The sequence below is a fragment of the Aptenodytes patagonicus genome, chromosome 20, assembly GCF_965638725.1.
Source record: "Aptenodytes patagonicus chromosome 20, bAptPat1.pri.cur, whole genome shotgun sequence".
Lineage (NCBI taxonomy): Eukaryota > Metazoa > Chordata > Aves > Sphenisciformes > Spheniscidae > Aptenodytes > Aptenodytes patagonicus.
The window spans coordinates 5,791,067-5,934,789 of NC_134968.1; the positions used below are offsets into that span (position 1 = coordinate 5,791,067).

General features: G+C 44.4%; 3 protein-coding genes across 4 annotated transcripts in view; 1 reads left to right on the forward strand and 2 right to left on the reverse strand.

Moving 5' to 3' along the window:
- MEIOC (meiosis specific with coiled-coil domain) overlaps positions 1–7,188 on the reverse strand; it is a 16,288-nt gene extending 9,100 nt beyond the window's left edge. Inside the window, exons 1-5 of the mRNA XM_076356491.1 lie at positions 7,183–7,188; positions 5,497–5,622; positions 4,063–4,220; positions 3,827–3,931; positions 454–2,311 (exon numbers count right to left, since the gene is read on the reverse strand). Of these exons, the coding sequence (XP_076212606.1) occupies positions 454–2,311; positions 3,827–3,931; positions 4,063–4,220; positions 5,497–5,622; positions 7,183–7,188 (2,253 nt within the window). The remainder of the gene's footprint in view (positions 1–453; positions 2,312–3,826; positions 3,932–4,062; positions 4,221–5,496; positions 5,623–7,182) is intronic.
- A 4,829-nt stretch (positions 7,189–12,017) lies between these two features.
- On the forward strand, positions 12,018–93,551 carry NSF (N-ethylmaleimide sensitive factor, vesicle fusing ATPase). Of its 2 annotated transcripts, none has more exons than XM_076356560.1 (21): positions 12,018–12,087; positions 24,203–24,288; positions 30,304–30,403; positions 33,142–33,181; positions 37,001–37,167; positions 38,367–38,474; positions 39,115–39,190; positions 44,313–44,468; positions 58,591–58,790; positions 60,680–60,845; positions 61,401–61,475; positions 65,112–65,299; positions 69,784–69,879; positions 70,527–70,683; positions 71,839–71,972; positions 73,293–73,359; positions 73,554–73,633; positions 82,183–82,317; positions 83,146–83,259; positions 91,343–91,398; positions 92,008–93,551. In XM_076356560.1, the coding sequence occupies exons 1-21, from the start codon at positions 12,076–12,078 to the stop codon at positions 92,024–92,026; spliced, it is 2,232 nt and encodes a 743-aa protein (XP_076212675.1). In that variant the 5' UTR covers positions 12,018–12,075; the 3' UTR covers positions 92,027–93,551. The 2 variants fall into 2 exon arrangements, with proteins under 2 accessions (XP_076212675.1, XP_076212676.1); XM_076356561.1 differs by having other exon boundaries at positions 91,809–92,023.
- Positions 93,552–97,261: 3,710 nt separating this feature from the next.
- Positions 97,262–143,723, reverse strand: part of WNT3 (Wnt family member 3) — a 50,645-nt gene continuing 4,183 nt past the window's right edge. The window contains exons 2-4 of the mRNA XM_076356648.1: positions 109,880–110,121; positions 98,930–99,195; positions 97,262–97,741 (exon numbers count right to left, since the gene is read on the reverse strand). Of these exons, the coding sequence (XP_076212763.1) occupies positions 97,262–97,741; positions 98,930–99,195; positions 109,880–110,121 (988 nt within the window). The remainder of the gene's footprint in view (positions 97,742–98,929; positions 99,196–109,879; positions 110,122–143,723) is intronic.

The following is a 143,723-nucleotide window of genomic DNA, read 5'->3' on the forward strand; positions in this document are numbered from 1 at the left end:
AGTGTAGGGCCTACGAATTTTAATTAATTCTTGAAAGGATTAAAGTTTAGTCCCAATTCAACATATAATTAATGGATTTGCTTTCAAAGTTTCCAGATGCATTGTATTTATTATGTTAAAAAAAAAAAAAGTGTAACACGGTTTTGTCAGTCATATAACACACCTTCCCCAACACAGAGACTGAAAAAGTCACTGGATTCCTGCTTTAAGTGCAACATTCAATACAACATTCGTTTACAACATTAGTTATGCTCCCAACCAGGCTACAAACCTTCAAAACTTCTGTTTTCAGTCCAAATATACACGGAAGCAAACTCTTGTAACTTTGAAGTCTCATTAAGTATTTCAACTCGTAACAGTGAGAATGACCCATGATCTCTAACTGGTCTGAGCAGGATGAGATCTAAATCAAATCTGTCATATGGCATATTAATTTATTTTAATTTGTTTTACCTTCTTTCTTTCTTTCTCCAAAGCTCTCCACTGTTCATAACATTCTTCTAGTCTAACATGAAGTTCGCTGGCAGGCCCACTACGGGTTTTAACTTGCCTCTGAAATCCAAACGCTGGTACAAAACCACAAAAAGAACTGTCGCCATACATCGTATCGTTAAAATAAGGGTAGAAGCGTTTTAAATCATCGCGGGAGAGCAAGTTGTGAGACTCCATCAGAGGGACAATGGAACGGCCAAACAGGCGAGCTGATCTCAAGGGAAATGCACTTGAACCAAGCTGATTATGTCTAAAGTCACCCATCATGCAACTGTTGGAAAAGCTTGGAGCCTGTAGGCAAGTCGCAGGATTGATGGCGTTACCGTCTCCGCTCCCCTGCCTGAGATTAAACGGACCCTGAGACTCCACTAAATCTTGGTACATGCTCTGCAACAACCCATCTGCATGTTTGTGTCCTTCCAGATCGTAACGCTCACCCTGTGGCTTCAAATGGAAACGGTGTTTGTTCATATTTTCAATGATCCCAAGCTGCTGAGCTGAATAACCCTCACAGAATCCATTTGGCTGCTTTAATTTCTTTTCACTTAAATACTCAATGAGATTCTCTTCTCCACTCCTAACTAGTGCTTCCATGCAAGCAGCAGACCGAGCTCGTTCTGCAGTGCTATAACCAAAATCAAGACTTGAAAAAAATGAAGGATTATCTTGACAGTACTTGTGAAATAAATTACTATTTAAAGGGAAATTTGAAGATGATAACTGAAGAAAATCATTAGAATGACTGGAACTTTTTGGAAAAGCAGGTAAGTGATTATTCAGTTTCAACAAAGGACTTGGATTCTGAAATGGGACAGAAGCAGCGGTTTTAGTTTGAATGTTCATCCAAGCTGGCCTTACATTAGTACCTGCTGAAGGGTTTCCTGAGTTTGATAGTAATGGAAGTGATTTACAGTATTCAGAATTCTGAAGATCGGCCTTGGAAAACTGCTGCTTTTCTACACCATTCGCACAGTCACTATTCCCTGGACAAGTTGCGAAAGATTTTGGTCCATATTCAAATTTTTGCCCAAAATCAGTGCAGAATGAAGCTTCATTTGCAAACTGTTTTTCTGATAGAAGTCCTACAGCCTTGGGAAACGTAAAGTTTTGCTGATCTAAAATTGTATCTTCTATTTTTTTCTGAGTTCCTGATTTAACTTGAAATAATTTAGTATAGGGTTCTGTGTCCAGAGATGGCGCCTCAATGGTTCCATTTACTAACTTTTTATTTTCTTGGAGGCTACAATTGGTGCTCTTGTTAGGCTTTGCTTTACTAGCATGAGAATATTCAGTGTATCTACTATAATCTGTGTTTTCATTATATCTGTGAAACTGCGGAAGAAACGTTTCTGCCCGCTTTTGGTGCAACTGCGCATCTGTTCCTTTGGGACACACCTTCTCCCTTCCGTAAGAATAAGCATCGGCTCCCGAGTCTTTGATTACTTCTGAATACCCAACTTGGGGTGTAAAGGTGTTTTTTGTGTACAGATAGTTCTGATATACGGGTATTGTCTTAATATTCTCATTAGTCTGCATGTTGCAACAGTTGGCATGATCATTCCTAGAAGGGTATAAACACTGCTCTTCAAGGTCTATGCCAGTAAACCCGCGATAACATTCGTCTACTTTTTGCTGTGATGCAAGATTACCACTTTGCAAGTACTGTTTTTCAGCAGCAGATACGGATTCGCCACTATAAAAACCCTGTTGTGAGACAGCTCCAGCAACTGGTCTTTTAGTTTCTGGCAACAGGTCATGGTGGTCTACGATTCTGGTTGCATTCATGGGCCATACTGACTTCAAGTTGGAAGGGCAACTCCTTGAAAAACAAGAAATACACAGTTAGATTCTGATCTGTGGTGCTCCTCTTCCATTCCCAAATGCAGAAAAGGTTTAAGAACCCAATTCTTCCCCGATCATTTCTCTCGACTGATTCAAAGATGTCTTACCCCAACTTCTATCCACTACTGTCACCACTGCAGTTTTCCTTAACTAGATGAGAGAACTGATTCTGGCTTGTCTAAACCCACCCATATGCCCTAGGAGCTACGTACAAAGCCTTCAAGCCTCAAGCGATGTGTACATACCAAATTACATTCAGTCAATCCCGTCAAGAGATTTACTATCTGTCACCACTAAAATACTCCTTGTTAAGCAACAAGGTAAGACAACCATACTTTCCGAACTTCCCACAGCCTTTCAAAGTTGTGTCCTAGCACTCCAGACAAAACGCTTCTCTGTATCATCTTGCTTATAGCTTCAGAATTGCCTGTGTTTTACACTGGCTTACACTGCTTCCTGCAGGTAAATCAAGAATAAGCATCTCGGCACACTTCCTTTCCTTCCACTAATTACCATGAGTTAACGCAGGACAATCACTGCCTGTCAAGGAAAACTGTAAACAGACTAAGTAAAAAATGGAATTGTGCCTGGAAGTCATTACAGTCACAGCCAAATTTGGCAGTACTGAAAACAGAAATCCAACCTTAACTGTCTGAAGCAAAGGAATTCGTAAGTTATCTTTTGATCAAGACTGACTCTCTCTAAAGTTCGCCCTCACTTCAGCCACATAACTCAGCACACATACAGAAATCACTGGAATTTTGGGAGAAGACAGAAAGGAAGAGTGGTGCCTGGCTTGAGAACTGGGTTCCTTTTCTTATCCCTTAGACCTAGAATACTCAGATTCAGGCAAAAGACCGCGAGTGTCTCTAAGTGTCTTGGGGATGCTGGATCTGAATCCTTCTGTGCCAAGTTGTTATGACTATCTAATGGTTTCTTATGGTGCTAGAATATAGGCATAACAAATCCGACATTTAGATATGCAAATATTGCTTAGGTAGCACTAACATCAAGAAGTATTCATTTTGCATGGAATTCTTCCCTCCTGCCAGTTCAGGAAAGTGTGAAAGAGTATGATTTCGTGTTTTGTGGATTCTTTCTGTGAATTGAAATTCATTAAGAAAGAAACCTAAAGTCTGAATTCAGTCTTGATCTAAAAATAGGCCAAGGCACATATTCAGGGAGATTTATTTGAAACAAGCATTGTGGAATGCTGTATAAGGACTTATTTAAAAAATGCCAATTAAAAAGTTCTGTAAATACCAGAAAGCCAGAAACTACCATGTAACCTGAGCACCCAGAGAAAAACTTTCAAGTATCACAACCGAAATATTAGAAGATTAGGGGGAAGGAAGGGAAACCGTAAAGAGCATGAGGATTTGCCAGCAGCAGATGCAAAGATGACTAACAGAACACGGATACGGAGATCAGCGAGGGTAGTTTTTGTCAGAGGAAGAGAATGCCAGCAGCGCTTGCATGGCAACACACTCACCCCTCAGCACAATATGGCTGTGATTTATCTTGTTCTTCCAAGATGTTAGACACAAGTCCATATAAATCTGTTTCACTGCCATAATCATTCCTTTCAGGTTGAACCCTGAAGACGAATTGCATATTAATTAAAACAATTACTTCATTCAAAATAATTCATAAGCTAAATTTAAAAAAACAAACAAAATCCATCTGCTCGTTCAACACACACATTCTCTCTCTGTCAAAAATGATTACCTGGACTTCATATTAATCTGAGAAGCAGCAGGCTGCTTAGTATCATCTCCATAGGTAGACCATGGTGCATACAAAAGGGAAGAGTCCACTGGTGCAGGGTACTCTGATGTTGAAAGGGAAGAACTGTAGGTCTGAGGTAGCTCTACATTTTCTTCATTCTGCATTTTATGTACAATAAAAGCACAGATTTTAATATTAAACACATCAAATTGTCATTTCATCATTCTAGGTGGTTGTAACCGAGTTCACCCTTGGAGTAAACAGAGCATGAGAAGCAAGCAAGCCACATACTTTTTGACACAATGCTACAGGTAACTTCTGCTGGTGACTCCTGCCCAGCACATATACACATAGGAGTAAAAATTCGGGGCCATGTCAGCCTAAGACGTCTGCACCGGTTTCTAACAGATGATCACCAACAGGAGTCAGGAGACATTCCCTTCCTCCCAACTGTTACAGGTTGTTTAAACTACTGAAGAAAACTTACAGCCAATTCTTTTCTGGAGAAAAGGTCTTCTACCCAGTTTAAGTGAAAAGGAGCAATTGCTTGTTTGGTTTAAACACGATATGCTTTCTTAGCTCCTAGTAAGCGAAAAAATTAACGGTGTTTTCACAGGGTTAAATGTTAAAGACACACAATATACTCCTTTATGGAGCAAAGTAGTCTAGCAGCTACAGAAAACGGCACACGAAGCCAGGATTTATTCCCAGTAAGACCTTCTGTGTAACTATGGACAGGTCTCTCTTCTTCACATTTCAGTTCCCCATGTCTGTAAAATACTTCTGTAAGCGAAGAAAGATGCCCAGTTGCTGGACTTAAGGACATGGAAAAACAAAGCCAAACGAGTCTCATATAGAGTAAGTAATAGGTCTATTATTGAAGGTACTGGGAATGAGTTTCCATTCATTTAATTGAGTCTTTTACCTCAGTGAAAGTTTATGGCTATGAAAGGCAAAACGAAAAGAGCGCTCTGATGTGCTTAACTGTCCTGGCATTTTCTACTGCTCACACTAAGAACCCCCTGCTCAACAGGCTGGTTTATACGAGCGTTTGGACTCTACGTCTGTGGTACGTCACAGAAATATCTGTTGCAATACCTAAGCTTCTCCTTCTTACTGACTTCTCAGTTTTCCTAAAAAGTAATTTGCTCCTTACTTTGTCTACAATTGTTTATGCTAACAGAAGAACAAAGAACACAGTGAAATACAATTTTACTGAACACCACATATTCCTTCATCTGTGACTGTATTAAAAAAGCCACTGTTCTTTCTGACTAACATTATGACGATGCAGATTTATTATGAATAAATCAAACACGGCGATTTATGTTCGCCAGTATAAGCTCTGTATCAGAAATATCTTTTGATCATTTTGTTTACAAGCAACCCGAACTCTTACACAGATATAAAAAATTAATTTATAATCAACTGAACCTGTAATTTGTAGCAACCATATAGCGAGCCAGAGCCTGTCATTATGCTACTGAATGCATCAGTCAGCCTGCCGCCAGCTTCTGCGCTACTCCAGCAGCGACTGCCACCTCTGAACGCAACTTTAGGCTATGCAAGACAAGGAAAAAAAAAGTGGTAGGAGGACATAATTATACACAGACCTGAGAGTTGTAGATTTTATACCAACAGTAGCTTCTTTAAGACTTTAATATACCTGTGGATTCTGCTCATCTGAGTTTTCAGGTAGTTAGTTCTACATATTGACATTAAAACACTTTCATGTTTACCCTTAGAGAAAAGCTTAACCCAACAAACCACAAGAAATTCACAAGGTGTTTAGAGACAGAGGAGGTGCAGGTTAAGAGGAAACCTGCATTCTCTCTGTTTACACTAGCTGAGCTTCCGAAGGGCTGAACCACCACAGAAGAACATCAACTACAGAAGTAGAATTATCATCCCATTCACCACCAGCAGCAGCAGAGTCATTTAGCCTTCTGCACATCGCCAGAAACCTCTCATCCTTTCATCACTGTTCCTATTACAGCGGTTATGTTACACGAAGGCACGTACGTGCATTTTCAGATTTCAGGAGCTAGAATTTTGCTACAATACACACACCGGGAGCTACGGTGGAAATCTGCCCCATTCTGTAACTATGGGAGAAACAACTTCTACGTAAGAAACACCCCTCTCCCCATCACCAACCTGGAAGTACTCAGAAATAGGTGGCCAGTGGGAGCAAGGAATGAAAACAAAATGTTAGGCATCTTTTATTCCCTTCTTCAGAAGGTGAGGTACACAAGGAAAATTTAAAGTTAAAATAAAATTAACTAGCTAAAAAAACCTTTAGCTCACAGGTAAAAAAAAAAGTGAAGTTATTTGCATAATATTTAAAATATTACCATAGCAGCTCATTTGAAATGCTTATTAAATTCAGAAAAAGTTCAAGTTTCACAGGACCAGCGTTCTGAACGTATCCTGAATAAGCACTCCTCTCTAAAAAGATGTTCTTCTGTAACCACCCGAGGATGAAAACAGAATCTACGTCTAACGTATGCAGTCTACAGCATGATCTTCTTCTAGTTTATGCTGCAGTTACACTGATTAACAGTTTTTTTCAGACACATTTTACAAATATGTAAACATGCAAAGTCAGTGTGGAGCACAGCTCCACTTCTTATACTAATTACGCCATGTTTTCTCCTTAGTTACCTCCTTGTTCAGCAAGGACACCTAGCACTTACATGATTTGTCATCTCAAAGAATGAGGAAACGTATAGGTACAGCGAGCAGGTACAGATTTGTGGCACCCCCAAACCCATCAAACCATACATGCTCTTTTTCCCCAACTTGAAGTTTTTCGGGACACTGAAAAGTGTTTTCCTGATAGTTTTGAGCTCGGTTTCACAGCACCCGTTACCACAAGACAGGCCCAGGTCTAGACGGGCCCGGGCCTTGTGCGGCTCCGCGGCACTAAGCCCGGTCGTGGCAGCAGGCACACTGCGGGGGGAAGGACGCGAAGCCTCGCCCAGCCTCAGCCCTGGTCGGTTACCGGCGCCCGGGCGAAGCCCGAGCTCCGGGACAGCTCCAACCGTCCGCTGGGTTTCTGACAGGAAGAGTTGCACGGCCCAGCCTCTCCCCAGCCCGTGGCGCGGCCCCGTCCCTCACCTCCATGGGCGACCCCCGGGACAGCGGCTGCGACGGCGGCTACCGGCAGCGCGCGCGGCCACCCCTCCCGCGCGCGGCCATGGCGGGCCGCCTGAGGCGACGGGCGGCCGTTAGCCTCGCGCAGGCCAACCGCCGCCCCACCCCGCGCGCTCGAGACGATCGGCCAACCCCTGAGCGCCTAACCAATGAGGAGCCGCTCGGCTCCCTCGCACCTCCCCGCACCGCGTGACCCTCTCTGCTCTCCACGCGGTTGTTAAGACATCGAGAGCCCATGGCAACAGAGCTTTATTTCTATTGGCCCCTATCCGCCAACACCTAGCCAATGAAAAATCAACTCGCTCACCCGTCCCGCCAATGAGGGGCCGTGAAGGCGTTGTTCACCCGGAGACAGCACCAGGGCCGTTAAAGCTGTCTCGGCCGCTCCCGCCACACCCCCCGGGCCCGGGCCCGGAGCGGGGCGGCTCTGGGCGGCCCCTCCGCGCCGGCCGCTGCCCCAGCACCTCCCCTGCGAGCGGCCCGGCTGCCGCGGGGCAGGCGCCGGCCCAGCTGCTGTGTCGGGGCAGGGCCTGAGGCAGCCCCGGACCCTGTCACCCCCTCAGGGCCTGTCAGCCCCGGGTCCTGCCGCCCCCGGGCCCTGTCGGCGAGCCTGCCCTCAGCTGCTGCCACCCCGGCTCCGCGCTAGGGCAGTCCTGCCCGGGGCCAAGCTGCCCCCGCGACTCCGCAGTCCCGTGCGCCGCCCACGGGAGCAAGAGGAAACCCCCGTTACCCAGCACCGGTGATGGAGCAGTCCCCGGCCTTGCACCGCAGCTCCCTGCAGGTGGCGGGGCCTGCTGGGCTGAGACCTTGCCGGGGAGTCAACGGCTGAGGGTGCCCCAGAGCCCCAGGGCTGCCGGGTTTGAAGGAGAAACCATAGGAAACCTGATGGAGGAGGGAGCCCAGGGTCTCTCTGTCACCAGCTCTTGTTTCCTCATACTCCTCATCCTTGTTGCTGGCTTAGATATTCTGCCAAGCATAGGAATATCGCTGTTTTCACTAGAAAGGACTAAAGAAAACCTAAAAGCCCTGAAACCATACCACACTCTTGTTTCACTTCTCAAGCTATTTTGCTTTTTCAGTTCTCAAGCTATTTTGTTTTTCACTTCTCAAGCTGTTTTTACGGGATCTAGGGACATTGGGTGTGCTGCCATCTCTATTTGGGTGGATAAAAGCGGTATGCAGATAACTTCATGAGATAGGGGCATACATTTTTTAATGGATTGTGGGCACTTGTGTTGTGATACATCTCTCTCATTCCCCGGTGCCCGCTAGCCTCCAGCCTTCTTCCTCCCTTCAGCGTGCTACCAGCTGGCAGGTTCACAGGGAGGTGAGCGGGGCGAGCCTGCCGCTGCCGGAGGCAGCTGCACAGCACTGCCTGGGGGGCCAGATCCTGCCCGCTGCGCCTTCCTACACCCACCCAGGGAGCGGGGCCACCCTGCCTGCCCGGGGATTCAGGACGTGGATGTTGTGTCTGCTGGAAGCCAGGGATGAAGGTCTCGGCTCCACAGCATGTGCCGCTTCATCCCTCCCTCCCTGCCCTGGGGAGGGGCTGGCTGTGGGGCAGAGCTACGGGATGTGCCCTGGCAAAGGCGCTGGCCTGGTTCAGAGCCTTGTGCCCAAAGCTCCTCGAGGTGCAGTCCTCTCACCCAGGGAGACAAGTCGCAGCTGGAGCTCAGGACCAAGCCGGGGTGGGCTGGGGTCCCCTTTGGTCCCGGATCTGAAGAGGAACCAGTGCGACCTTCGCGTTTGGTTTGGGGAGCTTTGCTTTTTTTCCTCCTTTGAAAAGGGGGAGTGTGGCCGCTCCACCCTCGCTGTCCCCTCAAATCACTATTTCCCGACAAGTTCAGAGGTCTTCCAGCGTTTGTTTCTGCAAGAGACTCACTCAAGGCCGCATGGCAGAGAGGTTTGGGAAGCTCAGAGCAGTGAGAATCCCCCCAGAATTGTTATCATTCAGCCAGAGTTCACTGCTGGGGGTGCAGCAGCACCAGACTCCTCCAGGGAGGACCCTCCCGGCCAGACACCTTTGCCAACTTCAGAGGAAATTGATTCTGCCCCTCTATTCTGCTCTGGTGAGACCCCCCTGGAGCACTGCCTCCGGCTCTGGAGCCCTCAGCATAAGAAAGACACAGATCTGTTGGAGTAGGTCCAGAGGAGGCCACGGAAATGATCAGGAGCATGGAACAGCTCTGCTATGAAGAAAGGCCGAGAGAGCTGGGGTTGTTCAGCCTGGAGAGGAGAAGGCTTTAGGGAGACCTTCTTGCAGCCTGTCAGTACTTAAAGGGGGCTGATAAAAAAGATGGGGACAGACTTTTTAGCAGGGCCTGTTGCGACAGGACAAGGGGGAATGGCTTTAAACTAAAGGGGGGGTAGATGTAGACTACATATAAGGAAGAAATTTTTTACGCTGAGGGTGGTGAATCACTGGCCCAGGTTGCCCAGAGAGGTGGTGGATGCCCCATCCCTGGAAACATTCCAGGTCAGGCTGGACGGGGCTCTGAGCAACCTGACCTAGTTGCAGATGTCCCTGCCCATGGCAGGGGGGTTGGACTAGATGACCTTTAGAGGTCCCTTCCAACCCAAACTATTCTATGATTCTGTGAAATTGCTGTTTCACTGGACGCGGGTCGCTTTCACATGTAACAGAGGCCGGGAAGCAAATCCCCACCAGTGAGAACTGCCCAGCAGTTACCTGCCCAAAGCCGAGGGGTTATTTGCAATATTTAACATCCGCTTTTCAGAGATGTTTCCCCAGCGCAGCAACTTTTGTTGGGGAAGAGACATAGACGGAGAAACGCTGCTCAGCTGCTGTGCAAGCGGGAAGAACACGGTCTCACTGCGGGAAACCGAATTCTTGCACTGTTCAGACCTGCCCACAACAGATTTAGGTATTGACTCCGTTTCTTTATCCGCCGATTCCTGCACGCATACTCTGCACTGAGGTACATCCATGGCCTGAGGTATCATCCACTTTGGCCCACTGCATTAAGGTGCCCCCAGTTTCCATGAACTTGGCGTTCCCCTCTGGGTTACAGTTGATGTTGCTATCTGTTCAAGGCAGCAAACCGGCAGTTAAAATCAGTATTAATATTATGTTGTCAAAGCCCTGTGCGGGAAGTTGATGTTACAGGCTGCTAACGCATTAAAGCTTGCTCCCTGAATTGATTTTGGACATGAGGAAAAATTTCTTTACTGAAAGAGTGGTTAAACATTGGACCAGGCTGCCCAGGGAAGTGGTGGAGTCCCCATCCCTGGAGGTATTTAAAAGACATGTAGATGAGGCGCTTAGGGACATGGTTTAGTGGGCACGGTGGCGTTGGGTCGATGGTTGGACTCGATGATCTTAGAGGTCTTTTCCAACCTTAATGATTCTATGATTCTGTGATTTCCAGGCTGTTGAGGTTGGCTTTGGAGAGAGTATTGAACCTTGCTTTGGAGTCCAAGCGTTTGCCGCCTTCCTCCCTCAAAGCAAAATCAAGACTGAAGACCGTAATTGGAATTTCATTCTCCCGCAGACCATTACACAGGGGGACGCAGCTCTGCGAGCGAGCGATTTTCATCTCTCACTCAGCATGAGACAGTTTATCCAATATGATCTGTTGCTCTTAGGAGTGAAGCACTATTTCAACCAAATCCCCCACACAGATCCAAATCCAGAAGTCTGCCTGCAAAGATTCAGTAAGTGCTCAAACGGAACCTGGCTGCGCCAGCTCCATGTAGAAGCAAGAGCTGCAATGAGCAGAAGACACCCACGTGGTGAACGAAGGCCTAGCAACGGGCTTTAGAAGCCCCAAGCCCTCCTTACCAAAGAATGAGGTTGACTCCAGGCTTGGACATGTGCTGAGAGACCGCAGCAGCAGCTCTGAGATCCCATTATCTGGCTTTCAGGCTCGCACACAATTGTAATTTTGTAGCACAAAGCATAAAACCACGCCATTAGTATAAGCCAGATGGTACTGAATGGAAAACCACTTCAGGAAAAATGGTAAGCCGTTGGGTGTTCTAGCGGAGGAGGCCGCGGCACCCCATTTAAAGCAGCTGCTGTGCTGACGCGCTGCCTCTCTGGAGCAGCGCGGCAGATTTAAAGTCCCTTTTTCCCCACGAAGCACTGCAAACCCGCTCACTGAACGCTGTTTAGGACTCCACGCTCAGGGGCCCAGGGACGTGAGGGGTCTCCGAGCCCTGACAGACCCCTGCCGATGCCAGTCCTGCTGCCGGCGGGGGGTCTGCCCGGAGGCCTGGCCCCACTCAGTGCTCACACCACAGGGACGCGGCCCTGCCACCCACCCCAGGCCACCGCCCCTTCCCTCGGGGCAAGGCCTGCCCCATCCCGCTCCCCGGCCGGGGGAACACCCAGTGTCCCCAGACCCCAGCCCCGCCTGAGGCCGGCTCTCCGGCACCCGGGCCTGAGTGCCGCGGTGGAGCCCCCCCCCCCCCCGCGGCGTTACCGCCGCCGAGCCCGTTACCGGAGGTCGGGAGCCCCCAGAGCGCAGCACCCCCGCGCCCGCCCGCCGTGAGGAGAACGGCGGCTCCTCCCACACCGCCCCGCGCACGGCCCAACCGGCCAATCTCAACAGCGTTCCGGGCTGACGTGCAGCAGAACGCCCGCCCTCCCCGCCGCTAGGCCAATGGGAGGGCCGTACCGGGAGGCTGCCGTCGGTGCCTGGGCGCTGCGGGCGGAACGGCCAATCCGAGGCCGCCGGCCGTGCAGGGGGCGTCACCGCCCCGCGCCCCTCGGGGACCCGCCCATCCCCGCCGCGGCGCGTGCGCTGCGCCGCCCCCTGGCGGCCGCGGGGCGGGACCGTCGCTGCGGCGCGGCTGTCAGGCGGCGCGGCGCTGCGGGCTGGGCGCAGCGGCAAGATGGCGGGGCGGGTAAGTGGGGGGGGAATGGGGACGGACCCTTCCCGCCCTCCCCGGCCCCGCCGCTATCCCCCCTCCGCTTCTGCTCCTCGCTGGGCGCCGGGGTGGTTCGGTGGCTTCTCGCAGCCTCGCTGCCGGGGTGGTAGCTCGGCCGTGGGGGGGGTGTGGGGTCCCCTGAGGGTGCCGTGAGGCTGTGGTGACACCCCCCCCCCCAAAGTGGTGGTGGGGGGCCCTGAGGGTGCTGTGGAGCCGGGGTGGCCCCTTTCCCTGTGGGGAGGACTGTAGCGTCCCCCAGGGGTGCTGTGAGGCTGAGGTGGCCCCTTGGTGATGTGGCCTGTGGGACAGGACTGTGGCGTTCCCTCAGGAGCGCTATGAGGCCAGGGTGACCCCTCTCCCTGTGAGTGTGAGGCAGGATTTAGGGTTCCCTAAGGGTGCTGTGAGGTTGCAGTAGTCCTGTGGGATGCAGGGCAGGATTTTAGGGTGTCCTAGGGTGCTGTAAGGCTGTGGTGATGCCGTGGTGCTGTGGGGTGAGCTTCTAGGGCTCCCTCTCCCTATGGGGTGTGGGCAGGATCGTGGAGTCCCCTAAAGAGTGCTGTGAAGCCCTAGTGACCCCTCGGTGCTGCTGGCAGGATTTAGGGTCCCCCAAGTATGCTATGAGGCTGCAGTGGCCCTCAGGCCCTATGGGGAGCAGGGCAGGGTTTTAGGGTGCCCTAGGGGTGCTGTGAGGCTGTGGTGACCCCTCTCCCTGTGGCTTGTGGGGCAGGGTCCTCTAAGGATGCTGTGAGGGTGGGGTGACCCCTTGGTGCTCTGAGATGTGGTGCAGGATTGTGGGATTCCCTGAGGGCCTTCATGAGGCTGGGGTGACCCCTGTCCCCATGGCATGTGGCAGGATTTTAGAGTCCCCTAAGGGTGCTAGGAGGCCCTGGTGACCCCTCGGTGCTGTGGGGCATGGGGTAGGTTTGTAGGGTTCTTTGAGGCTACTCTTTGCCCTGTGGGCATCAGCCAAGCATCATCCTGTGACGTGGGTCCAAATTGCGTTGTGTTAAAACACACCTTAAGGGTTGTGCAGTGACTTTTATCCCATATTTATTTAAAAAATAAAAAATCCCGTATCAGTGATGGCTTAGATAACGTCAGCAAGTGGCCAAAAAGACCTTAAAATGTGAAGGAACATTCACAAGTCACATCACTTTTTGTAGTGCCTTGTATATCCCCTCTGTTTTCAGGTGTCCATCTCTAACTGCTGCAAGGTGCAGTTAAGATTGCTCTTCTCTTTGCTAGGAGCTCAGTCATGTTTTGCTGGATATCAGCTTGTGGAAGTCACATTTGTCACTAACGTCTGCTTCAGGCTGAAATCTTCTGTCTTGGCCAAACAATTCAGTGACTGAGATCTTGGGGAATAGGTTTTCTGATAGTTTTTTGTATTATGGTTTGTCTGGTGGATACAGCGACAGATGGTGCAGTGGTGTGATGCAGAGCAGTGGAGGTTAGAACAGTGGTGAGAAATTTGGCCCAGTGATAAGCTGTGCATCACAGGTGAGCAGATCTACTTGAGTGCCACCTCTAAAATACTGCTGATTAATGGAGAAAAATATCGCATGTTTTGTGGTCTGTCTCTTATTAAGAGCTTTTCTTCTGTCCCTGCTCCAGATACTTGGTCTCACTTCCTTGCACCTTTTTTCTTCATCTCACCCTTTGCAGCTAACCCAGGAGAAATCTCTGTGTTTTGACTAGCTTTTTTTCAGCTTTCTGTTGCCAGAAATGGGAGCCCAGTGCTTTCATCAGTGGTAAGATCATTTTAGCCATAATGAACGTTGTTCTGAGACTCCTTGTAGCCTAAACCAATCTGGCTGCAGTGGTCTTGTCTTACCCCCTACTCACTTGCTCCCCTGAGCCTTTTCAGCGTGCTAAGTCGACAGAAAACTATCTGTGTAGTTTGATGAATTAGTTTTCAGTTGCCCTCTTGTACTGGAAAGGCTTAGTGAACAGTCTGAGTGCTGGAGGTGGAGACTGGGGATGTGGGGAGGAAGGAGAGGGATCACCCCCAACTTTTTCCTGCTGCTGTGAGCTTTTGTGGTACTAAACACCTGAAAAAGTGTGCCTTTATTTGGGCAACTTGGAAGCCTGGTGGAGGAAAGGGGGGACTTACGCAAATTTAAGAGAAAGATTGGAGCTTAATTGCCTCGTAATCTGGCAATTCAAGTGGATGATGCTTTCCTTGGGTTACCAGGAAGCTTCTTACTAATCAGTATGTTCATGATTTATCTACAAATATAATTGTTGCAGAATTATCAGATTATTTAATACTGTAAAGAGAGTTCTTAAGCAAAGTTTTCGATATCATTTTCTGAGCTTGATCCAATCTTGCAGTGTGTTGAATGCTGTTAATGTAAATGAACAAACAAGCTGCCTGCTCTCTCCAGCTTGTATGTGGGGTAGCAGCAGCTCTGAAAAGGATGTGGAGGTCAGGGTGAGTAAGCAACAGCATACATTTCGGATGTGACATTGGAGCTATTGTGATCCTTGTCTGTATAAATAAGGAATAGTAGGTAGGAGGATGGAGGTGTGTGATATCTCTAGGTACAACAGGTGAGTCTGATACTGGAACACTGATGCTATTCTGTTGTCAGCATTTTTAAAAGGTGCTTAAACCTGGAGAATGGGTAGAGAAAGCTTCAGTGACTACTTCTGGCCTGAAAAAATGCCCTGCAATGCAATTTAGAGCTTAGCCTCCTTTATTAGACTCATGTGATTTGATTTGTGTATGTATAGTTTTACAGAGAGAAATGAATGGCTTTCTTGATGTAGAAGAGAGACAAAATCTTTAAACTTCTAGTAGCGTTTTAAATAATTTAGACAAATGATAAGCCAAATCTTACTAATTGTCTAGTGCTGTTTCAGGTATTTTACTCTACTCCCTTAATTGCACTGGGTTTCCTCAATTGCCAGGAAGAGACAGTGATTAATGGTGATTGAAGTTTACAGGAAAAATAGTTTATGATGATTAGAAATAATGGCTGTTTCCGTTACAATTTATTCTGTATCTCTCTCTGCATGGTAATCATTAGGCACGCAAACAGAGCACTGAGTCTTGCCAAGACATCAGCCGGCATCTACTACAGAAGAGGGAATGGCGTAAAGCTCTCTAGCTGTGTCCGTAGTTGGTTATGGATCCCTTCTACCAAGACTGGACCTCTGGAAGTTAACTGGTGCTGTCTGTAGCTAATTGATTTGAACGTCATTAGGAATTAGTTCTCAAAGGGATGCAGAAAGGCCAGATGATTTCTCTGCCTCGTTCCAGCCAGTGTCAAGCTGTTGATCCAGAACGAGCTGCATTTCTGCTTTTACTGTACCAGATTGGAGAGCAACATAGGGAAATGGTGTGGGAAATGAAGCAGGGCTATGTGGCTACAGCTTTACTCTTGGAAGCTGGCAGGAGGTCTGGCTTTGTTCAAAGAGGAAATCATGCATGCTGAATGTTGATTTGGTAGCGTGGATGTTGGTGATGATCCCCTATCAGAGAGACTGGAGTGGTTTTCTTTAAGGAATATTAAAGTTTTGTAATAGCTGCAACTTGTATAACAGTTCATGATGATTAGAAATAATGGCTGTTTTATATTGTATAAATGGTATAACACCTTAATGTTTCTTTATTTGCTATTTGGGACTCATTTGGAGTGGTATTGCCATTAGCGCAGTAATAGGAGACGCTTGCCTGTTTGCTTCTCAGAAGAGATTCGTATCTATATTGAGTTGGAAATGATTTTGGTTTCGCTCAGATACTAGATGTTGGTTTACTTTGCAGAACTGTGCCATAACTCCTCTGGAAGAGCCTGTGACTTGAGCAGAAGATGTATTGCCGACATCTGTTGAAATCAACTGTCAAACTGAGAGAGTGTAGCAGTAGTGGGAAGGGTGGTGAAGGACAGACTGTACCCCTCAGTGTTTTGTGGTGCTGAAGGCATTGCTGGACTAACGCGTGCTCTCTTGTAGTCCTTGCAGTCAATCCCAGGGCAGTTTTAGGTTGGATAGTTTGGTAGAAACTTTGAAATAATGAGGGTTGGATTTTGTGTTTATGGGTTAAAGCTGTAAAGTCTGATTTCTGCTAACATATGGAATCAGCCTTCATAGATGCAGGCATCATCAGGCAACTAAAGAAATATTTGTGAATCAACTTAGTTCTTTCTTGCAGTGTGGTACTGATCCTTCTGTCACCACTTATCTTTTTGTAGTGTTTCCTAATATGTTAATATGAAGAAACAGGTTTTTAGCAATGTTTTAGGGAAATGGGAGAAAACTAAATCTGAATCTCTGTTTCTGAGATCACTTCTGCAACTGCGTATCTGTCTTGTGAAATCATCGCAAATAGACTTGTATCCTTCTTACAGGACTTCTGCATTATAAAAACCCATGCTAAATTATTTAGAATAAAATTCTGACAACCATGTGAATGTTGGTGGGCATGGGATATCTGACCCATGTCATCTTTGGTTAATTTGTTGCTTGGCTTAGTGTTGCAGAAGCAGTGTGTCCAAAGCTTATACCTAAAAAGACAATGCAATAGGGAGATGTCAATGCTGCCTCTCCATCTACAGTTTTGGGGGTGCTGGTATGTCACACCTCTTTTTTTCCACTGTGGACAGGCCAAAATGACTACGTTTTGTTAAGAACTTTTCTTGGTAGGAAAAACCTGTAAAAATCGAAGAATCCTTTTGAGGATCATTTCAAGTGTGAATTTCTTAAACATTACTTTTTTTTTTTCCATAGCACAGCAAGATCTTCTCTCTTCCTATCCTCTGTTCTGTGTCCTGTACCTTAGCACACAGAGGTCATTCAGAAGACCCTGTGGTTTAGGAGATGCCCTAGCTATGAATTTGGAGGAAATTCTGTCATAAAATCAGATCTGCTTGAGTCCACAGAAAACCAGTCCTTAGAAAACAGTGGTACTTATATTTTGCTAAATTACCCACCAGGCAGGACATGGTTTTCAGTGGAACAAAATTATCATTGATTCCTTTCTTTACATGAAAATACCCAAAAACCCCCTGAAAACTAAAATATAGGTCCTTATGTCATGTTTTGATCTTTTTTTGATCCAGGAGTTGGTGGACACTGTCCAAGTACACTCACAAGTGTGAGAGAGGACAAGCTTTAGGAAGACCTGGTGCAGTGAGTGCTAGCTGACCCCTGAGCAATGTGACAGATAGCGATGATCTTAGTGACTGCAGTATTTTTTGGAAGGACGGGGTTCAGAGTGTGGTCTCTACGTGATGCAGTCATTCGCGTACCTGTCAGGATGCTGTCTCAAATCAGGGAAGTTCTATGGCAGCAACCAGAGTTTTGTGACTAAATTTCTGTATTGGCCTTCTTCAGAAGTTTTCTTGACCTCCAGGAATTGGAGAGTTGTGTGGGAGAAGATCTGCAAACAGAAAAATTCAAGCAAGGAACACAGTTGCTACAGTTAATGGAAAAGCTTTCAACACAGTATCCTATTACTCAGCGTTTGAGCCAGCTGATAATACTACTGTGTGTTAAGTCAAGGCTGAATATGTAGTTCTTCAGGCACGCTCTTGCCCGGCTGCTGCACTGGTATGCTCTTTCCTGTGTATGTATGTCAGATACTCAGTTCAGGAAGGTCGAATGTTTGCAGCATAAAAAGGTTTAACATGTTTCTCTAGTCTCCTGGGACTCAATAAAGCCATGACCTTCTATCAAAAAATCTGGAGTAATTTATGCCCTAGAGTTGTGTCAATTTACATGCTTTTTCTGTAGAAAATACAGAAATACTTGCAAGGTGTTGCATCTTAAACACAAACTGCTTGTAATTGGGTAGCATTTGGTACATTAGTCAGTGTCCTGGAGAAGTTTAGTGCCAGATGCAGCCCATCAGCGGTAGGGTGAGTTGCAAATATGCAGGGATAGCAGCATCTCAGGCTTTCACAAGGCAAATTCCAAGTTTAAGGGGATATTTTTAACCTTTTCCCTGTTGCCATTGGGTAACTTTTCTAAATAAATGGGAAGAAATTTGCATCCATTAGGTGTTCTCACAGCAAGTGTGTCAAAATCCTGTGACTTGCATCCTAGGCTAACATCTTAGATGTGGTTGTGTGATGTTTCATTCCTGTAAGCATTTTAAGAGGTTTAGATGAAACATAACAAGTAGCAATTCCCTGTAATTAAATTGTTGATCATCTTGGCTCGCGGAAGAAATGTGAGGCAACATCCACTCCAAAAATGGATGTGTTAATTACAAATGCACATATTCTGGGTTGTTATTGCTTAATTGGAAGGTGGAGTTGATGTTCATGCTAAACTGTCAGGAAACAGTTTCCTGGTTATATGGCACAGCAGCACAGGTAGAGAGATATTTTCTGACATCACTTTACCAATCATATTGTAAAGAACTGGTGTGGAGAATGATGTCTTTGGGCAGAGCAACCTGTTTAATTAGATTATAGATGCTATATGATACTAGTAGCTTGTAGAAGTTCTCCTTTAGTGCACTTGTTTCTCCTGCTCTTCTGGATCAGGCAAACCCTTCAGTCTTGGAACTGTAAATTGTATTTCTGATAACATTGCAAAATAATGGAAACTGTACGGCCACATTCCCAAAGCTACGTACATCTTCTTAACTGCACTGGGTAAATTAGTGTTGGAGTTACAAAGCTCCCATTGCAGAACTGAATTTGTTTGGCTGTAAACTTTGCAAACAAAGGGTAAGCAGGAGTCACCACCCTCAAAAACAATATCCTGTAATTGCTAAGGTAGGCACTTCTGTCCTAATAAAGTGGCTTTCATATGCTAAGATGGAAGTAATTTCTAGGTTACCGCCCAGGGCCATGAGAGGCGTGCACGTCTCCTGTTAGATAAAGAAAATGGAAAATGTGTTAAGCATATATTGTATATAAAGAACTGCCAGTGAAGAGTAGTTGGTGTCTATATTGCTAACCCCCACTGACGATTGGTCTTGACCTTCTTTGCTTATGGAGATAACTGTTATCAGATGAGAAAGAGAGTGTTACCTGTGGTGCAGGCACAAAACAATGCAGGGAAAAACATTCCCTGTCTCATTTCCAGCCCTGGATGATTCGGGAGGTGGTGATGTGAACTCTTCCCTCTCCCATATTTTGAGCTGTTTCAGCTTCTGTGTCGGCCGGCAGCTGGTGTGTATGTGGCGCAGCCGTGTTCGCCTTGGTGCCTCCTCGGCCACCTGAGCAAGCACAGGAAGGTGATTCGTACTGGTGGGAGCGTCACGTTTGGGGGCCATGGGAAGGAGGGTTGCATCTCATCCGTCATTCTTGCCTGGACTCTGTGTTGAGGCTGTCTTGTTGTTGGCTTGCTCAAAGTTCCCTGGCTTTGACAAAAATTTGAATATTAGTTCTGAGATTTTAGCTTTCCGAACGTGTTCCTCTTTTAATAGGAGAAGAAAATTGGAATTTATGAGCTTGTTGTCAAGAGAGAATGCAGCTCCTTCCTGGCAGGTATAAAAGCTTCCAGCAAAGTAAACTAGAGGCCAAATGGAGCAGATGGAAAGGCCGGTCCTGAGCATCCAGTCAAGGGCTGCTTGTCCTGGGGGACAGCATGGTTAACCTGCCGGGCACAGCAGGGCTCTCTCTGAGTGATTGCAGATCTGGGAAGGAAACCTGTCTTGCCAAGCCTACTGTTCCAAAAAGTTATTTGTAGGTGTTTGATCTCTTCTTGTAGCTGCAGAACTCTGGAAGCTTTATTCATGGGGTTTTTTTGTTTTTTTGTTTTTTTTTTTTGAAATGTCCAGAAAAACCTTCTGCAAACTAGTAACTTTTTTTTTTTGTTTTAAATTTTAGAAACACAGCATTTAGGACATCTCCTGTTGCTGAGTCTGGTCCCTGTTGTAGGCATCATGTTGTCATTCCTTTCACAAATATTACTGAATGCCTTCTTTAAAGGAGTTTTGGTTTTGTCGTTACCATTTCTCACTTTAGGCTATTACAGTGCTGGCTTCCTCTATCAGTTAGGAACCTTTTCTTAACTGCTACTCATTAGCTGTGATAGCATTGCTATCATTTTATACCAATTTCTTCCGTCCTTTAGTGTAGAGTTGTTTTTCCTCTCTGTTATTCAGCTCCATGGTGTATGTAGAGAGAAAGTAGTCATAATCCTCTTCAGGCTTTCCTATGCTGGGAGGGCTTGGTTTGTTGCTTTCTCCCAGGCTATTGCTGACCCAGCTCTGCTGCAGCTTGTCTTTCTGCGTACTAGTGCTGGTGTTTGTCATCTGTGTGCAGCTGGCTCCTGATGTTTGCAGTTTTAATGTTCATCTCAGATTCTGTTGTCACTTGGTCCATTGGATCTTTATATTGGGCAATGCTTCGTGCATGTCTGCTTTCCATCAGGAGCATTGTCTTGGATAGCACAGGGTCTACATATCATCATCTCAGTTCCCTGTTTATCTTCAGAGCTCCTTTAATAGCATAATTCTTCCTTTCAGTATTCAAACTAATTTTATTTGCAGACTTTTAGTGGTGAATGAGTGTTTGACTTTGAACACCTTTGAGTCAGCCACGCTACCACACAGCCATCAGGCAGGCAGGCATCTGCTTGGTCCCTAGTAAATCATGTGGTCTCATTTTTCTCTTGACAAACAGAAGGAATATTGGAGTAGACCTCTGCGTAGACATGGATTTAATAGCGGATGCTGCATGACCGGTGATGGATGCCTCTAGCTGAGGATGCTTTAGAAAGAAGGCACTGCCTCAGATGTGGAGTCACCTGCCTAGAACTTTGCTGTCCTTGGAGCCTCCTCTTTGCATAAACCAGAACAATAAGGGGAGGCAGGGAAGACTTCTTTTGCTACTTTAAGCTGAATATGTCTATATTGTGGACACGGGCATAACTGCAACCTGTGAAGGTGTATATGGGTCACCTTCAAACTAGTATTGACAGCAGTGTAACTGCAGCAGATGGCATTCACTGTCAGCTGCAAGGTCTGCTCTGGTGGTTTGCTAGAACTGAGCTTTATGTTGTCTTGCCTAGATGCTAGTAGAAACCTACTAGTTAGCTTAAAATTAGCTTGCGTAAATTTACTTGAAGATTTCTTAGAAATACTCTTAAGGATTTTGCTTTCTCTGTTCCCTGATGTGTGGTGTGCAAGTGCAGGCAGTGAGAGTGTTGGATGGCAGAGAAGGGGAGAGTATGCAGGGTTCCAGGAGTCCTTGTGCTGGTGTCCTGGGAAGCTGGAACCCAGAATGCAAGAGCTTAAAGTGTTCCTTGACAGTACTACCACTTGCATATGACAGCCCTCCAGGCTCCGGTGGCTCATGTTACAGCTTTGGACTGCTGCATTTATGCCAGAAAAACTTATTCAGGAGCAGCTGATGCCCACATCCTTGCTGCGACAGCTCAGTTGCTTGACAGACAAGAGAAGGATCCCTGTGAGCAGTAGTGCTGGGGATGTGAGCACTGGGGTGGGGAGAGAGGGGGTAAGAGGAAGCCCCTGCAATTCACTAGAACAGTGTGTTCCTCCTTCTTGTCTGGGTGCTTTCCAGTGTGATCATCATCTCTTAAATGACCAGATTTCCTCAAAGAGTCCCTTGTATACTCATGAAAACCTGCGTCCATTGAGTGATGCCCTTTTCTTGCATGAGCTGTATTATGTTAAAAACACTTCTGTATATTGTTAATGTATCAAAGTTCTGCAAAATGGTCTTGGAGCTTGAGGAGGGCATGTACTGGAGAGCTGGGAGCACAGCATAGATTATAGATGCGGTCTGAAATGTTGGTCATTGCCAAGGGAGAAATGGGCTTCTGCCAAACACCCCAGAAGGAGAGTGCGCCGGGCTATGGGATGGCTAGCACAGTCAGTGCTGGTACTGCTGCAGAAGCAGCTACGTTATTTCATGTGTCAGATACCCAAGGAGGTTTTGCCACGCATCTATCATATTGTGGAGCTTGCAAAAGGAGCACTTCATGCTGGATTTGAAATGCGTTCCTTTATATTTATGCGTTTCCTTAACACAAAGCTTGCACGTTCCTGGATGAGGACAGGAATAACACAGAAGAATGGCAACTTTGCCAGGCGCTTGCTGTTAACGTGTAGGAAGCAGTTTGTCAGTAAGGATTAAAAATGCAGTTGAGGACTAGTGCTGTAAAAACGCTTAATCCAGGAGCTCTGTGTTCAGTTTTCTCGAAATATCCTACCTAATGCGTTTTATCAGGGCATGCCCTTCACAAAATAGTCCCCTCACAAATGGAAGGAGAAATGATAAAATGGTGAATGCTTTTTGCGTGAAGTGCCCAAAGATGGTGAGCCTTAACAAGCAGGTTGTGTATTTCAGAAGTCCACTGATGTTCGTATTTTTTTTATTACAAGAATATTTAATTAAGTCTCTTATTACACTTGAGATTCAGGTAGATAAATCTGTTTCAAGGCTGAAAATGGAATTCTTTTCTGTTGTCACATAAGTCAAGGGCAATTGAGCATTATTCAATAAAAATAATAAATTAGTCCTTTTCTAAATAGCAAGTACTCTAGAAGAATTGCATTACGACATAAAAAGTTGATTTGAGCTATAGGGCAGGCTTGCTTCAGTCTACATGGAGATGAATTTTCTCTGATTCTTTTCTCAAATGGCCCAGAGGGTAGGGGGGAAAGATTGAGCAGGATGTTAACCCATGGGAAATTACCTGGATGTGTGCGTTAGGATCAGTGCATTTCCTTCTCTTGTTGCTGGGATTTAAGGGTGTCTTAAGAGAGAATCCATTCTGAATTGCTTTTAGCAATAGGTTGACACTGACAAATAGTTTCTGTTGCACTGCCTGCAAATTTGTATCTGACAAAGAAAATAGTTGTGCTTTGATTCTAAAAATAACATCCTGGGGGGTCAAGTTTAGCTTTTCTCCAAATTATTTTTTTTCAGTCTATAGCTAATGTTAGAGACATCTTGCCTTTGCCATCCTTTTCTCCACTTCTGGAGGCATTTTGAGCCCAATTTTAATCTTTCAACCACTGTTTTGTGGAACAATTCTGCAGAAGCAGATGGGGTCAGGGATGCAGGAAAGGGCTGAGGTTTCTCTTTGGTACTCCTCTCCTGCACTCCGCTATATGCTGCTGCCTCGTAATGGGATGGGGCAGCCTGGGCTGAGAGTGGTGGTATTTGGTTATTTTAGCTGCTGATTCCTGAATAATAGTGGAGGGGAAAAAAATTGAACAGATACTCTTGAAATAGGTTTGCTCCTTTGACTTTAGGGGAAAAAAAAAAAAAGGAGGGGGGAGGACACCCCCACAAGATTTGTTGCAGTAATTTTTTTAATAGTGATAGGCTGGAACTGACTTTAACTTAATTGTCTTTTGTTTGTTACTGATCTGTGATGTTTCCTATAGAGTAGGAAATATTATTTGCATTGTGATATTTCTTTTGAGAAGTTTTACAGAGAGGTTCTGTGGAGTTGGATAGCAGCTGGCTGGGAATGAAACCTTCCTGTGGACTTTCAGTGCTGCCCTGTACTGCATTGTTCAAAGTACCTGTATCCAGAATGGATGTGCTCAGATTTCAGTTTTCAGAGTAAAGTGAGGGAAGAAGAAAGGTAACATCTTTATTCTACCCTCTTTTCCCCACGCAGTCTCTCTAACCAAGCACAGCAATGTGAGGGAGGGTTACCCAGGGTTGTAGTGGAACTGCTCTGTCTCTAGGCTGCTTTGCCTTACCATCTTTCAAAATATCCCGATGTCTTGTTACTCGCCAAGAAATGCCTTCCAATGAATGCTTTGCTACCTGGTGGCATGTTGCAGGGTTCAGGGAAGTTGCATGAACACCAGGGTTCACTAGCAAGTTAACAGTGTTTGCCTTGCAGGCTTTCTCCTAGGTAATTTTTGGGTACTTTCCTAGGTATGATAGAAAATATAAGGTATGCTAGACTCACAAAATGCAGAGCTTTTGGGTACAAACATCTGTATCAAACAGAAGCATTTGGAGAAACTGTGAAGAGAGAGAGCAGCTTGTCGATACTGGTGGACTATGCTCTCAGAGTATGTTAATACTCAAGAGACCTGTTTGTGTTTTATGGATTTACAGAAGTTTTGAGGCTTGGCTTAGTAAAGGAAAAATAAGATTTTATTTGATAGTTTTTTTCTCTCCCTCTTTCTCTCTTGTAGTCTATGCAAGCAGCAAGATGTCCCACTGATGAACTGTCATTAACCAACTGTGCTGTGGTGAATGAGAAGGACTTCCAATCTGGGCAGTAAGTGTGCACTGTTGCTCTTTCAACTTTTAACTAAAAGGAATTGTTTGCAAAATTTGGATGGAGGTGGAATGGAATTTCAGATTTGGGAAGGTGAATATAGTAGGTTAATTAACAAAACTTCTGCGTCTTTACAGACCAAAACTTTACATATGCCTCCTTCTCAGAACTGGAGATACTGAAAAAATGGTAATTTTTTCTCTGAAGCATTTCTTGCTTGGAAACTGGATCTGCTTAACTAATTATAATCACTATTTTAATGAAGGACTTCAGGCCTGTTTTGATCTTTTTGTTTCATTTTGTTTTTGCTGTTGTTCCTGTTACATACTTAGAATATTTGAACTATTTCAAGTAGATTTTTATCATTTAATTGTGTTACTAGGGGCATCTGCTCACTTTCACATCGTGTTGGAGTGCTGAGCAGAGTCAGTAGAAACCTTCTCTTGTTCTAGGGGTTTTCATGCACAAGAACAAAAGGGGAAGACAACCAGAATGTGGGCACAACATTTTGGGTTCTTTAATTACAGTTCTGTGGTGACTGATGGAAGCTGACTCTGGATTTTACTTTTGTGAGAAAGGAAGAAAACGCATTAATTTTTCAGCCCAGCCCACAGACAGGCTTTGTATTAAAAGAAGCCAATTCAAATAATTAGTTTCCTTGCTTTGCTGCAACTGTATGGTGGCTCTCTAAAAGATTTCAATATGTAGATTATAGACAGAAGTAAGTAATTTCAGCAGAAAGAGAGAGCATCGCATGCAGCAGAAGGCGGAAGAGCTTGGGTTTGAAAAATGGGAAAAAATGTTCAAAAAAGATATGAATGATACACTTAGGGCCTTAGCATAAAATACCAGTCCCAGATGAATTCTGCTAAGGATGGAGAACGAAGTGTCTCTGAACTGTGGGGAACAAGGGAGCGGTGTGTTTTTAAGACTTGACTCTTTTTGTTCTGTCAGCCTGCTGTGCTGCTACCCTGGAGAGCTGTCCTGGCCCTTCAGTGATTAACTGAACTGTGGTTTCACAAGCTCACCTGTAGTATAAACTACCAAAACACAACACACCCCCCCCCCCCCCCCCCCAACCAAACAAACCAACAAACCACCAAACGAGCACAACTTTTACAGTCAGAAGCAGGCGAAAGTATCTGCTTGGACAGGGTAGTGTCCTGGTATCTTCAAATGATGTTTTTTCTCCAAGTAATTTTTTTTCAAAGTAATTGACTTACAAAAATACCTGAACTGAGCATTGTACCTCATACATTATAAAAATGTTAATTTCCTCAAATGTGAATGTCCTGGAGGGACCCAGCTTCCAGCCCTGCAGCAGCTGGCTGCTTTCCTTTCACTCTGAGAACCCTCTTTCGTCGCATGTATGGAAGCATGCAGGAAACAATGTCCTGAGACTTGCCTGGTAAGCAGGCTGGCCGTGATTCTGGCTGCACTGATTCTCCCTGAGAGAGCTGCTTATTTCTAGAAATTGGGGCTCATAAAGAAAGCAGCATATGTTTGGTTGTGAGCAGATGCTATAAATTGCTTTGAAAAGTGTAAGGCTAGAGTACAGAGAAACATCATGATATTCAGCTACTACTGAAGGATGTAGTCATTCTGCTGCATTGCAGATATACTGAGCAAGACCATCCTTATGATCTGCTGCAGTAGGCTGCACGCAGTCAGCAGATTTGGTTTGTATTGTCCTAACCATGACTGGCTGCACAGAATATTTTTTGGTAACAGTTACACAAAGGGCTTTGCTTTAACACTTCCATTTGGTGCTCATGGTCTAGAGCTGGGAGATCTCACCTTGGATCCGTGAGATGGCTTATCCCCAAGATGCTACTGTAGATCTTTTCATGCTTCATTTTCTGCATCCTGTAAGTTGGACAAGTATGAGTCACCATTTTGTGATGCATGAGTTCATGGGATGCAATGCATTATTATAGTACTGTGTTGGTTTGATAAGTTCCACCGGCTTAAGTTCCTGTGACATACTTCTATCTTGAGGACTCCCAATGTATTTTGGAGAGAGAAACGAGTGCTGGAAACACCCTGCCCTGGCTTCCTCCCAGACTGTCGTCCCCTTCACTGCCTGGGTATCTCAATGGCAATTTTTTTTAATGCTGAGAACTGACTAATTGTTCTTACCTTTTATTCCTGCCTTTTACATGGGAAGACCATCCCTCTTATCTCATGCTAGTTTAGTTATCTGAAGAGCCCTTGAGGAGCCTTGCTGAATAATTTACAGGGGTTTCTAAACATGCACCAGAGGGATATCTGCCCATATTGTTCATATGCTTACTGGCACCTTTGCATAGATATGTAAGTTATCCTCTCCCTTAAAAAAGCTATGCTCTTTCTTCATGAACATAAAAACTAATGGACCCACAGGTTAATATTATCTATTATAGTTTCTGTTGGTTTGCTCAGCCTGGCCAGCAGACTTACCAACCGACAGTTTCCTGGGCCTTGTCTGGAGCCCTTAAGAATTGGCATCACAGCCACGTTTTGGTTCTGATCGGTTCAGGCAAGGCTTTACACATGAATTAGGGCAGCAGTTTCATCTGTTAGAGCTCTTGTGAGATAGCTGGCCCTGGTGACTCATTGTTCCTTTTGTTCATTTATAAGCAGAAGCTGTTAAGGAGGCTGAGATTTCCCCCGTGTGTCTCCATGAGCTCTCCAAGCTCCTTCATGGTGAACATCAATGTAGGAAAATGCATTTAGTTTTTCCTGTTATTGCCTTATTTTGAACATTCTTAGTACTTAGGTTGCTTACAGCCTGTTGGAGACTACCTGCTCCTTCTGCCTTTGAGAAGAAACATGGTTGTTCCTGTGCCTTTTGCAGATTTTTCTCAAAGAACCTGTCAGGATTTGACCTTTCCTAATCTTCTCACTTGGCTAGAGATTTCTTTCAGAAAGCTGATTTGTTTTTTTCTTGGTTTTTTTTTTCCCCTCTTTTTTTCTTCCTGGCATCCATTTGCCTGCTGTCAGGCTCTGCTATCTTTCTGGTATGCTGGGAAAGTTTTTGGTGAATGGTATGCTCCAATGTAGTAATTTTAATTTGTATCAAATCTCTGTGGATACTCCTCCTGCCCCCGCAGTATTTTTATCAGGTATCCTCATTTTCTTGCATTTCGCTTCTTTGAAGTGAAACCCAACAGTGGTGGAGTTTGTTTCTTCCTGCAGAGATGCTGAATCTACAGACGTTGAAGTCACTGTTGTGTTTCGAGCCAAACTTAGTGCACTGCTCAGGATCCATCTCAGTCTTAAGAAACTTTAATCTTGGGTCTTTTACTGTCTGAGCTCCTTCTAGTAGTGTTACTTGTCATCAAGTGTATTCTTGGTGAGGTATTCCAGTATCATAGCTGGAACTTGTATTTTGCTTACAGGCATGTTTGTCTAACACTGCAACATAATACCTTGCTTTCCAGTTGGTTGTGTATTGATATTAATTTGGATTACTCAGGCTGATGCACTCTGTGCTGGAAGCCTCCTCATTTCAGGCCCTTCTTCCTGGACAGCTTGTGTATTTTATCTGCTACTCAATTTAAAATGAAACAGTCCTTGGAGCAATGTTCAGTCTGGGAAGGATCATCTCCCTTGGCCTGCTGGCAACATTCTTCCTAATGCAGCCAGGGATGTTGGCCATCTTTGCTGCAAGGGCATGTTGCTGGCTCATGTTCAACTCGTTGTCCACCATGATTCCCAGGTCTTTTTCTGCAAAGCCACTTTCCAGCCAGTTGGTCCCCAGCCTGTACTGGTGCATGGGATTATTCCTCCCCAGGTGGAGGACTTTGCATTTTCCTTTATTGAACTTGATGGGATTTGTGTCAGCCCATATCTCCACCCTGTGAAAGTCCCTCTGAATGGCAGCACAATCAGCAGGTGTGTCACCTGCACACTGGCTAAGGGTGCACTCTGTCCCATCATCCCGGTCATTACTGAAGAGTTCAAATATTTTTGGCCCCAGTATGGACACCTGGGGTAGGCACACCACTAGTGAACTGCCTGAAGCTGGACTTCATGCTGCTGATCACAACCCTCTGAGCCCCAGAGGTTCAGACTGTTTTCAGTCCACTGCACTGCCCGCTTACCTAGTCTGTGTTTCATCAGTTTGTCTGTAAGGATTGTTGTATGAGGCAGTGTAGCAAGCATTGCTAATGTTGAGATAAATGATATCCACTGCTCTCCCTTCATCCTCAGAGCTCGCCATTTCATCCTAGAAGGCTATCATATTGGTCAGGCATGATTTTCCTTTGTGAGCCCATGCTGACTACTCCCAGTCACTTTCTTGTCCTTTAATATATTTGTTTTCCAGGATTAGTTGCTCCATCACTTTCCCAGGGACTACGGTGAGGCTGACCAGCCTGTAGTTCCTTGGATCCTCCTTGAAGATAGGAGTGACATCCGCTTTCTCCCAGTCCTCAGAAACCTTCCAGGATCACCATGAAGCACCAGTAAATGTCTTGCTCTCCCTCTGTAAGATTTATAGGGAACCATACCACCTATAACAGGTTTCTAGATTTACACCTGGGACAGGAGGAGAAGGAAAAGGAAGGGTGCACGTCCTACAACTGGGGTTTTAGGCAGCTAATGGGTGATTTAGGGCCAGAACCAGTGAAGAGTCAAATCACTGGTCCACCTGACAGAGGACGTATGTATCATTGTGTGATACGTTTAAAATGCTTTCTTACCCTGCTATGCCATCAAGCGCTAGCAGTTTCTGGAAAGGTTTTGCAAGCTTCCCTGTCTGTTTGGGCTAAAGCTAGTGATGTCTAGTGGTTTTGGCTATGCTGGCCACACATTTCCTCTAGTCTCAAAGGGCCATATGTTTTTTCCTACCATGTGGCTGAAGCTGTTAGGCATACACGATGTAGCCAATGTATACGTGTGTGGCAGATCTGCTTTTGGATGGTGCTGGATTCACTGTGCATATGCAAATGAAAATATACGGAGCATATGTGCATGTAATACATTCACTGCCAGGGAGGGAGGATGGCCAGGAGCGTGGGCTTTGGCTGTTAGCATAGTTCATCTAGCCCTTAGTTTCTGACCATGGATGAGAGGGGAACACCACAGGTCGCATAAGTTGGTGACCTCATATACCCTGTGGGTAATTAAAGTACAGGGAGTTGTGAAGAAGATGATGAGGTGGAACCTGATTCCGCCATCTCCCCTGCCACCAGTGCACACAAATCCCATCTTCCTTTTGTTTTGCTTTCTTATGCCAAGAAGAAGTCTGCCTATGACATGATAAGAGCTATCAGCCATAGTCTGAGGATAACTGTAAGCAGCTTTTGAGTCTCTTTGCTCCTGACAGCTTAGCTTCTGAGAGTGACAGACAGGCACATGCAATTGCTGCTGCTGTGTCTGCCCCTGACTGTATTGTTCTGTTTTTATAACAGTGTTCCTGGTCTTCAAGTGCTGTCTGAGTTCCAAGGTCTGTTGTCACTAGCAAACAGGAGGAACAGCCTCGGGGCCTATGTGATTTTACTTTTTGTACAAAAATTCCTTCTGTTTTTTTTCTGCAATCAAACTTCTAAACAATATACTAAGATACTTGTATAGGCTTTGCATCTATTTCTTGTTGAAATCGCAGCTGGGGTATACTGTTTGTATTGGGGTAAAATATTAATGCTTTGGTGTTAAACGCTTGAGATGTGAAACCAGTGTTGATTTTTAGATACAGCAGCCTTGGTCTTTGTGGTTACAGTTTGGTTCTCCCACATTTGTGTATTGCAATTCCTGAGGTAAAGGGCTACTGGTGGGGGAATGTAAATAGTAATTATTAGTACAATGTCTTGCAGCTGGGCTTTTGAGATCGCATTATATCACTTGAAGGTGATGGACTCCTGTGAAAGACTGCTGTGTGCCTGCATCATGGTGTAGGTCTAAAGCTTTTTGTTTTTTCCTTTATAGAACCAGATATGAGCTGGCTTGTTTCTTTTGAATTCTTGCAGCATTGGGAGCAATGCAAAATCCTGCTGGGTATATATCAAAATAAAATACTGTTCTCTCTTCCAGACATGTTGTTGTGAAGACTTCTCCCAACCACAAATACATTTTCACGCTGAGAACCCATTCCTCAGTTGTTCCTGGCAGCATCGCGTTCAGCTTGCCCCAGGTACTATATGGTTTGACTTAGTGTTTTGCTATAGAATAAGCAAAATCTCTTTTGAGATAGGATTGAAGATGACTGTTCTAATCGGAGGGAGATGTCTGCATAAATGTGTGCTACCAATTTGATTCCTGATAGCAAAAATGCAAGGAGACTTTTACTATAGCTGAAGCAAACTTGCTTATATTACTTTGATCTATTTTTAGTGCATAGTGGGATAAAAATACTAGAAGAGGTGTAATTCAACCTTTTAAAAAAACACCAGAAACAAACTATTTCAAAAAGAAAAGCCTAAGCAGTGTCTGCTATTCTTTGTGTATTTTTATTGTTCCCTGGTTTCCCTTGACGCTAAAGGGTTTTCTTTGCTGTGTTGCTCTTTTAAAGACCGGCAGGAAGTTTTATTGACTATATTCAGTCATTGTTAGTATTTCTAGATGAAAAGTGCAATGTAATGCATAAAATAGATTTAACTTGTCTCCTCTTTCTTAATTAAGTCGAGTTATCACGTGTTAAATGATGGTTAGAGTAAGTAATTGATACAGTTAGCTTCTAAATAGAAGAATTAATCTTGTAGCCTTTAACTGGCTTACACAGTGAGTTGCATAACGTAAAACTGCAACAACCATGGTCACTGATTTAATGCTATCATATTTTCCTGCTAACACAAAATTTATTTCCTCAACAGATGACTTGACATAGGCCCCAAAACTTCTTTTTGCTTTTTGATGTCTTGTTCAAATTCAGATTTGTCTGGATGAGTGAGTGAAGAGGATGCTATGTTAACCATATGTCTAGTTATGATTTGTGATGCCCAAACTGAAAAACAGTTATCAGTAGAAGATATTTGTATCGCAGGGTTAAAGTAGATGCATTCATGGTCTAGGGTTGATTTTTGTAGGTTCCGGTAGTTATTTGTAGACCCGGGAGAGGCCTTCTGCTAAGGAATGAGGTAGGTTGCTTACCCCTAAAAAGTAACTATGGTAGCAAGTGTTACAGCTGCTGGTATAGAAATGTTTCATTTGAGTATTCCTGGTGTTAGTATTCAATTTCCAGTATTTCCTGAAGCCTTGGATAATTGCAACTAGCATTACACAAAAAGTGTGTTTCCCTCATGTGTTGACGGAGGGTCATGTGATGTGCACTTAGGCTCTAAGACTTCCAAGAAAGTCTGTTGTGCATTCATTATGCACATGAAGTTCTTGACCACCTTTATTCTGTAATAATCTTAAGAGTCTTAGGCCTAAATACCAAAAGCCATGAAAAATTTTGTATGCTGCAGAGCCCGAAAGACGAAGGGCCATGCAGTGATGACAAACTTCTTGGCAGAAGACACCCAAATGAACATAGGAATTGAGCTATATCTCTTGCCACAGAGAAGATCCTAACTAATCTTTCTAGCAGAACTTGGACAGCTTTCCTTCCTGTCCTGAAATTTGGTGAAAGGCTTAACCTGGAGGGTTTAAGCAAAGCCCAGTGTTTGCAGGAGTACCAGTGTGCCTGCCCACCGTTCTTGTACTGGTGGTCGCCAGTGCCTGGTACTTCAGGTGAAGGTGAGTTTAGGATATCTTTCGCTGAACGATTGGAGTGTCAAGGGAGGGGGAGACTTCTTCCTGGCCTTGCAGGTAAACAGTGGAGGCTGTGAAACATGAGATTAAATATGGAAACATAATTTGTTTTCTCTGTCTTGGGAATACCAGTAAGTACACGTAAGACTTCCTGCTCTGGGCTTTGATTTCTAACAGGTTGATCTCTTATGTCAAGCGTATTCTTTCCTTAAGCTTGAACCATGAACATATTGGAGAAGACATATAGGGGGAAATTTTCATTTTTTTTATAAAAGGCCGTTGTATTCCTTCTCCCAGACTTGTTCCTTCCAGATAAAAAGCCAAACATAAATGACCATTAAGTACAGCATTTCAAATGCAATCTTACCAGAGCCTTGTGTAATGGTACTTACATATTTTTGTGATTCATGCCTCTCTAAGGCTTAGATATTTGAGAGACTGTGAATACTGCATAGCCTGAGATGTGGACTGTAAATACACACTAGCCAATCTGTAGCACAGGGGCCACTGGAAAAGTACCATTTTTGCAATTATCAAGCCAGAACTTTTGGCATAGTAAAGGTCATAAATTTTCGTGTCGCATAATTATTTAACCATTTCTCACTTCTCATGCAGTTCTGTGCTGCACAAATCTTTTTAGAGGAATTTGGGGGGACCTAAAGGATTTGAACAGTTCCATTCTTACTAGTTCTCTGAACAAGTTTTGTTTTAGGTAATTTTATAACTTAAAGCACGTTACAGCTATTTCCTACAGCTATTATATACATGTAAGCTTTTAAAATTATGGTGGAGTGTATAGCAGGTTTTCTTGCCTGTTGCACTACCTCTTGCGTGATCAGCACTTGAGCTTTGGTAGAAAATAAGCAGAATGACAAAAAGCCCTATCCAGGATGGTAACTTCTGCCTCCAAGATGGTGGGGTGACCAAAAACATAAAGGAGGTTGGACAGAACAACCTCCTGAGGTCAGAAAATAGAATTATTAATAGAAATGATTCCGTGTTTTTGACTTGTTTCCTGTTAATTTGGGGGTCTTTGTAAGATCCCATTCTGCCCTTTTTTGCTGCTGCTTAAGGTTCTCATGGGGGAGCCTGTTTTTCTGAGTGAGGGTGCTGACTTTGAGTGGGCACTTGTTCTACTGAAGGACAGGCTTTCTGAAGTTTTTTGTCTTGTTTTTACAGAGAAAATGGGCTGGACTTTCCATCGGACAAGAGATAGATGGTAAGTCAGACAGCAGCATGATCATGATGTATGTTTATAAAAGCTGAATTCAGTGTGTCCATACTGAAGTGAAACTGAATTGGAAAATGTCAGATCTTCATCCCCTCTTCAGGTAATGTGAGGCCCTCATTAGTGAAAGGGAGTTGCTCTCGTACCTGCAGGCTTTCTGTCTCTTCACATTTTCAAACTGGAGGACTGTTTTGACTGTTACCTTCAGACGTCTGCTAGTATATCAGCATAGCTCTGTATGGGACATCAGTGTCCACATGCAGATGTGAACATTTAACACGTCCTGGATAGTTGGTTCTTGTGGCTTTGGAGAACACTTATCAGCTAACAGAAAACAGCTGTTGTTGAGGATATTCTTGGCATCTAAATTTGAGTATTGAGAATGGGGAAGTTTTAGTGCTAAGGCCTGCCAAAAGCCAGCAGTGTGCTCTGGGTAGCTGGAGTGATGAGCTTTGTGAGTAGCACTGATGTTTTCACCAATAACTGACCAGAATATTCTGCAGTATAATGAAAGGAAAGGGATGCCATCTTGAATTTGTACAAATTGAACATTGGCAAAGGCTCGTCAGGCTCAATTAAGACTTGAAATTGGAATACAGATGTTCAAAGAGGAGACTGATTTGTGTCTCTCAGCGTGCATGCTCTATCTTTCATTTATTCGTGCTGTCTGTCACTGTTACCTCTGGTTTATGAACGATTGCCATCACTGTCAGTTATAGGTGCTGCTGTTTGGTCTGTCTGCAGCTTCTGGAGTATTGACCAAACTCCCGGCAGCAGCTGTTGTTATAGGAGGGTCTTCATGTTCTTCAAGGTAACGGATCATGTCTGTTGTTTTGACTATCAGGAATTCCCTCTGTGCTCCTGGGGGCAGCCATCTCATCCTTTTCTTTGACCAGCTTGCTGTGATGAAGCCTGCTGTAGTGGTTGGCTGGCTCATGGTCATTGACGTGGAGCAAACTGTTTGTTAGGCCACTGTTTTGCCATTTGAGGTGTTTACAGTGATTCCAAGGAATTCTCCTCTCATTTGAGGATTGTGGGCAGAGCTGATGACTGCATCCTGTGTCAAAAAGTGAGTAGGACCTAGACTGAGAAGTGGTACAGCTGTGGATGTGAGGTACTATTAGGGAAGCTCACTCCTTGGCTGTTTGTTTTCTCAGCTCCTTTGGTCTCGGCAAGTCCATGGGCATGAATCACTTCACTTGAGTGTGAAGTCTGATGTCTTTGTGGATCTCTCTTTGTAGTGACAAGCTAGAGTGGGTCTGTTTGCCTCTACACAACTAGATGCTTCACAGAGCTTGCTTGGAAGCCATTTGTTTTTGCTAGCTGATTTTGTTTTGTTTTATTTTTTAAACTGAAGAATAACCTATAGTGAGGGGGGAAGACCCCTAAATTAATTTGTTTCTCACCCTTGTTTGGTTGCTGGTCAGTAACATGTGCCAGTTGGCTTACAGATAAATGCTTTTTAGTACTAAAGTTATTTGGGGAAAGAAACACTAATATTCAGCATGATTAGCTGTTAGAGCAGATTTGTGATTGTACTTGTACTAGACCTTGCTATAAACTTACCAACTATGTGGGAACATGTATTAAGAAAAATAATGCAGTAATTTTATGCAGAGTGACTAAATGTCATATGACTCCCTGCTGAGTATAAAGGATTTGTAAAGCTATCCTGCAGGTAGGGAGAAGCATTCGTAAAGCTAGTGATTTACCAGAGCTCTCTTTTTGTCTTGTTCCCCTAATAATGTGAAAACTATGTTTTAAATGTCAGTTTTAAATGCAGTCCACTGCTTAGTGGTATAGTGAAGCTGAGTCCCGTTGAGCCCCTAATGATATGGTAAAGGTTTTCCAGGTGAGTGAATCTTGTAAATTTGCCTTTGTGGAAAGGTTGAGTGCCTTGAGTGGATGCAGTTGTCTTGCCTTGAGTGCGGTTCAGCTTCATCAGCTCCCATGTTACAGTTGGAGATGCACCCCTGGAGTCGGAGGCCGGCTGCCTCAGCTGCGTTCTCGGCTCCGGGAGATCGCTGCTACCTTCTCGGCCTGCCTCTCTGTTTCTGGGACGTTAACAGGCTTTTGAAGCTGGTGCTGTGTATTGCTTACTGGACTGCATCCCCAGTGGTGCATTACTGTTCTCCTTTGTACCAGACATCCCCAGCATCCAGTCCTTGATGTAAGGACTATTCATATTCAGTTGACGCCTCAGTTCTGTGATGGGACTGGATCCAGGGACTGATATTCTTTCCGGAAGCTTTTGTTTGAAAAAGCCCTGAGATTAGGCAAGTAAAAGGAAATAACTGCCCTGAAGTGACCTGTAAGGTAAGAAGAACTCCTGTTGTGCCCTTGCAGGACCAAAGTTCCTCCTTCATTAGCTATGGTTTATATGATAACCCTGCTGCCATATCCCTTTTTGAAGGAACTAGTTGATATACCTCAATTCAGGAAGTGGTTTAGTGTTTCATCTTTATCCCTATTTCCTGGAAGATCTTTCTTTGGCAGCTCATTTCTAGGTGGCCTATTCTTATACCAGGAAGGACATTAAATGTGCATGCCGTGATGACCTATGTGTCATCTGGTAACAACTTAAGCAAGAGACAGGCTCTCTTTATTCTCTTAACTTGAACGAATCATGTATCATAGCATGCTGGATGCTTGTTTTTATGTCACGTCTTCCCAGGAGTCTGCAGGTTTATTCTGGAACCATCCTACTGCCAAGAGGCTTGATAGGAAATAGTAGGTTATGCGTGAAGTACATTTCCCTTATTCACCTCCTACTACTTTGTCCTTAGCTGTGACTTCTGTATCAGATGAGACTTTCTTCTCAAGATTCAAAGCAAATCTATAATGTTCCTCAGTCTTCTGGAGAAACATTTGCTTCTGTGCTTCGCTGCAGTCTGGTTTGTGAATTATTAGGACTGTCTGCTTTGTGAGATGCTGTCCTTCTGATCAATTGTGCTGAGGCAGTATCCCTGAAGTTGTGGACCATGCTCTTCTTTCCTTTCTATCCTCTTTCCTCCAGCAGCAACAGCCCTAAGTGGCCTCTTGTTTTTGACATGATGCAACTTGAGACCTGTGTGGATTAGGTGCAGTTGGCAATGACTGTGAAGTACCTTCCATGCCACTTTGCTTTCTGTCCCCTTTCAAGGGCCGTTCAATTGATTCTGCATTACTGAAGGTAGCCTGGGGCATGTTAGGATTGGCCCAAGTGCATCTCTGGGGTAGGGGCTATTTCTTCTGTGTCAGAGACAAAGGGTAGTTGATGCTTCATTCTGGGCTGTAAAAAACCTGATAGATTATATTAGTGCACTTGAATTTGCAGGTAATCTAACTTTCTGCTACCTAATCTGGAGAAGAGCTAGTCAATCTGTTACTGCAGAAAACCAGTTATGACCTCTTGTCATTGCTTTTTTGGGCAAGACTACTCTTAATGCTTGCTTTTGGGCTTTCTGAAGACGTCCTCCAAACCCTTAGATGTAGGTATAGCTATCATGGTACTACAGCATGTATGAATTTGCTTTCATTGTCCTCATCCCTCAAAGCTTGTATGGTGTTTGAGCTGTTTTAAAGGAGACTATTAGAGTTTTTAAAGAAATGTGGGTATTTTCAGTGGAGATAAATTTGCTGTATTTTTGATCTTGTAGTAGAACATGTATGTAAGAGGAATAAGGGTCTCTATCAGAAATAATATATTCAGTTTTATTAAGTACTCATTCTGAATGGAAGAACATGTATTGCCAAACTTATAGTATGTTTAATATATTGTGGGGGGACCTTGCTGTTCTGAAATGTGCTATTTCTTTTTTTTTTTAACAGTTTCCTTATACACTTTCGACAAGGCTAAGCAGTGTATTGGCACAATGACAATTGAGATAGATTTTCTGCAGAAGAAGAACATTGACTCCAACCCCTATGACACAGACAAGATGGCGGCTGAATTCATCCAGCAGTTCAACAGCCAAGCCTTCTCAGTAGGCCAGCAGGTGTGGGTTTTCTTTTGTTTTTTAAGGCTAAAATGTTCTTAAGTAACATGCGCATGCTTGTACTACAGTGATGTAAAATACTGAAGAATGCCTAGGTACTGACTGTGCTGCAAAGGACAGCTAATAGGCAGAAATTGTTTATTGTGTGAATGGTTTCTTTATGAAAAGTTGAACCATTGTGACTTTCACTGAGAGCATGAGCAGAGTGGTTTAAAATCTACCTTTTCCTTATCTAAAGAAATCTGTCTTTCTTTGTGAGGAAAATCCCAAGGCTTGGGAGAGCTGGGTTCTCTCTCTGTTGTGGCCTGGTTGGATATAAGCATGGCAGCTCCTGGAATCTTTTGAGAAGTAACTTTTGTCTTCCTTCTATATAAGATCAAAATGAACACCAGTTTTAATTAATTCTCAGTAGCACCTTTCAAGTGCAGTGTATTTTATTGTAACATTTATGGCTACTCCACGGACTCCAGTAGTAAAAGAGGTATGAAACATTTGACTTAGGGATTTCTGAAAGCTGATGTCCCTATAATTGAGCCTTCTCAGCTCTGCAGCAGATGGGCTTCTGCCCCTGTGAACATCTGCGATAGCCTCTGGTTTGTCATATTCTCAGGGCAGGTCGAGGTCTGTCTCTCATAGTAGTTTACAACTTGCAGGGTCTGAATCTTAAGTCAGTTGCAAATGTAATCTTGGGGGAAAGGAATTGTGCAGAGACAGCCTGCTTTTCTATGGGATGGACCCTACTTCTTGTAATATTCCTTATGTCTTTCATTACTCTAGCACTATTTTTGAGGTACCCTTGTCAAACGGGAATGTGAAAGATTGAAAAGATTTGAGCTAAATTGTTCTCCTTCCCTAGCACCAATATTTAACGTGAGAGAAAAATGTCAAGAGATGATATAGAACATCTAGGCAGGGAGAAAAGGGGGGGAAAGAGAAGCTTTTCTTGGAAGGAGAATTTTTCTTTGAGTTTTTCCAATTGACTTCATGTTCTGCTACTTTTGATCTGTTACTCTTAAGTATGGGACATGAAAAGGACACGTTCAGTCCACCAGACCTTTACAGGGTAAAAACTACGTGGAATTTGTTGGGTCATAAACTTAGTCTTCAGGTCTCTTTCTCTTCAAATCTTAGTAGCCTTGTCAAAATCCTTCTTAGCTTTTTAATGAGTTAAAATCGCCTTCTGTTTTTTCTTTCCACAGCTTGTGTTCAGCTTTAATGACAAACTTTTTGGCCTGCTGGTAAAGGACATGGAAGCTATGGACCCCAGCATTCTCAAAGGAGAGTCTGGAGCAAGCAAAAAGCAGAAGGTAGGCTCACAAGAATTCATGTTCATTCCCTAGGGACTGCAGAGATTCAAGTACTGGTCAGATCTTGCTACAAGGAGGAATTTAGGTTACTTGTATTTGGAAAAGTTGCACGTTTGTTTCATCTGGCTGCTTCTTTTGCATCAGAGAAGATAAGGAGCATTGTTTTCAGTTTAATGCAGTCTCCTGTGCTTGTGTAGTTGGGAGCTTAGAGTTGCACCCACGAAAATGCAGAGCTGGGGAAGATACAAGGGATATCTTCTGGTCTTTATGTACTAGTTCATGGAAACCTTCTCTGTGGAGCCTTTGTCTTCCAGATATGTCCAGTTTTTATCTTCCTTCTGTAGAAAGTACATGATTTTATTTTCTTCTTTGCTTGCTAGATCTTGCTGAAATAAAATGGTTGTTTTTGAACTAAACAAATAACTTTAAAAAGCCAAATTATTATACTTGATGAGCTCCTGCATTCAATGTTGTTAGTTTTAGAGGAGGTGTTGGTATTTCACATTCTTCCCAATGATTTTGTAGTGGAGCTTTTGCTGCTGTTTTTTGCCTTCTGAGATGTGCTTGGAGATACCTAAGAGGCAATCTGAAGTTGAGCCTAATAGCTTAATGTAATTATTTGTTTCCCTCCCTTTTGCAGATTGAGGTTGGTTTGGTTCTTGGAAACAGTCAAGTTGCCTTTGAAAAAGCTGAGAACTCCTCTCTCAATCTGATCGGTAAGTGCCACTGTATACAAAGAGATAACTAACGCTTGAAGTTTGCTGCTTTTCAGGCCTCAGAGACTTGTATGCCTCAAAGTTTGTTCTTCTGGTTACATCAGTTGACCTAATCCATTAGAAACTGCATCTCAAAATGTCTCCCAGGTATCTGTTTAAACTAGCAGATGACTGGATTTGATCCCTTAGGAACCTGTCACGCCCTTTAGAAATCAGTTTGTAGATGCTCAGGACTCTCTTGAAAACCACTGCACTGAGAAGACACCATTCCTCCAGTAGACTTTGCTGCTTCTAAACAGGGGCTCTATAAAAGTCGCTGTCCTCCCAGTATGAAGCTCCACAACTGACCAACGTACTAGAGCAGTTCTGTGGGTCTCTATACCATCTTATCACCACGGTGTATCTAAAATACACAGACACAGAGCTAGGAGGAGAAGAGGTGAGTGTGACTTTGAGAGATTCTGACAGTAGCAAATTGAGTTAGATAAGTGGAGACGTTAACCTGCACTCCTAGGCCTAGATGAGAAAGTCACCATGGAACAGTAGCTTCAGCAAAAGTCAGCAACTAGTTGGAATATTTTAACTCTTTAAAGATCAGAGAATGATATTTTCAGGGACACTGACAAGCCAACACCTCTTTAATTAAATTTAATTAAAACAGCAGGGAAATAGGAAATTGAGAACTTTCTTGAATGTGTAGCCAAAATTTCAAAGTGAGTGCAAAACTTCTGAAAATCCCATCTCTAATGAGATCTCCCCTTCAAGGAGAGAAGACAGCTTCTGAAGAACACTTCAATTTTCTTGACTTCTGAAAGTCCTGCTCTTCAGAAGCTGATGACAGCTGGAAAACACAGCACAGAGGGTTTGTTGTGTGTGTTTGTTTTAACTGTTTACACAGCAAGATTATTAACAAAGCTATGAGCTTTTTTAAAAAGAGACAGTTTCTAAAACCTCAACAAAACAAATCTTTATGTACAATTTCAGACTTTACTAGCAAAGAAATCAGGGAATAATTGACGTGTCTTCCACGTACTCGTTTAGAAAGAAGCTGGTGTAGGGCTAGGGAGGAATCTGGTGTGTTCCCATAGAGCAACCAGCTTGAATGATGAGGACCTGGACCACAAAGTGGGCAGTGAGGGCCCCTTCCCTGCAGTTGGCTTTGTGTGTGCCCTGGGACCATGGTGGCTGTCCTGCAGAACAGATACACATTCTGTTAGTCTGGCTGTTCCTTTTCTTATCAGTGTTATGAAGTGGATGATACTTAGCAAGCCTACGGTTGCAAATACCTCCCTTGCTGATAATATGGCTCTAGGCATTCTTTTCTGGGTGTGATTCAAGTCCTGCACTTGAACAGACACTCTTATTTTTCTTTTTTCTCATTTTTCTTTCCTATTTTGTTCCCTCTTCCCAGAGTCTGTGAGCTAAGAAAACTTCTCCTTTTGCTGCTGCTCTTCCGCAGATAAGTGGCAGGTGAAAGCTGCTGTGAGTGGGAGTTCAGTGAACCCGGCCAGCTCCGATAAGCGCTCAGTCGAGTACTCAGCTGAGTTTTAATATTATTTTTGCAGTAGGCTTCAAAGCACAGCTCTGCTTGACTGTGAACGCTCAGTACTTTGAGTATTTGTTACAGAAATAAAACATATGAGGGTAGTAGCCACTTAGGGAAGCAGAATTCAACTCATTCAGCATTGCAGAAGCTTATGGCAGAGGCTGAGTTTTGATGCTGCCCTGAAGTGCAGCATCTTCCCTCAAATCTTCCCTCAAATGCGAGGCTGTGACTTCATGTTCTGTAGTTGTCTGCTTCACGTGCTACAGTAGCTCCAAAAAATGAGGAGACATGAGGCTGTTGTGTAACCACATACCTTGCATCTTATCTGAAAGCACAGCCAGTCATCTGTACTGAAAAAAAACCCACCAGAGGTCCGTAGGCTGAATTGTAGATGACTGTAATTAAGCATATTAACAAGGATACAGATTTTAGGAGCACCGAATGAAATTTGCATGGGCAATTAGTTCATACCTGTGATTACATGATTACAGCCTGTTTAGTTTTTACTGTGTTTTGATAGGACAGCTTGAAGTGAGTATTAACATAATCCAATTTATTGCATCAGAGCAAGCAGTGATATTTTACTTGGTTAATACTCAAAACCATATAATGACCTGGGATCTTCCTCCTAGCATGTATAGGTGTGAAGAGTGGTCCTGTGGGAGAGCTGATTGATTGGAAATAGGAATCCTTCACCATGATTCAATTTCATTGCCTCCAGACAAGAGAAAAGAGTTGCTTATGCCTCAATTTACTTCTGTCAGATTGGTGCTTTATTTAATCTCCTCATTGATCTGAGGCAGAGCTACTTAATGTGCTTTGTTAGTCTCTGGAGAATTGTAAAGTTGTGAATAATTAAATTCTGAGAGAGGAGAATAAAAGTAAAGTAAGTGTCACTGAGCACTGCCTTCAATAAAGGGCCTTTATTTTTTTCAATAGAGAAGAATTGTGATCATTAAAAAAAAAAAGCCAATTCTATTTCTTCTACTTAGCATAAAATCATGTGTTATAAAACCAATGAATGATGTTTTAATTCAGTCTGCAATAATTTTATTGTGATCCGATGCAGCCAGAAGGGGGGGGTGTAGGCTAAGCTCTACGGGAGGAGGACCATCCCTGGCTGAGCCGTTTGATCTAAAAACTGTAGTGGAGCAATGAGATAATAAATACACAGTAATCAGTGAACCAAATGCTCGCTGCTGCCTTGCATGGTACTACATATTAGTTCTATAGGTTATACATTCTACCATGTTGTCCCTAATGTGTTAGTTAGAGGCATGTTCTTGTTTGTTTATTCTGCTGCTCTTGGAATTGAAGTATTGATTCCAGCTGTGTTTAGACCAAGATTAATAGCAGTCTAATTCAGCTAACACAGAACTTCTATTTGGTGTATTTACTGGACTTCTAGATGCTAACTCATTATCCGGCTCAACTTGAAGTATCTCTAGAAGAGGTTGTGGAACAAATCAGCAAAATGCACTGTTGCAGTTTGCCAGGACTGGCTTTTTAGGGGAGATAGTGGTCCCCAGGACCAATCCTGTAAAGCACCGTGTAAATCTAAAAATACAGGACATCCAATTTCTGCATGAATTAAGGATAACCTTCAGTCTTCGCTTTCTCCCTGGGTTTTTATATTACTGTTGGTTTCTCTGGTAGCTAAGCAAAGTGATGTTGCTGAAAGCCATTTGGAAGCGTTGATCTAACTGACAAGAGTGTCAGTGCTTGTTTATAAATACCCTTGAATAAACTTAAGGTGAGACTGCATGGATTTGACAGCATCTCAGCAGTATTCTTATAGGAGCATTTGTGCTTGTTGTCTACCTCCTAAATGCCCTGGTACTTTAAAGCTTCTCTGGAAAGGGAATGAGGAGCTTTGTAAGACTAAAAGTCGTGTGGTTTGTCAACAAAAGGGAAAGGAGGACGGTTACACTGTTGCATGGAGACTACAAAACCTGTGCTTCGGGGATCTGGCTGAACTTGAAGTAGCTCTAGAAGAGGTTATGGAACAAACAGACAAAATGAACCATAGTGGTTTGCCAAGACTGGCTTTTATTCTTCTGAGTTGTAAAGGAACTAGCTGACCTCATAGTTGTTTTGTGTAACCTTGCTTAAAATTGCTCTGGTATCTGAGGACTGGAAGATGGTGAATGTGTTGGCTGTTTTTAAAAGGATTCCAGAGAAAGTCTGGAGAGCTACAGATCTTTGAACCTGAAATCTGTACAGAAAAAATTAACAGAAACTGTAATAAAGAATCAAATTAGTGGATACCTGTATAGAGATGATACACTGGGAAGGGTCAGCCTGTCTTCTGCAAGGGCAGTCCTACTTTGTGATGCCACTGGAGTTCATTACAGGAATCAAAAAGCTTGGGGGTAAGGGCTAACATAGTCTACTTGTTGTTCAAAGCTCTTCCAGCAAAGTTCCGTATCAAAGTTTCTTTAAAAAGAAACTAAACAGAGATCTGTAAGAGAAGGTCCTTGCATGAGTAGATGAGTGATGAAAGGGTAGAAGCAAACAGCCAGAGCCAGTAGAGTTCAGCATGAATCTCTGCTGAGGCCTTTGCTTTTCACTATAATTATTGAATAAACTGCAAAAAAGACTGAGTAATGAGGTGACAAAGCTTGCTCTTACGGAGCTCAGTGACTCAGAAATAAAATGGCAGAGGAAGTTTGATATGAATAAACATAAAGTGATGCATGGGAGGAAGAACACTTCTAACCGGTTAAAAATGTTTGCTGTTTTGGGCCAAGATCCCAGGTATGATAGTTTCAAGGAAATGCTGGACCCATGCTCAGTAGCAGCCTGAGCCCTGTTAAGAATTGTTAAGCATGGTTGTTAAGAATTATTACATATTATTAATAAAAGAATGTGAATGAAGCACAGCATAATTTTGTACGTGTATTTAAGATACAAATAAACCATAGTGGATGCAGTTCTAGTCAAAGGATGTAGCAGAAATAGAGAAGACAGAGGAGAACAAGGATGCTCAAGTGTGGAGCAGCTGCTGCGTAAGGAAGGAATAACAAGTGAGGGCTGCTCTGCCTGGAAAAGGCACGACTGAGGAGGATACAGGACAAGCCTAATATCATCCCAGGTAGCCTGAAAGAGAGTGGATACTGATACTGTTTACTGTCCCTTCAGATATAAGACTTGGGGGACATGAAATGAAGCTGGTAGGAGCTGGCTCAGACACATGAAAGGAGGTGTTTGGTTGTGCAGCCAGTAGCAGTCATGGTGAGCCAGATGCTGTAGGGCAGTCTGGGTACTAAGGTTACATGGGTCCAACAGGACCTAGGTAAAATTGTGGCAGAGAAATCTACTGTGGATTCTTAAATACATAGGAGAAATCCCTGAACAGGATGGTTGGAAGGCTGGGAAAATAGTTTACTAAAGTAAGCCGAGTCTCTGACTGCCTTTGCATCCTTGTCATAGTGCGTCCTCCTGGCTAACGTTTGAAACCAAGCATTGAGTTAGCTGGACATGGGTCTGACCTGGTAGAACCGTTCTGGTGTTTGTACTTCTATTTGCTGTAATTCTGCTGTGCTACGTGTTTGAAACAATTTCTTTTTTTTGCAGGTAAATCAAAGACCAAGGAGAACCGCCAGTCAATCATCAACCCAGACTGGAATTTTGAGAAAATGGGCATTGGGGGCCTTGACAAAGAATTCTCAGATATTTTCCGACGAGCTTTTGCTTCTCGAGTTTTTCCACCCGAAATTGTGGAGCAAATGGGTGAGTATGATCTGGAGAAGTATGGCTGGGGTTCAGGATGCAGGCCTGTTTCTGGTTTGTAAAGACTGGATATAAACTAACAACCTTATGATGCTATAACATGGCAGTTGCTTAGGGTTCTAATAGACTAATAAAGCCTTTTCTTCTGTTGCTCCTGAATGTCTCTTGTTACTTGGTGTCGTGGTTTAACCTCAGTCGGCAACTGAGCACCACGCAGCCGCTCGCTCACTCCCCCCCTGGTGGGATGGGGGAGAGAATTGGAAGAGTAGAAGTGAGAAAAACTCGTGGGTTGAGATAAAAACAGTTTAATAATTGAAATAAAATAACAACAATAATAATAATGTAATAATAATAATAATACACAAAACAAGTGATGCACAGTACAATTGCTCACCACCCGCCGACCGATGCCCAGCCAGTCCCTGAGCAGCGGCCCCCCCGGCCAGCTTTCCCTCAGTTTGTGTACTGAGCATGACGTCCCATGGTATGGAATGTCAATATGGCCAGTTGGGGTCAGCTGTCCTGGCTGTGCCCCTTCCCAGCTTCTTGTGCACCTCCAGCCCTCCCAGTCGGTAGAGCATGGGAAGCTGAAAAGCCCTTGACTAGTGTAAGCACTACCTAGCAACAACTAAAACATCGGTGCGTTATCAACATTGTTCTCATCCTAAATCCAAAACACAGCACTGTACCAGCTACTAGGAAGGAAATTAACTCCATCCCAGCCGAAACCAGGACACTTGGCTAGAAAGGAGAGACAAAGAAACAACATGAATACTCAACACTGTATGTGAAATGTCTGAATGAATGAGATACAGGATTTAGTTGAATACTTTTCTGTTGGAACTCAAATGCTCCCTATTCTTCTGAATGCTTCGTCTATTCATAGCAGTGAGTCTGAATGCTCCTATTCCTGACTTACTGGCTATGGGCTGTCTATATAGGTCAAAGGAAATTCTGTCTTAATGATCCTGCCTTATATATTAAATATCTGTTGTCCTGGCAGTTGCACTATAAACCTATGTCCTTCTCACAGTGTTAGCCCAATAAATAAAGTATCTTGTGTGATCTATGCTTGGTCAGATTTGAAATGCTGGAGAGGATGCACAGGCCATGGCACGTCTTGGAGTTTGTGAAATAAAAGCACAGATTCTAAATATAACTTTTTTTTTTTGGGTCGGGGGAAGGAGAGGCAGTCCCATTACTTTGTAAACATGTGCGGGCAGGCAGATAAACGGTACTGGTTTTAATTTTTAGTAAGCAATATGCAGCTGCAGATATCTTATTTTGTCACATAAAGTGGCTGGGGATGTTATAGCTGGTCCTCGTTCTCTGAATGTAATTTCTGTGGGTTCATATTTAAACTTGGAATCTGTAGCTGTATAATTTCTGTGTATGTTTATATTTCTTGATCCACCTTCCCTCTCCCCACAAATGAAGCGATCAAGATTTTGATTACAAAACAGGTCCTGTTTGTGTGTGGCTGTGTAAAGTGTGTCCGTTTCCAGTGCTTGAGGAATTGATGTTAAAGTTAACTTCCCTGTGAGGTGCGTTAGGTCTCTTCTTAGTGATTTGAACACTTATGGAGAAACTCTGAAGAAACCCTGTAGGCTAAATCCAATTAGTGCATGATTCTCTCTCTCCTGCCTTTTTACTTCGTATCGATCTGGTAGCCAAGGCCTTCTGGGGGTTGATCTTGGTTCTCTTGGTTTTTGTGGCTGCGAGCAAGTCATAACTTCTCTGCCTCTGCTTGAGAATATCAAATGCTTAAATTTGTTAAATATTTAGCTGCTCTGCAGAGAGAGGAAATGAGAGAAATAGTGTTGGCTATGGAAAGAAAAGCTTTTACCTAGGTACTCTGTTGTGTCCAGTTCAGAAATGTTGCTGACAGCTGGCTTTTGGATGGACCGGCATCCCTTACTTGAAATATTTTTACCTTTTGAAGCAACTATCATATATATTCATGGCTGCAGTAGAGAGTCCTTAGCTGTGACCATATGTGAAGGCAAAAGATTTAGACTTTGGGAATTCTCATCAGTGTTACTGGACTGTGATGAGAAATATGTTAGTAGACTAGAGATAATTAGAGCTTGTTTTCATTTTGCTATAGCTTCACCTATTCAACTTCCCTGGCTGCATGCAATCTGGCAGCATGTTAAGCAGTCATCTGTCAGACTATGATTACATTCCCTTGGTATTATCATTAGCTGAATTAACCTGGCAGCTGGGCACTCTTTGGTAACAATGTGCAGCAGCTAACTTTGCCATGGGAGGACCTACATCTCCAACAGGTACCTCTGGAGAAGGTCGGAAACCTTGCTGACTGCAGGGTGAGGTTGTGGAGCTGCTTTGCAGGGTATGCTGCTCAGATGGTTCCTCTTGTTAATTGGTGTTGCTTAATACAGGAAGAAGATTCTCTGAAGGACCACTAGTATTTTGATTACCCTGGGCAATGAATTAAAGGTGTGCCGTATTATTTATATAAATACATATACCCTTACTTGTGCGTGTTTACACACATACTACACAAAGAAACATTTTTCTGGTAAGAAGTTAGACTCCAAACAGAGCTTTCTAGCTCTCCGATTAACCCTAGGGCTAAGGAGCTTATCTGAAATTTGAAAAAACAAAACTTTCTGACATTCATTTTCTTTGCCTTAGTTATAACTTGCTCTTAACTATATTTCAGATCTGAAATGTCAGTGTGACAGCTGTTCACCTTTGTATATAATTTATTGGGAAAGGAAAAGAAAGAATTTGCTTGCTATCTGGTGCTCACCCATTTCTGTTTTTTGCCCAGTGCTCACAGACTGCAACTTCCATGCCAAGTGCAATAAATATTTCTGTCCCGTAACTACATAGAGGCTGTATAGACCGTTCAAAAATTGCTTGCAATTTGTGTGTGGTTTATCGCACTTCCAAGGAATGTTCTGGGTTTGGAGCATATAAATCAACATTAGTTAACCATATCATCCAACAGTGTAAATACTACTCTGATGCTACAATCTTTGGTTTATCCAAGAAAAGAAATCTTAGATCAACTTCAGCTGGTCATTAAACCTCGCCATAGCTCCCTGCTGCCCTGGAAAGGGGCAATTTACTTTTCCCTACCCATGCTTTTTCCGTACGCATATCTACCACCTCTACTGTGGTAGCTTTGGGCTTGTATGGCTCTGTAGAGAGCTAATACAATTGGAAGCAAAAAATACTACTAATAAAAAAAATTTATAGGGTTAGCATTGAGCTGGATCAGCTCCCTGGTTGGCTTGATGTGACATAGCGACATGAATGCCAGGGGCAGCAGGAGGAAGGCAGTGGGCAGTAGGGGTAAGGTCACTTTTGAACCACAGTGGGACCTTCATCAATTTAAGCTGATTGCTTTTAAGGCTACAGTTTCGCAGTCATTTACTGGAGATTCTTTAGCATTACGAACGTTGGCGGTGCTGTTATCTTTCACCTAATGCTTGACTCTTAATAATCTTGTGACTGCCAAATGGAAATAAATCCTGATCTGGATGAGGATTGAGGAAGGTGTCTTGAAACAAAAGGGGCACTCCTCTTTAGTGCTGTCCATGAGGCCTCACTGTTGTACGAATGATACTTCTGAGGAAGGAACTTTACACTTGCAGGGCACCGATGGAGGTAAGATAGCAGTCACTTTCTTTCTGAAAGACAGCCCTACAAAAGCTGTGTTTCTAGGGAATCGCCTTCCTTTTCAAGCCCTGTCCAGATCTCTGTGATGTCCAGCTCATAGTAAAGCTGTGCAACTTCATGGTGAACTGCAGACTGGTTTTGCTTACTCTTTGTTGCAGTTCAAAGCATCCTCTTGCTCAAGCTAAAGCTCCTTTTATTTGATAAATATTATATTTTTCTAAACTGTTCCTGCAGATAAGCCCTTTTTTCACATCCATGTTAAATGCTGTTTTTTCTGCTGAGGCTTTAAATTCAGCTCATTCAATGGCTTGTGCCATTGTCTAACATTAAGATTGCTGAATACTTATTATAACACTCTTCCCTCTTCTTCCCCCCACCCCCCCTCCGACTTCAACAGATGTTTAGCCATTTGGACTAAAGTTTTTGATATTTTGTGCCTGGAGCTGTAAATTTCAACAAAACTGAAAAGCGTTTTCTCAGACCTGAAAAGAAAATGCTAGTACTGAACTTGTTTTTCTTTTTAAAGAACACTCTAGTGTCTCCATGCATTGAAACACAATCTTGACTTTCAGCAGGGAAGTGATTTTTATGACTTAGGTGGCACATTAGTTGTTGTAGAGGCCGCTGAAAAAGCAGATTCCGTATGTACATGTCATTGTTACTGTTTAATAACAGGTATAGAAATGTTTGGTGTTACAGATCACATTCCTTTGAGAGATTGAAATGGAACCCAATTTCTCCATCCTCTCCTGTTACCATCAATAAGTATGTTAAATCAGACTTTTCCAAGGTGATTTCTATTTCCTGGTAACCATCTTAACTTGTGCTCTGACCTCTTGGGATCAATTGGTTTCAGTGCTCTGTATTTTTGAAGTACAGCTCACTATTTAAAAGTGAAGTATTAACAAAACACAAGATGAACATTCAAATTAGCAGATACTCAGATATTATTTTCTTGTATTCTGCCTGTGAAGTGGAGGCTTGTCTTTTAAGGTATCTTAAAAATTAATACATTAATGTTCTTGAAGTACTCAGATACTATAAGAGAAGAATAATAACGGAAAGGATCTCATCCAGTCTATTCTTAAAATAGGATAATTTTAATGAAAAATCAGTGTCAGGCATGTCTAACCCGTAACTGAGGTGACAGAAATGCCAGAACCTCTCAAGGCAGCCTATTCCACTGCTTGGAGCATCTTTACTGTCAAAATTTTTCAAGTGTTTATTCTCAGTCTTGCAGCAGTTCATTATATATTGTTTATTTATTTTATGTTTTTGGACGAGGCTTTTACATACTTGTCTGTTCGTGTTTCTCTTCAGTATTCTCAAGGCTACATCTCAGGTTCTTAAACCATTTCTCATAGTCATAACCTCGATCACCAATCATTGTTGTTTTTCTTCCCTTGGTCATTCTTCACTGCTTAGAAGTGTGGTGACCAAAACAGGGGATGGTAACTGAGGTGCTAATCAATTCCAGATCAATGGGCAGGTTTTGTCTGTGCCTTGGTGTATGTGCCTGTTTATAATCCTCAATATGATGATTTTTTTTTTTGTTTTGCAACATGCAGTTAATTATTCCTACCCCAATGTGGAAAGTTGTGCATCAAATTACATTATTTTTAAATGAATTTAATCCTGCCTGTCAGTGTATTTGTAGATCTTGGCATCGTAATGTGCAGATTTAATAGGTGCATTCTGTTCCATCTTCTAGGCTATTAATGAAAGCACCACATACCAGTAAATCCAGGATGGATCCTTTCTTGTGCTTTAAAGTTTGTGGTTTTTTTTTTTCCATCCACTTCTCTTCTACCTTTAACTTCATTCAGCCTGTGTTTTTCCTACATGTTTGTGAAGATGTATAAGACCTACTTATATCTTAATGAAAGTCTAAATCTACCTCTATTGCTTTATTTGTTTTCTCAAACCCTCTGTGTGTGACCTCCTACTCTTTCCTAGAGGGAAGTTGTTTCAGTCTGATCTAATAAATTCCTTCTGGCTATTTCTTGTATCCTTGTTTTCTTCTACCTACTTAAAAAGACATTGTGCCAGAATTTTCCAGGAATTAAGTTATTGTGATAGGTCTATACCACACAATCGGAAAATAGTTGAGGTTGAAAGGAATCCCTCGAGATTTAGTCCAATCCCGTGGCTTCCTTCCTTTTCCTTTTATAACATTATGGATGACACTTACTTTCTTTCCCTCAGCGTCTCACTCATCCTGTCCAAGTTCTCAGTGACTTTGAGATGATTTCACCCGCTCTGAGTGCTCTTGGGTGAAGTTCATGCCCAGGTAATCTGCAAATACCTAATACTCCCGTGGGCTGTCTCTTGTTCTTTTCCTACTCCTATTTCCTATTCTTGCCCATTTGTCACTGATATTAACATTAGCTGCCACATAACACACGAAGTCTTCATTCATGTAAAAACGTATTTAGCAGTTTGAACTCAGCATTTTCTGTTGTTAGCTTTTCTTCTTTATGGAGAAGTGGACCAATGCTTTCCTGGGTCTTCTCCGCCTAACGTTGATTATAAAATGAAGCTCGCTCCTCACTCTGAAGCACATGGTTCCCTGTGGCCAGTGGGGCTGAACCTGGTCACTTAACTCTTCCTCCATATATCTAAAAAGACCTCTGTGTCACTTTCTTTGGGGAGGACAGCTAAGAAGTATCTAACATCTGTCTTTTCTCTCACCTTCTTAAAACCATAGAGATTGACTGCAGACCGCCCAAGCATCCCCCATATTATAGAGACTTGAAGGAAGTGAAGAAATTAATAATGTGAGGAGAGGTCATGTGTGGCTGGATAAATAGTTGAGGGAACAATAGTAGGAATAGCTGGTCCACACTCACAGTGGAGGAGGGTCGCAGAGTTCTCTGCTGTTCAGTGTGTTCATGAATGACTGGGGAAAGGAAGCTGTTGAAATGAATCTGAACTGAAGACTGAATTGCAGTTGGGGTCTGATGGATGCACCCATGAGCGCTGTGGAAGCTGGCCCACTTCATTGCGAGGCCACTCTCAATTCTCTTTGAAAGATTATTGCAATCAGGAGAAGTTCCCGAGGACTGGAAGAAAGCAAGTGTCCCCCCTATCTCCAAGAAGGGCAAGCAGGAGAAGCCAGGTACTACAGGCCTGTCCGCCTCACCCTCAGTCTCTGGAAAGGTGATGGAGCAACTAATTATGGAGACCATTTCCAGACAAATGAAGGACGAGAAGTTGATCAGGAGCGGTCAGCACGGATTTATGAAGTAGAAATTGTGTTTAACCAACCTGATAGCATTCTACAATGAGATGACTAGCTCATAGGATGAGGGGAGAGCTGTGGATGTTTATCTCAAATGTAATACGGTTCTCAACACTGTCTCCCATAACAGTCTTGTAGAAAAACTGATTAAAGACGGACTAGGTAAACAGGCAGCACGGTGGACTGAAAACCGGCTCAACTGCTGGGCTCGAAGAGTTGTGACCAGCGGCACAAAGCCCATATGGAGGCTAGTCACTGGTGGTGTTTAACCTCTTCATTAATGACCTGGATGATGGGACGGAGTGCACCCTTAGCAGGTCTGCAGATGACACAAAACTGGGAGGAGTGGCTGATGCACTGAGCAACCTGCTTTAGGTGAACCTGCTTTGCACAGCAGGGTTGGACCAGATGATCCCCAGAGGTCCCTTCCAACCTCAACTGTTCTGTGGTTCTGCAGAAGGATTTTCCAAGGCTGAGTGACTCAGCAATAAAACAACAATGAAACCTCATGTTGATCAGTGAAAAACGGTGTGCATGAAAATCACAGCTTGTAAGATGCTAGCTGTGCTCATTTTTCACTTGAGCAAAATTTTGGGCCTATAGGAGATCTACGAAAGCAATTGCTCAAAGGCTCAGTAGGGGTCAGTCAATTCCTACTTGAATTTGGTAATTATTAATAAGAATTAAATAAAACCCCACAAAATAGAACATAATTATGCCACTGTGTAAATCTGTAGTTTGTTCACGTATTGACTTGCTGGATGCAGTCTTGGCCTTTGTATCAGAAAGGATGCAGTGAAGCTGGAAAAACTGTGGAGGAGGGCATCAGGATGGTCGCATCAGAAAAGCTTCTGTACATAGTGTGAATTGGCTTGAAGATCTTCAGCCTTGGAAAGAGACCAGTGGGAGGGATATGAGAGAGAGGGCTTCAAAAGTCCGCATGGCCAGGAAACAAAAATGTTCTCCCTTTCAAAACAGGAACGTGGAAATGTGAAGTGAAGGCCGCAGATGGCAGGCTTGGAAGGAAGGGATGGGGCTTTACACCAAATGTGCTGCAAGGAATTTCTGCATTTCTGTGTTGATGGCCATAGTCATCACCAGATACTGAGAGGACTCTTGCTCTCACTTCATATGGCTGCAGTTGTGGTGTTAGTTAGCAGGCATCGTCACCACCGCTGGGCAACCACAGTTTTTCCTCTATCTGGAAAAACAGGCCTTGAGACATCCCAGTGACCCTGTTAAGTTGATACTTGTTTACTCTGTAATGCTCTGTGGGTAAGTGTTCCATAAGGCGTTTACAAATTACATCATGTTGACTTTCTAAGTAGACAGAAATGATCCAGCTTTATTCAAAAAAAAGTAGAAAATGCTGATGAGATTTATGGCTATTAACATCCAGGTGGGGTATGACTGTAAACATCAGCTGCTGTGTTCAGCAATCCATCCACCAGCTCTGCATAATCTTTGTCTTAAATTAGCTACATTTTTGTAGCTCCTCTGTTAAGAGGCAGAGGCATTTACTCTTTTTCTTTTTTTGCTGCAGTGATGACTTCTTTTAAAGATTGGTTTGTTTTGTATATATTCTTATCAAAATCCCTTTTCCTGAGAGTCATGATTTTGTTTGTGTAGCCAAAGGCATTCCGTTGGAAGCTTCTCTAAAGCTGATTTATTTTCATTTTTATCACATTCCATCAGAAACTGATAAATGTCCTGCCATTGCCATAAATCTAGTTATTGCCTCCTTATATATGCACGCATTAAACTTCTCACAGCCAAACAAGATACGATGAGAAAGCTATTTTCAAAGATCTAGGAAGAACTTACTGACTTGGTTGTCTTCTCTTTACAGTGGCAAATGATTTGATAGATCACGAAAACTGGCTATTGAGAGTCCACTTAAAATAAAAATTTCTGTTTCAGGTGTAGCTCTTTGCCTGTCTCAGCTTTGGATTAAAAGCAGAAACAAGTTACTTCAGTCTTGCTACTTGTCAGTAGCACGTAAATCCTACAGGAAGATTAACTGGAGGCAGTGATGTAGGCTGGAATAATGCTGAGCTTACAGGACGAGAGGAGGGGGAAATTCCACCCAACTATATTTTTGGGGAAATTTTGTCTGTGTGGCAGGTGAAGTCTGGGAACCCTGATCTTACTCTAACCAGCTTGAAGATTAATGTGCAAAGATAAGCATCTCTCCCTGATGTATTCAGGATCGGTACTTTACTATCGATGCAGATTCCCGATAGGTGCATCTGAGTGATACAATCACACCAGAATGCTTTGATTTTAATTAAAAGGGGAATTACACTCCCAAGTAGAAAATCCCTATTATACTAAAACATTTCTTCTGATCTTTCAAAAAAAAGTGAATAGTGAGAGGTGAACAAATAAACTTTATCTTGTCTTTGGGTAAGTGACATTCTGGTTCAAAATAGTGTTTGACTTCTCTTGGTAACACTAGTAACTCTCCCATTCTTACCAGTTTTTATGATTTTTCCCTGATATTTTGTGTATAATGTTTGCCATATTGGTGTATTTTAGTTCCTGTTAACATACCTAGTCAGCCTCTAACTGTATGTCATTAAATTGCATAATTAAGTATCATGTTACAGGAATGACCTTTGATTTGGAGTCCTAATGGTAAACTGAACGAGTTAGAGATGTCTGCGCTGCTAATAATTTGTGTTTATAAGATTCTCATAATAGTATTGACATTTGGGCTGCATTGGTGAAATCAGCAAAGGGAAGATAAACTTAATCAAAATTCCTGTGTGGTGCATAGGATCCCACTGTGATTTGAGACATAACATTTGTAGTTTGTCATCACCTGTCTATTTTAATAAAGTCCTGCTTGTGTTTAAAACTTTAATTTTAGCCAGGTGAAGGTAGCTATACAGGGAAGTCTCTACTGGAGTAGCTTGTGGCAATTTTATTTGAAGAGGAACTGATTGCTTTGGTTTCAGGAATGTTCTTCCACCTGACTGAGACCCAGCTCTCAATGTTGCCCATTCAGTGGCAACCAAGTCTTGCAGCAGATGATCAGTAATGTCCTTGATGTTCAGATGTGGGGGAGCACACGTGTGTTGTTACTTGGTAAAGACTGAGCATGGACTACTCAACACTGGTTGAGCTTGTCAGGGTAAGGTTTGGTAGTTGTCAAGTTGTCTCTGGGAACCTGCTGTGTCCCAGAGCTGGTATTTTTGCTCTGGAGGGGTGAGTAGCTAATGGCATGGTACAGCTGAGGACTTCAGCAGGCAGCTGAAGCAGTGGCCTACCTTTGACCAGCCTTCTTTCTTTCTTTCCTTCTTTCTTCCTGCAACAGCTTCTGTCCTTTATTTTTATTATTTATTAGATAAGAGATGATGCTTTCTCATGATAAGCAAGTTTGAACAGGAAGAGGGTGAAAATCCTAGGAGGCTTTCTAAGCAAATTTGTCCAAAGGCTGTCTTGTTTCACCAGAGTCGTCCAGCTGTAATGATGCCGGTTTGCCCTTTGCTTTCCATATGTTCCCACTATGGGAGATGAGACTTCAGGTGCAGTGTGTTACAGCCTTAGCCCTTTGCTAAGGCTGTGTGAGCTCATGCAGAGGGCTTTTCAAGAAACTCAATTTTTTTGGGCTGTAGAAGAGAAGCTTCTAGTGGGTATAACTAGGTTGTACCTCCTTCTAGGAGAGAGATTGTGAATTGCAGGAAAACTAGGAAACAAAAAAAAAAATAGGACCAGGCTGTTCTTCGTGTTTTTTTTTTAAAAGCATACTAGAGAAAAATGATACTCTCCAGTACAATTTTCCTGCCTCTTTCAGGATGGTCCCAGGCCTGTTTGTGTACATGTGCCCTGACTTGCCGGTAGCCTTTTGATAGCCTCTCTTGCTTGAGCACAGTGGAGCTGTCTGAGCATCAGTTTGCTTGGGATTTCCCTTCAAAGCATCACTCATCATCGAAATCCTGCTTTGTGCTGTTTGGCTACATAGGTGATCATGTTCCTCCGTGAAACACGTTAACAATACCTTTCGTGACATTGATTTGACAGGAATAGCTTTTAATTTATCTATGCCTCATTCGTTCCTGTGTGAAATTTGTCTTTACTGACAGTATATGTTGTTTATGTTTTTGACTCGTAGATGCCTGAAAGTTGACTAATGAATTCTTCTTAGCTAGATCTCTTGATTTTTGTAGTGAATTTTTTGTCTGTGGAGAAGCCCAGAAAAATCTTTCAGCTTTATTACTGTGTTTATTCAATGCAGCACTGTTGCTCTCTGGGGTTTTGGTAAGGATCAGACGCTCCTCATAGCAATGCTCTCCTGAAACTTCATTTTGGTGGATGAACCACCTGAAAGAGAGAGAGAGCAGTGCATGTGGATAATAGAAATTATTTTGTATTGAGCAATTATTCAGATTGAAATTAATTGTTTATCTCTGTAATATTCGGGAGTAAATGAAATCACAGTTGAGTATCGGTAAGTTAATAAAGGAGAAAAGTACTTGTTCTTTCAAGGCAGAACATTGCTGTGAGGTCTGTGCAGCCGTGAGGACTCTGTTGTATGGGGTGAACCTACCACGTAGCTGAGACAAGCCAGAAACTAGGAGGGAAGTCATTCTGTGGGTGTCCCATGGGTGACAAATAACTTGATGTGCCCAAGCTTGTTAACCTTTTGATGATGGTAGAAACTGAACTCGGGTCCTCTCAGTCTGAGCTCTGTGCCATCAATTTGCTACTTTTTTGGTTTTTGCTTTTAATGTGTATCTTAAGCACTGCAGGACTCTTGTTGGTTGGTTTGCATCCTTAAAAAAGTCGAAACTGCAAGAATGTAGTATAAAAGGAATGCATTATGAATGTCATCTACAGCATGGAGCAGTTTCCACTAATTAATGTGTTGCTTTTTACCTCAAACAATTAATACTTCAAGATTTCTAAGGTTTTAGATAAATTTTCTAGAAAAAAAAGATATGTTTTTTTAATCTTCAAATATAGTGATATCTTGTGTTCCTTGCTTGTTGTCCGGAGCACATGTGTAGGGATTTTGTGCAGCAGTCAGATAGAGCAAGAGAAAAGGAGAAGGTGCTACTGAATTCCCTACCTCTGTAATTAAATGCCTGTGTTCAGAGTCTAGATTTTTGTCGAGGCAGATTCTAAATGTGCTGTTTTCCCATAGGCTACAGTGGCTTCCTCAAGGTCTCTTTCCTTGGGATGTCCTCACCGGTCTGGTCGGTGAGGATGACAGTGACATGAGTTATTACTCTAGAGGAAGGGCAGTAGATGCAGGAGTCTGTCAACTTGTTGGTGCCGTGTATGGCCAAGATGGTCTAAAACATGAGGACATCTTGAGTATGAGTATGTAGGCTGAGTGTTTTGCTATCTGCACATCTTTCTTTTCTGTGGGCAAAGTGAAGAGATATAGTGAGGAACTAATACTTTTTATTGAGCTTGAAATTGTGTAGGAAGAAATAAATTACTGAAATACCTGCTGTGTCCTAAGTGTTGAAAATCAATTTGTTTATTCGTAGTTTTGTGTTTACTCTTTGGTCTTCAATATCAACTGGAAAACAGAAAAAGGAGGTCTGCTGGAAATACAAAGATCTAGACAAAATAAGTTATATATTTCTCTCTTCTATTTCCTCACCACTTTGTGACCAGACAATATCTAAACTCGCTCTGCTCCTGAATCTGTCTTGTACATGTCTTTTAAATTGGGCAGTCCATAGCTCCTGTGTCTTTTCTTCTCTAGGTAACTTCTATTTTCCTTTGCTGTTTTTGTAGTTAGATGCCTCTTCTATGAAACTGTGGCTTTCTACTTCTTTGAGGCTTTCCCTGAGTCTGGTGCTCAGTGTTTAAAACCTGGTGCTGATACATGATCTCTGCTCTCCTATTTCAGGGTTTTCCAACACCAGCCCCTCTGGATTGCTCCCAGGAAAAAGGTTTTGTCTTGATGCAGTTACTTTTTCTGTCTGGCTAGATCTTGTCTAAATGCTGATAGTCCCATTAAACGAATAAAACAAACTCCATCGTAGACACGTGCTGGTACCACGACCTCTCTTAGCATAGTATAAGGCACAGCATGAAATATTCAGGCATAAGGATATTCAGACAATTGATAAAATATGTCTGGGGCTCACAGGCTGTATATCAAAAATGAATCCTTCAGGGAAACCTTTCTTGTTCACACTTGGGAACCTCTATCAGGAGTTGTGTGCACACTTAGGAAACTTGTGCCCGTTGCTGACTGGGATGTGCCCAGCATTAGCTTGCATCCATTGTACACTCTGTTTCCCTAGAGGAGAGAATTTAAATGCCCATGCTCATGCACAGTGATCAAAGTCCTGTTATTTGAATAAATTAGAATTTTTCAGGTCTTTCTAGTTACAGGTCAAGCTTTTTGGGCTGATGGTTCTATTGGTTCTTAGAAGCCTTTTTCAGTTTTCTCAATATTTGTTCTATAAACTTGGAATCAGAACTAGATGTGTTACACGGGACTCATTAAAGCCCAGTACAGGGGTAAAAAGTTAGGCGTTACTACATGATATTCCTTGTTTTCCCTTTCAAGAATCAGATTAATGTGTTTGATCTATGTCTACGCTGGGAGCTCACCGCCAGTTGAGTAACTGAGGGTCTAATGCTTCATTTTCCTTACATACCTGAAAATTAAACTCAGTTGAAACTTTTCTGTGAAGGAAGGCTACCTTTGTAGGCACTGTGTGTCCCTCTAGGAGAAGAGAGAAATGAACCAGATGCAGTACATGCTTGTCCTAAATTGCTAGTGCATCTTTGCTTGGTGTTCAGGGCGTATAGTGATGTAAAAAAAAAAGTATCTGCAGCCCCACATTACCTGGGGATGATCAGCATCCCTGGGACCTACTCTTGCGTTTTGTTGAACTGAAAACACGTTCATATGTTTACCAAGTGATCTCTGTTGCTTTGTACTACTAACCAGAAGTTACAATTCAGGCTTTCAGTCCTTAGCTATTAACTTAGCATGCCTAATGCATGGGAGAGCATTTGTGCTGTTCTACGGGTTGTTTTTCCTGGCCGTTGCCAGATCATTGGAATGACTCTGATCCAGTCTGGCAATTCTGTGTTTGAATTTCACTGATAAAGGCACCGAGCAGAGCTAAGGCTAATGCACATCTCTGCCAGATCCCTGTAAAAGCACCCCTACTGTAAGCAGCAATTCCCGCTTTACTATATTGCTGTTTCCACTGTAAGCCTGCTTTCTAAACTTGTTCTCTCTTGTTCTAGGCTGCAAGCATGTGAAAGGCATTCTCTTGTACGGACCTCCAGGCTGTGGTAAAACACTTATGGCGAGACAGATTGGCAAGATGCTGAATGCCAGAGAACCAAAGGTGGTCAATGGTCCAGAAATCCTCAATAAATATGTGGGCGAATCTGAGGCCAACATCCGCAAGCTGTTTGCTGATGCAGAAGAAGAACAAAGAAGGGTAATGCAAACATAGATAAACAGCATGGTCAGTATGAATGTGCCTAAAGAATGACTGGAAAGGAGGTTTATAATCAGAAAATTGCTGCTTGCATTAAAAGACTGAGTCACTGCTTAGCTTGTGATTATAGTTATTCCTTGCAAGTCACTGAATATTAGTGTTCTACAGATTCACACAATGTCAGTTGAAAAAATGATTTTAGAACCTGAAAAGGTAGCTGGTCTTCTAGCTAGCTATGCTGAAGATGGACAGTTTGTTTAAATTCCATGTAGAGTTATTTTAAAGTAATACAGTGGGGTCCATCCTATTTGGGCTATGCTTTGTATTATGTGGTGTGTCACCCGCTCAGAAAGTGCTTAAAAGTAGGATTGCAAAAATTTTGCTCTTTTTTTTCTCTTTTTTTTTTTTTTTTTTTGTGGGGGAGATATAATTAATCTATTTGGATTTTTGCTCCTAAATACATACGTGGCATATAACACAGGATGAATTTCAAATAAGCTTTCACGGTTTCAGGTTTTCGGGTTAGAGGCTTATTAGTATAAGTATATTATAATCCTTGAAGTGTTATAATCGATACATCATTTCTTCTCAGCAGAACACTAATGGATGAGAATGGTGTCTCGAAACTAGGGAGTATAGATCTTTGAAACTGGAAGTGGAGATAAAGATTCTGTTTTTTCCAAACTTGTTTTTTTTATCCATTACTTTAGCTGGCTATCAAAAGCCCAATCTTTAGTTTGAAGGTGTAAATACTTATTTCATGTGTGCTATGGCAATTTTTCTCTGCTGTGGATCACTTAATCTTGACAAGATTTTCTGGTAAAGAAAATACAATTTCAGGCAAGTCACAATTAGATAGAGGGAAGTCTTTTCAGAAGACATTAGCAAAGGACACTGTATCCCTTTAATTTTATTTACACCTAACAAGAGTGCAGATTTTGCTAGTGGCTTGAAATAATTTAGTTTCCTTCTGCAAAATATTTATTAATCAATAAGTCAGCTTTGCACGGTAACCCATACTGATGTAAACAATCTCCTTCTCTGTGGTTGTTGCAATATAACCGAAAGCTGTGAGCTGCTTTTCCGTTTCAATAACACACCTGTTAAAATAGACTTTATATTGGCTGGAGGGGATGGTCCTGATGACAAGTTGTGAGATTAAAAAGGTCTCGAAAAGGTTGGTATTGTAATGACTTGTGTCTGGGGCAGATTGCCAGTGACAGCACATTTACCCAGTGTTAACATGGTCTCCACTGTCCACAAAAGATGTTTTAGAGGTGGAATTTGAAGGGAAAAAGCTTCATAATACGGTCACAAAAAGTATCCTGTTCTCTTACCAGCTGCAACTGCTTCACCTTTGAGTGAACCTGGAAATAAGCAGTTCTGTTCCTGATTGGCACTGAACAAATGGACTCCTTAAAAATATTAAGAACAAAGCTACTCTGGCAAGCTGTATATTTACTAACTTTAGTACAACCTGGGGTATTTCCCACATTGGGTGCATCCCTCCACAGATGTGCTTTGTTCTTCGTCTCCCTTTTGGAGGGCTTTCCCAGATACTGAGTACTGTGACCCTTTGTGTGTTCCAGCTTTGGACTTGCGCTTTTCTCGTTCAGTGTAGTCCTCTTCCTTGAAACACTGCTTTTCTTACCAATGTCAGCTGTGAAGTCCTATGTTTGGGCAAAGCCCCCCAACCACGCAATTTTGGAGGACGGCAAGATGTTATTCTGGAAAGGGGTCCGATACATACATAATGTGATACTAAAACCACTTGGAGGTATCGATGTTCTGTATCTCCGTGGCTGAGCTTGTTGAGAAGTTACTATTTTGTTTGGATTGCTTTCAGCGATGACATGTGGCATTCCTGACATGTTTTTTCTCTCCAATAGCTTGGAGCAAACAGCGGCGTGCATATCATCATTTTTGATGAGATTGATGCAATCTGCAAGCAGAGAGGAAGCATGGCGGGTAGCACTGGAGTCCATGATACTGTTGTAAACCAGTTGCTGTCTAAAATTGATGGAGTAGAGCAGCTCAATAACATCCTAGTGATTGGTATGATGGTGCTTACTTTCCCTGTTATGGGGTCTGGTTGAAAACTGCTGATGTTTTGCTTGCTGCAGGTCAACTAAGTTATCATTACTGGCATGGGATCTGTTTGGACTGATCCAAACTGAATGACTGCTATTTAACAAGCATCAGTAGCAGATTTAAAGGGAGATGGTGCTGAAATTGGCTGACATTGCTGCTTTCAACAATTTCCTCCTTTAGCTTTTGATAACGAGTGTTTCATAGTTTAAGAAAACTTGCAAGGAATGATATCTGTTGATGTATCAGCATATGAAGGAGTGGGGCTTCTCTAGCTGTGTTGTCTAGTTGTTCTGGTGCCAGGAGCCCTGCAGATACAGTCACAGATACAGGTTTGATCCCTGTTGCCCTGACTCTACTTCAGGGCATGACTTTTCCAGTATTTCTGGAGATGGGTATCTTTTGTCTGTTTTCTTGAGACTCTTTGAGGTATCTTCTTAGCTCTATGGGCTTTATTGAGGAGTTGGAGACCCACTCAGTAAACTCAGATAATGCCTATTTTGTTTTTAACTTTTAATTTAGGAATGACCAACAGACCTGACCTGATTGATGAGGCCCTGCTGAGGCCGGGGAGACTGGAGGTGAAAATGGAGATAGGTAAGCAAGTTAGCGTATCGCAATATGTAAGCTCACATGTACTTACAATGGTAAAGCAAATATATATCATAGTGTGAACAATTAACCAGGGTGGCATAGGTGCTAGACTTCATGCAGCTCCCTCATAATATTACATGTAAATTTAATCAGCAAATTAAAATGCCATTTTAGACTTACGTACTGATAAGTCATTGACCTGGTATCAGTTTCTGTCCAGCAGAATGGATAGGTATGGGCAGGCAGGACCCTGAATCTCTTGCATGAATGAAAGGAGCCAAGTAATGGCACCAGATCATTCCTAGGTGGAAACTGCAGAACTGTTGAACTTGTAGAGCAGGCAAGTACAGTGTGTGAGCAATTCTTGACTTGGAGGAAGGGCAGATCACTTTATTTGCATGAAGTGGTAATGGTGACTTTCACTGCAGGAACTGCAAATATTAAATAGCATTGGCTATTGGTTTCTGAAATCAGCAGGTCTGGATTACTTGCATCAACGGAACTAAAAGTGGGCCGAAGAGCTCTGTTAGCCATTTATTCTAGTGAGCTGGAAAAGAACGCTATCTGTCAGTAACTTAAAAGGGACTTTTGTAATTGTACACATCTGCCTGTCACCAATGCAGATTAAATAATGGAATATCTGATAATGTAGGATTTATTAAGAAATTAAGGGCAGATTCTCTTAGATTTATGAAAACAAGTCTCTGACTTTGCATTTGAGATCAGAAGTTGGATCAGTAAAGATCATGGTGGAGTCTAAAGGGTGACTAGACTGTGGTGCTCAGTGCTGAGGTTAACAATTCATAGAAGAATGTTTGAATAGAGAATAGCCTGGGACTGATTAAAAGCTTAATGATGCTGTCTTGCAGTGAGAAACTCAAATTGGTTGAGATACATGTTTAATTTAAAGATTGGAAACGCGGTTTCAGATGTGTAGTTTGGAAGAGCTCATAAAACATTTTCCCCTAACCTTCCACAGACATGCAAATGTCACAAAATATTTTCTATGCTCTGAGCTAGGCACCTACTATTATAATGGTAAAAATTCTTAAACTGTAGTGAGTCACAAAAAAGGAACAAGCAAGGCCATGAGTATTAATATGGTCTGTTTCCTTTCAATTGCAGAAAATCAGATGAAAATGTCCATATAACCCTAAAAATCGTATGATATCATACTAGAGTGGCAGGCAAAATTGTAATTGTCTATGCTGGTCTGAACTGTCAGGAAACTCTTGAAATCTGATCTATCAATGTAATCTTAAGAGCTCGCTAGGGATTTTTTCCCTTATCCTTAAAGGGTAACATCACTCTTTGAAAGAGCCAGAAACAGGAAAGAGTTTTTGTGATAGCTGAAAAGGAAAGATTTTAGGCAAAAGAAGGAATGAGGAAGTGAAGCTGATGACTTCTGAGGCAGCCGCAGAGGTAACCCGGGCATTGAGCTGATGCTGATACTCCAGAGCTAATGCTGTCCTTGAGTACTGTAGGAAACAGTTTGTATCGGGCATTACTGTGCATGTAGCTCATGCAAGATGTGTGGACTGGACTAGAGGTTCAGCTAGAGCACTAGCTGTGGAGCACAGGCAGCATGGGTGGTTTCAAATATGCTGGAGACTTAAGAGACTAATACGTTTGTTAGGTGCAGGAAGAAATATTGAAAGAGGCTTGTGCCTATTCCTGGCACAATACACAAAAAAGGAAAATTGGGAAAAGAAGTGTATAGCAGTACATAGAGAATTATTAGAAGTCAGGCTGATGAAGAGAGAATAAGTATTGGCAAAAGCTGTAGCCAGATACAGTCTTTACAAACTAACACAGCCACAAGGAATTGAAGGAAAGACTCAATAAAGAAAGTGTGTTTTAGGGACGAAGAAGTGTAGCCACAGTGAGAGTCGCCTTTGAACAATCTCATACTTGAAAACAAATGCCTAATAGCAACTGGTATAAGTAAGCCCAGGTGAGACTGTATTGCAGGTGTAGTACTTGCATCTTTAGTTGATAAAAGTTAATTAGATTAAATTGATTCCAGGGACTGAGCAAGACATCCCTAGAATAAATGATCAGATGATAAGGCCTGAACGCTGCTGGGGACTATGCACATTTTAAAATGTCTTTTCACATACCCTCAGCACAAACACTAAATCAGTGCTAATTATCAGGTTCTTGTAATAAAGGCTGTGAAGGTAGGTTGGAAAGTGAGCTAAAGAACAGCATGGTTTTACCAAGATGATGATGTGCCAGACTGACTTGTTATGCGTTCTTTCACAAAAAGTCTTTTCTGTGTCTTCCATTATATGCATTTTAGAAGGGACTTGCTAAGGTGCAAGCTGGGAAACTATCACCTCAATTGGAGAAAATGAATATTGTGTGAGAATGGTATGGGCCAGGTGAAGAGTCAAGTCGAGACCCTGAGTTGTAGGAGAGTGAACTTCCAGTTGATTAAGTAATTAGGATGGGACCCCCTGGGAAACTGCCCTCAGGGATAAAGGAGCAGAACAGAGCTGGCAGCTCTTTAAGGACATTTTTCTTAGCACACAAGAGCTCTTGATTCCCATGTGTAAGAAATCGGGCAAGGAAGGCAGGAGACCAGCATGGCTCAGTAAGGACCTCCTGGTCAAACTGAAGTGTAAGAAGGAAATGCACAGGCAGTGGAACCAGGGACATGTATCCTGGGAAGAATACAGGGACACTGCCTGGATGTGTAGGGATTGGATCAGGAAAGCTAAGGCACAGTTGGAGCTGAATTTGGCAAGGGACGCGAAGAATAATAAGAAGGGCTTCTAAAGGTGCATTGGTCAGAAAAGGAAGATTAAAGAAAATGTACACACTCTGGAGTGGGTCCAGAGGAGGGCACGAAAATGGTCAGAAGGCTGGAACACCTCTCCTGTGAAGAAAGGCTGAGAGAGTTGGGGTTGTTCAGCCTGGAGAAGAGAAGGCTCTGGGGAGACCTTATTGTGGCCGTTCAGTACTTAAAGGGGGCTTATAAGAAAGCTGGAGAGCGACTTTTTACTAGGGCCTGTAGTGACAGGACAAGGGACAATGGTTTTAAACTGAAAGAGGGTAGGTTTATATTGGATATATGGAAGAAATGTACTATGAGGGTGGTGAGACACTGGACCAGGTTGCCCAGAGAAGCTGTGGATGCCCCATCGTTGGAAATTTCCAAAGTCAGGCTGTACGGGGCTTTGAGCAACCTGATCTAGTGACAGATGTCCCTGCCAGTGGCACAGGGGGTGGACTAGATCGTTAAAGTTCCCTTCCAACCCAAACGATTCTATGATAATTACAAGGTAGGAACTGGGTTTAGGGATGCCAAGGGACTGACTAGATTGCCTTTGTGTAAGGTGAATTCCTGGTATGGAAGCCTGAGAGCAACCAACTTGGAGGAACCCTGAGGGAAAAAAACTAAGCATTCCACTTTTTCTCTCTAGTTTGGTGGTGATGCTCATCAATTTGCTGAGGATAATTAGTGTAATTGAATGTTCTCAAACAAAAAGCATTGTCAAATATTCTACTTGTAAGAATGAATTGCTCATGCTGAGAAAGAGCCTTTGGAGGTAGGACCATTGAGGAGAGGGAAAGGCTTTGCTGCAGTTGCTGTGCTCAGGCACTGAATGACATGCATTCTGTTTAAAATCTCAGGCTTGCCAGATGAGAAGGGTCGATTTCAGATTCTTCATATCCACACAGTACGGATGCGGGAACACCAGCTGCTGGCTGAAGATGTGGACGTTGCAGAACTGGCAGCTGAGACTAAAAACTTCAGTGGTGCTGAATTAGAAGGTTTAGTTCGAGCTGCTCAGTCTACTGCTATGAACAGACACATTAAGGTCAGTCCTGTCATCTCTCACTGGGGAAAAAAAAGGGAAAATAATTATGTTTGGAGTCCTTTCTTGCATGTTTACTTCCAAAGGGGTAATGGCATCTCAGCATACCTTAGGAGATGAAATTCTTACGGACACCACCTTTTCACTGTGCTTTTACATGGTTCTGAATTACCTCTTTCATCTCCTGACCTCCAAGTGGCTCTTGCATAGCTCAGTGGGAATGGAAGGTGATTGTTTGTCAATGTATTTTGATAAAAACTGAAAGGAAGGTCTTGAGCTCAGTTTATGGATTGTACCTAGGAGGTAAGAGGTGAAAGTGAGAACAGCCAGTTGTATGGGAGGGATCTCTGCTGGAGCCTGTGCAGCTCAATATACTCATAAATGATCTGTAAAGAGGGGGGGGGGGAAGCAAGGTTACAAGCTCATAGCTGTTTTGTGGTCATAAAGATGAAGGCCACCTATGGAAAACTGCAGAAGGCATTTGAAATAATGCAAGTGCACAAGATGTAGTCAGTGAATTTAAGTGTGCACTGGGGAGAGAAAATTCAAAAAGGTATAGGCAGTGATAGGGACTGACCTGACCATTACTTGGGGGCAAGTTCTTGAAGTTATAATGAACTTGAAATAGCAGCTCAGTCCTTATCAGTGAAAAAAGCAAATGCAACATTAGAATTTACTGGGAGAAGTATACAGAGCAAAAGTGAGGCTGTGATTATGTCACGGATAAAATCCCTGGTATATTTGAATCTGTGCAGTCCTGGGACACCCACCTTGAAAAGGTTATGGTAGAACTAGGGTATGGAAAGGCAGTAGGGAAACTCAGAGGTATGGGAGGGTTTTCATTGGAAGAATGGTTACACTAGGATTTCTCAGCCTGAAAAAAATATGGTGAAGGGTTATGAAAAGTATGTGAATAGTTTTGGATTGGATTGGAATCAGTGAATGGGGAATGATTGTTTATTCTTTCCTAATACAAGAACTCGGAGAACAGCAAACGATACCAGCAGGGCCATGCTCAAAGCAAGGAAAAGGAGAAGCGCGTTGTGTGAATAAGTATTTAAGCTGTGGAAGGAATCTTTTACTTCAAGATGTCACTGATGCTAAAATCTTGGTTGAATTCAGAAGGGACTTGTATAATGTCTTCCATTTCAAATAAGGAACTCACTTGATGATCATCTCAGTGTGCGTAGAGACTTGTAATGTTCTCAGCTCCCTCCATTCTAGAGGAACATTGCCTTGCTTTCCCAATGTTTGCTGATTATGGGACGTCAGTGTATCTTTAACTAGAAAGGCGTTAGGGACTGTGAAATGTCAGGTTATATTAATCCAGATGCAAACCACAGTATTCGATGGTGTTGAAATACGAGATGATTAGTTCGTGAAGAAGGAGGCTGAAAGACACAGCCCCTGTGCTCTAGTGGCCAAGAATTGGTGTGAATTACTGCAGAGAAAAGCCTTTGACATCAATTCCACAGCACCGGTATGTTTTTAAGTAAAAAGTCTGTTCAGCCTCGAATATGAGGAAAGCAAATCATGCTTTCATTTAAGCAAGAGAAATCATTTGGTTGCTTAGATGTTTGTATCTCTTGGGAGCACTCTTTCTAAAGGAAAAATGGCTCTTTCTGCTAATTTTTCTTGTATAGCCGTAATACTTGAAAAATTATTAATTGTTTCCTCTAGCAAAAAAACACAAACGTCAACCGTTTCTCATTTTCTTGTGTTCTGTCTCAAAAAAAAAAATCAGCACCTCTGGAGGTATTTTCATCCCTTCACAAGCAAAACATTTTCCTTAAATAATTAATTTTGCTTATAGTTGATTTTTTTTTCAATGCTTGAATTTTGGGTGAGTTTGGGGACCATTAGTGTTTTGATATATTCCCTGTTGTGCCAAAATGTCACAGTGGGAGAAGAGAAAATGGCAATGCATAAATGTAAAAGAGCAGTCCCCTCCTTTAGGTTGGTGTGTGATTGACATCTTAATAATATATGTATGTATCTTCCAAATGTGAAGCGGCCACGCTTTGTTTTTCTTTTTAAACACTTTGACGTAGTATTTTTGGATAATCTTATTGTTTATTCTGAAGATGTCTTCAGCTAAATGATGCACTAAGGTATTTTATTCTCCTCTACGAGTACTGCAGAATTTAAAATATACATCATAGGCCTGACCTAGTTTTCAGAAACACCTACGAGAAGCAAGAGCACAAATTGAAAATCAAGGGGCATTATTCTTCTGAATCTTTTAAACTCTTCTGATAATCTCTCAAAGTGTGTGTGTTTAAAAATTAAAACATATAACTCATTAAAGGCTAGGAAAGAAAGAAAAACCCCTGTTTTTAAGTGTACAAACAACTTCAGGAATGTATTAGTAGTGTTTCAAGTACCTTCACTTCCCTCTGGAAAGTAGAAGAGTGATCAGCCTGTAATACGCTAGTTTGATATATTTGGCATCCTTTATTTCTGCTTGGTAGGTGTTTTTGTGAGAAGGGACTCTCTCATTTCAGCTGTCCTCTGGAAAATAGTTATTTGTTTGGCACAGTGTTACTGGCCAGTTCCTGAGGTTGCTGTTTAGAGGCTGCATTTGCTACTCTACAAGACAAACATAATGTGATTATTTTTATTATGATTTTTCCTTCCCATGCTTAAGTGCACTACTCCTTGTTCTTGTAGATCATCCTAGTCAGAAGAGAATGTCTCTGAGACAGGTCTTTGAGGGTCAAAGTTATTTGACTTGTCCATCACCTCGGTCATAGGCAAAGGTGATAGAGGTTGCTATGCCTTCCAAGAAACTCCTTGAAATCCTAAATTTTTACCTCCTGAGTATAATGTAGGGCCATTACACTCTCAGGTAGAAGCAGGTGGTGTTGTAAGACTCAGGTAACTTTCAATGAAAATTATACTTGTTTTGGAATCTAGAGAAATTTGTTGTGGTATAATTGGGAAATTCAGAAATTATCAAAAGCCTTTCAAGGCTGCACTTTGGAGGAAAAGAATGAAGATCTTTTGCCTCATCTCTATGCTACTTAAAAATAGGTTTCTGCCTTACCACTTAACAGTTAGATGAATTGCTTTTCACAGATCAACTTCTGCCCCTCTTGTGACTAATCCTTTTTCTGATATCTCTAACTCCACTCGGGATCCTCAGCAGACTGCACCCATAGGATTAGTATGTAATAGCCAGTGTTTGTATGCCGTTGAGTGGAAAAGTTGTTTCAAATCCATTTAATTCCTGATTGCTGCCCAAGGCAATGAATATACTTGCAGATCTACAAATAATCCTAGTAAATGGAGCCGTTCCATATTGTGGAGCTGCAGCCATATTCAGTAATACATCTACAGCTGTCTTTAAAGTCTACAGACATCTGAATAAAGTCTCCAGCTTTAAAGGCTACTCTCAAGTTCTTTTAAAGAATTAATAACCTCTTCTGGCTCCAGTGTGAGCAACTTTGGGCCTCCTCCTAGTGGTACCTGTAGTTGTGATTGAGAAATGATTTACAAGAGAAGATTGCAGTAGTGCTGTCTCTACTGTGTATTTGCTTCCAATCATTAGCTTTTAAATATTGCTGGACGGTTTGGGATTGGCAGAAGGTAAAAAGGTGATGCTTTTCATTTAGAAAGGAGTGCAATATCAGTGGAGCTAACTGCAGCTTATTTATTCCAAGTAATACTGATAGCGCTACCTTGGGAAGATTCATGCCTTTGGTTGAACTGAAGCAAAAAAAGACAAAGCAGAAAGAAATCTAATATTTACCAGTCCCCTTAAAGACTTTCTTGTACGGAGAGGAAAGCACATGGTTTGAATAGAAAACCAAAACCTCCTGAAATAGAGGTGTGTGAATAATTCTTATTTTTGGCTTAGTTGCCAAAGATGGTGTGGGTAGATTCAGAGTTGGGTTAAACCAAACTTTAATTTGTCTTTCTGAAAGAAGTCACACAATGAAGGAGGCTTCATCACCTTCCCATCCAGCACCCAGAAAGCATAACGAAGAACTTTTTCTACAGCCTCTAAATGGAAAGAGTAGTTCCCTGCTGTAAAGGGAACCTACATAACTCCAATAGCTTTTAGCAATTTAAACTTAGGTGAGATCAGTCCCACACTGGGCACCAGTCTGAGCCTCACTGACACTTGGTTTATGTAGTCAAGGTAGCACAGAAGCAATAAGGATGGTGCAGAGCTTCCATCCTGTTCTTAGCTGGGATGGCTTCTCTGAAATGTGGTGTCATGGCCATACTCTTCACTTCAGCTTTCCACCCAGTGGAGTGGAACAACTGTTACTTAATGACTTTGTGGGGCTGGCATATGGATGTGGCTCTGTGAAGATGATGATTGCTCCAGTGGTATGCAGCACATGCCCAACAAATGTCCTGTTAAGAAGCATTTTTCTTATTGACACAGACCAACTACAAGGTTGGATCCGCGGGTGGAAGTTGATAAGGGGTTGTGTGTGGTACTGCTGTACTGAAATGTCTTTTATTGCCTTTATTAGGCCAGCAACAAAGTGGAAGTGGATATGGAGAAGGCAGAGAGCTTGCGTGTGACAAGAGGAGACTTCTTTGCGTCTTTGGAGAATGATATCAAACCAGTAAGTGGGCACTATGTCACTTCTGTAACAGTCACCCAGTACAGCTAATGACATGAGGTAGCAACTTCCTTCTGGGATCAGACATGCAATGGTGCGCCATGGGCTGACATACCGTGTCCTGTGTTGTAGGAATGAAAGTAGGGAGCCTCCTTCTGCCTGCAGTGCTAAGGCTCTGTTTTGTACCTTTTGTTGCATGCAAGAATCATAAAAAGGAATAGAACAAACAAATAGAGCAACTTGGAATTTCTTCTCCTTGTTGTATGTATACTCTCCCTTTTAGGCTACTTCAGTTAATGAATGACAGCTTTAATATGGACTGTAGTAGGAGGTTTAAGCCTCATTTTTGAGAATTGTCTTTAAACGGCATGGATTCAGAACCCATTGGCAACTTGCACTGATTAGAATTTGTTTTAAGGGTATAGGAAAAGATGTTTCTAAATGTGCATGGTCTCCAACAGTATTCAGTGTTCAGTCCTTTGAACTGAAATGCTGTGTGTCACCAATGGGTCTTCCAGTACTGACTGTCTCACTTAAGCATCTTCCAGAGTCTTGGTCCTGGTCACTTCGGTGATGTTTAATTGTTTCATGTTTTTTCTGATGTGATGCAAAATTTCTCAGTAAAATAAATGTTCCCTCTCTTAATACAGGCATTTGGAACCAACCAAGAAGACTATGCAAGCTACATCATGAATGGTATTATTAAGTGGGGTGATCCAGTAACAAGGGTATTGGATGATGGGGAGCTGCTTGTTCAACAAACTAAGAACAGTGACCGCACTCCTTTGGTTAGCGTTCTTCTAGAAGGTAAATTTAAGAAAAATATATATATATAAAAAAACCCAAGCGACTTCTGTAAACTATTCCTATCAGTTGCCCAAGTGGTCATCTGTTATATCCTGCAACTGTACGTAAAAGAAACACATGGGAGGAAAAATAGAATTGGTCTCTTTCCTTTTACTTGGGTGAAATTGCTTTAGATATTAAAACTGGCTTCTCAGCCTGAGAGAAATCCTGTTCTTGGAACAATGGAGAAGTGAATGTACCCAGTTAATAACCTAAATGTGGATGTTTTACAGTGCAAACATCTCTAGCTGAGTTAGTTGCCTAAATTCTCTTTGAAGTCACTGGAGAGCTCATCAGTGTAATTAGCTGAGTTCAAACAACAGTTCATCTGGCCACGTTTAGGTGTCTGCTGTTGGACAGAGGTGGATTGCCCTCTATCTAGACTGTTATTGACAATGAATAGTCAAGGAAACTAGTTCCAATATCTACGTTACACATATTGGAGTAGAGTCTGTTATTTAGCGCTTCCCTCTTTCTTTTCCTGAAGTCAAAAAATGTGGATTACCACTATTGCTTAGCAGTCTGTAGCTTTGAAATTAACCTTGAATAGATCCCCTGAATAATTCTGTGGGCTTGTGGCCAACATATCGCTTGTATACAATACCTTCTTGCACTCCAAATTGATTTATATTGGATGTATAGATTAAGATGTGTCTTTGGTCTCTGTTTGAATTATTCTGGTGTGAATTCAGGCAAATAACAAATTGTCTTTGTCAGTATTTATCTGGCATTCATGCTGTTGACTGGTTTGCCACAGTACCTGCAGAAATCATATTTAGAAGGGGCATAAACATAGTTCAAGAAGTTTCTCCAAAATACAAACACATGCTAATTTTGGTGCAGTGGCCAGTCCTACAAAATGTGTAATGTCCTCTTTTGTGTTGGTTTCATGGCAAATCAGTCTGCATGTGCTCAAATAGTATTAATTTCCTTCATCTGGAGGATTGGATTGCACTAGGAGTTAGTGTGTTCCTTCTGCAAGTAGAAGAAAATGTCCTTTCAAAATGCAGATACCTCTGAATGATATTATGAACAGGCGTCAGATATCATCCGTGCTGAGCCTTACCAGACCTGTTTTCTCCCTTGTTTTTTCATTATGTTTGTCCTTTGTTTCAGGTCCCCCCCACAGTGGGAAGACTGCTTTAGCAGCAAAAATAGCAGAAAAATCCAACTTTCCCTTTATCAAGATCTGTTCTCCTGATAAGATGATCGGATTTTCTGAAACGGCCAAGTGCCAAGCTATGAAGAAGGTACTTATGCGTCCTACTCTTTTGCTTGATTACAATCCAATTCTATGTTCTCTAGTGGACGGAAAAGTGAATTGCCCTTGTCATTGTGTTTTCTGCTCTCTGTAGGTCCTAAATTCCTGTGCATATATTTATTTATAAAGTTGAATGGATGTTTTTGTGGCACTGACACTAAATGACTCAGGGAAAATTTCAAGGCTCTGTCCCAGTTGGGTCTGATGTGTAGTCAAGACTAACAGTGGAATAAAACACCTGATCTATGATGAGCAAGTCTGGAGCTCTGTCTGCAAAGATGAAGACAGGAAGGGCTTAGGGTTGCACTTGGAAAGAATAGATCCTGCCTGAATGAGACTAGGAACAGTTTTGAGGTGGTAATGTTTAGTTAAACAAGATTTTTAACAACTTGGACAGCAGGGGGAATGCAATCAAGTTGAACATCTTAAACAATTTCAAGTAGCCAGGTGGAAGGAAGGAGATTTCATTTACTGAAGCAAGCTAGCACTTAGTCTTCTAGCTGAATGATACTGAATGAAGCATGTAAGTGAAATGTTACTCCGAGATCAGTTTGTTGCAAGATTGTGTAGTTTCTAGGAGAAGCTTGTTTCTGAAGAGAAGCTCTAAGTTTCTGAAGCTTGCACTGAATGAGACAAACAGGCAGGGACTCTTCTTTCTTTGCCATTTTTCCTCATGTGCTCATAGCTGGAAGCCCAGTTTGTAATTTAGATTCAAAAAGGAGCCTTTTGGACTTCACTTGAATCAGCGAATGCTGGAGGTAGGCCTGCAGTACCACTGATGTCCTTGGTGCTACTTACTGTTTAAATCCAAAGCTTTGCAGGATGCTGGTTTGCTGCTCTATAAAGGGTGATGTGGAGGCTTGATCCGTACCTGAGTAGGTCTGTTCTCCCTGCAGTATGCTGTTATGAAAAGTAACCAATATCCAGCCTGGGTAGAAAAGCTTCATAACTGCATTACAGTTGTGGGGGATTTGTGTGTGTATTGTTATATTAGCAGCATTGCCCCAGCTCCAAAAAACAGAGGAAAGGTGCTCTATTTTGTGCATTGCTTACAATTAAACGCAGGGCAGCTGGCTTTTTTGCAAAGTGTATGAGGTAAATGAACAAAACTGAGCTCTGAATTTATTGATGTGGCAGCGTTTTATTAAATGCAGGGAGTCTCCAGTCTCTTGGTACTTACCTCTTTCATTCTCTGTTTATTCCTCTAAATACTGCTGTGTTTAGCCAAAAACTGCGTCAACAGGTCCTATCCTGACTATTGTAGTTTTGCTACTGAGATTTAACAATGAGTCATTTTGCTGTTTTTTAGATCTTTGATGATGCGTACAAGTCCCAACTCAGCTGTGTTGTTGTGGATGACATTGAGAGACTTCTAGGTGAGTTAGGACGATGAGAGAGCGCTGTGTTGCGTGCTGTGCAGAAATATTGAAATATTTGCAATATTGAAATATTGCAAACTGGAAATGATGTGGAACCATTTACTTCAGGAGCCTTGAACTGTTTTTGATACAGTGAAGTGGTTTAAATGTGCACCTGCTTAGTGGGCATTAAAATGCATTTTTCATTTCAGATTATGTCCCAATTGGACCACGGTTCTCTAATCTGGTGTTGCAAGCCCTTCTTGTACTGCTAAAGAAGGCCCCCCCTCAGGTAAGAAAGTAATCGAGGGGTGAGATGCTCTATTCCTATAATAATTTTGACAGTGGAGAGCTTTGTGTCTTGCTGATAGCTGCTGTGCTGCCAGTGGTATTAGTGCTATTGTCTCTGATTCAGTCAAGTTAATCCTAGCCTGCTGCTGTTCATTCGGTTAGACATTTCTAGGATAACCACAAAGGATTCAACTTTAATTATCTAATTACTTAGGGCTGAATCTTCTGCAGTTAGCCCTAGAAATACTGAGAACTTTAACCTTCACCATGTAAAACTTAAACATGCAAGCTGTCTGCTTTCTGATTAACTAAGGAACCGTTTAGTCCAAATCAATCCCTGGCTCAACCACGTGCTCCCTCCTTATTTAGAAATCAATTTCTAAGTAATGTATGATTGTGGATATCAGGGTTTTAATTTGTTTTTAACTTGAAATTATCAGGTGATAATTACAATGGGTGAGGAAAGCTTAAGATCTTACATCTCATGCTGATCCTGTCTGTTTGCACTTTCTGGCTTGATGAGGTTTAAGAACATCACAAGTGATAACGTTTCTGAAGCTTGCACTGAATGAGACAAACAGGCAGGGACTCTTCTTTTTTGTTTGCCATTTTTCCTGTCTTTCACTGGAATTCTGCTGTGTGTGTGTGAAAGTATCTGCATGAATAAATAACATTAACAGGAAAACCTTGAAAGTTGATGTCAGGAAAAAGCAGAGAAGCACAGCCTGGATGAACTCAATTTTTTTGTCATATTTAATATCCTGGAAACAGTAACGTATGTGTGAGTATTGTTTTCATTAGAGAGTTTGGTGAAAAGACCTTTCAAATATAGAACTTTGAACTAAATTGTAATGTCACAGGCCCTGAAGTTCCCCTTGTGACTGTCAACCTGGGAGAGCAAAGATTTCTCCCAGTGAGCTTTCTATGCCATATGAAGCCTCTAACATAAAACCTGGATTCTGTTATCACATGTTGGCACAGAAAGGCTGCCTGTATGCAACAGCACAACCATTTTTGATCGTCATAATTTCATGTAATCATTGACCTATTGCTGGGTATTTCCACAGTACCAGGAAATGATTGTTCCCATAAATCAATAGGGGAAAATAGAACTTGATTTGGTTCAGTTGTCAAAGGAACTTAACATATTAAATTGTCCATTTTATCATTGCATCCTCTGAATGTATTTTGCTGCTTAGATGCACTTTTGTTGGCACCCAAGTCTCCCTGAAAGCAGGATGCAGGGCTTGAAGCTCTCAGATATTTGCCAAGTTTATGCATGTTGCTAGAGATTTGTACTTCGCAATGTTTGAAATGCCCTTGAGGCTGGAAGACTTTGGGTTGACAGCCAATATTACGGTGACTTAAGCCATAAATTGTTGGAGGGTAGAGAGAGAGTTTTCTGAGGAAATGTCACTGTTTGATTGATGATGTGGGTTTTTTTTTCTTCTTTTTTCTAAGTGTCCACTATTGGCTACTGTGGAAATTAGGACATTGGGTTAGACGGGCCCTTTGGGCTGACCTAGTTTGGCAGTTCTGATGATAAGGTTCTTCCTAGCTTGTTTGTTTCTTGTGAGCTCCCTGTGATAGTCGTGGCATGTAGGGATTTTTTTAGTTAAAAAAAACAACAGTGTATAAGAGGTAGAGTCATGCAGGAAAAGGCCTTTTCTGCTGTGAATGTTTACTGTGAAAAAGACTGAATTTGGGCATGGAGACTCTTGAGGTTTTTAAGCTCAAGTGAGAAACTCATGAGGGAGATAATACTGCCGGTTAATCAACACCCTTCCAAGTTCCCTCTGAGATGACTGGTTCCCTTGGGGAGCAATTTATTTGGAAGTAATGGCTGGTTTCAGGGGTTTTGTTGTAATTTGAGATGCAGATACATGCTTTAAATGTACATGAGTAGCATCAGTGGTACTAACCTGCTCCATGAGGTCAAACCAACACGAATTTCTGTGGGATTGGGATCATGGTTTAGGTTCATTCCTCGTAAAAAATGGAGTGTCCTGGGACATGCCAGACGTGTCCCTGTGCTGAGAGAAATCGTTGGCAAGATGCTGTGGAGACAATACCTGTTCTCCATTGCTATCAGGCTCTTTACCGTTTCACTTGTCAGAGGGGCCTGAAATACAGAGTTGATGTGAAAAGCTTAGAAACGGGAACAACGAAGCAGTTGAAACCGCAAGCAAGGAGTGGGAAGCGGAGGGTGCGTTTCAGCAGCGCAGCTCTGCTGCTCCCATCTTTGTGGCCCAGATTATGTATTCACACGGTGTTGTCACATCACTTGCAGAGACTATACTTAATGTGCAAGCAGCTTTCTACAATTACTGTAGGCTACGTGTGTAAGAGGAACATTTCTGGGATGAAATCTTATTAATTATGCATTGAGGTATATGTCTCTGTTGAATTGGTTTATGAAAGCTGCCTCCCAGACTCCCCTGCTCGTATTGAGGCTATATTATTTTAACGTGGTATGGGAAGGGCAAATACTTGAAGCTTCTGGTTTTCTGGGCTTTCTGGCTTGTTTGTACTTTGCAGAAGTTTTGAGAGTAAACACGTTAGACTTTAAAGAAACTAGAAACATCTCTGAATTTGCTTTAAATTCCCGGTCACAGCTCATGCTTGCTAGTTCCACTCAGCAACGCTTAAATAGTGGTATCTATTACTACTAGTTCAAGAAGACTGAAAAACACTGCATTTTGTTTAGCATCTGTTTTTTAAACCAATTAAAAAGCTTTTCTAAAATGGATTGAAGAGAAGAAAATAAACCATGTTCTCCTGGGTCTTTATTTCAATCAAGTTTCCCTGTGTTGTGCAGGAGAAGAGACTGGGGGGGGATAGAAAGACTGAAAAGGACTGTCGCAGCAGGGAGCCAAGCGGGAGAAAAGGACTTCTCTGAGAACTAAGCAGCAGCAGCTCCGAAAGCCGAAGCTGCTTCATCTACATGCAGAGTCACACAAGGCATGGAGACACTCACCAGCCCCACAGAGGTTTCACATGTGCTTCCCTGCTGGTTCCTGTGAAAAGCTAACAATTGGCTCAAAGGGTGAAAGACCATTGCAGCATCCCCGCGCTAAGCTGGATGTACAATTTGTGCAGTGTTATGAAATGTCTGGCTTAGCGAGATGCTCTCGACCACTCTTGTGGATGCCCTTCCACTGCTCCCAGAGGCCCCCAGCCCCTTTCCTCTCTGGGACACTGGAGGCTTTTGCTGATTTGTGAAAGTTGACGGGGGAAAGGGGGGAATAATCTCCTTGTTTGATATAATCCCAGATGCATTCCTGATTCCACGTCACTTGGTGTGAATTGGAAGCAACTCCAATCAACAGTGACGTTACCTTTATACTTGTAAACCTGGGGAATTGTGTTTTTTCCCATTATATGCGAAGAATTGTTGATACCCCAAAACACGTGCATAAAAATATACAAGGGTCCAAATTTGAGTGAACAGCTGGTGGGTGACCAAGAGAGGCACTTCAGTATCCACCAATACTTGGTTATAGCATAGTTCAAGTTCCCCTCAACTCCCCTTGATTAGGGCTGGCTAGATTTGCTGAAATTCTGTAACATGAGACTCCACTGACATGTTGAGACTCCATTTGCTTGTAGCAGAGTCTATGTAATTCTTCTATGTTCTAGTTTGTCTTCGGTAGTCAATGCAATAATATGGTGCCCATTAGGAAGAGAATACTGTGTTAGAATAATCAATCTCATAATGCTTGAAAATGTAGTCGTTCAAAACTACTTCCTCTTTTGATCTTTGAGTCCCATAGTTCTCTCCATGATTATATCCTTTATTCAGACAAAATTCTGTAGTAGAGAGGTGAAATCTGGGGTTATCCCACTTCTTGCAGGGCAAGACACGCACCTCTCTACTGGGTATCCCCCCATCAGTATAGAGGGATCTTGGGCTCTGAACTGGGGCACTTTTATTGCCTAAAAATGGGCAGGATGAATCCAGACTTAAGTGACGTGCCTGTATCTAATCTCTGTTGATGGAAGAACTAGGCCTAGGACTGCCCTGGTAATGAGTCTGACACCAAATGATTTTAAGCTGTTGAAAAGCCATGTTCCTCCATACCTGGTAGTTACTCTCTTGTTATGCCTGATTTTTGGAAGTTCAGCTTGAATCCTGGTCTTCTATGGGCTGAACACGTGGCACGCTGCCTTTGCAATGGCTGCTGTAGAAATTAAGGATCAAAAATGTGAGTATTTCTGAAAATGGGGGCACTTTAGCAGTACATCTCCCAATAGCAAGAATAAATCCAGTGATATCCTGTGGTGTGTTGTCACTGCAGAGTAGCTGGATGAGGGCAGCTTTTTCAATTTGGCTTGATGGCTTTTCATGCTTTTGTGGTAATGCCTGGGGCAAAACATTTCTGACTTGTAGGTTTTCCACTTGTTTGCTGAGCAAGTTGCCTGAAACTTTGAAAAGTACAAGGGACTCCTGACACTTCATTTTCTTTTAGTAATTGATACAGCAGAGATTATGCTTGTTTTACGGTAACTGGTTTTCCAGTGGGTCAAGTTTAAAGGTAGCAAGTTGAAGCGCATAGCTTCTTTTGAAGAAAGCAGGGAAAAAATCAGTATGTTTTGGGTGGAGCTGTTAAAAAATTTTAAGCACTGTTTTGCTGAGTAGCCATGAGGAGTTTTCGGCCTTTCAGTTGTCAGTGGTTCAGGGTCCTGAGCATGGATCCTAACAGAGACATCTAAAAATTGCTGATGGATCTGACCATTGATCTATTAACTTGTCCTGTTGCTTTTGAACCTTGTTAAGCTTTTGCCATTCTTAGTGTCGTGCTTGCTTGAGTTCAGCTGAACAGTATGGTGAAGGCAAACATCCTTTTGTTCAGTTTCAAACTGATGCTTCATAATTTCCTGTAGTGCTTCCTAGTTTTTATTTTGAGAAATGGCAGTTTTCCCCCTCATCTCCTCTACACCATCTATGATTTTATAGACCTCTCTGTTTATCCCCCATCAATTTACTAAGAGTCTATTTAGGGAAGTTATTCCATATTTCTGACCATCCCCATTGCTTTCCTCTGATTTCTCCAACTCAGTGATTTATTTGAAATTGTATTTGAAATGGCTAGGATTGCATAGTGTCTTAAAGAGCACCCTGGTTTCATACGGTAGAATAATGACTTTTGTTTTACTCTTTTCCCATTCTAAAAATGTCTGAGTGTTTGCATTTTGAGTGAGGTTTAGCATTGAGCTGGTGTTTTCACAGAACTTGCCACAATGACTGATTCCAGTGGCTTCCTAAATGGTAATAAGTCATTTAGAGTCATTTTTGTGTGTGTAGTAATTGTCTGCTGGCCTGATTTACAGCAACTTTGGGATTCATCTGACTAAATGTGGCTGTCAGCGGTTTGGTTTTCTACGACTGAACTAGTTGTTTAGAAAATAGTTTGCTGTATGAATCCAGAGTGTAGGCAGCTTTTCTGGGAGGAGGTACGTGTCATCTGGCCTCCATTAACTAAGAAGGAAATGCAGAGAATGAGATCATACGTGGACACCTGAAGTTACAGGAGGTAAATCTCACCTCACTAATTACATTTCTGTGCTGCTTACATCCTTTCATGGCGAGACCTTTTAGTCTCTGATGAAACCCCAAACTAGACTCCATTTTTATTATAATCAAGCATGGACTTCATCAATGTCGAAGTTGCTTGGGTAGCATCCTTCAAGCAGTTAGTCTGCAAGTTGTTATTCCCTTGATTGATGTCTTATCTGCTGTGCCAGGCATTGTACACATGCTCTTAGCTATATTTTGGGAACAGATACTGCCTTGCTGGCTGCAGTTGAGTGGTTTTTTTCCCCCTAAAATGCTCATAGTTCATGGGAAACTGTTATTAACACAATCCCTTACCCAAGCTGTTCTGGATTTTGAGTTACATACAATAATAAATAATTTTTTAAAAGAATTGCTATAGCTTGTAAAGCAGATCGGTCTTGGTGGCATAGCATTGCATGCATTTGTGCTTGCAAGAGGGGGTTGGTGCATGTTTTGGAGGTCTCAGTTCTGTTCAAGAGTCTATCTTTGGCTTCCTTTGTACCCTAGTACCTTACCTGTATAACGAGAAAACTGTCTGAAGGTGCCTAACAGCATGCATATGACTTGCTACAATTTTTTTGAATAAGGTAGGAGAAATTCTCCTTACAGGGCTTATACTTTTTACTGAGTTATAGCATACATAATATCAGATATATCAGCATTATTTATGAATTGAACAAAAACTCACTGAGGACAGTGTGTTGAGGAAATATAGAGCAACCATGAAAGCAAAGTAAATGAGAATCGAGATGAAATTTTCTCAATTAAATCTGCTGATAATCCCTGTCTCTGCGTTCTGAAGATTTTAAGCATGCATCGGTTCTGCTGTCACATGTGCTGTTATCCCAAGTATATCGTAGCAAGTTGAAGGCACCTTTTAACCTTGTCCTTGGGTGGTAACTTCAGAGCAAATGTCAGAGGTGTTTGTACCACACTTCTGTGGTTCACCAGCAGGTGATGGTTCAAGTGTTCTTGGGGGACTAATTTCACACAACTTCCAAAGATGAAGACCACTGAAATTTTGTCTTCATGTAGGCAAAAAGCTTTTCTGTTGCCGAGCTTCATTTATTTTTCTTGGTCTGTTAAGTGCTTTAGCTGAAAATGAGCACCTGATGGGGCTTTCTGAATTCCTTGTAGGAGCGAGGATCAAATGCCATTCACTTAGTCTCCACTGAGTGCATTGTTTTTTCATTTTTGCATGCAGGATCTTTCTGAATTGCTCAGATTTGGCTCAAGCTTGTAAAATGATAAAATATTCTCCTGGCCTTGCTACAATGACCATCAAAAAGGAGACAAATAAGGTGCAGTTGTAAAGCCGTGGACATGCAGAACGTGGTGGAAGCAGCAGCCTACAGAATAGTTGTATTTATGCTTTCTGCAGACATTGTATGCCCTTCTCAAGGCTACCTACAGACATTTTTAGACACTCAGACCTTTTTCTGCTTGCTGTGTGCCGTCAGCAGGCGAGTTTTGTCTAGTAATAAAGCATTCCCTATTCCCGCTGCAGTTTTAAGCCTGGTGTTTCTGTCGTCAGTTCAGGAATTGGCTGCTTTTCCCCATTAAATTACCCAGTAGGTTTCTGAGGATTTCCCCCTCTAAAGAGGTGTCTGAGCTGGTGAGCGTGGTGCCTCCTGAGATGTAGACAGTGATTAATACACAGAAGTGTTAGCACAGTGTTTCCCTGACAAAGCCTTTGTGTGAAGCTCGTGACCTGGGGCATGCTCTGGTTTCAACCTGCCAGGCATTACTTCCTTGTGCTGTCTTAGGCTAAAAACAAACGTGAAGTGAGCACTTCAGTTCGTTACCAGTTCTGGTGCTTTCTCATTGTCCATCACCCAAAGCAGGAGTGTAATCTGCTCAAACACAAAAAGTCAGTGAATACAATGGTGCTCAGGGAAAAACAAACAAATGCTGTGAAGATGCATCATCTTCATCGAAGATGTATTAAGTTTAAATAAGTTTTCATCCTTTGACAAAGGAATGCAAAGCACTTATGAAATTAATTCTGGCTGCTCTGTGAGGATAGCTTTTAGGTATTTGTTTTGTTTTTTTCTAATGGTGAACAGAGTTTTGTGTCATGAAGTTGAAATATAGAACTTTACTTTTTGTCTCTGAGCATCAGCTAAACTTCTGTACAGCACATGAGGAGGATACTTGGCCAGCCAGGCCTCTCCTCAACCCATGGGCTCCTTGTGTAGTGAATTGGAAAAGGGACTGATCACAGCTGATAATCCCAACAGCTCCTTCCATCAGCCAACGTTTACCAGCGTCTGAACACTGCATGGTAAAATTCAAATAGCATTGAAATGGCATTTGCAAGATGAACTAACAAAAGTTGATTTTTATTGGCAGTTGATGTTTTCCATTCATTGCTCTATTATTTATAAACCCTGTTATTGCTCAGGCCAGCTTGGAATTGGTGTGTGCACTGTTGGTTTGAACTCAGAGGCTGCCAGATGTGGTACTGTCCTTTTATACAACCACACTGGCAATGGGTAGTCTTATGAACTTACGGCAACCTCCGCTCTTAAAGCGTGAGCTGTAAAACCATTAGAACTGTCTGTACAGTGGCAGAGAATTCACTGTACCCACATGATTTCTAAAGACAGGCTGTTCCCCCGAGAAGTCATCTGTAATTCAGCTTTTGGGAGTGGGGGTTTCCTCATGCTTTTAAATTTAATGAGTATTCAGCTATTTATAATGATGAATTTAGAAGGAAAGGTAAGGTAGGAAAGCTGTGAGTATGGGTGGGTCTTCTGTGTACCACAATTTTTGGACCCTGTTGGTGGCATTACTCCTGTCTTCTGAAATCTGATCCTAGTCTTGTATGGTTGATGTTGACTACTTCAATTACTGACAGATTTAATCCTATTAATTTTATTTTAAGTGGTATTTTTACACGGCCATTTTTCATTTGTAGTTAGCTGAAACTTCCCAAGGCTGGTTCCTCTCTTGTTTTTCCTTTCTTGACACTTATTCCGTTGTGTGGACAGGGTCGCAAGCTTCTAATCATTGGAACCACCAGTCGCAAAGATGTCCTGCAGGAAATGGAAATGCTGAATGCTTTCAGCACTACAATTCATGTGCCCAACATTGCAACAGGGGAGGAGCTGATGGAGGCTTTGGAGGTGAGAAAAAGTTCAAGGATGACAAACAAGCTCAAAATTTGCTGGAAACGAGTGATTTTGCAGTAGCTCTGCATTTGGGAACACTGTCCCGCTTAACGTTATGTCATAACGTAACAGTTCTAAGGCTTCTCCTAACTACTTTTTCATACAATAAATTAAGGCAAAATGAGAGAACGGTAGGTCTAGGGAAAAAGTTTGTGGAGTGGATTGAAAGATTCCGAGGGCATGGAAGTGGGTCATGAATATCATTGGGACACTTAAACTGAATGTGCCTGGAGGGCGCCAAGCTCTCATGAATTGGAACAACATCAAATTAAGGTGTTTGGTGCTGAAGAGATTATAGGTTCTTTATAAATTTGTGCCCTTAATGGTTTCTTATTCTATGCCATAGTGGAAATTGTAGTGAATATTGAAGGCTGTTAAAATAAAATTAACAGGCAAATCTTTTGTGCAAACTTGCAAAATTGTCACAATGATATCGCCACCAAAGCCTGAAAGACACAGACGCTCTTGCAGCGGTTTTGAAAACTTACTGTGGCTTGAGTCACTGTGTTCCTTCTAGACTCTAATCTGGAGAAAACCTAGAATGCATCATAAGAGAGAATCACTTACTGGTCAATTCGAGATGTTATGAAAAGAACCATTATGGAATAAAAGAATCTAAGTGTTTTGCTGTGTCTAGATATATTGCAACAAATTTTCCTTCTAAGCTAGAAAATGCTTTCTAGCTTCTCATTCTCTTTTTCCCGAGTTAGGTAGCATTTTTCCTACTGACAGTCTCCTGTTGTTGATTTTTTTTTTTTTTTCTCTCTCTCTCTTCCCCCCCAGCTCCTGGGTAACTTCAAAGACAAGGAACGCAGCACTATTGCACAGAATGTCAAAGGGAAGCCTGTCTGGATTGGTATCAAGAAGCTGCTGATGCTGATAGAAATGTCATTACAAGTAAGAATGTTTCTGGTCCAGGAAAGACTGGGGTAAATAGAGAAGTCTTAGAAGTTCCTACTTCTTTGCAGACTCCTACTTTAGCTGTGTGGTAGCAGCCTTTGAATCGGTTTAATTGAGAAAAGAGCTACAGTGAGAAGAAATTTTTTGAACAAAGAGATCACCAGGTCTTGGTCCACAGAGAGATCTTTAAAAACCACAGTGCCTATAGGCTGTTTAGAGCTGCACTTCAGAGAAGAGCGTCTGGCAACTGGAGGGATTGGATTAACTTACCTTTCATGAAATTTCTTCTCTACACCCAGCATGTTAAGATTGCAGATAGCAATCACTTAGGATTTTTTTTTTTTTTTGAGAAAAAGGTGCCTGTGCAGGTGTATGTGCTCTTTCCCTGAAGAAGATAAATCTGTCAGGCTGTTCAGCTGCTCTTCTCTTTATTTTCCACTTTCAGCACTTTAAAGAAAATAATTGCAGAGGGTAGAAATATGTAGCTCTTAACCCTCCCCCGCACCCATCATCTATGCCTGCAAGCCAGCCATCAAGCTTGTGCTCGACAGTATATGCATGCTAAAAATGAGAGGGTGTAGCATGCCGCCCTAATCCTCCGCGGCTGACATTTCAGCGCCCTTCTGAGTCCTTCCCCCCCCTTGCACACACTCTCTTTTCACATCAAATGGATTTAGTGCAGCTGAGTGAACTGTCCTTAGATCTTCCTAGGAGAGGCTGAGCATAAGCTAAGAGGCATGTAGTTTAGCAGCATATAAGTCATGTATCCCTCTGTTCACTATTCACAATTCTGTTAAAACTTGCACAGCACTAAGGATATGCTCTGACTGGATGTCACCTCAGGGAATAAAGTCATTTATCTAGATTACTTTTTCCTCTTCTTCCTTGGCTTTTAATTCCATACCTACAGGCAAGTCAGTAAGTCATTGCTCACATGTATTAAATGTATTTAAGGGGCGCAGGCCTTCAGGGACTGCCTGGCTCTGTTGCAGTCCATTTCACTTAGCCTTGACAGTGGATTCCTTCTTCTGACAGAGGACGTTTTCCTTTGCTGCTTTGACCTTACGTGTTGGTTCTTTTCAAAACTGAAGGTGAGGGTTATGTAAATTATGGGCTTTCCTGAATCTGGAGCATGGGTGGAAATGCTTACCCCAGCCTCGTTCACAGCATTGCCCCATGGCTGCACACCTATGACGCTGTAGATAGGGAGTCTTCATGCTGCCCTACACTCTGCAGACAGGTAAACTGGTCTTGTGCATTTTTTTTTAACCAGACCACCGTTCTGTAGATGAGTCCATGACCAATCAGGCTGGGAGAAGGCAGGCAGAACTGTGACTGTGCCATTTCTGACAAATTGAACAAGTGTAAAATGAAGGGCTGCTGCTGCTGATATAGATGATTGATAATCCACCTTTGCTACTATACATGGATGGTTGGTAGCAAGGCGACTTACGTTATTACACTCAATTCAGGTAATTGTGTAATAGCACAGGTAATAGCATGTGGAAGCTAAATGTGAAGAAGTTCTGTTCCAAAAGGTCTGAGGTGTTTACATGACTCCATCAGCTGAACTGCTATAAATATAGGAAAGCAATACAGGCTCTCACTAAATAGGAGAACACTCATATCTGAATGCATTGAAAGACCACAATGATATCTAATTTGGCTAGCTTTTACAGGAAAGCAAAATTTCAACAAATTCAAAACAAGGCTAGTTCCTTTTTTCACTGAGCTGGACCACAGCTTTTTAGAAAGAGATTTGAATCTGAAACCCCTTAAAAATTCCAAGTGATGGATGAAATTTCTCAAAATTCAGCTGATTAGATCCCATGGTGAATGAATTAATTGCAAAAAATGTGCACCTAGTTTCTTTCTCTGCAGTCACTGAATCTAACTGTGTTTTTTGTTTTATTAGACTAGTAAACCCAATATATGCTATATGTAGGTATTCTTAAGCTGTTCAAATGACTTTCAGTTTGTTTCAGACTAAAGTCTTGCTGAACCAGTCTTTCAATATCAAAATCCTTTCTTAGAGTACCGTGAACCACTGCATTGCTCTGGTATCTTGGGTTGCTTTGTTACCTTGATTACAAGCCTTGTAAACCCACACTTTTTGGCAGCTTAATTTCCTTCAAACTATGTTTATTGCTATTTCTGGCTTTCTTTAATGTCGAACTACTCGTATTTAGTGTCACATACTTTGGTCATCTTGTGTACACCAAGTGTCCTGGAATGATGTTATGTTCTTGTCCAAAAGAAGTCTTTGATGAATGGATACACTCATGATTTGCCACGTGAATCCAGAAAAGTTTAGTTTTGAAGTATCCTTGGCTGCAGTACATGGACCACCTCTCAGTGCTATCAGATGCCACGCTAGCTTCACCCTGCCCTGATGCTGCAACCCTACCCTGGAGTGCTGCTGGATACATGAGCCTTCTTTTTCCGGAGCTAGGGGGCTGGTTCCTTCTGCTTATTTTGCCTGCCTGTCTTGTTGCTCTTGGACCTTGCTGGCAACACTCCAAAAACCAAGGTCTCTCTCCTTCTTGGAGCAGGAACCTGAATGAGCCAGGCAGCTTTCCAGAAAGCCCCTTTTTGCACCTCCAGTATTTCCTGATTTGGTAACTTCTGTTTAGCATAAATAAAACTTAACTTAATCTAAGCTGTTTATCTGTAATGTATTTTAACTTACGTGGGAACTTATTTTGAAAGGTCATCATATAATGTTGCCTATATTATTTTAAACTAAACGCTGTATCTGGACATACTAAGAGTTATGACGGGTTTACAGGAGTTCTGTACTACACAAGGGCATGCACATCTTGGTGGAGTATCTCTTCTTCTCTGGACTGAAGATTAATGAAGTCTCTTCAGTTGCCTTTTTTCCTAAGGGCTCCCAGGCATGTCCTGGGGATACTGCATTACCTAGAAAGGAACAGCCATTTTCTTGCCACCTGTCTGAGCTGTGTCACAGAGTCAGTCTCCGCACTGTTCTTCTGGAAAATCTTTCATCTAGTTTGACAGCAGCATTTCTCCTTTCACAGGGCAGTAGAGGGTCTGTTCAAGAGTCCTGAACCTGCTTCCTCTTTGCACTCTATTAACACCATCTTCCAGGGCAGATCAACCTTCTGGTTTTGTGTCTGCATTTTTTAATAAGCTATTTGATCAAGTTTGCCTCTTTGTTACCTTTCAGCTTCCTGCTTTAATCTTTTGGGCAAGATAGTGTCTGCAGATAAATGCTGTTCCTCCCAAAGAATCTGTAGAAACTGTGTCAGTACAGTTTATGGACAAAGTGTCTTACCATGGCCACTTTCTTACGTCTGAGTGAAAAGGGGTGGGGAGGCAGCATCTTTGATTTGGGAAACAGAACACTGGCATTGGCAAGTTTGAATTTCAGCTGGTGGCATTAGTACAAATTTTCTAGGAATCAAAAAAAGAGATTTGTTTGTATATATCCATCTCGGATCCTGTTGTTGTTTTTAACAGAACTATCTGATTGGTCCTTTGTTGTTATTTCCTGATTGTGGCGACTTTTCCATGGTTTCCTAAGGTTTTCACTAAGGCCCATCTTCTTTGCAGGTAGATAATACTCTTGATCCCTGTGTCAGGCAGTGAAATAAGTAATCTTAGAATAAGCCAGGCCCTTCGACTGTTCTGTGTGACATTCACTTTCTATCAGCTTTGGGCTTTCCGTCGATGGTCAGATGCCTTGCTCCATTCTCAGTGTTCACGGTTCCTTGGGTCAATCTGAGATGTGAAAGATTCTCTCTTTACTGAGTAAATTGCCTGGTTTTGTGGCCTCTGCAAAAAGTGTCTTGATTCGGTATGGAGTGCAAGTACTTAAGCAGTGAGTTGCTCTTCCTCTAACCATCAAGCCACCTTTCACTGGTTTGCCTGATTTGCAGAATACTTAAGATCTTAGAATCACAGAATCATTCTTATTGGAAAGGACCTCAGGACGTCATCTAATCCAATTTAGACCTTCAGAAAGCATATGTGTAGATGATTACAGACATCTCACCACCCTCTTCGTCATCAACATTTGATGGGAACCAGGCCTTTCCAGCTCCGACAGGAATGGATGAAGTTTGGGTTTTGGACTGTTGCCAGCAAGGTCCACTTCTTGGCAGTTCATTTGCCCAACTCTTCTAGCTTTCTCATGGAGAATCTGTCTGTGAGTTTGGACCATAGATGAGAAGTCAAATCTGAGGACTTGGTGAGCTGCCACTTGAGTAACTCCTCTGAAGAAGTCCTTTCAGAAGTAGATGTCTTTACTGCCAGTATCTACAAAATGCCATGTGTCTTATCTGAGAAGGCCAGGGATCCCTCTCAGATGCACTTTTCTACTCATGGTCAAAGATCAAATGTGTTTTGTCCTTTTCCTCAAATCCCTTTCTTTTATGGGCTGTCTGAAGCTTGTTGAGAGAGTGTGCACTGGTAATTTTTTTTGCTTAAGCTTGGCCTTGGCAGCTCTGGTTCCCAGGCTTCATTTGGCTGTCCATGTAACTTGAGGTTTCGGCCACATTTGAACCTCCTGTCCAGGACTTGAGTGAGTGCTTCATCTAGCTCACTGTGCAGGTGGTATCTGGTTCTCTAGGGTAAACTGTTTGTGACCTTCTTCTCTTTGAGTGAATGTCATGGGGAGCAGGAAGGTACTAAACAGATACACTCTGCTAATTGCACCCATAGCATTTTTTTCATCTTTGTCTAGTCCATCCCCCTGCTCTGACCAAGCACGATCGACTAGAACAGGTTGCTCTGGGTCATGTCCGGTTGGGTCTTGAATACCTCCAAGGATGGAGACTCCATAACCTCCATGGGCAGTCCCTAATAATGTGTGATCACCCTTGCAATGAAAAGATTTCTCTTCTGTTTTCATGGAACTACATTTCAATTTGTGCCTGTGACCTCCTGCCCTGCCAATGGGCACCACTCAGAAGAGTCTCTCTGTTCTTCTTTACTCCCTCCCATCAGGTATTTATACACATTGGTAAGAGTCACCCTTCCCTCCCCAGTCCTGAGTCTTCTCTACTCCAGACTAAACAATCTTGCCTCTCACAGCCTCTCTTTGTATGACACATGCTCAAGACCTTTAATCACCCTTGTGACTCTTTGCTGGACTCTCTCTGGTATGTCTCTGTCTCTCTTGTACTGCAGAGCCCTGAACTGGACACTGTCCTCCAGGTGTGTTATCACTGAGAAGAGGGGAAGAATCATCTCCCTCGATCTGGTAGCAACATTCCTCCTAACGAAGCCCAGGATGCTGTTGGCCATCTTTGTTGCAAGGGCCCATTGCTGGTTCACATTCAACTTGTCCTCCAGGACCCTCAGGTCCTTTTCTGCAAAGTCACTTTCCAGCCAGTTGTCCCCCAGCCTGTACTGGTGCATGGGGTTATTCCTGCTTAGGTGGAAGACTTTGCATTTCCCTTTGTTGAACTGCATGAGATTTGTGTCAGTCTATCTCCATCCAACTGAGGTCTCTGAATGACAGCACCAGCATCAAGTGCATGAAACACACCTCCCCGTTCTATGTCATCTGCAAACTTGCTGAGGGTGCAGTCTGTCCCTAAATCCTGTTTGTTAATAAAGAAGTTAAACAATATTGGCTCCCATATGGATGCCTGGCATATACCGCTAGTGACTGGCTTCCAACTGGACTTCATGTCACTGATCGCAACCCTTTGAGCCCAGCAGTTTAACCAGTTTCAGTCCATTGCACTGTCCCAGTTATTTAGTCTGTACTTATCAGTAAATGACACTTTGTTTGTGTGGCCACCTGGAGTTGTGGTCACACCTTTATCAAGTACTAGCCATTCTGGAAACATCCAGAAATGTAGGAAGAGAGGTGGTTGAGTTGTCACAGGACTATAGGATAAATGAGGTCAGAGGGGACCTCAAGATGTCATCTAGTCCAGCCTTCTGCTTAAGCAGGATCAGCCATGTGGTCAGACCAGAGTCCTTTGGATGGGGAAGATCTGAGACCCTTTGTCAGGTGAGAGTCACAGGCTTAGCCTTATAGTGTGGATTACACGTGTGGATTCCCCCAGAGAAAGGGGGCTTCCGAGTAATCAGTGTTCAGGGTGTGTGGCCCATGTGCATGTACTCCTATCCCAATTGCCTTCAGCCTTTCTGACAGAATCATAGAATCATTTAGGTTGGAAAAGACCTTTAAGATCACAGAATCCAACCATAAAGGTAACACTACCAAGTCCACCACTAAACCAGGTCCCAAGTGCCACATCTACACATAGAAACGGGAGAACTGAAATAGTGACAGGTGTGCTTTCCCCTTGTAGCCAAGTGCCGACTGGGAGAGATTGTGGAGAAGATTTAGGCTAGAGGGATACTGCAGACACCGTCTTTCTAGTCTGTGGTTATGTGGCACAACAGTCCCTCTCTTACTACCCATGTGTTACACATTTCAAACATTGCTTTAGGTAGTGGGGTAGCCTTTCTTTTCTTCTGGGATCCTGAAGATTACCAGTATTCCTTTGCATGTTAAAAACCCAACTTAACTCAGTGATCCTCAGTAAGTTCTTTTAAATCATCTTGTTTCAGTGAATTTATTTTTCTGATCTAAAAATAGTTCAGTAGTTGGTATTGAGGTATTGGCCTTGCTGACATATTTCAAAGTGATAGGAAGTTATACATTTTTAGGCTTTTTCTTAGCACGTAGCAGAAATCCTCATTGGCTGTTTCTTCCCTGCCTGCATCACTGGTAATACTGCTGTTGGGTTTTTTTTGGTGTTGTATCTTCTTCCAAGCTGTTTTTAAAGACATTTGTGTTGCCCTCAAATGCAGTGATCATGGTTTTAAATAGATGGCTTCTTCACATCTGGAATTGGTGGAAATTTTCCTTTAGGAATATAAAACGTGGTAGAGGAGTTCAAGAGCCCTTGTTCTGCCTCTTTGGTGGGAGGCCAGGGCACATGCTGAAACTTTGCTTCCCCCCTTCAAGGATAAGTCCCAGTTTTATGTTTTAGTAGAGCACTTGCCTGTTTATTACCAAGGGGGTGATAGAGCTGGGAATCTTACAACCAGTCAACTTCATAGTACTGAACATTTACTGAATGTTTTCAGAATGACCCCCTGTATTTTCGACAGTGTGTTAAAGATTCAAGATGTTGATGAAGATCACAGAATGGACAGAATTTGGAGTTTCTAGGCCAAATGAACTGTTGCAATACAACACAAAGATACTCTGAGAACCAATGGTCTCCGATTTCCAAATGTTTGTAGTCCTAACTCATTGTATCTTGCTGTAGGCATGGCAATTTGCCTAGTCTTTTACTTTGGAGTGCAACAAGCCCATGCATAAGCACAAAGGACTGATGCAGTTATACAGAAGTTGTGTCTTCTGATGGCAGCCTGAGTCTCTGTCTCTTTAGTAGCCTTTCCTCCCACTTCCCTGTTGTCTCTATCTCAGTGCTGGGGGAGAGGCAGGACTGATCTTTAGGGGATGTTCCTGGTTGATGGAGCCACAACACAAGTTGGTACTGCAAGTTCTGGAAGTCTTTTGCTGTGATTCAGCTTTCCCTTATGTGCTAACCCACCACGCACAGCTCCTCTCCTCTGGTGCTTTGCTGCTGGAGCTGTAGGGGGGAAGGAAGACAGAGGAAAATTGAGGACATCTTCAATCCCTTCTGCTCCCGACTGTTTTATTTGCTGCCCCAGCTCTGGAAAGGGGGAGATAGAAGCAGACACAGAGTGGGCCTGGTTGGTGCAGAGCCAGGCTAGAATTGGCAGTGTGGGATGAAGCTAGTGTGCAGATTGCCATCAAAACAGAAGCACCTGATAGAAATGCTTGTGTGTGTTTCTAGTCTGGCTCATCTCCTAGCTATGTGAGCATGCTAGGCTTGTGCTAATCATTTTTTTTTTTCTCTTGATGCAGTGCTGTATCTGCACTACTTAGCTGCAGAACTTCTGGACGAGCAGGCTGATCTCTGGCCAGGCCAATGCACGGGCAAAGCAAACACACACACACACATATGCATCTCCAGCTATCTTTGTGGCCTCATTTTCCCATTGTGCTACTTGGAAGATTACATCATATTAATGGAGATCTGTTTTGTTTGGTATTTAGATGGATCCTGAGTATCGGGTGAAAAAATTCTTGGCTCTTCTGAGAGAAGAAGGAACGTAAGTACTTTTATTTTGAAGCATTGATTAAAATTCTCTTCTCCACTCAGAAACAAGCACCTCTTTGAGGGGAACCTGCAGTGTAGTATATCTGATCTCATTGTTGGCCCCTCCTATGTTTACGGAACTGTGTATCAGATCAGTTCTCCTTATAGCTATATGCCAGTTGTTTTGGGAGGTCCTGAAGACTTTTTGAGAACCTGCATGCCTGAATTCTCTGCTTTTCTTAATTTACCTGTGACTTTAAAATATAAGTGAGATATTGGACCACAATTTAGCTTTCTTTAACTGAAGTAAATCAGAAGAGATTTTGCTAGAGTTAAAATCCAGCTGTTTATCTAAAATCTGGAACTTTGATTTCTTGTATTTCTTCTGTCTGAGAGAAGGATGTCCTACTCTTTCCCCTGTAGGTATCACAGGGAATAGTTGAGCCCAGTCTTGACAGTGGCATCTCCTAGAAAATGACTTTCTAATACATGTAGGGCAGTACCTGTGCTGGGGAAACTCACAACAGTATCTATCCTGGCTACATGTGAGTGGGTTCCAGTGTGTGCTTGATGCTTTTATACATGTGCATGCTTTCTTGATGGATTTGGCTTCTTTTGCAAGAGTTCCTTCCCTAGACTGAAGGTGGACCAAGTGCAAGATCAACAGCTGGAAAAGTGACCAACCTGGAGAATATACACTGGGATCTTTACTCTTCTGTGTTCAACACACTGGACAAACTGAAATGCTCCCCTGTTTCCAAGAACCCAATGTGGAATCTGCATGTTTAGTGCAATACAATATCTTTATTCTTTGTCTTTAATATACTGATGTCATGTGGAAGTGTCTTCTAGAACACTGTGCTTCTGTCTCTGTGCAGGCGAGGCTGCATTCTCATTTGATTTTAGCATGGGGGAAATGTCCTGTAAGTTTTGAAGCTAACGCTCACTTGTGTCCAGCATCCAGTTGCTATGATAAGGAAGAAACCCTGTTTTCTAATAAAACCTGACAGTCTGTGGTGAAGGCATATTAAAGTACTACTCTGTGTTATCCTGATCTGATGAACGCTTTCTTGTTATGTCATCCTGTGCCTCATTGAACATTGAGACCGGGCTGATAACCTGAAGACAGTGCCCACAATAATTCAGCTCCAGAATTGCCTGGATGCTAATACCTGCTTTCTTTTATACCCAGGTATTTTGTGGCCCGATGAGAGGGACTGGCTAGTGGCATTAGGGACTGGAAGAAGGCAGGGAAGTATGTTGATCAGAGTAGAGGAAACTTCCAAATCCAGTATTTAAGGCATCAAAGCTTCTTGTTAATTCAGTAACAGTTTTAGAGCTGCTGATTCCAGCCTGAAAGCTCTTCATGAGTGCAATGTAGATGGCAGCTTTGGTATCAGCCAGCCTCATTGTATCCCATTTTTCTGCCATGTTACCAAAGGTTGAAATTCCTCCTAGAGATGGAGAGGAAGCCAAGCTCTGCAGATGCACAAGATGTGTATTGCCATGTTTTTGCACTGAAATAAAGGAATGTATCAAACTTTGCTATGTGGTCCTTCCCCAATAGTCATCTCACGTCTATGAGATGCTGTCGACGATGACTGCATGAGGCTACTCCCCTCTGGTTCTTTGGCTCCACATGTTTAATAAGGTTCATGGAACATACCTCAATTTGGTGGGGCATGAAATCAAAGCCATTTATGAGATCTTAGTCAGTGTAGCTTCCTAAACTTGACCAGACACACTGCTAAGGGCTAGCAGCTTGTACCCAAAGCGGTGTTCCCAGGGAAGGAGGGTGCTTCACATTCTTTCAGGCCCAAAGGTGAAGGTCCTGTAGTCCTTGGTGCATAGTTAGAGCAGCCGGAGTATTTTAGTCATTCCACTCTGGTTTCTTTTCCTTTGGCAGTGCTGTTGTGTTGTGATGACATTGCAAGTCCCAGTGGTTATTATTCCCTCTCATTTTGTGTACAATCTTGTGAATTTATTTGTTCCTTTCTTTCCTCTGCTAGTCCTAGTGACAGCAGCATACGTTAACTTATATTTCAGAGTAAATGATGTAAACCTCATTGTGTCTTTGTCCAGAACTATATTGATGAATAAATATCTTGTTTAATTGCACATTCAATGGATTCAATAAAAAGCACAATGACTTGTGATGATCCGGGAGACATCTGTGTCTGTGGTGCTAGTCAAACAAAGGTGTATATATAGAGTGCTGATGTATGGCATGAAGATAACAAAGTTATTTCCAGGCTGCTGATAGCCAGAGGGATGCTCAGTTTGTACCTAAGCATGGGTGGGTTGAATACATCCCCAGCCTGGATAGCTTGACCACAGGTAGTCTCAGGTTGGCTGAGAAGACCTCTGGTCCAGCCCTTTCTAGAGTTTTTGGACCTTGAAGTGCTGATGAAGCCCCAGAGATGTATGTGTGTGTGCAAGTTAGGTGTATCACACTTGAAGAAGGACATGTTGGAAAACCAGAACAAACTGTTGGGTATGACATCCCACCCATTCCAACCTATTCCGAGATCTCCATCCAAGATGTTTCCTGCAGGCGGCAGAAGAGAGTGACTCCTGGCACCCCCTTCCCACCACATTTGCTCATGACACACTGCTGGGCAGTGAGAATATAGTGAGAACTATATTGCTTTAAACAGTTCTTCATCCCCTTCCTTACCCTGTTGCTGCTTTTTCCTGAACCTTCCAGAAATGTTACTGTCTCACAAGTTGAGTTGTTAACCAAATACATTTGAAAGTGTCGGGGTGGGGTTTGGGGGGATGGAGTGTGGTGGAGAAAGGCTTGGGGTGATGGGCAGACATAGAGAGAGCTTCCGCTCGTAAAGCTCTTCAGCTCAAAGCCCCCCGCAAGGGCAGACTTCGCTGTCTGCGCTGTTAGCAGCGCGTCGTTGCTGTTCCTGTAACTTTGAAGGCATCACTGCTGCCATCCAGTAGGAGATGGCTCTGGCAGAAGCATGATGGCTCTGGCAGAAGCATGCTGCCTCCGACATGGTGCAGTGAAACGGAGCTAGGAGTCGTTCATGCACAAGCAGCGCCATGTTTCAGGCAGCACTCTGCAAAAAGGCAAATGTCATTGTTTTGTGTATAAATTGGGGAGCAGTGTAGGCATGTAGAATGATTTTTTTTTTTTTTTTTTTTTACTCTTCAGACAGGTATATTTGAGGCCAGCGCTGTGGAAAATTGTGTGCCCTTAAAAGTGTCGTTAATGTATGGGAGATGTTGCAGAAATGCCCGCAGGTTTATTCATGGACAGGAGAAGATGTTTTTATATGAGAAAATTTGGATCTCGGTCTGTCCAAACCATCAAAAGGTGATTCAATGACAGCCTGCGAGTACGTTGGCGGGGGGAGAATATGAAGTCTAAAGCCTGTTTTAATCCAGTAATCTCGTGCTGAATGCACACTGTGAGAAAATCTTAGCATTCAGCTGTAAAATCTCCTATATTTGCTACACTTCACCATCATCGTCTTGCATTCACATGACTGTCACGGTGCATAAGTAGCTGGATGACAACCCACCACTCCCGTAGATGTTGTTCAGCACGACTTAAAGGACCTTCAGAGGCAAACCACACAAGCTGGCAAATGCATATTTTGGTTTTTTACCTTCTCTTTAATGACGTACCACAAAAAAAAGCAAGTTGAAATATATTTTTCTCCAAATATATATATTTATATAATATATAATCTTAGTTAACTCAAGTATATACATTGTATAATAAATAATGCTTATAAAAAGAGAAATTTTCTGAATATAAAATAAAAAAAAATCGACCTCTACAACTTTATACAAAACTTTGGATACAGCAGATTGATGGAAAAGATCTTCCATTCAGTGCTAGAATACCTGGCTACAGTAAAATAATTACAAGGCAATAAATGTTCTATTTAATATTAAATACCTTTTCTTGATTAAAAAACAACAAACAAACAAAAAAGGGATTTTGTTTAAAGTCAGGTACTTGGAATCTTTCCAGACACAGAATTTAATACATACTTTTAAATAGAATGCATATCAGAAGACGACTTATTTCTGAATCGGGGAGGTTTCTTAGAGCTCTCCTGTGATCTTTAATTTTAGAAAGCTAATGCTTCTCAGGCTGCGTGAATCCAGGAGCTCTTCATCGTGCTCTACAGAGGAGGGACTGAGAATTTTGCTCTGATTCTCTCCAGCCACAGGTTTGAGGGACAGGGCCATGTTCTGTGCTCCATATGAGGGGTCTTTCACCCATTTTATTGCTGTTTGCAGTGCCATGTACCGCTTTTTCCCATGGACAGAGAGTGAGTGGAGTAGAAGACACAGCTTTAATGGTTTAGACATATTTCTGTGTTAAATCACTGACGCATGAGAAGTGGTATTGGAACATGGTTATTGGTCCTCGTCATCTGTTGAGGAGCCCACCAGGACAGAGATAATATTTATTTTTTTTAATGTCAAGGGTCAATACGCCATGAAAACGTAAGCCCAAAATGAGGGGGCACGTGGTCAAGGAGGGGGATGTGGCCTGGGCAGCAGGTGGAGGGGTGAATGCTGGCTCTTCTGCGCTGAGATGGGTCATGGGATGTCTGTGGCCACACCTGGGGCCTGAATCCCTGCTAACCTCTGTGCTTGATGTGGACCTCTCGTGATGTGGACCTCTCGTGAACAAATTGCTGATAACTCAAGAAATCCTATGGGAAGGAAAGGGTCTGCCTGGGACTGTGCTGTCGGATAAAGGTCTCCCCTGTCTGCCCTTGCCTCTCTTTTGCTGGATGAAGTGGTTTGAACAAGTCTGTCTGACGGGAGAAGGCTGGCGAGAAGGCTTGGACAGAAATTTCTTCTTGCCATGGCTTCTGCCTCCCTGTCCATTACTGATGCTCAGAGCTGGTGTAGCAGCTCGCCTGGCGGGTACCCTGTCCCCAGAGAGATGCTCTGAGCTCACTCTGGGATATAAAGTCATATTAGGGAACGCTTAGTAAATAGGTGCATCAACTGGGTGGATCTGCCCAGATCCTTAAAAATCTCTCTTGGGCAGCTGCAGGGCAAGGAGGCTGCTGGAGTAGTGATGCATCCCCTTGTAAGAAGTGGCAGCCTCACCAGGTGTGATCTGCTCTTCTCCTGGGCCAAATGCCAGAGGATCAGCTCTGGGCTCTGATTTCCTGCCGTCCTTCTCAGGGGGGTTATAGGAGATGATTTGAGGCTGTGGGGAGCAGAGCGGGCAAAGGGGAGGTGAAAGGAGAGGCTGGCTGTAAGGCTCTGTTCGCGTGCTCAAACAGGTTTGTTTCTCCAACATCATCCCCTTGGAGCAGGAAGGAAGGAGCCTGGCTGGTGTGGGGAGTTGGCTCCTTTCCTCCTCCTCACCACATCTGCCGAGACCAGGATGGCCATGCCAGCAGGCAGGGGAGCCTGTATTTGCTCAGCTTTCACTGTGTAAAATTCATTTCCACCTGAAACCCCCGTATTGGCATCTACATGGGCCAGACCTCCGGAGGAGGACAGAGCTGGAAGCTCTGTGCATGCTGTGTTAGCAGCACACTGACTAGTGTGGCCATGCCTCGCTTGGACCTCTGCTGTCCCTGCTTCTCCCCAGACAGTCTGTCATGCCAAACAGCCCGAGAGAAGTCAGCAGATCAGTGATCTAACGTGCCTGCAGCACCAGGTCTAGCCTTGGGCCGCCCTGTGTGGGTGAGATGCCGAGAGCCTTCTCTGCAGCGCTGGTGCTGGCTGTGTGAGGGTGTCTGCCCTGACCAAGGGCATTAGGATTTTTTTATGCCATCCTTTGAAGTGTGAGGCCACCATGTGGGGGCTGATCACAGGGTTGATGGACCCCTTGGCCCTGCTCTGGAGCAACCTCCCATCGGTTGGAGACCTACCTACGTTTACTTGCAGGTGTGGACGTCGTAGACGCGTATGCACTCCTGGCAGCTCACGTAGCAGCACCAGTGGAAGATGCAGTGACACTTCTCCTTCCGTTTCTCAGTCCTGGTGTTGTGGCCACGACCGCAGCACAGCAGGTCGCAGCCGTCGATGCCATGGGAGGTGACATTGCATGTTCTGTCCCTTGTCCCAAAGGAGCCCGTCTCTGGGTTGGGCTCACAAAAATTGGGGGAGTTCTCATAGTATACCAGATCCCGCTCTGTCGGCGGCTTGAAAAGAGCGTACTTGGCCCTAAGAGTTTCTACCCATCCCCGAGATTCTCGGTGCTTTTCAACCACCATCTCAGAGGCGCTGTCGTATTTATCCTTCAGGTAGTCACCAATTGCCCGGAAATCAGGCTGGGCCCACCAGCAGGTCTTGACCTCGCAGCTTCCCGAGAGACCGTGGCACTTGCACTTCAGGTGCATGTGATCCAGGATGGTCTGTCGGGGGAGAGAAAACAAAGCGGTCAGCTTATGATGCCCAGCATTTTCTTTCAGTCACCCGCCTTTGCTACCTGCATTTAAATGTCTGATCTGAGCTTGGTCTGGAAAGCGTAGGCTAGTTGTAAATGCATGGGAGCTTTGGTGTGTGGCAGAAACATCTCTAGACGGAGATGTCGCACTAGAAAAGCATGACTGAGATGGGTAGCTGCTCTAATCATCTATCCAATCCAATCCAATCCAATCCAATCCAATCCAATCTAATCTGATCTAATCTAATCCCAAGATCCAGTTCTTTCAACAGGGTCCTCCCTGTCGTGTGTGCGGACAATCAGAGCCCAGAGAAGTTGAGGGTTGGAGGATGTCTCTGACGTGTGGATGTAGACATCCCCTTGTCCTAGCTTTGCTAACAACCCTTCATTTTATGCCCCGAGTCTGACAGTTTGCACTAGGAAGTAAATGAAATTGTGAATCTAAGGACATGATGCTCTCTCTTCCCCAGAAACCTCCTCTGTGTGGAGCAAAATAATCACCGATTTTTGTTAAAATTACTAGAGTTTGGGTTTTTTTTTTACAGGAAGCTGTCAGTCATTAACACAAGTTAGAGATTCAAGCTTCTACCCTTCCACCTCTGCCTGCTGTGGTATGGAAAAGCGATATCTAGTGTTTGCTTCAAGCACTGTTTGAAAGGTCTCGCTGTAACACGGTTAAAGCGTGCTGGGTTTGCAAATGACCTAGAGCAGGCAGTGGCCCAGGTACCTGCTGACAGCAAGAATAGAATAGAATATTTCAGCTGGAAGGGACTGACAACCATCATCTAGTCCAGCGAATCACTGGGTGGGACAGTGTTACAACGGGGAGCATGCAGAAAGGAGTAGTTCGGGAGGAAAGTCCTCCCCACTGTTGACCTGGGGTCTTGGGTGGTTGAGTTAGGTTTCTACGCGTTGCCAGGGGAGATGTTTGCACTGGAAGCAAGGCATGTTTTAGCTCTTCTTAACCCCCACCCATCTGTTTGGAGAGAGTGGAAATGCTGAGCCCTGGAAAATAATCCTAGAAAGCTCCTGCCTGGGCATTGTTGTGGTCCCATTACATCGGGGGGAGCCAGATTGGGCCATCCATGCAGGCATGGACGACCAGCTCTGGACCTCCTGAGCACTCCTGAGCACTCCAGGACTCCTGAGCACTCACCGTCCTGCCGGCCTCGTTGTTGTGTCTGTTCATGGCTGAGCGGGCGTCTGGCCGGTTCTCTCGGGCATCTGCGAATTCCCGGGACACCAGCACGCCGAAGTCAGCATCCTCGCTGCATCCCCCCCATTTCCAGCCATCTCCTGGAGGTCCTTTGTGGTGGGAGTCACAGCCGCAGATCGTGGACGTGCCCTCGGCACAGGAGCGGGTTACAGCGAAGGCCACCCCTGCCGACGCGATGGCATGGACAAAGGCAGACTCTCGCGTGGCTGGGAATAGACAGAGTCCATGGGATTATCAGTCAACATTACACTTTTTGTTTTCCTTCCCAACCTCCTTCAGCATCGTCTAAATCTCATTAAAAAGCAAAAAGTTATTTTATTAATTTTTTAATGAACATTTTCTGAATCAGGTGCTGCTGGTGTTGCCTTCTGAAGCACGCAGGCGGGAGTAGGTGGGAGAGAAGTGTGACTCCAGCTCTGTGTATCACAAGTGCAGCATTTCCCCCAAATACAATGGGTGCAGGATTTGATCCAGCACGGGTGCCGATGGGTGCACAAAATGTCACTAAGAGCTTGAGGGGCCTCAGAAGAGAGTTACTGGAGTAATTCCTGGTCTGGAAACCCAGAGAGGGACTCCATGTTAGTCCAAGGGGAGATGAAGAAGCTCATATACATGCTGAAATGGGGAAAGGTTTCAGATGATACAGGACAGACAATGGCAGAACACAGCCTAAGAGCTAGTAATTACTGTTAAATGTATCTAGACTAAACAACATGTGACTTTACAGCAATGGAATAAAACCAGCCGAGGGTGTGAAGATAACCTTGAAGTTGCTCATTAATTACTGAACAATCCTGGAGAAAATCAAAGCGGACAAAACTCAAGCCTCTTCTTTGACTCTGTAACTATTGGCACGCTCCAGGTACGCAGTTGCAGTGAATGAATTTCGGCAGGCCCAAAAGAGCAAAGCTGGGGAAAGTCCTGAAAACATTGAATGCTGAAGAAAGGGTGAAATAAATTGCCCAGGATGTCTAGGTGGACTGGGAGCTGGGAACACGAGCATGTGCGGATCCTCTGTGCTAAGAGAGAGAAAATGTTTCAGCAGAACAAAGATACCTGGGCAGGAGGTGGGGACAAAACAGAAAATCCACATGAATATGAAGGTGCAATGGGTTTGCTGAACTGGAGCATCTCTGTCCATCACCTCTTCCACCTGTGACCATGGCAGGGCGACTTTCAAGCCCTCCCCTTCCCTGGTCATTCTGTGGGGCCCTGACCTGGACCTTGGACAGCAGCAGCCAAAATGCACACGGGTATGGGGAAGCCAACAGAAGCCATAAAGATGTTTACATCGGCTGGATGTTATAGCCAGTTGGGTCTGAGAAGGACAACAAGGCCAAGCGGGATGGGTGGGAACCAGACCAGAACTGCCTGCTCTGTGCCTGGAGCCTCCAAGCTCACCTCAAGTGTCTGAAGCCAGGGAGCTGCTGTTCTTCATCATGAACCAAAATCTCTCCAGCAGCCCTGCAGCACCCTCTGCCTGAGCATTGTGGCCCTCCCTTGCTCAGTGGTGGTTGTCGTAAACACAAAGAACATCTTATTCAGGGTGGGTTGTTCTGGATAGAAACGACCGAAGCCCAGTATTGAAGTGCACCCCTGAGATGGCAGCGTGGGTGGCTGTTCTGAATAGCACACCCAAAGCAGGAAGTGGCATGGAGCCATCAAGGCAGATTTTCTTGGTCTGCTACTACCGGAGGAAGCTTCTGAGATATTAGAAGCACCAAATAACAATACTGTGAGACCTAGACCTAGCTTTAGAGGATGCGAAAGGAGATGACCTTGTCCACTTAATACGGTGGCATTTTCCTACCGTGAGGTCTGTGAGTTTAATGTCATGTTTCTGGGAGTCTTGCACTCCGTCCATAAGTGGACAATACACTGTCAAATTGAAAGGATATTATATATCTGCATTATATATCTTGGTATGTTAACTCTTCAGGAGGGCATTGAAGAAGTTGTGACATGCTCTGAACTGAGCTGGTCTTTTCGCTGGTGCTTTGACTGACGGCTCTTCCACTGGTTTGAAAGCAGGACAATGGCTAACTTTGAATTTTCATAGAATCATAGAATCATAAAGGTTGGAAAAGACCTCCAAGATCATCGAGTCCAACCGTCGACCCAACACCCCCATGCCCACTAAACCACGTCCCTAAGTGCCTCATCTACACATCTTTTAAATACCTCCAGGGATGGGGACTCAACCACCTCCCTGGGCAGCCTGTTCCAATGTTTCACCACTCTTTCAGTAAAGAAATTTTTCCTCACGTCCAATCTAAACCTCCCCTGGCACAACTTGAGGCCGTTTCCTCTTGTCCTATCACTTGTTGCTTGGGAGAAGAGACCGACACCTGCCTCGCTACAACCTCCTGTCAGGTAGTTGTAGAGAGCGATGAGGTCTCCCCTCAGCCTCCTCTTCTCCAGACTAAACAGTCCCAGTTCCCTCAGCCACTCCTCTTGTTCTCCAGACCCCTCACCAGCCTCGTTGCCCTTCTCTGGACACGCTCCAGCACCTCAACGTCCTTCTTGTAGTGAGGGGCCCGAAACTGAACACAGTATTCGAGGTGCGGCCTCACCAGGGCCGAGTACAGGGGCACGATCACTTCCCTACTCCTGCTGGCCACACTCTTTCTGATACAGGCCAGGATGCCATTGGCCTTCTTGGCCGCCTGGGCACACTGACGGCTCATGTTCAGCCGGCTGTCGACCAACACCCCCAGGTCCTTTTCCGACAGGCAGCTTTCCAGCCACTCTTCCCCAAGCCTGTAGCGCTGCATGGGGTTGTTGTGGCCAAAGTGCAGGACCCGGCACTTGGCCTTGTTGAACCTCATACCGTTGGCCTCGGCCCATCGATCCAGCCTGTCCAGGTCCCTCTGCAGAGCCTTCCTACCCTCGAGCAGATCAACACTCCCGCCCAACTTGGTGTCGTCTGTAAACTTACTGAGGGTGCACTCGATCCCCTCATCCAGATCATCGATAAAGATATTGAACAAGACCGGCCCCAAAACTGAGCCCTGGGGAACACCGCTCGTGACCGGCCGCCAACTGGATTGAACTCCATTCACCACAACTCTCTGGGCCCGGCCGTCCAGCCAGCTTTATACCCAGCACAGAGTACACCTGTCTAAGCCGTGAGCCGCCATCTTCTCTAGGAGTATGCTGTGGGAGACGGTGTCAAAGGCCTTACTGAAGTCCAGGTGGACCACATCCACGGCCTTTCCCTCATCCACTAGGCGGGTCACCTGGTCATAGAAGGAGATCAGGTTGGTCAAGCAGGACCTGCCTCTCATGAACTCGTTTCAACCCAGATTAAAGCCCAGCCAATTTATATCCTTTGTTCCTGTGCTCACATTGACTTTCATCTTCAAGTAGCTTTTAATGGCCCCTGCATTTACTTCATGGTGCTTGCAGGGAGCAAAACTTCCATTTTACTGTGCTCAAAGAGCCATATTTGTTAAGTCTTTCCATAAAAAGTTGTCCATTACACTCATCAGCCTGGCTGCCCATCTCTGCATCTGGGTTTGATTCCTCTCTCCAGAAGGGTGAACAGAAGAAAACTCTCCCTTCCAGCTGAGGACTGACTGGGCTGAAGGAGAGTAAGTCCTACCACAGCTCAAACAGCCCAGAGAGGTCTCCTGCATTAGGACACAGACTGGCAAGTCCCCTGTGTGTTTCCCTGCTCAGCACAGTGACAGAAACTTTGGTCCCTGGACTTGGAGTCTGGGTTCTTGCAGTAGTGACCTGGCTGTTCAGCTACAGAGCTCTGCTCAGGATGTTTTTAAAGCTTTCTTGTTGGTTTGGTTTTTTTTTTTTTTTTAATTTTTTTATAAAGCAGACAGTGTTGTACTATTTCTACTCATTTAGAAATCAACAGGAGTTTGACCATTGACTTCAATAAGGCTGTGCTAAATACAGGCTTTCCCAAGCCCAGTCAAAATAATTTCTCAGTCTCAACTTTCTCCTTGGGGACATCTTTTGGTTCAGAGCCTCTCTGGTATGCCGCAGTCTGCAGAAGTACAGCACCCTGGTGAATGACACTGGAGTGCTTTAGCCCTACGTGCCATCTTATAAAGGTGGAGACTTTAGGTCTCTCAATTCAGAGTAGATGTTGGAGTCAATGCAACCTCACGCCCGATGTGCAGGAGTCCAGGGAGGTGCTGAAGGCAGGTGGTCAGGGGCTGCGGTGTCTGGGGTACCATTGCTGGTGGACGGTGCCCCTGGGTGCGCTGCAGGAGGTGTTTCCAGCTGCCTCGTGGGTGTAGCTTGACCGAATGATCAGGACAGTCATCAGTGGATGTGGGACAAAGCTAGAATTTTCTGCTGGCTCAGACCAACGATGACCTTGGAGACCATCCCCTCCTTCCAGAGCAGGAGCCATGAACCGTCTTCTCAGTTGCCCCATGCATCCCTCACCTGCTCTTGCCTCGTGCCCTGGGGAGGTCCTCTCTGCATCAGGTCTTGCTCCTTGGCCTGCAGTTTTCTCTACAGAGGTGGGGTCTAGCTTCCAAAAGTCAGGCATCTCAAACTGAGTTAATTTCACCCCGTGCAGGCAATCGAAAGAGGCAGCTCGTGGGTATGTGCCAGCTGTGGAAACGCACATCTCTCCTCTGCTGCAGCGTGGGGAACTCAGATCTAGATGCCAAATGTGATCCTAAACCAGGGCTGCTCAGTCCTGTCTTTGTTGGTGGGACCGCGCTGTGGTTTTCACTTTCTCTTAATTCAAACTCTTCTCTCCTTGCCCTTCCCACCTTCGATCCGCCAGCAGAGATCCAGCCTCTACCTACCAAGGTTTTCCTTAGACATCTTTCACCAACTGCCTATACTGGGACCACTGGGGGCTACGGGCCACCAGTTGAAGATCACTGCTCCAACTGGAGTGTTTCAGCCTGACAAAGGCTATTTGGGTGGCCTATAGTCTAAAGCAGATCAGATTAGAGGAGCTAGCGAGCCCTTCTGGCCTCAGACCAGGACAGCTCAGGGGCAGCGGGGGAGGACACGAGCCGCTCTCCTTGCTGACGTGCCTTCGCTTTCCATCCTGGGGGGTGTGAAAAAGCGATGGGCACAGGATGGAGAGTGACTGCACGTTTTGTAAGTCTGTAAGTCCCTGTACAGAGCGCGGATGCTGGGATGGGAGCTGAGCTGGGGCTGGCGCTGCCATGGCCGTGCAGAGACACGATGCAAGCCACCCCAGGGGGCTGCACCCCTCTCGCAGCTGCCCCTCAGCAACCCCCGCGCCCCTGGGTCTGCCCGGCGAGCTCTCCACACGATGCTGGGGCGTGGGGGGGAGCGAGCTGCAAACACAAACGCCTCGCCTTGAAATTCTCCCCTGGGTCTGGGCAAGGAGCCGGGAGAATTTCCCAGAGATGAAATGCGGGAGCAGCGTTCCCAGAACCAGGGGAGGGGCTGGCGAGGGAGGATTAGAGCCGTCTTGACAGTGCACCACTGCGACTGTCTCCCAGCCAGGCCCGTTACCTGCTGGGACACTCAATTTGCCATTGTTCCCGCGGTGTCACACTGTATTACCAGCATAATGCAGAATGTTTCCGCCGGCCAGCGTACCCACGGCACAGAGCACTGGCATTCCCCAGGAGCACCTCGTAGCAACGGGGCAATGTTCCCCTGTCCTGCCGTCACCCTCCAATCCCGCCAGCCCGGCTGGGAAATCCCTATTGATGGCTCTCCCCAGCCCCCCGCCACCGGATCAGAATGGCTAAAGGGCGTGTGAATGCTGCAGCAATTTGAAACGACTGCAGCGCTGGGATGGTATCGCTCGCCCTGCCTCACAGTAGGGGAGGAAGCTTAGCTCTTTCTCATCGGTATAAGCTTATTTTTCTCTCTCCCTCTCTCCTTTCCCTCCCCCTCCCCTTAAGCTGTTGAGTTTATATCAAGACGGCCCCTGATCCCACACACCCCTGTTTAGATGCAAATGACTGCAAGTGTCATGGCTGAGAAAAGCCATGGGTTATCGTGGTACGGGTCTGCCTTTTCACAGCTCGTGTCAGGGGCTTAGCCGAACACACAAGGACCTCCAAAGGAACCCCGGGCCCAGCTGCCTTTTCTGCACCTGGCCCCGCTGCCGTCACGCTCCTCGCAGCCACGCATGGCGAGATGCTGCCCTGGCCGGCACCACCGGCAAGAGGCTTGAGCCCGACGGGGGTTGAGGAGGCCCTTTCTGGAGAACTGGTGGCATCTTCCTGGAGAGGGAGAATGAGCAAAGGGCAGCCACGCTGCGAGGAGGCAGGGGGAAGAGCGGTTCCCTCGTCCCTCAAGATGTGGGGAAATGTATGAGCTTGCTAAGGCTCCTGCCAAATTCACTCCTGCAGATCCAGTCCTGCCTGCAGCTCAGAGACCTCTTCTCCACCCCAGGAGTCGGTCTCCAGATGCCTGTGGGGTGTTCCTGCCTCGTGCACTCACAACCAGCTCTTTCTGGCCACTGTACTTTAACCAAAATCCCAGACTTTATCACTAATGCGGAGAGTGGTAATTGCTTGCCCTCCCAGAGCAGCAGTAAGTCATCTGGCTGTTGGCTCAACCTTGGCTTTGGGGTAGGACTTGGCTGGAAGAGACATTGCCTTTTAATAAAAACTGACCTTATTTTAAAAAGAAAAGGGAGGGAGAAGAGAGAGGGGGGAAAGCAGGTTTTTCTTCCCTCCTTGTCCCAGACTGCACACCTGCAGTATAAATCATCTTGGAGAATTTGCTTGTAAAAACATGATCTTACCCCACATTCTGGGGTTGGTTTTTGGGTTGGGTTTTTTTTTTTTTTTTCCATAGCCCAGGTTAGAAAAAAAGGCATGCATAAAAGAAAACTTGCAGGAAGATCATCAGTGGCCCTAGGAAACCAAAGCCTCGCCAGCTACAGCTGCCACATGTTTTATGGCAAAAACCTTGTGAGTCTGAATTTTGGGTAGGGCACATGGGATGAAATCGGGTCGGGCTCGGCAGGGCCCTTAGCCAGGGTCAGTGTTCAGCAGCCCCCAAATGGGAGCACTTCAGCACCCCAGGGGTTTCACTGTGCTGTATTTGCTGTTTATTGCTTTGCTGCGAATTTGAAGCCATGCAAGAGATAGTGAGAGGAGAGATTAGAGTCGTACGGTGAAGCTGGGAAGAGAAGTGAGACGGGGATGTGATGGGGGGCTGTGGGAGGACCAAGGGGCAGGAATCCCTTGGGCTATTTCACAGAGGGATGCCCTGTGCTCCCACACTGCCACCAGCCCTCGAAGCCTGGATGATGTGCCCAGAAGGAGGAACCAAGAAAGGCTTGAACGCGTGTGCTGTGAGAGGGTCTGCACAGCCGAACCACAGCAAACGGCTCTGTCGTTTTCCCACACTCCATTGCTCTTCAGACTAAGCTCTGCTTGAATGGAAGCAACTGTGATTAACATTTTTGCAGCTCCTTTAAAATGAAATTATCCTCAATTTCTTTTCAAGCTGTATTAGAAATGATTTTCCATCTATTGTAGTGAGAACTACGCCTTTGAAGTTTTTTCCAAAATAGCTTCAATGTACCTAAGGGAGTAGTAGATGAGATTAACCTAAATGTTGCTCTTTGATACTCAGAGGTGATTTCATCCAGGTAGTTATCATAGCTTAAACACTGGCTATTTTGGGCTTAGTATTTAATGCCTATTGGCCTAACGCACAGCGCAGACTGCAATAGTGATTGTCATCTTATTTTGAGTCTTGCTATTAATTAATGATTCTTAGTTTGTGGGGTTACACCCCTCCATGTGTCCTGGAAGCCAACAAGAAGTGAACACAGCAATAGCTGCCACAGATGCTCAGGGCTTGGCCAGGCGTAAAACACGCAGCCGGCAACGATCACAGATATCAGTTCCAGGTTATGGGCTCAAAACTCTTGATTTCTGTTGTTGCTGCATCTAAGGAAGATGGGACAAAAGCCTGGGAGAAGGCGATGCTGTGAAGGCAACAGAAGTGCCCAGCAGCCCTACCCGCAGCCCCCTTGGCAGGGACGAGCAGTGTTGGTCCCCAGATTCATCACAGCTAACGAAATCTATCAGGGCAGGACAAAAACCTTTTTATTGCCAACGTTCTCTCTCCCTTCAGCTGAGAAAGCAGTGGCTGAAAAAGTTATGTGGCTATTCCTGCTGCAAACTTTGGGAATCGCAAAGGATTTCCTAGTGTCACTCACTGCTACATTCATGAAATGAGTCCCATCCCGCCTCTGCTCATTAATTCTCAAGGCAGCAGTGAAAAGACATTAGCACATTTAAAAAATGTAAATAATAACCACAGTCAAATGGGTTGGACTTTGATGTATCGCTATCTGCAGATGATACTCTTTATTTTTAACTGTTCTACTTACAGGTTAGTGAGACACGAGAATAAATACATTTTTCAAGCTAATTGCCTGGCAGTACTGTCTAGGAGACTATTGATGCGTCACGGTTTGATCGGGAAAGCTGTTTAACAAATGTGCTCAATAATTTTCTCCATCTGTCAGAAGAGTTTCAGAGCTATGGGTGATATTTTACTTTGTCAGCTTGGAGTGCACGGAAATGTTGAGGCATGTCCACACGTGAGGTTTTGCTCTAGTCCCTGCAGCCGAAAGAATCTTAAAATATTAATCATAAATTCAAAGTTCAGTTTGCTCATTACGGGGAGGATGGTTCAAATCCAGTTTTTAAGTGCTTTCATGCTGACAGAAATGGTGGTGAGAGATTTTCAGTGCCTGAATGCTATAACAGTTCTTTCATAATGCGTTTAAAATTTTTATGATAGTTTTTTATGATAGCTTTTAAGAAAATTAAAACTTTCTGATCTAGTAAGTGCTGAAGTTTAGGACATGCTTTTATTAGGCAGCAAGTTATAGTGTGGCAAGCCTTGGTAAGACGTTATTTGATAGTTAATACAGCAGCTACCCCAAAATACATCCTGGCAAAACAGGGGAATTGAATCTCATGGCCCTATTAGCACTCTAAAATGACTTTACAATCCTGATTTCTGCAAAGAATCACACTTTAACTCAACTGAGTCATTTTCACTGGAATATACTACTGATGTTTCAGGAAACGGTACCACTATTGGAAGGCTGAAGCTTGAAAAAAATACCATGAACTGTTTAGATGCAGAATATTATAGCTTTGTAAGAAAGATTCACCAGGAGATATGCACACTCCAGGAGACTATTGGGAAATAGTCTAATGTCCTAGATTTCAACCCTCATTTCTCTAATTTCTTAAAGACCATACCAAAAGCTTCCCATTTCCAAAACGTCACTGGAAAGAATAATTTCTTTTTCAATAAACAGACTTCACTGGACTGCAGAGACTCAGTGCGTGTCAATACCAATGAAGCTGGAAATGGTTTTGGTTGCATTTATGAAGCTGTTTTGGTTGCATTTATGAAGGACGTTATCTGCAGACGTCCCTTGTGCTAAGCTTGGCATGGAGTCAGTGAAAGGCATGTGGTGGACACCATGGCTTTCATTCCGCCCTTCTTGTATTTGACCAACCGCCTTCAGAAAGGCATTTCTAGTTTGATCCTAATAAGCAGGATCCTGGTACGGGCAGAATCCTGAGAACATGCAAATGTGCAGCCCCTTCTCCCTGGAAATGGGGAAGAAGGCATAACGAGAAACCTCCCGGAGGTCCTCAAACCCGCGGTGGTGGCATGGACAGTGCAGGTGTGTTTGGAGTCAGATGGTGCATGGGAGCAGCTCTGAGTCCCCACGGTCTGCAGGCTCTTGGGGAAGGGGAAGAGAAGGCAGTGCCCTGGACCAGCTGCTGCTCCAAGCAGGCAGTGCTTCATTTCTACCCAGAGGAGCTCAGTGCATCAAATGTTCAGGGAAGGTTCCTCCAGAAGGAGCAAAGCCGCAGCCGTGAGTTGGTGCTGGTGACTTCCACGTATCATTCGCTTTTGTCATCAGTGCCAATGTACAAAGTCATGGGAGGGGATGGAGGGGAGGGGAGTTTTTTATCCACCATATGGTTCACTTTCACGGGAATGCTTTTTAATCTAAGGTCTTGGTTTGCTAACTGGACATCTGGGATGTGGGATAGGTTATCTGCCACCGAAGTCCTGCAGCACCCTCCCTTTCAGGCCATATTTGGCTGCAGGCTAGGGTTACAGGTGCCCAGCTGTCTTGGGGCCCAACATCTCACTTTTCTCAGTGCAATGCCCAGGCTGTGATCTCACTGGGAATCCCAATTTTATCGTGCCTCATCAATGTGCTTCCAGTGTGCCTGATCCATGCCAGTGGGTCTAGAAAAGTGGCCTTTCAGGAGGAGGTGATGAAGAGGAGAAAGCACATGTGTTTGGAGAGAGGAGAGGGAAAATATGTTTATTCTCCCCCTTTTTGTTCCCAGCCCTGGCTATTTTGGGCCCATCTGTGAAAAGATATGTTGAAATCCCAGCTAAGTTTGGTCAGGATTTCAACCATGGCTTCTCAGTGGCAGGGGAAAATCCTGCCCACTGGCCTTCTGGGGCAGACAGTACATGCTGCAAAGGACCTGTCTTGACCCCAAGGAACTTGACCACAACCCCTCTCCATGGATTTTCCCGTAGGTCTGCTGGACCCTGTTGTTTGGATGCGCTGCACGCCCTGGGCAGGGAGGATGGAGCCCATGATTCCAAAACATGTGACCATGCATGGGGCTAGACCTTCCCCTTCCTGTACTTTATCCTACTGAGAGCTCCTGGGATGGGAACAGACCCTTCCCTCATTACCCTTCTCGATGTAACACAGAAAAAAAATTGGAAAAAAGAAATTGGAGAAATTAGGGTTGAAAGCTAGGACATCAGACTCTTTCCGCAGTGTGTTCCCAGTAGGACATTTGTGGCGTGGGGTGTTCAAAAGCCAAGTGGAGGTATGACGGCTCTACCCACCCTGGCAAGCCCCTTCCCCCACAACCCCTTGGCTTCCCTGTTTACCTTTGTCCAGGACCGGCCCGAAGATGGCCAGGCTGTCGTCAATGGTGGTGCAGTTCCAGCGGCGGCCCCGGAACTGGTGCTGGCACTCCTGGATACCCAGCTTCACCCCCTCGGCCACGCTGGGCATGATCTCAATGTAGTTGCGGCAGAAGCGGAGCTGCTTGGGGACAAGGCCGGGGATGGAGCCGCAGAGGATGGGCTGGGACCCCAGGGAGCTGTACTGCTGACCTAGTGCAAGGGACCTGCAAGGGACAGAGGACAGCGTGAGGGTTGGGAAACCAGCTGGCACTACTGCTCCTGCCCCTGTGACCATCCCAGGGGGAATTTGATGAGCCAAGGTGAACCAGTAGTTCAGGGAGACAAAGTACTGAAAAAGAGGGATTTCATAAGAAAACAAGAGACTTCCTACTGAATAGCAGTGATGTGATCTTCACACCTGAAGACACCCTGGTCCTTTGTGGGCACAGAGGGAGGGACTCAGCCCCCTACATGGAGGCACCTAGAGCCATTCAGTGTACTCCCAAGTATCTGAGACATCCCCATGGGGCTGGTGGATCTGACAAAGGACCTGCAAGGAGCTGTATCCTGGGGGACCAACACCTGGAGGCTGGGGAATACCCCAGGGTGTCTCAGCTGTCAGGAGACACTGATGTGAGAGCTTCTGAATTGTGGTCAAGGTGGGAAGTGTCCTGTCCAATGCCAAGTTCATCAGCAGAGGGATTGCCATTTACTGGAGAGGGGCTGCTCTGGGGTCAGGCACGTCAATGCCACACGTCCCAGGCTGTCTTGACACCTGTGCAGATGGTCCCAGCAGAGTCTGAACCACCACAGTTCCACCCTGATGGACATCAGCCTCTAGCTGCAGCTGTGGGTCGGGCAGGTGTGCTGGTACATGGTGAAGGTGCTGAGGGCAGATTTGAGAGGACCTTTTCCTACTGGTCCAAGAACCTGTCATTTGCCCAGCATGAACTATGTGGGTCAGATTGCTTATTTGGCCAGAAATTGTCACTGAAGGGTGAAGACACATATTTGCTCAAAGAAGCTCTGAGATACCTGCTATTACACACAAACAAGGATAGTCCTACAGCTACTGCCTTGCTACGAACCAGACCACCCTGCAGTGTTCCTCCAGAACATGTGGTCAAATCTGTGAATAAGCAGCTGGTTCCGTAACAGAGCGGACGCGATGAACTCAATTGCTTCCAGTACAGAAACCTCACAGTCCAGATACTAGCATAGACAAATATTAAAGAGCTTTGATTTAGTAAGTCCATATTTCTCTTGTACTAGGGAGTCCACAGTTGGACACAGGACTTGAGATGAGGTCTCACCAGTGCTGAGTAGAGCGGAAGGATCCTTTCTCTCTACCTGCTGGAAAGGCTTCTCCTTGTGCAGCCCCAATGGCACATTGCTGCTTCATGTTCAAATTTTTGTCCACCAGCACCCCCAGGTCTTTCTCTGTACGCTGCTTTGTAGCTGGTCGGCCCCCAGCCTTTACGGGTGCATGGGGTTGTTTCTCCCCAGGTTATTTCTCCCCAGGTCCCTTGGTTGAATTGCATGATCTTCCTGTCTGCCCACGGCCCAGCCTTTAGAGGTCCCTTCAAATGGCAGCTCAACCATCTGGGGTATCAACCAGTTCTCCCAGTTTTGTTGTGTTTTTCCCTAACTCACCTGCCCAGACCTGAAGATTGCACGTGAGCTAATCAGATATTTTATAGTCATTGGTTAATTCAAGTTGGGAGAGACCTCAGGAGGTTTTTAGTCCAACTTCCTACTAAGAGCAGGGCCAGTTTCCAAGTTAGATTAGGCTTCTCAGGGCTTTGTCCTTCTAGAATTTGAAAACCTCCAAGGACAGAGATGCCACTGCCTTACGGGATCTGTGGTTGATCATCCTTGTCCTGAACTGCCCATCCAGCCTGGATTCCCAGTTGACAACCCAGTTGACAACCCAGTTGGTGAGCTGACACCAGTAATTGGTTGAATTAATTGCACACTAATGATTGTAGGATGGGAATCCTGTAGTAGGGAATCCCAGGGGACCTGCCCAGGAGAGACATCTCTGCTGAAGACACTGAAGGAGAAGACCTGACTCCCACCCTGGCTGGGAAGCGCATGCCTCTAATCTCTGCCCCAGTGCTGTCTTCCACCACGGCTCCCTGCTCAACCATCTCTCAGACCTGTTTCTCCTGCACCTCTCTGCTCACCTACCCAGCAGTGGGGCAGCTGCCCAAGACTTCAGGACCAGAGCACTGCATGCAATGTTTTGACTCCATCTCCCACACCATTGGATGGGACACACAGAAGAGGGGCAGCCAGATATGGTTGGGAGGCAACACAGCGCAATGGGCAGCACACTAGGACTGGTTCCCAGAGCTGCTTTGCGCTTCCAGCTCCCACCAAGTGCAATCTGATGGGGGGGAGCTCAGCACTGCTGGGAAGACTGGTCAGCTCCAAGCAACAGTTGTGAACAACCTTAACTTCATTCTCCATCCAGCAGGGCCAGCAATGCGGGGAACAGGCAGGAGAATATGCTGTGTTTCTCTGGACACCGACTCTCGCAGACAGACTCCAGTCTCAGGGGGGTGGCACGCTGTGAGATGCTTTCTCCTGCCTGGGTTTGCACAGTGGTAGAAGTGAAGTTCATATTCAGTGTCAGAGTTTACAAGGATGTGCCTGCAGCAGCAGTTTTTCGCAGCAGTGGTTGTGGAGGGTTGGCCTGGTGTGCTGGCCGTGAACTCCACACCATGTCATGCATGCAGGTTAATTGTGCCACAGCTCACCAGCATAAAACCTGTCCCAATTTTTTATCTGGATGAGCAGTTGGATGCCTCAGGAGCCCACAGAAAGCAGCAGTGTCCTTGAGGGAGTAAGAGCTGGGACTTCCCATGAAGTTCTGGGGAAATCCTGGGAGGATCCACCCTCCCATTCAACCACAGACTTGGTCAAATCCCTTCTTTAAACCCCCAAGCCATCTCATGACAGACTTCCCTGCCTGGAAGGCCTGACTGGAGATGTGCAGTCAGTTTTGGTCCATCTGTTTTGAGGTTGGAGTTGCGATCTGTTGCATGAGAGAGGACCCTGGGGAAGGTGGAGGCTGCTCTTGGTTGTATGTGGTCACACAACCAGCTGGTGAAGTTGCTTACAGGAATCCATCTGCTTTTGATGACCCATTCCAAGCTTTCCCAACTTTTCCTTTTCTTCCTCTTTTGCAAGGTCTCCATCATTCCTAAGCGTCTGCTCTTAATTTTCCTTGTAGATGATTACTGAGAGCACCTTCTCTCCAGTCATGACCTAATTTTCATTTTTGTTCTCATGTCAATGAACTTCTGATTTCCCCACTGCTGATCGTTCTTAGACAGATATAAAAAATCTCACTCCTCTTGGCCCATCACCCCCATCTACCCAGAAGTCCTGGGAAGACACACTGGTCAGGGCACTGTGGCTAAGGTGCTCCTGGGTCCCACGGACTGACGATTTCTCTATATAGTGGCTGAGATGTGAAGATGGAACAAAACCTATTTGAAACCCAGATCTGAGATCCCAGGGGCACATCTTGGCTCTGTGTGGCTCTAACACAGAAGTCGCACAAGCTCATGGGGGGGAAGCAAATACATTAGGAGAGGAAGTATCACAGGGTGAATTTGGGATAGAGAAAGGACATGGACAATTCTTAAAGCACAAAACAAAACTCCAAGGCTGCCAACTGCAGGAGCTACAGACCCCACACTTTCCTGTCTTTCTTTCAATGCTAGTGTCCTTCCTTGCTGCCTGAGCCTATATTTCTCGAGTTCCCATCACGTCAAAGGCAAATAGCTGTTTCGTACCCCTGCTCCACTGCCCCCAGCTTTACCCGCAGAAGGTGACAGACGCATTTTCCCAGCATCAACTCGCACACTCAAGGGCAGGAGCCATAAAAGCCAGAAGCTCTGCTTGACTGGGAGACTCCCTTTCATTGCTGCCTGTACAAGTGTGAGCGGACAGATGTGCACATAAAGGTAGGCTTTTGTGTGTGTGAGTGTGAGTGCAGTGCAAAACACAAGGAGCATGAGTGCCTATGGCAAATGCACGGGAAATCCCTTTTCTCTTTCTCTGCTTAATCCCTTAAATCTCTCAGGAGTCCCGACACTGTCTGTCAGGCCAGTGACTCCTTTTGTTCCCATCCGATAGTGCTAGACATAGCAGAGCTGTGGATCCAGCAGTCTCGAGTTGACTTTCTGTGATTCCCATTGGTCTGGGATGAGCTTTTGAAGCCCTGGGAGTAAATGGTCTTGTGCAGATCCTCTTTCCGCACATTGCCGGCGCGTGCATCCTTGCATCCTTGACGAGGTGACTCATGTTTTCGCATTGCTTCAGCATGGAAGATACTGTGCCCACCCTCTCAACTTCATCCTTCCTACAGAGATGGCCAGCAAACTCATCTTCTTCTATTTGGGCCACTGGTTGAAAAGACACAGCGCGTCAAGAGAAATTAGACCTAGTAGTATTTGAAAGGAGCAGGATTTGGCCAGATTAGAACTGTGCCAAAACATATGAAAAGGAGTTTTTAGGATGAACACTAAGAAAGGTTTCCTGCCAGTGAGAGCAAAAGCTGCTAGGACATTTCTTCTTTCCTCTCTGCAGGAGACTAGAAGCTGTATCGCTCGGAGCACTCAGGACTGGACTGCACAGTGCACCATGGGCTGCCCATCCGAGCTGGGTTTTACCAGCCAGAGACAAACCTTGGTGAGCTGCTCCTCCTGTGGAGCAGGGGGATTGAAATCTTCACTGGGGGTGATGCCCTGCTTGGCTGCTCTCTGGCAAGAAAGCAGCTTCTTGGAAAGAGGTTTCTCTATCCACTGCTGTGTGTGCAGGGCACGGTGAGGGCTGAGCCAAAGGGTTTGCTCACACGTGTTTCACATTCCAGTTTCATGATGAAAAAAAAAGGAAAGTGAAATGCCGGGAGGGGACCAGCTTACTGGGAAACAATCTGGCATGGCCACCCCTTTCTCTTTCTTCTGCAATCCCATAAACCTGTTGCCATCTTTAATGGATCCTGGGAGCCCAGCTGGACAGACAGGAACCTGGGTTTTTCCTGTCTCAGCCCTGGAAAAAATTGACATTTGTGTGAGGAGTGTATTCCAACCTCCAACAAGCTCCAAAGTGGGGCAGCATCTGTGCTTGCTGTGACTGCCTGAGGTCAGTGTTGCAGCTTTTTACTTGAAGTGCAGGGAGAAAATTTCTGGTATGTGCTGCTAAGGGAGTGTTTTCTAGCTCTGAACTCAGCAGCTGAAAGCGGTTGTATCTGAAGAGCAATTTTTCTTTTTTCCCACTCTATCAAGGACATCACCAGCCCTGTGGCCAGCTGGGCAGGAAGCTCCGGGCTGTAGAGCTGCACGTCTCCAAGGGTGCATCTTGTGTCATGGAGATGGAGACTCCCCACATTGCAACTCTTCCTTGCCTCTCCCGAGGGATCTCCCACATAAATGTAGACATGCTATAGGGATCCTGTACCCCACTGTGCCATTTCCCTTGGCAAAATTGTTAGAAAGAGCTTATATTTTCATCCCTGGAGCCCCCAGCACACCTGGAGATCCATGCAGAAATACATGGCTGTGAGCATTGCACAGAGGATGCTGGTGGTGATGACTCCAGTGATGAAGGGAGGTCACAGCAACCGCTGTGCCCATGGGACATGTAGGTTAGTAAGTACCATGTGCTCACAGACTCAGATTTCCTCTGGCTCCCTCCTGCACCGGAGCCAGAGCAGACCTGCGCAAAGAGCCAGCTCCCTTCAGGGCTCTGCGGTGTGAGTGCCGGGGGGGCATGACACTGTCACCTTCTCCCTTTGTCTCAGCATCAATTAAGTAACAACTACTTTTCCTCAATGCTTTGAGAGCCACGGCTAGCAACACTCCTTGAGGGGGTCCAAGGACCTGGTACAAATGAGGCTCTTTTAAACTATGATATTTCCTCCCACAGCAACCCAGGTCACAGCAGCATAATGTTACAAGGCAAACATCCGTCCTGCTTGTGCCCTCTAACGTCTTCTCAATGCCCCATATCGATCCCTGCAATTCTTACAACACACTAGGAAAACTATGAATCAGCAGGAGAAAACCAGATCACAGTTCAGATCTCGTTTGCCACCCGCTGTCTTGGAGAAAAACTTTCTCTGCCCGGAGGGTTTTTCATTGTACTATTTTTAGACATATTTAGCATTTTCCAATTCTGGGCCATGTTCTGCTTAAAATGGACAATTGTACAGGCTGGCATCCCACTGTTCTACAGTGCTGAGTGGCCCAGGGGTGATACATTGAAATGCACACTGGGAGCCAGGAGTTTTCATGCTGACTCTTTCTCTTTACTTAGTGCTGTATGAGCCCTTCCCAGCTCCCACAGATTTTGCCCTTTTCCCCTTCCTAGCAGAGGCGTCATCACATGCTTCCTTTTCAGGTAAGTAAAGGGCTGTGCAAAATCACTGCAAGCAGAGGTGCATGATGAATACAAACCTTCCAGCTGGAGAGCCAGACCCTGTTCGTTTTGTTATGGTACATTTTGAAGTGTCTAGCTCAGCCTGATGCAATGCTCAAGGTGTTTTTACCAAGTGGCAGATGTTCATTTTAAGATCGTGAATCTCACCCCAGCTTTGACAGAGGTGTCCTTATACGCAAACAAGTGCCTCCAGCTGCTAACTCTGTTCTGCTGTCTGACCTTTGAGGGGGTATTGTATGTGGTATAATATTCATATCTTTTAATTCTTGTAATTTGCTGACTGCAGCCCTTTGTGAACAGGGTAAGACACAAATTCTTGGGTTTGTCTGAAGATCAAGAGCAGCAAGAGGGAAATTTTTGCAAGTCAAAGCATGTAATATATATGCACATATGAGCTTGAGAAATGCTAGGTCTTGACTGAATATGGAGATCAGACAAAAAGATGACAGAATTCAAATAAGGAACATTGCAGTTTACTAGGGAATTGGATAGCTTTAATGAATCCCATGCCTTTGCTCATAAATCACCCACTATTTAATCTCTACTGAACGTGTCTTGAGTTTTGAGTTTTTCTGTAGAGTGGGCACTTGTGTCCGTGCTATGAGATATCGCCATTACTACAGACTCTTCACCAAACTTTGCAATCATTGGCGGGCTCTACGAAACAGACAGGAACTTCATTTTTTTAAAAAAAAAGAGGTTCAACTGCCTAAGCGTTAGAGGCTGATCACCCACACAAGGGCTAGTCCCACGGGCATGAGTGTAGATGTACGGTTTTGCTGTGTTACTGCCCTGGAAAGTCTCTATAGACTTTACACACCAGTGTGATGTGACCTCTTGAACAAGAGAACTTTTTTTCCAGTTCGTGTGTTCAAAAATTATCTCATTAAATAGCGTGTATGAATTGCATGACCCGCACAAAATTCAGCATCCCACAAGGCCAGATTCTGTCCAATTAAGATTCTTGCTTAATTAAGTCACACCTAAGGGCTACAAACCTTTCTAAAACCTTCACAAAGGCAGAAGTTCACCTAGGAATCACTCCCAAACCTGTGGCTGCTTAGAAGTAGGCTAAGCATCCCTTTGAGAGCTCTCCCAAAGAGACATCTCAGGGTATTTATATCCCTCTAGGTCCTGGGTAATTTTTATTTATTGTCCATGCAACCCAGTAGTGCTTCCTCTATGATTTGTCTCCTACCTACAGCTGCAAAGCCCTCTTCCAGCAACCTCTTCTGGGAGGGCTTAATCCTTCCTCCAATCACCGCAGGACAGAGACGTTCCCAGTGGTGGGGCAGTGCCCCATGGGAAGATCTGTTCAATATCTTTATCAATGATCTGGAGGAGGGGATCGAGTGCACCCTCAGTAAGTTTACAGACGACACCAAGTTGGGCGGGAGTGTTGATCTGCTCGAGGGTAGGAAGGCTCTGCAGAGGGACCTGGACGGGCTGGATCGATGGGCCGAGGCCAACGGTATGAGGTTCAACAAGGCCAAGTGCCGGGTCCTGCACTTCGGCCACAACAACCCCATGCAGCGCTACAGGCTTGGGGAAGAGTGGCTGGAAAGCTGCCCGGCGGAAAAGGACCTGGGGGTGTTGGTCGACAGCCGGCTGAACATGAGCCGGCAGTGTGCCCAGGCAGCCAAGGCGGCCAATGGCATCCTGGCCTGTATCAGAAATAGTGTGGCCAGCAGGAGTAGGGAAGTGATCGTGCCCCTGTACTCGGCACTGGTGAGGCCGCACCTCGAATACTGTGTTCAGTTTTGGGCCCCTCACTGCAAGAAGGACGTTGAGGTGCTGGAGCGTGTCCAGAGAAGGGCAACGAGGCTGGTGAGGGGTCTGGAGAACAAGTCTTATGAGGAGCGGCTGAGGGAACTGGGGTTGCTTAGCCTGGAGAAGAGGAGGCTGAGGGGAGACCTCATCGCTCTCTACAACTACCTGAAAGGAGGTTGTAGCGAGGTGGGGTCGGTCTCTTCTCCCAAGGAACAAGCCATAGGACAAGAGGAAATGGCCTCAAGTTGCACCAGGGGAAGTTTAGACTGGATATTAGGAAAAATTTCTTCACCGAAAGGCTTGTCAAGCATTGGAACAGGCTGCCCAGGGAGGTGGTTGAGTCGCCATCCCTGGAGGTGTTTAAAATACATGTAGATGTGGTGCTTAGGGACATGGTTTAGTGGTGGACTTGGCAGTGCTAGGTTAATGGTTGGACTTGGTGATCTTAAAGGTCTTTTTCAAACTAAATGATTCTATGATTCTATGATTCTGTGATCTTTTGCAAAGACCAGGGGTGGTCAGCCCATGTTGTTCAGGGGCACATAGCATGAGCTGGTTAGAAATTTGGCAACTTGCTCCATTCTCAGAGAAATGTTGATTATTGCCAGAAGAAGACAAGGAGAAAGCACTTAATGGTGTGATCCTCTGATCAGCATACGAGGGTTGGACAGCATGTACCCTGCCTATAATCCCAGCTGAAGGGAGAGGCGCCATTAATGCATGTGCTTTTATTTTGAGATATCAGAATGATGATTTCTCAGGTATTGCTAAAAATTAATGCTACAAAGAAATGCTAAAGAGAAGACTGCTTAGGGTCTGGGGAATTAGAGGAAGGGGCTAGTATTGTTTTATTTTAGCCTCCAATCAACACTGATGTTGAAGTAGCTATTGAAACACATCCCAGGCTAAATCTACATTAAGTCAAATGAAAAGCCCGATATCTGTGCACAGAGGAAATTGTTCTTTGTAAACAAAGATTCTTTTTGTGCTGGCTGGATACCAAATGGTCTGGTTATTCTGGAGTGATAATCTCATTTCCCAATGATCTATCACTCAACTGCGCTGCAGGTATGGAGGCGGCAAAGCTCAGTAAAGCCATTCTTACAGATGATGGTGCATCACCAAATAACGCCTGGCAATGGGCACTAGTTTAGGGGTCTCTCAAAGTGAGCCAAAGCACAAATACTTCACTAAAGAAGGAACTGCAAGCCCTGTGGCTGCTCTCTGTGAATCCTGCAGCATGCAGCATCTGAGCAAGTTGGTGCTGAAGTCTGCAGCGGTCGATCCACTCCGAATTCACTTCTGGGCTTCCATCCTCCCTATCATCAACTGTGTTGTTTGGAAATGGTGTCAAAATAATAAAATATATTCTGCAAGAGGTGAAGGCATCGGGTCCTGCTAAGTATGAAGAACTGTCAAATCACAGAAAGGCACCAGTGAAGTGGTGACTGTCATCTGCTGATGTTATGTTCAATGGGAAACTAAAGTTGGGAAAGTCTGGGCTGCAGGACACCAGCTCAAGCACCTGGGATCTGCTGACAGAGACAGAGGAGGACAAACAAACTCTTCAGTCTGGTCTGGGGTCCTAGGAGCTACTACCACTTCTTGGGAAGTGAAGCAGTGCATAATGGATGGAAAGAGTGGTTGTAAGCAGCACTTGTGTCACAAAAATTGCCTCAAGGTCACCTGAGATTGGCAGTTCAAGCAGACAAGAAAAGAACAGGACTGGGCAGGCAGCAGCCTCCAAAGAGAGACGGAGCATGCAATTCCTCTGACCAAACGTGGGGGTCTGCCTGGCTGAAGGGGGCTGAATACCAGGCCTGACTGTAGACATGCAAAGTTTGGGGAGGCAGGTTGCCCTGCCCTCCTGAGCTGGTGGATTTGCTGCCAGCAGTGGTCGTGTGGCCACCTGGAAAGTCCTCGCTAAATTGTCTCTTCCTCAAATCTGTTGGAAAAAGAAGGAGTGAGGTCCTCCCAAAGGCCCTGCACTGAACAGGTCTGGACCACTCAAAGTTGAATGGGTGATCTCAGCCCCATGGCTCGGTTACTGATGCCAATGCCTGGGCTGGCCATGCCAGCCTCCTGGGAGCGGAGAAGCCAATTTCTTTAAGGTCCCTGAGATGGGGGTCCCCAGGCAGTTTCCTAAGGGCTCAACAAACCTTGTCCCAGATTATTGCCAACTGAGCATTGAAGCAGGGTGGTGAGTCTGGCAGAGACACTGCAGCAGGAAAATGAACGAAGTGCCAACAAGTGGATGGATGGCAGAGAAGGCAAGAAGAGGCTTGCCCTGTAGACAGACTGGCAGAGGCTGGATTGCTTTAAGCTCTGAGCATTTAATCCCAGGGAGACATGAATAGGAAGGTTAATGGGTGCAGTAATACGGCAAAAAGGGAAAGTCAGGGAAGGAAAAAGCCAGGATGAGGCTCAAGGAAGCATCAAGGCGAGCGTTGGAATGAGGCAGATGGGGAGGAACTTGCCCTGCTCAGTGTGGGTGGGCCTCTGTGAGTGTTTACACTCACGGGAATATTAGCCATCATTTTATGTATTTCAACCATTAAAAAATTGCCAAAGGGTGCCCAATAACCACAGAGCATCCCTCCTAAAGAGGGCCATCCTGTTTGTGTTTTATCTTCTTCCTCCACTCTAACAAAAAAGTCACTATTGTCAGTGGAATGTGGTTTCCCTCATTCCCTTGATAAAATGCATCCAGATTCTGCAGGTTTAATGAAGCTTAGGGGCATATAGGGGTGCAGGGGAGATGCATCACTCAAAACCCAAACAGTCATTCAGGGCTTATATCATGAGATGGTTTCTTAGCTGAAAGTAGGAGTTACACATGGATGGTGTGATCAGTTTTTTTCAATGTCTAAACCCCAAATGTGTTTTCTTCAATCTCCCACTGACCTACCAAATCATCTGCATCATATTTACCATCTCAAATGCCTGAATTTTGCAGATAATGTCCGCTGCTACTGACATGGTAATCCCAAATTCTGTCTGCTGGACTGATTCTCATGGGCAGTCACAGGGTGCTCACACCAGTGCCAGGCTGAGCCCACATGTGTTGAGTGGCAACAGGGTCCTCTTCCACTGAACGCATTTGGATTGGGATGAGCGCATGGCACATGAGAGATGCCTGGCTGAACCCCACCTCTGCCAAGGAGATCCAAACTTTGGTGTCTGAGGGCCATGTCCCAGTGGTGGGACAGTGAATCTGGGGCAGGACCATCTCCTTCTAAAGTTGCTTCTGAGCATGCAGACTTTGGGAACCAGGTGTTTTCCCCACTGAAGACTGGTCTGCTCTACCTATGAGGTTAGGACTCTTGTTCACACTCATGTTCCCACTCTCAGGCTAAGGAGCCATCTTCGGTAGGAAGAACTGACTTACTGCCACTCCATAATCTCCATCTAGATCACCTCCAAATCTGGGACTTGACCCTTGGTGAACACTGGCCTATGTGGCTCCTGGATATGACAAACCAGTCCCCCTGGGTCTGGCCTGAACAAAAGGTGTTGTAGGAAGCCCTGTGATCTGAAGCTGCAGAAACAGGCTCAGAGGCAGTTCACTGACCTCCTTGATGCACAGCACCCCCAGGGAGCCCCGCTCTGGCAGGTAGAGGAGGAGGCAATGGCCTGTGATCAATCAGAGAAGGTGCAGAGAGTGGTTGAACTCTCGCTCAAAGATTCAGTGAGTTTTGGGGTTGAGAAGGAGAAGAGCAAGTGCAGAAAAGAAGAAGGTGTCCAGCTGCAAAGGATGTCTTCATCACTGTGGTGAAAATGATTCAACTCTTCCAGGGTTAAAAAACCTCACATTCACTTCTGTTTCTGATCCCACAACCATTCCTGATCCACAGGTCTCCAAAACCATCAGATTTTCCCTGATGGGGAAGATCTTCCCTGCTCCACAGAGCCCAACCTTGCACCACTAAAATGTTTTTTAAACTCTTGATTAAATGATGTGAATTTTTTGGGCACCATTTGTTTCCTATTACAAGGTTCACTCATAGTTCCTAACGGCGAAACGGCTGAACATGCCTAGTTTGAACCCAAATCAGTGGTTGCTCTCAACATCAACAAGGCAAACCACTTACTGGGCTACGTCAGTGTGGGGTCAGCACATCAAAGGAAGTTACTGTCTGCTCTTCTTGGTGTTGGTGACACCAGATTGGGAACTTTGCATCCAGTTTTAGGTCCACTAGTGAACAGGGATGCATAGAAAGTGGACAGTGTCCAAGAGATGCGACCATTATGGTCAGGGGTTGAGAGGCTGTGGTGTGCCAGGAGAGGTGGAGGGAGCTGGGCTGGTTTAGTATGCAGGAAAGGAGCCTGAGTGGTGTCTAACAACAACCTACAACTAATTGTGGGGCAGTTGCAAATCTGATGGAGCCAAACTGTTCCCAGTGGTACCAGATGCTATAACAAGGGGCAACAACTAGAAGCGGTGCTTGGAAGTTCAGGCTGGGCATTAGGAAAAATTCCCTTTCCAAGTGCCCAGCCAAGTGGGGGGTTCTCCATCCATGGGATTTTGTGGGGTTCAGCTGGACAAAACCCCTCCTGCCCTGGGATGGTGCTGGGGATGGCTCTGCTCCAGGGGAGGTTGGACTACAGACCCGCAAATGTCCCTTCCCACCAGCACTGCTCTGACTTGGTGTAACAGGCTCTGATTTTGGGGCAGAAGCAGCACCGTCCCCTCGGCGGCACGACTGTCATCTCTGGCAGTGATGCAGGAATATGCTGGCAGAAGCTGCATGAGGAGGACAGGACACAACCTGGGACTGAGGATGAGGATGATGGGAGAGCACAGCTCCTGCAGGAATAGTGAAGGCTGCAAACCCCTGTACCTCAGCAGCTATACAGACACAGGCTGATGAATAACTCTAAAATAATTACAACGTGATCGTGCTTTGGGTCAGCATTTCAGTGATACCTGCCTGTTCCCAGAGTTTGCTGCCAAGGCAAACTAGTAGACTGCATTTTGACAAGTGGAAAACAACCTCAGGTTTACACATGCACGAGAGCTGTTGCTGGTTGGACGCAGCAAATTCACACGCTAGCCTATTTGCAGAGACTTGTTCATGTCTTGTGCCCTCTGATGGGCTGGAGATGGCAACCCTCATCTGCGAGAAACATCCTTCTTCAGACAGGACCATTGAAAATTAACACCCAGCTCTGAAATATGCAGGATGCTGCAATTAACCCAAGTGTGGCTGAATTTCAGTGCTGCCATTCATGTGCTACTTGGTCTGCCTGGCAGGGACGGTTCTGTGGGGGGGAGGGATAATTGCCTCGCAGGGATTGCTACCAGAAGAGTTTAAGTTCTTTGATGTGAAAGACTTTAGGGAAATGCAAATATTGCCAGTACAAACAGGTCCAAACTAAGACCAGAAGTGGCTTCGGTGGGTGAAGGTTCATTTGGGTGATGAGATAGGTGCAAGGGCCAGGATATGTTGAGTGCTGTTACCCAGCATCAGAGTTTCAGAAAACATTGATTTCTTTAGCTTTCCTCCTATCCTGAGCGTGGCTGACACCGAACTGACGGGACCTCCTGTCCTCCCTGTCACTGGGACCAGGTTCACTTCTCACTTTAAACTCCAGGTGGCTGTAACCCAGACTTCCTGGGTAACTGGTGGAGAAAAGCAGGCACCGATGGGGCACAGTTAATCTAGTAGATGTAGAGTTACTGTAGAGGAGAGGTATCACACTCCAGAAAAGCTCCATTGACTCCACAGAGAATTAGGGAAGGACTTCTCTAATTAGGTCAGATGAACCTGCCTTTGAGTCCCGGACAGTGCACATGGGCTTTACTGGGTGAAGGCCAGCTACGGAGAAGAATGACCAAGGGCAGACTGCCAAGATCTGACCAAGGGCAGAAGGTTTGCGGTGAGATTTTTGCCACATGAACTGAATTAAATCTTCCTGTTTTAGTCCATTTTTTTTTTTCTTCCCTTATCTCCTTTTGTCCTGTAGGCATGGGATGAGTTGCGCTCTTATGTATGAACTTGCCACCCATCACCCACATCCCTGCATCCACTCTGCCGCTATTTTGCACAATTTTTACAGTATAGGTTGCAGCTGGGCTGCAATAAAATAAAATAGGATGTCTCACCTGCCCTCCCTACACGAGACACAGGTTTTACCCCTGCCACTGACTCTAGTTTTGGTTTTGCTGAGTTAGTGTTCTGACGATTTAGCAAGTCAAATTGGTTTTGGCTTTGATCAAAAAAGATGCCAGACCTGACACAAGTGAATGGGTGGGGGAGTGCTTGGCAGGGAGGACCAGGTGCTAGCAAAGGGAAGAGAGATGGAGCAGTAGGTCTGCCCCCTTCTGAGAGGGGTAAATGGTTAGACTGACTTTTTTACATCAGGTACCTTCTCCCTAGGTGGAAATCAGCTGAGTTTGGCTGAAGAAATGTAAAACCCCTAGAGGACACCTAATCTGAACTTCAGTATTCATCTCTTAGGTACTGCAATTGTATTTGGAACATGGAAAGCTCAGGAATACCTATTGAAAAGGAAAAAGACAGTGAAGGATTCCAAAGGATAAAGTTCTTCAAGAATTATCTTATTGGTGGTCACCACCTGGCCGTGACTGCCCAGCTGCCTTCTGTGGCGCTCCGCTTTCTCCTTGCCATGACAATACCTTTCTTTTCCCCAAGTACCGAGGCAGGAGGTAGGATGAACTGAGATAGGAAGTGGCCAGCTCCAAGATGAGTTGCAAGCCAGAAACAGGCTCAAAGGCATCATGACTCCCTGGCACTGACCAAACCCATGGGCAGCAGCGCAGGGATACTGCTGATACAGCTGGTGCCTGGCTTGCCGCTTTCACAAAAGGACACCCTTTTTGATACGCCCGTTGATATAAGAGCATCTACTCAAGACTGCAGTGTAAATGTACTATTGGGGCATGTCAAAGCCTGATCACAAATGTGACTTCTCTCACAGCAGATGACTCACGTAGCAGCCGCGCAGCGCTTTAATGAAGCTCGTGTAGGCTGTGAGTCATAGCCATCTACAATGGTATCTCCATGAGAATACAACCATCTCCTTTGACATTCAGCAAAGTTAAATAAGACATCCAAGGAGAAAGAGGACAGTGTCATGTTTATGAAATTGGATTACTCAGCTCCCAGGCTCTGAGGGTTGCCTACAGCTTCCATCCTGGACATATTAAGGATGGTTTTTGTACTTGTGTTGCCTTCATCGAGTTTTGGCCAAGTGTGTGCTGTCTTACCCAGTCAAGAGCACATGATGCTGCAGCCATTACTGCAGAAACTAGAGTGTTTTAAGCCTCCTTCTTGTTGTAAATAGGATGTTAAACATGGAAAGGGGACAAAAGAGCAATAGCAGTGAGCTGAGGCAGTGGCTTATGTTGACAGTTTGATTAGTCTATTGGAAAGACTTCTGAGAGATTATTTAGTTACAGTGGGAAGAAGGGGAAGATTAAGACTTTCTGTCCAGCAGAAGAGGGCAAGACAATGGCTGGTGAGTGGCAATTCAGACCAGCAAAATGCAAAGGCACAAGTTTCAAAGAAAAAGACAAATGTCCAACACATGTTGCAGATTCTCTAACACTGAGTGTCTTCAAATCCAGCCTGTGCTTTTCTGAAAAGAACTGTTTGAGCCAATACAAATGAATTCCTCACCCTTGGGGTAAAAGGATCAAATTCAGTGGTCACAGTACGCAACCCTCCCTGGCTTTGCAAGGAGCATTTTTTTTCCCTGTCCTCTGGGTTCATGAAGAGGGAGAGCCCATATGGTCTGTGTCTTGCTGTGATTTCTGCCATAATGGTCCTCTGCACATATCGATAGTGACTGCACTGACAGAGGCAGCAAAAGGAGAAGGATGTACTTGGGCAGCATTAGAGGAGCTTGGATCCAGCTGTAGCATAAGAGGGGGGCTTCTGGGAAATCAATATTCCTTATTTCATCTCTAAACAAATGTTAACTCCTCCATCAGCATTTGGTAAGATGCCCTTAAATTATTGGGTGATACACATGGAAGGACATAGGAGTACTATATGTAACAAGTTTAAGCCAACTCAGTAATTTGAAATAACATTATGATAACTGCAGACCAGACATAAATCCCAGAGTCCCTAGTGCAGGGGATGGAGGAAGGATACTGGGTTCCCCAAAATGGCTTGTGCTGAACACCCTCCCAATGCAATGGCACGTGATGCTGAAGTATTGCCCTTAAATTCGAAGAGCACTAAGGAAAGTTCCTCTGTCCCCCACAGATTTTTTTTTGGTCCTACATCCGCTGCTGGATCTGCTCTATTGCTTTCTGATCCAAACAAGCTTTGTAAAGAAATTAGCTTTAAACATTTTTCAAGTGCTCTGCCTGCAGCTCATGTTGCAGAAGCATCCATAGCCTGCAAACACCAGTGGAAACCTGGGAGCTGCTCCCACCACCCCAGGTGCCCCAGGCTAGTTCCCTCCCATCCTGAATTAACAGATTAGAAGAAACAATTGGAACATGTAGTCTGACTGTTATAGTGCAATTTAAGAACTTCCCAGACCTACTCAGCTTGGGGTCTATGACTTGTGTCTGGTTAAAACAACAAATAGGAATATTTCTCATATCAAAAGATAGATGCAGGACAACCTGACTTGAAGCAGGACAACCACCAACACTAGACTAGGCTGGCGATGGTTTTGACAAGCCAAATTTTGTAAACCTCCGAGGGTGAAGATCACCTACCTCCACAGGAACCTGTCCCAGGGCTGTGCCACCTCCTCGAGAAAAGAATGTTTCCTAATGGCCAACCTGAATCTCTGAATAAGTGTAAACTTGGTGCCTTTCCTTGTCTCCTACTAATTGTCTGGTATTGGACATAGTATATTCAAGGACATCTCAGCTGTCCTTCCATGGATGCTTCCCGTGTTCCTAAGGATTTTGAATAGGCACTGTTACAGATTTTTTCTAGATTAACAGACATTTCTGTTTGGGATTCCTCTCTGCTCATCCACAGAAGCTTGTAAGACTGCTGAGAAATAGCACTTTTCAGTGCTGTTCTCTAAGTCTACGTTCACACTGCTAAATGCACTTCATATGTTTTAGGTTTGTCACATTTCTGCTGGTCATGAACAACCCCCTCTAAGATGCAGCTGGCTCTGCGTTCTCCCATGTGGTGGTCCAAAATATGATTAACATTGCATCTTGCAAACATGGGAAAAAACTGGCACACCAATAGCACCAGCTTCAGCAGCTAGATATGGGAAACAATACCTTCAGCTGTAGAAGGTTATGGAGAAAATCCTCTTGGAAGCCCTGTCCAGGCACATCAAGGACAAGAGAGTGATTTGGAACAGCCAGCATGGATTTAACAAAAGCAATTTGTGCCTGACCAATCTGGTAGCTTTCTGTGATGAGATGACTGGCTCTGTGGTGGGGGGAGAGCAGTGGATGTTATTTACCACAGCTTTATCAAGACCTTTGAGATTATCTTCCATAGTATCTCTATGGAAAAACAGATGAAATACATACTAGACAGATGGACTGAAAGGTGGGTGGACCACTGGGCTGAAAGTCTAGTGGTCAATGGCTCAAAGTCTAACTGGCAGCTGGTTATGATAGGCTGGAGGGCAGGGCAGGTATTCAGAAAGAATATTCTCAACAGGGTGAGAAATGTGTTGATGGGAACCTCATGAACCTCAACAGAAGCAAACGCAAAGTCCTGCTTCTGGGGTGGGACAGCCCCATACAACAGGACAGGTTGGGGGGCTGACTCGCTAGAATGCAGCTTTGCAGAAAAGGACTAGAGGATCCTGGTGGGAAACAACTTGAACAGGAGTCCTTTGTGTCCATGCAGGAAAAAAGGTCAACTGCATCCTGGGGCTGCATTAGCAAGGCAGTAACTAGAACATGGAGGGATGTGATTCTTCCCCTCTACTCAGCACTTGTGAGACCACATGTGGAATCCCATGTCCAGTTCAGGGCTCCCTAGGACAGACAAGACATGGACATACAGGTGGGAGTCCAGTGGAGACCACCACGATAGTCAGGGGGCTGCTTTGAGTAGGCCCTCCAGATAAGAGACCAACAGATGATCCTTTCAACCTAAATTATTCTATGATACATGATTCAATGAACACTGCAAAAGCCTAGTATGCTCACCCACTCAGAGTGTGGCTGTGAAGTTCATAGTGATGGATGCTTTTCTCCAAACCGTAGATATCTAAAAGCTAGTTGTCAAAATTGCAGCTGGTTTTGCTGGTTTCTCCTCCAGTCAACAGAGAAGAACAGGCACCTATGGGAGGTTACTTTCCATTGCACTCCATGAAAAGTACCTGAGTCTGGAGGTTAACCCACCTCTATTGATGCCTCATCGATCAACTTAGATTGAAAAGATGGCTGGCTTAGGGAACTAACCTTTAGGTGTCCCCATTATGGCCATCTCCAGTAATGAGACTAGCATCTAAGCTAGTCACTCAGGCTCCCTTCATAACAAATGGAGAAAATTATGCACTTTTAGAACATGATCCACTGACCTGTTTTACCTGTTTACCTCTCCATGAGGTTCTCTAGACTGCAGTCTAGACATGTGGTCTAGACACTTGGTTTTAAATTGTGCCTACACATCTGTCTCAGATGGCTTTTACTGACTTTTCATCCCCACCAGGGTTGGATGAGGCTGCAAGCACAAACCATGAAGGGTACATTATCTTTTTTAAAAAGTAAGCAGGAAAAGCCAACGTGCTGTTAGAAAAGCCACAGAGATGTTTCTCACACAGGAACATGTACCTTACCCATAGCAATGCCCTGTGAAAGCCAGAAGCCTGCCCACTATTTACGGGGCAATTCAGAAAAGCTGTTTTGGAAGCCTTAAATGTCATGGGCTGTGCTATTTATTTCTCATTGCTCAGGGAGGGTTTGACTATAACAGGAGTAATGCTGCTCAGTGAACAGACTCACCCAGGGATGAGTCGGGCCCCGCTATTGGTGGTACCACTATCAGTACCACCACAGTACCTCTATCTCCGCACACACAAATGCTTGTGCAAGTAAATTATGTAGGTAAGTGAAGTGGCATTTGAGCTTCTGGGCAACAAGGGACTTTTCTGTTAAGACGAGAGCAGATTCAGAGGATGAGACATGGAATGGATGGCGTTAAAGGAGTCCAGCAGGTGAGCATTTAGCCCTGCCTTGCAATCCTAGATGTTGTGTGGGCAGGTAAGAGGACTAAAGAGCATTTCAACGATCTCCTCATTGGCCTGCGTGGAGCTGTGAAACATCTGTTAACTGATGGAGGAGCAAAGATGTTTTGGGATTGGAGCATCTGACATATGAGGAGGGGCTGTGAGAGCTGGGATGGTGTAGCCAGAGGAAAAGAAAGCCCTGGAGAGATCTTGTCAGTGTGTATAAATAACTGGTGGGAGAGAGCAGAGAAGATGCAGCCAGACTCCTCTGAGTGGTATCCAGTGACAGGACAAGGGGCAATGAGAACAAACTGAAACACATGAAATTCTGTCTGAACATATGAAAACTCTTTTTTACTGTGAGGGTGGCTGAACACTGGAACAGGTTATCTAGAGAGCTTGTGGAGACTTCAACCGTGGAGATACTCATAACCCGACTGGACGCGGACTTGGGCAACCTGCTCTATTTGAGCAGTGGGTTGAGCTAGGTGATCTCCAGAGGTCACTTCCAACCTCAGCTATTCCTTGATTCTGTGACTAAATATTTAATTCTTTGGCAACACACCATGGATTTATTGCTGAAGGACCAAAAGCATTGCTGTGGGGCTTTTGGGACAGATCTGACTGATACACTTCTGGGATTCATCACGCTGTGAGGGGAGGATGGACAGACACATGGCGGGGCGGTGGGGGGGAAGAGCACAAAGAGAAAAAGGATGTGCTAGATGGTTTGAATGCCATTGCCACAAAGACAATGATTCTTGCAACCACTCCTACCCGTTTGCCTGGTTGAGCTTTCTTAGACAGTTGGGGGCTGGAATTGTCATCTGTCTATCCAGAGCCAGCATAACAGCTAGGGCAGTTCTTCTTACCTTCCTCCCCATCTCTCATTTCTCCTCTCTCCTTCCTGCGTTCTCTCCGGTCAGTACTGAGATGGGAATTGGCAAGGCAAAAATCTCAAACTTCCTAACCTTGTGCTTTTTTAACACCTGGTCTAGAAAGCCTCTTGTTTCCAATTTGGGTGTTGGGTATTATTGGCTATTGGGTATATAGTTGGGTACTATTACCCAACATCACCTGTTGAAAATCCAACCCTAAAAGCCATTCTCTTTCTGATGTGAGAATGTCTCATCCCAAAAACGTCTTCCGTTCACACTCTCTTTGCTCAGTCATAACTTTCTTCCTCTATAAACCTCCTCCTCCTCCTCCTCCCCTTTGATCTGTTACTCACTGCAACCCTCTTGCTTCCTACTGTAATCTTAACTATCCCTCCTCTTCTCATGTCACCCACACCTCTGCTTTTCTGTTCCCAACCATCCCTTTCCCTCCTCCTCTGCCTCCAAGCCCTATTCCAGGTGCCAAAAGGTTTCTTTTTCTATCTCCTGGTCTTCATGCCTCTCTTGCTGTTTGTGTTGTGAGCCATGTCCCCTCCCTTTAAAGCTCCAGCTGTCTCCACAGCTCTGTTTTTCTCTCCTGAGTAATTTGATGTACTTTATCCTCAGCTGTCCTGGCAACATCCTTGAAGGGACAGCCTGGCCCCATGTCCTTTGCTACTGTCAACTCTCTTTGCAGTCTCCATATTGCCTTTACTCCCTCGAAGCTGTCTCTTTCTGCATGATCCTGACCTCCACATCCATCATGCTCGGTGCTTCCGCACTAACACATTGCCAGCCACTCTCTGTTCTTGTGGTCCTTTTTCCTTATTGTTGGGTGACCGCTGCTTCCTCCCCAGACCTACTTCTGCCTTCTGAGCTGGGCAAGTCTGAGCCCTGGCAAAGGCCAATTCCAGCTCCACTGGTGGGACAATTTGCTTTCCCCACCTGCTTGATCATGGGGTGAGGAAGCAGGCAGCAAGAGACACAGTTAGTCCACCCCAAATCTCATGTAACTTCCTGAGGTTTTTCCTCAACTGACACATCAGCCAATGTTCACATTTGCATACGTTTTTCATATTAACCCACTTACCAGGCTTTGGTGATGGTGACCACACTGTCTGCCTGGCCCTAGAGGCACCTTCCTTACCACAGTGCAGGAGCAAGGCAGTCCGCGGAGCAGAGCAGGACAGGAGGGTTGTGATAGAGGGGTCATTGCTGCAGCACTGATGGCCTTGAGCCTGCTGGTGATGTGAGCGATTGCTAGGGAGGAATCAGGGACAGGACCTGCAAGCTCCTCAGACCAGACTAGGTGTGATGCATGCTCCAGCTGAGACCTTAGGGTCTCAAGTGGCCTTGTGGAGAAGTCCTTCTCCCAGCTCAGACAGCGAAGGGAGCATTGTCAAATCCCCTTCTCGCTCGGTTTGTGGGATTGCCCAGCCAGAGAGCAGAGGGCAGGATCAGACCTGAGCCATTCACCTGCACTGAGACCGGTTCCCTCTAATGTCAGAAGCCCTTTGCCTGAGGAGTCCCCACAACAAAGGGCTTCGTAAAAGAGCAAGCAGATCCCTGTAGATTACTATAATTTCCCCTTGTCTGAGCATGGCGTTGAGCAAACGAATCTGCTGTTGCATCCCTCACATTATCTCTCTGCCCACTGGCGTGTGGATTAGTGTTGCTGCAGCAACAGCACTTTTGTAAGATGAGCCCATTCTGGGAGAGCTGCTCCAGTTTGGGTGACTCAGGGCTCTGTCATGGGCTTGAAAGTGATTTGGCATCTGCCTCCACCCCTTTGTCTTGGCATCGCACACGGTTCGGCTCTGACTTATTTGCCAGCAAATGCTGGAAGGAATTGGGGGGGGGGGGGGGGGCAGGGCTTGGGAGCTGGAGCCTGCTTCTCTTCCTAACAAACGCAGCCTGAATAAAGTTGCTGACAAGGGTGTGTGCCCAGGAACTGGGCTCCTTTGTTGTTTCGTGTATCAGATATAAATGTTATGTTCAGTAATGCCTGGTCAAAGCAATGTCACTCTCAGTTTAGAAAACACAATCAAGTGATTTGCCATGGGAGAGATTCTATTCTGCAGGGACTGTGATAATATTATTCACCCATTGATTTACATAAATGCATATGATTTGCATATGCAAATGGAGGCTTCCAGGCTGTGACTGCAATAAACACAGCAAGATTTTCAACACTGCAAAACCTTTCCTCCAAAGAGAGAGAGACACTGAAATTTGTTTGGAGACTTGCTCACTCCAAATCGGTGAGTCCTGGCAGGGCTGTAGATTTACATACGCACCGCGTGTGACCAAGGCCACCTCATTTGTCGGTGCTGTTGCCCCCCCTCGCCAACCCTCCCACTGCCAGTCCTGCCTGCGAGGCATTCCCAGCAAAGAGATAACCCACCACTTGGATTCGCCTTCCTTTCCTACCTCCTTCCCCAAGGGTGGCGCTAATGGAGGGAAATATTTCCTACCAGGGAGGAGGAGGAGGTGATGGGACACTCAATCCAGAATGGAGCATTGCAGAAATGGAGGGACGGAAAAGAGAGAGCTCTCCACCCAGGCCAGCAGGGATGTTGTCATCCCCGCATTGGTCAGCTAAGCCCTCTCCACATGCCTCCAGTTTGGGGTGTCACTTTGGAGAGGCCTTGTTAGTGGCTAACCTCAATAAGTGGTTAGTGCCAACTGTCTGGAAATCACCCACTGTAAGCCACCAACTTTGGCATTGAAAAGCGTCTGCCCAATGCTCAGATATTATGGAAACATCCAGTTGAACACCATAGATGAGAATTACTACATCCACCCAGCTGTCCCATAATTTGGGTTGTGATCTAAGATGGATGCCTTGGCTGCCTCTCTTTGGAGAGTCCTTCACTGTGCCCTGAGACCAGGACTGAAGATAACAGGGGTGATTCTGCTCCTATAAACAGCCTGAGGTTACCCCAAAAAGGACATACCCTGGCCTAGGAGGAAACAGTGGGTGTCATGGTCTCGCACTGAGCTTGGCTCTGGCCATCCTGGGCAGTATAGCTGAGACTAAGGCACCTAGTTCTGTCTCATCTGGATGAACTGGATCTTCAAGTGTTTTATGTCAGATACAACATAGAAAAGCGAATTGAATCTTCTGGAAACCAGATCTAGAATTAGTTCCGGTGGTTTACTGTGGTGAAAAATTATGCATCTGCCACCCCCTTTCCATGGAGAGCAAAGCAGCACTCAGGGAGGAGGGGTACTGGGCTCTAGAAAGATGTGAGACACAAACTGCCATGAATATTGCAGAAAATATTGAACCAGCTGACACACTGGGTCTGCTCCAAAGGTCAACATAGCCAGTGTTCTGCCTCCTTCACAAGTAATCTCAACTATATAGGGAAACACCATGAGAAACAAGGCAAGGGTAAAAGATGGCTTTGCCCAGTACATGTGGGTTCCAGCAGTGATGGGTTGTGGGATTTCCTGAGTTAAAGCTGAGCTCTGGACTGTCATGCTTAAGCACTACAGGTGGAGTGATTCTTAGTAATGTTCTCCAAGCCACTTCTCACCCCATGGTATATGTAGCCTCCACAGTGCTTCCTGGGAACAAGTTCCACAGTCTAATTACACACTTCTCAGTTCATTTTAAGCCCAAGGGCCAATAATTTCACTGGGGAGCAGCAACAAGCCTTTGAACAAACTAAACAGCAGATAGTTTGTGTGGTAGCCCTTGGGCCAGTCCAGAGAGGAAAAGATGTGAGAAATGTCCTTTACACCCTCCAAATGAAAAAGAGATATTAGCAGCATATGAAGGGGTTTGAGCCACTTCAGAAGTAGCTGGTTCAGAAGCACAGCTCCTCTTGGCACCTCGATTGCCTGTGCTGGGCTGGACGTTCAAAGGGAGGGTCCCCTCTATGCATCATGCAACTGACGCTACATGGAGTAAGTGGATTGCACTGATCACACAATGGTCTTGAATGGGAAATGCTGATGACCCAGGAATGCTGGAAGTGATCATAGGCTGGCCAAAAGGCAGAAATTTTGGAGCATCACCAGGGGAGGTGAGTCATGCTGAAGAGGCCCCACTGTATGGTAAATTACCAACTAACCAAGAAGCTGGGGGAAGAAGGAGGAACTGGGGACGTTTGGAGTTATGGTGTTTGTCTTCCCTTCTCACCATGTTACATGTGATGGAGCCCTGCTTTTAGCCCTGCTAAACACCTGCCTGCTGAAGGGAAGTATTGAATAAATTCCTTATTTTGCTTTGCTTGTGCGTGCAGCTTTTGCTTTATCTATTAAACTGTCTTTATCTCAACCCATGAGTTTTTGTACTTTTACCCTTCCGATTCTCTCCCCATCCTGCTGGCAGGGAGTGAGTGGCTGTGTGGTGCTTAGCTGCCTACCTGGGTTAACCCACAACAGGTTCTTATATCCTGAGAAATAAACATATTTTCCTAGGAACACTCTTGCCATCATTCTTGATCTACAAGGTCTATATTGGATTCACTCGTAATTGTCTTTCTCTGAGCTGCAAATCCAAGTTAAGTATCGTCTCCTCCTCTGAAGCCACTAAGCACTCTGTTTCCTTGTTGCTGTTGGCTTGTCTGTGTTTTTCTCATTTTATATAACATTTTTGGGAAATCAATGATCACATTGCAAACAGAGCTCAGGATGCATAAGCCTTGGACTGAAATAGTGACATGTGGATATTTTTTTTTTTGAGAACAAACCCAGCAACAGCTCCTAACAGACCTTTTCTACCACCTATCAACCAACGTGCTCCCAAAAATCTGGGCAAGGGGGTGAGCAGCAAGGCGCAAAGCTTGTAGATGTTGTACAATTCTACATGTTGATTACTGAGCACTGAACTACCAACTGCAAAGAACTCTGCATAATAAAGTCCATTTCCAAGGTGGTTGTAATAGAAAGTCTAACCTATATCAATGTTGTGCAGATTGAGGATCCTTTTCCCAATTTGCATTACTTCACAGTCATTTGCAATTAACCTGCCTTTTTATTATCCATTGAGTGTTATCCATTCCTGTCTTCTGTGGTTACCTTTATGTTGGACCATCCTGAGCAATGTGTTACATTTGCAAACTTCATCACATCTCTGTTCCCCCACTGCAATCCTTTTCAATATGTTGGACAGTGTGTGGCCTTGCAAAACTCTACTGACAACTTCTTACCAATGTAAAAAAATTACCTTTTCCATATTTTTAAACAAATAATCTGATTTGGAGTCAAGGGAAACATCTTTTACTCCTAGAGTTTTTGGTAAGGAATAGAGAAGAATAACATCTGTTCTTAAACATTTGATTATTGCCCAGAAATTTTGCCCAGAAATTTCTTCTTTTTAATCATTGGAGATCTGGCTTTTTTTTCTGTCCAATACCAGCTATATTGAGCTTAACTGAGTTCAAAGCAGCCTGGGGAACTGGGTGGAGGGATGGGGACCCTCTATTAGGTGATATAATGTGTAAGGCCAGGCAGAACTGGGCTGTTGACTTATTACTGAAAATTCATTAGTGATACCCTGGACCCTGATATGACTCAAGAAACAAAGGCTAAAAACACAACCCCAAAGCAAATGTTATTTGAACACCTACATCCTTTCCTACAGAAAAGTTTTTAAATGTAAGTCATTCCAGTACTCTGTAGAGATTTTTTACACCCAATTGTTCATTTCTCACGGGTTACCAGCAAGCCTTGAATTCACAATATTCAAAACCACATCAGAAAGCTGTTTTTCCGGTTCACGTATGGTTTCCACCCATGCAGCAAAAACAACACACATCTAATAGCCAAGGTCTCAAGGCTCAAAGTAGAACTCAGGTGTTTTCTCCACCAAAACCTAATCCATGGACAAGTCTCACCAGCTGTCACCAAGCCATGTTTCACAGTCCAGCTTTCTGGATGCTGGGTTACAGGGCTGCTGGGCTGAACGGAATAAGAGAGAAGCACAACTAAAACTCAGGCAGGGTTGGACACCAAAGACACAAGACTCGTAGACCATTAAGATCATGGATGCCGTATTGAGCCAGGCTACCTGGGCTGGACTAAACAAAAGTAGTTATTGCAGTGCAGGTCAGTAGAGTAGCATTAGTACTAGTGGTATGGTAGGAGACACCACCATGGCAATGCATGTCTGCCTCAGCTCTGGAAACAGCTGCGCTTATAGACAGCAGAGCTAAATGGAGTAACATAACTTCTGTACATCTGGGGACACGCTTTGTGTCCTCTGGGTATGAAAGACTGATTTTCAAGAACTTCAAGAACTAGACCATTTAGTGTGTAGATGATAGTGCTATCCCCAGTGTTTCTAATTCTCCTTGTAGTGCCTTTGTGCAAGCTCTCGTTTATCTGATCAAAGGTTGAACAAGGGTTGCCACCAAGGTATGAGACCACTGTTCATGATAAGACCGTGAACTCTGCAGACATGGCCCCAACGGATGTGGAGTGAGACTCCTTCAGGGGTTTTGGTAGAACTTAAGTCTCCAAAACTGTGATCCTGAACATTGCACCACTGTTGCCTTAGTTTGAGGCAAAGGCTCCCTTTTTGTAAGGGCTTATATCAGCTCCCAGACTCTTTCAGCTTTCTCACTTAACCAAACAGAAGCAACAGGCCATGCCCCACAAAAGCCACAAAGGAGATCTTGATTTCTGGAGATCTTATTTTTGAGAGATTTACAGGAAAAATGAGCAAACTGAAATGAAAGGTGAAAATATACAGATAAGCATAACTCAGTGTACTACATAAACTGCTTGTCAAACAGAAATGTGATGGATTTCATTAAAAACTTATTAAAGGTGATTTGGTTGTTACCAAAGATGATGAGGCCAGAGCACATACAATGCAATAATCAGTTAGAACTTAAAGACCAATGAAAATCTTTTGCAACAATGAAAACAAAAGAAAAACAACTACTGAAAGCATCAGCAATCATGGGAAGCACATATTAGGAAATCAGGTGAAAAACAGATCAGTGATGAGGGAATTACCCAGCTGAGGCATGGGATATCTGTGCTATTGGCTGAAATCTGGGCTGGAGGCTGAAACATTAACTCCTACAAGAAAATAAATAATTTTGTGAGGTTTGCAGATAAGTCTGGACCCAGCTGTGTTGTACATGCAGATGATGGGAGTCATCTGATGGACTGCAGACATTTCAGCTGAGACCACTGTCCTGGCTGGCCACCATAGTCCAAGGAGCAAAATAGGCACTCATCTCATTTTAGACCTCCACAAGTAAAACCCATGCTGCAAATGTGCCATTGTCAGTAAGGCAACTAGCTAAGATGAAGCTACCTGCGCTGCAGATATCTCCAGTGGGAGGAGAGGAATAAGGAGTAAGGAGTTGAGTGGCACTTGTTAGGACTCCACTGGAGCTGTGAAAAGCCCCTGTGATAGTTTTCAAGGATCACTGCAAATTTCTTAATTCTAATTCTTTACAATTGCTAGAAAGTAACTGCAGGAAAACTGGATGACTGTGAGACATAGAAATGGGATCAGAATAAAAAATCAAGAGTTTATCAGCTAACACTAACCCCTTCTGTTTTAAAGTTGGAGGGTCTATTTGCTGAAAAGGTGGAGGAAGATCTCCAGTGCATGAGCCAATGCGATGCTAGAGTGGCTCAGGAAAAGTGTTTCTCATTCAAAAATGAAAGGTGCAAGTACTGGGAAAGGTGCCAGTTAGACTTGATTCAATTTGTAAGATTAATTAAAACCCAGCAGGTTCAGAGCATTGTGAAAAAGACAAATTAGCAAATTAACAAATCAGGAAACCTATCTTTGGAAAAGGAATTACAAAGAGTTTGGCTCCTTTATCATAGCAAATTTGCTTATCAAAGCATAGTTCTTTCATGTTTTCAAAGATGGCAAAGCAACTACACTAACAGTCCTGGTGATCAACATTTTTGTTGTTACAGGGTAAATATTCCATTTTTCAAGCCTGTGCAGTAGAAGTCCTTTCAGCCGAGGATGGCTCGCAGTTTCTTCCTTAGGTGATGGTAGAAGTTTTCTTGACTAACTTGCATCAGCACTAGCCTATCTGTCTACTAAATATGTTGGATGGATGTATGGTCTGGAAACAGGCACCCTCTAGCCAGGGTAATGTGTTAGACAAGGGAGACGAGATATGCTTGTAAAGGACCACTATTTTACCCAGTGGTTTGCAAATACCTTCTGTTCTGGGGTTAATTTGGAATTACAAGTCAGAGTAAACAGTAAGAAACACAGTGCTCCTGGACTGAAAGAGGTGGGGACTCTCAAGATATGCCTAGTCCTAAGCTTTCTTTCCAGGTATTATCATAGGAAAAGCTGCAAATTCACATGCAGTCAATGCACAGACAGTGTTAAAAAGGCACCAAGTGTTAATTATAACACAATGTTTCTCAACCTGTGCCCCATGGTTGGTCCTGAGATGTGTTTTTTACCATGTCACACTCCTGACATGGTCTTTATCCTGAAACTTCCGCTAAATAACCTTAAATAATATCACCTGATACCCCCCTATATCAGAAGCTTTTCATTCCATTCAGTATCGCTATAATATTACCTCCAAACTTGAGTAATATTAAAACACTTCCATTTGTAGATACAAAATGAACCTCAGATCAGGTCAGCAAAAATAAGATTGCATCTGCCAACGGAAGGCTAAAATTAAACTTTGAGTAATTTAAGGAACACGAGCTGTAACTGTCTATATATGGAATATGTAAATTATACAGCCAAGTTCCTGACAAATCCTTCCCATTTCAGATCCTTTAGGAAAACCACTGATTGATCCACTGAGTGGAATTGGGAACTGAAGAAGAATGAAATTATGGACATATGCAGGAGCCGGTGAACATCGGATTTGTCTCATCCCAACAACAGCCAGTGGAAAACAGGTGTCTAGCCTGCAGTCATTGGGTGGCTCCAACTACCAATGGAGGAAAGAGACCAGGTGATTTCATCCTTTCCAAGATCAGACCTAAGACAGACTTTCTGAAGGTCTACCTTATAGAGAGGTAGCATCTTCCCATCAGCAGCAGACTGTGCCTTGGTGATTTCCATACAGTAGGATCCTATCTTTCTGGGAGAGAAATCTCATTGCAATTCTCTTGCCATAGATTATTATTTTAAGAAGTACCTTATAACCTTTTAGAGCTATCCCAGGTTGGGCACAATTTCCACTACAAGCTCCATTTAGAGCCATTGCCTTTAGGAAACTGAGAGTAAGAGTATGCTTAAATAAAGAAGGAATGCCAGCCTACTGGATTTTTATTTCCAGGTTTGACCATATCTCCTGAGACATGATCCTATCCATATGGACACAAATAAAATCCATGAATCCATCTTCAAAAAGCCTTTGGTATGAGCTTCATAATGTTGTAAAAATGATAATAGCTACTCAGAAGTATTTCTTGGATGCACAAAGGCCTTGACATTCATCAAGGACTTTGGGTGTGTCCACATTGCTGAATGGCTGGACTCTGAATCCAGAATTCTTTCTATTTTAATGCTCAAAAATGTTCCATATTTGATATGCTGTCACATATTAAAACCAGCCAAACACTGGTAGTGGGAAGACAGCAACTAGCAGCTGCTAAGACTCCTACTAGATGTGCCTAGGATGTTTCACTCAGGCTTGGCAAAAATTTCAAAACAGGCTCAAGTTGAGCCAAATTGCCATAGATACTACTTTGGCTCAACACAAGTCATGCAAATCGGATGTACAAGGCTAAGAGCATGTTAGCAGTGAGACATAGCTAAACAAATACCATTGCTAACCCTATGATTTTTATATGTTAAGCATACATTGATTAAGGCAGCTTGGTTCTCATGATGCAAAAGGGGTACTGCACTCTTCTTCACATTGAGATTTCTGTCGGCAGATGGACCAACAGCTTCTGTGTCTGAACAGTAGATGAGGTGTATTTCTAGGTGGCTGGCCTATCTGCTGGCGAGCCTTAGAAATTGAGATTTGTAGCACACATCAGATGAAGACATTTTTCATTTGAATACATTGCAGAGATAATTGAAAGTGCTGTGCATTATATCTGCGTATTTTCAATACACAGCACAATTCTTTAATCTTTATTATTTCATATTTAAGGTTCGCTTTTTAGTTCTTTAAAACTGGCTACATGGATATTTTCCTGCCTTTTCATACAAAATCCAGCTGCTGGTTTAGGTTGAACTGTTTGACTTGGCAGTGGAAAGGCCTGATGAGCATCACTGAGACCCTATCACCAATGTCAAGTGGAAGATAACCTTCTACCTCCTGGTTACCAGCCCTGGTGAGTATGTGGGCAGTGTTCACTGGGCCTCCAGGACAGCAGTGGAAATCAAGTGCCCTTAGAGTGTCAGCTAAATTATGAAAGCATAATTTAAAAGTCAGAAGTGATTTGGTGACCTCAGAGTCATGTCCTCTGAGGGTTCAAACTACCTAGGTCTGTACTGTGCCTACAGGGAGGGAGGAAGGGCTGAAGGCTTTCTTGCATCTCTCCTCGGCTCACACACCCAGTAGAGCAGTGACTGCAGTGCAGGAGCTGGAGAGCAACAGAGCCAAGATAAATGCAGTGACAAAGCATTAGCTAAAGACCTGTCATGACCTAGTTGAGTAGCAATGACTCATATCTGGGCACAGAAGATGTGTAGCATATAGCAGGGGTGACATGAGTCACCATCAGGTTTCTCCTTGGCACATGTGTGTTGGGCCATATGTTGCCATCATAAGCCTTGGGCTGTCACGTGGATGAGAGTTGCTTAGTTGTGTTCAGGGTCCTAATGAAGGTCCCACTGCCCATTAGACATACACTAATGGGGACTGAGTAATCCAGGACCTGTCTAACACTTCACATCTATTGTAGCACTACTGTTGGCCTCAGCAAAAGGTGTATCACAGTCACAGAAATGATGGCTGAGAGGATCCTTGGAGGTCCAAGCACCTGCTCAGAGTAGGACACTCCCCAGCACCAGCCCAGGGTGGCTAGGGCTTTGTGCAGTTGAGTCCTGCAAATGTCCAAGGAAGGAGCCTCCTCACCTCCATGGGCACCTGGCTCTGGGCCACACCACCCTGGAGCAAGGAGGGTCTCCTCATGCAAGCATGAACCTTTGAAGCCCCAGCTTGTGGGAATTGCCCTTTGCTATATTGGCTGGCACTACGGAGAAAAGATTGGCTCTATCATTTTTGTAAGAGCCCTTCAAGAAGCCATAGGCTGCTGTTGAACAGCCCTCAGTCTCCTCTTAGCCAGACTAAATGAGCCCAGGTCCCACCACCTTTCCTGGTGAACCGTGTGCCCCAGATTCTTACCATCTTGGAAGCATCCACTGGCTACTCTCCAGTTTCTCCACATCCCTCTTGAACTGGGGGTAGGGGGGACACTTCTCAACACAGTATTACAAGTGCCCCAAATGCCAAGCAGAGGATGACAGTTGCCCTCAATCTGCTGCCCACACTCCTCCTCCTAATGTAGCCCAGCATGCACTTCAGTTTGTTTGGGATGAGCACAACTGTGGGTTCATATTCCCGCTGGTAACCACCGTCACCAGTTCCCCGCCTGCATACACACAACTATGTTGGTGGGGTGTGAAGTGTCTACCTGCCCGCATCAAGGTGAGTGTTGACATATAGCTGGGGAAGCAAGTCAGCATGTAGAACAGCTGGTATGTGAATTTGCTTGTTGGTGGCCTCCAGCATCGCCAACACCCTGCAGCCAGCCCTGAGCTGGTGGGTCAAATGTCCCCCCTGAATTTTGAGTGCTCTTGCATGGGGTCCATTAGACAGGTGTTCCACTTTGTCAAATTCTGCTTTTAATGAAGGATTCAAATGAAACGCGATTGGTTTGCAATTAAACAGCCTCTTTGTGACCACTTAAATTTACTTCTAAATTTAGTTACAAGAATGGTAACAGAGATTTCTAGCTTAAGGGCGGAAACACTTTTAAGTCTTTATGTGAGTCAGAGCCCTTCTCCTTATGTTCATCTGGCTCCAGGCTTCTGTTGGCCCTGCAGGACAGAGTGGATCCCTGGGGCTGGGACACTCCAGGAGACATGAGTGGTTAGTTTTCAAAGGAATGAGGCTTCCTGATATTTAGGGAAATGTGTACATTTCTTATTGCTCTTTACTGTTGTGTTCTAGTAGCATTTTGAAGCTGTTACCAGCAGGACTCCACTGCACTGCACTCTGCCATGTAGGGGAGAGAGAAAACCGACAAGAGATGCTACCTGGCCATGCTAACACTCTGCCAAGACCTGGAGTATGTTGAGGTTCACAAGGCTGTACATCCTCAGAAGCTCTCCTCTGGCAATGATTAGGCTGCCCATGTGTGTTTGCTGTACAGGACAGACAATGAATCTGAATTTCAGCTTGATCATGAAAAGCTCTTGCTTTCATGGCATGGACTAACCGTCCCATTTGGCAGGGTGGTGATATGGATTCCCATGGGCCATGCCTGGCTGCAGAAAATGCTGAAGAAGACCTTTAAAACCACAAGATCCTGAATGCTTGTGGCCATTTAGTTATTGACAGCTGTTTTCATGAGCAGCCACACATCACCCCAGCATCTCTCCTCATTACCTCTGGCCTCACTGCAATCCCCAGGTGGCTTCACCTACAGCTCTGGCAGACAAGCTTTGACACATCTAGGGGCAGCAGTCTGCGGCATTACCCACCAGCCGCCGGCGGGTGTTAACACCCCTCCAGCAGCGTCAGCAGAAGGCGATGTGTGGTTTATGTGTCAACTCTTCCAGTTCAGAGCTTCACGTGCCAGCACAGGCTGCTGGTGGAGGTGCTTTGGCTTCGTGTACCAGACCAGGAGCCAGAGCAGCACCTCTAGGCTTGCACGGTAAGTACCGTCAGCTCTGTCACTGACAAACTCCATCATTATCTTAGTCATTTTTCCCCAGAACTGGCTGTATTTTAAGCTGTAGAACAATTATACGTGGGGTCTTTTTCTTCCTTTGTAGTGCTACAGCAGCTGGATTTGCATCAGGAAACCCACTCTTGTAGTCTGATGCTGCACTGCAATTTTATTCCTTTTGAATAAAGGTTGAAGGGCCACATGCCTATAACAAAACACAGGCTACAGGATATAAATGTTTTGAACCTTCAGAGAATGAAAAAAACAAGACTGCCAAGAGAATGAAGTCCCCCATTCATTCCAGCAATGTGAGACACTGAGAGCTAAAGAAAAGTTACATGTCACCTCAGACTACATCTACATGCAAATGGTTTTCACATACAGGTTTTTTCTAATAAGGAAGCTACTGTGGGACCAGTGAGAACATGTTTTTAAGTTTCTATCTGCCTCTTCCTAGGGGCCCAAGGCCACTGGGATCCTCAGCCAGCTGCCAAAGTCTCTAGCTTCCCCTGAAAACATTTCTGAGGGATAGAAATAAAATTTAATAACATATGACGGACAAAGCCATTCTTCCAGTTGCCAAGCCATCTGCTTAGAGGCCAAGAAATGCTGGATTGGAAGATGCACTTGGTGAGAGTCACAGTTATTGGCAGTGATCTACTAATACTGTGTCTTGAGGAATGATGAGAGAAGTGGGACTGAATATTTTACTCCCTGTTTACACCAATAATTCCAAATTTGGTTCCTTTGTCCAGGCTAGTAACACA

What these genes read in the sequence shown, in the direction of transcription:
- NSF (XM_076356560.1), top strand. An exon ending in CAGAAGAAGAACAAAGAAGG is followed by an intron (nt 58,791 to 60,679) that starts GTAATGCAAACA and finishes TCTCTCCAATAG; the next exon opens with CTTGGAGCAAACAGCGGCGT. An exon ending in CAATAACATCCTAGTGATTG is followed by an intron (nt 60,846 to 61,400) that starts GTATGATGGTGC and finishes CTTTTAATTTAG; the next exon opens with GAATGACCAACAGACCTGAC.